Source organism: Theropithecus gelada, chromosome 6 (genome assembly GCF_003255815.1).
Source record: "Theropithecus gelada isolate Dixy chromosome 6, Tgel_1.0, whole genome shotgun sequence".
NCBI classification, from domain to species: domain Eukaryota; kingdom Metazoa; phylum Chordata; class Mammalia; order Primates; family Cercopithecidae; genus Theropithecus; species Theropithecus gelada.
Window position 1 is genome coordinate 75,157,471 of NC_037673.1, and position 144,179 is coordinate 75,301,649.

Consider the following 144,179-nt stretch of genomic DNA (forward strand, 5'->3'; position numbering starts at 1 on the left):
AAAACTGACTTCAGGGGACAAAATTATTCTCATAAATGCTAAATTGAAGACCTTTGTAAATCTGGAGGTTAAAAAGTATAAGTAGTTGAGAATCAGCATTTGTAGAAAACATCAGATTTTGGATATTTTAATCTTGAATTATATGCAGTATTTTAAGAGTTTTTGAATATGAAATTAAATCTCTTGCTTTGGTGTGCTAATAAATTGCACTGGGTGGACATTATTTTAGTTACTTGTGTTCAGTTGAATACTAAACACTGTTCTAAAGTGCTGTGATGATGCAATCCAGTATAATTTGGCTTATGACCTTATTCTGTTAAGGAAAAGAACCCCACAATACTGTGATAGTAGACTCCTTTTTAACATAGCCTTTCTAAGCAATAAAAAATAAGCAAAAAGAGTACTTAAAATTATGGACCTGTGTAGATTATATGATAAATCTAAAGTTTTGACCTTTCCATCAGATTCCCTATTCTTCCATACTTTCTCTAGGTCTTTCCCCTCAGTTACCTTTCCTCTTACCAACAACTTCATTCTTTCTCCAGTCCTTCCCTTTCAGCTTTAATACATACATAGGTCTTCTCATTGTTGAAAAATACTCTTTATTTGGTCCTACTGGTTCTTCTAGGCATTTTTCCTCCTTTTTCAGTGCTAAAATTCTTAATTTCTAGTAATTTTTACCTACTGCTGGCATTATTTTAGACATTTCATCTCATTCCTGATGCCTTTAGTTATCCTTGTCTTCTCATTATGATCTTCAGTTTCCTTGTACTCTTCTGGTTTCTTCCTCTCTCTCTATATGTGTTCTTCTCCCTTGTGGGTGAAGGGTGAGTGGGATGGTGGTGTGAACATGGAAGGTATATATATTGGAGACACACATACATAAAAACTGTTCCTTTGCTTTTTTCCTGTCTTCTGTTTGCTTTTCTCTTTTTCTCTTTTCTTTTTCTGCCAGATTTCTCATGCAAGTTACTTCACTGTATCTTTTTTCTTTCTTTTTTTTTCTTGGAGATGGAGTCTCTCTCTTTTGCCAGGCTGGAGTGCAGTGGCGCAACCTCGGCTCACTGCAGCCTCCACCTCCCGGGTTCAAGTGATTCCCCTGCCGCAGCCTCCCTAGTAGCTGGAACTACAGGCACGCGCCACCACGCCCAGCTAATTTTTGTATTTTTAGTAGAGATGGGCTTTCACCATGTCGGCCAGGATGGTGTCGATCTCTTGACCTTGTGATCCACTCGCTTTGGCCTCCTGAAGTGCTAGGATTACAGGCGTGAGCCACCGTGTCTGGCCAGACTTCACTGTATCTTTTTCTAAACCATCCACTCGGGCCATAACTCCCTGCATTGTCTTCCATTTTCTCCAGTATTGAACCTCTACCTTCAAAGGACAAATCAGCTTTTAAGTTAAAATTAAATTTAAAGTTACCTTTCTGTGATATTTAACATTAACTGCCTCTCTTAGATATAATGCTTTCTTCTTTTTGATGAATTTTATTATTTTCCTAAGGGTAGGTCTTTGACACTGTAATTTTTCAGAAACCTTACACACATTTATGATTTAGACTTAGCACATCTATGCTGATGACTTTCATTTTTAATCACCTTCTCCCTTGAATTCTATCTACCTTGTTAGGCAGTTCATAGTATATTAAGCTTTTCTGTATACATAAATCTAATAAAGATATTAGGCTGACCCATCTGAAATTGCAATTTTTGTAGGTCAAAAACTGTTACATATTGACAGCGTCAAACCTAGAAAAGAAACTGTAGCTCTTATTTTAATAATGTTTTCTGTACATGTGCATTTAACGTTGCAGAACCTTTTGATGGAACAAATACAGCCAGAGCAGTGCACGAAAAGCAGAAATTTGACATGATCAAGGATCAATTTTTAAAGGTAAACAATGCATTAGATCAACCCTAGAAGCATTAGTAGACCCGTATGCTTTAAACAGGAGAAAATATATATGTAGTAGGACAGAATGGTTTCTCTTTGGTGAATCCATTAATATAGCATGATAGGGAACTTATTATTTGAATTTAGTTAAACTTTTCCTTCAAAGAGATCTGGCTCTGTTTTTATTCACATTGCTTTCACTTTCATAGAAATAAGCATTTTCTCTTTTCTTTTTGAGACGGAGTTTCACTCTTGTTGCCCAGGCTGGAGTGCAGTGGCACAATCTCAGCTCACTGCATCCTGCACCTCCCAGATTCAAGGAATTCTCCTGCTCAGCCTCCCAAGTAGTTCAGATTACAGGCGTGTGCCACCACACCTGGCTTATTATTTTTTTTTTTTTGTAGAGACAGGGTTTCACCATGTTGGTCAGACTGGTCTCAAACTCCTGACCTCAGGTGATTCACCTGCCTCTTCCTCCCAAAGTGCTGATATTACAGGCATGAGCCACCGTGCATGCCCTGCCGAAGTAAGCATTTTCATAGTGAGCTTATTAAATTTCCAAAATGAGTAAAACCTAATGGACTCTTTTCCTTCCTTAGTATATTGGGGAATTTATTGTGGCCTTAGAAGGAAACTGATGTCCATGCTTTTTCTAATGTATACCCCACTGTCACAGGAATTAGAGTGCCGTTTTATTTTTGTTTATATTTTGGAAAGTTAAAATTTATGTATGTGTCTGTGTCTATAGTATGAATTTATTCATCAGTGATGCTGCTAGATGTGGTCTTAATCTTCAAGGACTTCCACAACACATTGTAGAAATGTATTGATTGATATATGTATTGAGACATGGAGGGGAGGGAAAGCTTCGTAGAAGAAAAAGATGAGAAAACTGCAAAGATAATTTTAGAGGCATACTTTTTCATTATCTAGACGTACAAGTGGACTTTATTTTAATGATAATGTAAAATACAAGTATTGAGGCATGAATATCACTGGAGCCCGGAGTTCGAGGCTGCAGTGGGCTATTATCAAGTTGCTGCACTTCAAGCCTAGACAACAGAGTGAGAGACTCCACCTCTTAAAAAAAAAAAAAAGAATAAAAATAATGGCCAGGTGCAGTGGTTCACACCTGTAATCCAAACACTTTGTGAGGCCAAGGCAGGAGGATTGCTTGAGGCCAGGAGTTTAAGACCAGCCTGGGCAACCCATAGCAAGACATAGTTCACACACACGACATAGTTAACACACACACGCACCCCACTCCACCCCACCCCTGGGTGTAGTGTTATGCACCTGTGTCTTAGCTACTGGGGATGCTGAGTAGGGAGAAAGGTCTTGAGCCCAGGAGGTTGAGGGTGCAGTAAGCTGTGATTGTGCCACTGCACTCCAGCCTGAGCATGAGTAATAGAGTGAGACCCTGTTTCAAATAAATAAATAGATAAAATATAAGTATTCTATTACAAGCTATCCTTCAAATGAGACTTTCTTAATTTGGCAACCAGAATAGAAAATTTGTCCTATAGAAATTCTTTAATTTTAAAACAAATATTCAAGAGAGAATATTTTGGTCTGTCAGATTAAATTGAGAACTCAAAAATAGCAATGCTACATTGGTGTTCTTATTGATGAGTGAGCTTTCATTTAGGATTGTTTAGTTGTAAAACCAGTACTTTTAGACAATTGAATAATTGACATGAGACTAGAATACAAAGATCTGCAGTCACCAAGTAGTGAGACAGATTTTTAGCTTGTTAACAAGTTTCTTTTCTTCTTATCCATTCAAATCACTGTTATTTTCCAGAGGCATACATAAAGTACCTTATTGTAAATTTACTTTCTCCTTTGTAAATACTATATATATTTTTTTGAGACAGGGTCTTGCTCTGTTACCCAGACTCATGCAGCCTCAATCTCCTGGGCTCAATGATCCTCCCACCTCAGCCTCGTGAGTGCTGGGACTATAGGCGTGTGCCACCATACCCAGCCAATTTTTGTATTGTTTGTATAGACAGGGTTTCACCATGTTGCCCAGGTTGGCCTTGAGCTCCTGGGCTCAAGTGATCTGCCCACCTCAGCCTCCCAGAATTCTGGAATTATAGGCATGAGACACTGTACCCAGTCCCATAAATATTATTTTTAATGGAAAAAGCTAGTGAAGATGTAAGACAGTCAATCAAATAATTGAAATAATCCTCCCTTCTCAAATCCAAAGTTTTTGTTTGCTATTTTTAGATTGAATTAATCTGTGAATAAATATTGTCAGTTGTCTCTTTCAGTACCACCTTTGTGCCCATTTCTTTATTAATGAATTGGAACCATAAAAATACAGAGTTTTTAAATAACATTTTATTTTCTGATGACAGAAATAATACTTATACTGTGTTAAAAACTTGGAAAATAAAAACTCAAAGAACCAGCCTGGGCAATACAATGAGACCTCTTGTCTCTACAAAAAAATTTAAAAATTAGCTGAGCGTGGTGGCACACACCTGTAATCCCAGCTACTCAGGAGGCCGAGGTGGGGGAATCTCTTGAGCCTGGAAGATGGAAGTTGTAGTGAGCCGAGACTGCACCACTGCACTCCAGCTTGGGTGGCAGAGCGAGACCTTATCTCAAAAAAAGAAAAAACTCAAGGAAAGAACTATTCAAAATGTTACCACCTAGAGAGAACAACTGTTAACATTCTTTTAAACTCTCAGTCTTTTGTTCTGCATAAATTTCAGGTTTTAAGAATGATTTTTCTTTCTCTCCCAGTCATGGCACAGATTGAAAAACAAGAGAGATTTGAACAGTATACTACCTGTAAGAGCTGCTGTCCTGAAAAGATAACTGGCCTCTGTTTCGTAATAAATTCTTCCAAGAAATAAAGAACAATAGTTTCATCGTAATACATTATGTTTACCTCCATCATAATTGCTTTTTTCATAGTTCTTGTTTTCATTTTTTATTTTTAAAAAGACATATAAAGATTGCATATTTTATTATGACATTTCCTAATAAAACCCTTTGATTTAAAAATAAAAATGTATTTTTGAAAATGTTTACATTGATGATTAGTAATATTATGGCATGCGTTTTCAGGTGATCAGATAAAATATATTTTGCGAAATTACGTGAACAAATAAAAAGTTTTTGATACAACTTCAATTAATTGTAACACATGCTAATCTTGAAGAGATGTGTGGAATTTTGGAAGGGGTCTAATTCATACATGCTTAAAGTCTAACCTACATTAGATAGTTTGTTGTCAAAGTCTGTTCTAGTAAAGTGAAGATTCAAGTCAGTTGTTCAGTTACTTGAAGCAAAACGAAATCATTTCAGTCAAATCACTGCAGAGTCATGAAATACTGAACAATTGCCTTAAATCTTTGCTTTGCTTGACTCACTGGGATAGACTGAGGCTTTGGGTGTGTCTGTATTAGCATTTCATTAGTACTTCACATGCTTTTGATGTACTCTTGAGATTGCTTTAAATTTTGTATTGAAACAACAATACATTTTGCACTGTAGTAATAGGAGCACTAACTCTTAAAACAGTTAGTGAATTGTTTTAAAGAATCAGTTCAGTGTAGACATTTTGCAAAGATTGTTTCCTGTGCTTTATGATAGCTTAGTACAATGTGCACTTCTGCTTTACTTGCCGTTTTCCTGCTCTGTTTTCTCTGTGACATGAAGCAACAGAAACTGAGAGATCAAAGTTAAGATTATATCCTGTTTGTAGTATCAGATATTTTTCTGTGTACAATTATAGGATTGTAATCTAAACTGGAATTTTTAGACAGTAAGCCACTACAAAATGTTTTAGATATGACACAATAAAATTATTATAAATAAAAGCTTAATATTTGTAAAAAATCTCTTTTTTAGTATTTCTTTTTTTACATGAAAGAAGTAGTGGTGGCTGCTAAACAAAAAAAGCTACAGTGTTTATTAAGGTTGTTTTTGATTTATGTAAATATTTGTAAATTGGTCAGTGCCTGTAAATTTAAATATAAAAAGTAATCTTGAAAACAGTTTTAACTTTTTCAAAAGGACTATGTCCAACATTTTTTAGACCTGCTGTAGTACAGTTTGTACCTCTAACGTATTTTTTTTTTTTTGCAGACCAAATGCTAAAACTTTTGCTTTTCTTTGACTTGTAAAAGGTGCACATTTTCATTTTCTTCTTTAAGTTCAAATTTTTGTACGTCAAATGCAATAAAATTTATATATGGACATTGTCGAGGTGGTTTTTTTTTTCTGTGAAAGTCTTTGCTTTTGAGATGAGACTGAGGCTGTAGTTATCATCTAGAACTGAACTAAATCTACTTATTAGCCAGCTAACCACATCAATATCTTATGTCTCTGGCATTATGAGGAATGAAAGTTTACACATAGTGTTTTAGATTCCTGATGTGTAACACTTTTTATGCATTTGAGCTTTTCATATTTTGACGGGGGGGAATTTTTCCTAAAATTTACATTGTGCATCTCTTAATGAGAACGTACTGAGTAGAGTTAATATTCTAGTGATGACTGGGTAATCATTATAAGCATTAGTCTTAGTACTATTCATTAATACTGTGCAACTTTCAGGGATGGGTAAGTATGTACCCTCTGCCTCTACAGTATTATGACATTTCCTAATAAAACCCCAGAATTTACCATGTTGTGGACTCCCTCACTGTCACTGTTTTCTCAGTTTTCAATGGCCCCACCCTTACTGCTGCTGCTTTTCACTTGTTTTACTATGAAAAACAGATCAAGAAGTCACTAAACCTAGACTCAATTCTAAATCAGTAGACTGAGGCCTAAAATTATGCACATGTGACTGGCCAAATATGTCAGATAAGTGAACTGTTAATATATGAGAGAATTTTCTAGACTTTTAAGTTATTAATCTCAATTATTTGTTTGATGAGTACTAAATTATTTTCTGTTTGTCCATTCCTGTACGTAGTTGTCCCTCAGTATATTGAGGGATTGGTTCCAGGCCACCCCCATCCTCTTCAGATACCAAAATCCACAGATGCTCAAGTCCCTTATAAAAAATGATATAATTTGCATATATCCTACACACATTGTCCTGTATACTTTAAATCATCTCTAAATTACCTGATACCTAATACAATGTAAATGCTATGTAAATAGTTGTTATACTGTATTGTTTAGGGAATAATAATGACAAGAAAAAAAAGTCTATGCCTGTTTAGTACAGATGCAACCATTCTTCCTCCCTCTCCTACCCCCCACCCCAAATATTTTTCATCCTTGGTTGAATTCACAAATCCTATATGGATACAGAGGGCTGACTGTATTTGCATATGTTGTTAAAGTGGTGTTTAAAATGTGCAATCTGTACTACAATTCTAAATTTTGGATTGATTTGAACTAGGATCTTTGCAAATCTCATAGACATTAATGTTTGTAAGAAATTTTTAATTAAATGATGGAAGGAACATAGAATGGCTACCTGTGGTTTTGATTAGTGTGTAACAGATTCCCACAGCTGCGACTGAATTCCTTTTGTCCTGGATGAGCATGGTCATTTGGGATTACTGATAGTAAAGTCTAGTTGGTGTTAAGAGAATAAATATTGCTGATGCTAAATCTGGTTTAGTGAACTGTGAGTCTTGACTGTGCTGTTTTCCCTCCTTATGTCCCACTAGCTGATGTATCTGTACTGTAATTCAAAGATCTACAGTTCATTAGCTACAGACATATGCATAGCAACTAGTGTAACTGGTGAATAATCCCCAGCTTACAGTCACATTTAACAACTCTGTGACTTGCTATAATTAAAAATAAATGTTAACTTCTAGCCATCAAATCATTCTCATAAAATGGGTATCTTTATTGTAAAGATACCTCAATTTGTACAGTCAGCAGGTCTGGTTCTGTTCTCTTCAGGGAGCATCCATTATGTGTACCTGCTGTGTGCTAGCTACTTTGCTAGTGTGTAGGCTTGTAAGGGATGGGAATGGTGGGACAAAGATGAGTAGTAAACTTACAAAGTCTGCTGGGGAAGGAGATACAAACATAATCTGTATAGGATTATGTGGGAACCTGGAAGAGAGGTACAGAGTTTAACTTTGGGATTTCAGAGAAAGGTGGTATCTTGAATGATTGGTATCCTGGTAAAAATGGGATGAACCTTTGAAGCAGAAGGAGTTGTGTAAATAAAGACACAGTGGAGTGACTTGACAATGTTGGGAACTCCTGACTTCTAAAGAGAGCTGACCAACTGGGCGCGGGGGCTCACACTTGTAATTCCAGCACTTTGGGAGGCTGAGGTTGGCGGATCACCTGAGGTCAGGAGTTCGAGACTAGGCTAGCCAACATGGTAAAACCCCGTCTCTACTAAAAATACAAAAATTAGCCAGGCATGGTGGTGGGTTCCTGTTATCCCACCTACTGGGAGGCTGAGGCAGGAGAATCGCTTGAACCCAGGAGGTGGAAGTTGCACCGAGCCGAGATCGCGCCATCGCACTCCAGCCTGGGAGACAAGAGCAAGATTGCGTCTCAAAAAATAAAAAAATAAAAATAAAAAACAGTGGACAGGTAAAACATGGCCAGTTAGGCAACCGTTACCTTTGTGAGGATGTTGGGGTTCAGGCTTTGAGCAGTGGGAAGCCATTGAGGGGTTTTAACCACAACTTGATCCGGGGGAAAGGTTTGGGGCCTTTGGGCCAGTTTCAGACAAAACTTAGCTTTTTGCTAACGTGGAGGAAATTGCTCCTCCTCAAGGTTTAAGATGAGTGGAAATGAAGTTTCCTGGCTCAATAACGGGGACCACTGAGCAAGAAAATATACAGTATATTGACTTGCGATATAAAGGGAGCTGGGACGGAACAATGGTTCAAAACTGGGCTTTTGAGCAGGGCAGCTTTGTTTCTCATTGGGTCACTTTACTAGCAATGAGAGCCTGAGCTGCTGGAGCTCTTCGGAGCCTCAGTTTCCTCATCTGGGAAACCAGCACTACAGTAAAACCTTCTACAGGTACCACCGCAGAATCGAAGTAATGAAAGCAAGACTCTCAGCAGAGTGCCTGGTAGTTAAGTGCCCCGCTCAGGATGTAGTTATTGTTTGGGATAAGGGGTCCAAAAGTAGTTCAAAACCGGAAAGACTCACTCTGGAGGAAATAGAGACGGGGCTAGGTTGTCTTTCCTCCTTTGAACCCCCTAGTGCAGCCGGAGCCCGTGCCCCTTAAAATGATCTCCAGTTGTCCGAAAGGCCCTCCAGGGATCTGGCGAAACGGGGGCGGGGGAGGGCTCGGGGAAGAAGAGAAGCTGAGCCCGGGCCCCAGAAGCTTGGTGGCGAAACTTTGACGCCTTCTATTTAAAGTCGCGGGGCTCGCCCGCCCCCGGCGCCTGGAACCCGAGCCGCCCCCGCAGGGGCAGGGCTGGGAGGGCAGGGGCCAGAGCAGTCGGAGGGAGAACACCAGGCGCGGCGCGGGCGGCTCCGGCTCCGACTCCGGCCCCGGCCCGGGAGAGGCGATGGCGAGCCGCGATAGCAACCACGCTGGCGAGAGCTTTCTCGGCTCCGACGGGGACGAAGAGGCGACCCGGGAGCTGGAGACAGAGGAGGAGTCGGAGGGCGAGGAGGACGAGACGGCGGCGGAGTCGGAGGAGGAGCCGGACGCCAGGTAGCGCGAGCCTCTCTCCTCGGCCCAGGGCCTGCAGGGCAGCTAGCAGCTCCCTTGCTTGTTTGCTTTAAGTTTTTAGGCTCTGGGGTTCGTTTCCGTCGAGCTAGGCACTTACTCTCTGGGTGCACTGCCGTTTAAAAGAACTTGAAGGTGAAGGTGCTCGCTGTCAGCTGGAGTGACAGGCCCGCCTGCAGCAGAGTTCATTACCCCCGCCCCCAGCTCCTTGTGACTCGCTGCTCTTGTTTATTCCTGAGGATTTACTTAGGTCCTGCCTAACTGCCGAAATGTGCTGGAACGCGTACATCTGGCCCAAGGCACAGGAACAATCGCTAAATCCTGAGCTAGAGAAGGGGGTGGGGTGGAGGCGGTGAAGGCGCACTGGTACCTTCAGATGAATGGCGGTCTCCCCGGCGGCCTAGCACTGGACTAGGCTGCAATAAGGTGACCTTATTTTGATACAAAGGCCCATACATTCTTTGGGGGAAAAGAAGCATGAGTTTCAGTAATCCATGTTCTTCAAGTCCTGCTTCTTTTTTCCTGGTCCCAAGTATCAGTTTCCGTGAATGTGATGAAGTAATACTATGTAAAAAAGATGCGCCTCCCACCCTTCGATCTCCCACCCTCTGTCCCTTTCTTTAAGAAGGCCCTAAAATGAGAATAATAGAGATCATCTAATCTCTATTTGGATTTGCTTCTACCTTCACTGGTTCTCCTTGAGTATGTGTTTTGGGTTTTTTCCCTGACTGTGCGTCAGTCAGTGATGTCTCTTCTTCAGTCTGTTGGTAACAGTGGAAAGGTTTTGAAGGTGGCAGGTGGGTGTGAACCATCTCAGAACGCCCAGCTTACCTAATCAAAGCCAGCAAAGCCGATGTTGAAGAAGTAGCCCATAGAGTGGCATTGGGGAGGATGGACGGTCAGGCAAGAAGTCCTGAATGCATGTCACATGTTTACCAAGCAACTACCAAGTGGGAAGCAAGCACAGTCCCTGGCCTCAAGGACTTTGTGGAAAAAGTTCCCCTAACTTTTTCCCCTATGGGGAAATGTTTCCCTAACATGGGGAGTGTGAGGCTATATAGAGGTGGAGGGAAGGACGGTGGGTACTGTGCAAGGGCAGAAGAGGGAGTGTTGGGCTGGAGCTGCCTTGAAGTAGTGGGCAGGGACTACAAACAGGAAGAGCAGAGGAGAAGGCACCTGTAGGGAGTGGATCAGGGAGCAGGGGACCTGTGATCCCTTGGCAGTGTTGAGAAGGGGAAGTCTGTCAACCCCAGCTTTTATAACCTTTCCCTAAGTGTTGTCTGGGATCCTCATATCCTTGCCCAACCACATTTACAACCAAGAGAATCTGAAAACTCATTTACACTAAAATGTGAGCAGCTGACAATTCACCACTTTGGGGTTGTATTGCCATTTGACAAAGGTCAAGGCCTTCAGAAAAGGATGTGATTTGTCTGCAGTAAACTTCAGCCTGCTCTGACTACAGACAGTAAGGTGGACACCAGGTAAAGAGGTCAGAATAAATAGAGTGGAGGGAAACATGAGGGAATATGGAAAATGGAGGCCTGGAAAAAGCATCCAATTTATTTTTTATTAGATGACAAGGGTAACAGGAAGTCAGCAAAACTTCTGGATTTAGGAAAAACACATGTTGACAAAAAAGCGTCAAACTGTAAAATATTTGAAGAGATTGATTCTGAGTCAACTATGAGTGACCAGTGGCCTGTGACACAGCCTGCAGGATATCCTGAGAACATGTGGCCAGGTGGTTGAGGGACAGCTTAATTTTACACATTTTAGGGAGACATGGGACCTCAATCAAATACATTTAAGATGTACATTGGTTTGGTCCAGAAAGGTGGGAAAACTGAAGGGAGTGGGGGCTTCTAGATTATAGGTAGGTTTAAGTTTTTTCTGATTGGCAATTGGTTGAAAGAGTTAAGTTATTCTCTTAAGACTTGGAATCAGTGGAAAGGAATGTCTGGGTTATGATAAGGGGATGTTGGGACCAAAGTTTTGTCATGCAGATGAAGCCTCCAGGCTTGAGAGAGAATAGATTGTAAATGTTTCTTATCAGACTGAAAGAGTTGTTCTATCAGTAATTCCAAAAGGGAGGGGGATGTAGTGAGGCATGTTCCATCTCCCCACCCATCATGGCCTGAGTGAGTTTTTCAGGTTAGCTTTGGAATGCCCTTGCTGAAAGGAGGGGTCCGTTCAGACGGTCAGGGGGCTTAGAATTTTATTTTTGGTTTACAAATCTTTATTTTTAAAAATTCAAAAGGCACAAAGTAATCTGTAAACTTTCCTTTACCCTTTCAGGTATGATATATAATTATCTACAGTAATCTTTCTGAATTGAGGAAAAATTCCCTTTAATTATAAAATGCTTTTGTCGTGCAGGAAAGCTCATCATTTACATACACCAACATGTATATTGGATCAGAGAACTATCCTGATATATCATCCAGTGATATGAATGTGACATATAGCATCAAGAGGCCTGATTGTGAATCCTATTAGTTGTTCCATAATGGGCAAATTCTGTCCTCTTTGAGCCCAATTTTCTCATCTGTAAAATAATATGAATTCCTAATTCATCAGGTTGTCGTAAGGATTGCATAAATTATGTGAATGTGTGGAGGAGTGCTTGGTTCTTAGTAGCTTCCCATTAAGCTTTAGTTTCTTTTATTCCATCAGATGAGTCATTATTAGCAGGAAGGCTCTACCTTCTGCCCACTGTTCATCCATGAAGGGAGAGATGGTCTCAGCTTTCAGTATAAATAATGATCCTATTTCACTTTGTATTTATTCATTCACTAAACATTCATGGAGTGCCTACTATTAGTATTTGCCATAGACAATGCAAGGTGCTGGGGATACAAAAATAACTAAGAATCCATTACCATCCTCATGTTTACATTCTAGTTGGGGAAACAGAAAAACATAATTATGTCGTTAGCTGTTAGAAGAGATTTAAGGAAGAAAAGGTGTGTATGAGGCACCTCAAAGTCTTGGGATCCATACTACCTGGAAGGGTTGGAGAAGGCTTCATCATTGCAGCGGTGTTTTGAATCATAATAAAGTGCCTCACAGTGCTTGTAGTTTGTGGATATCAAAAAAGATTTTTGTGTTTCTAAAACTTCACCAGAGAACTTTTGTGAAAGGCAGATTATAAAACCCACAGGATTTTAGAGCTGGCAGAGGCTTTAGAAGTATCTGTTCCCAACCGGTCTGACTTTAGATTCAGAAACTGAGTGTCAGGAGTCGTTTGTTCAAAGTCACACCTTTTTTTTTTTTTCTGAGGCAGGGTCTCACTCTCGTTGTCCAGACTGGAGTGCAGTGGCATGATCATGGCTCACTGCAGCCTTGACTACCCAGGCTCAGGTGATCCTCCCACCTCAGCCTCCTGAGTAGCTGGGACTACAGCTGTGCATCACCAGGCCTGGCTAATTTTTTGTGTTTTTATAAGAGACAGGGTTTTGCCATGTTGCCCAGGCTGGTCTTGAACTCCTTGGCCCAAGCAATCCATCTGCCTCAGCCTCCCAAAGTGGTGAGATTATAGGCATGAGCCACCGTGCCCGGTCTGTCACAGAATTTTTTGGAGTAGAATTAGGAGTAGACCCCAGGTGTCTGGACTCCAGTTTAATGTTCATTAATTTATTCATTTGGCAGATATTTATTGAACTCCTACAATGTGCCAAAAACTTCCTAGGCACAAGGAATACAGCTGTGAACAAAATGAATAAGGTCTCTGCCCTGTTAAAACTCACTCCAGTTTGGGGAGACAAAAAATAAAACATATAGTATGTCAAGTGGTAATACATTATGAGGACAAAACAGCAGGATAAACGGGTGAGATGTATTTGAATGAGGTGGTAAAGAAAGCCTCTCTGATGAGGTGACATTTGAGCAGATACTGAAGGAATGAGTTTCTAGGCAAAGGGAAGACCAGGTGCAACGGCACTGAGGCAGGGATATGTGTCTTATTTGAGGAGCACAAGGAGGTCAGGATGCTGGAACAGAGTAAGGTAAGGGGGCAAGTGGTCAGAGTCGAGGCTGAGAGATAGTTGGGTTGCAGATCATGTATGGCTTTGTAGCCCATGGTAAGGACTTTAAATTTTATTCTGAATAACATTGGAAGCTGTGTTCTGTCTACTATACCAGTCTGGATAAAAACAAACAAACACACACACAAAAAACAAGGAAAGCACAGTGATTGCAATATTCCTTTAAATAATAAGCACCTATACATTTGTATTTTCATTTTACTAATATTTATTAAACACCATGTGCCAAACACTATGTTAAATGTTTTAAACTCATGGTTTCCTGTATAGAGAGGAGACAGAAGTAAATACAACTGTTATTTTTGTATTTATCTTCCTGTAGACCAGTGAAAGCCAACTCTTTCAGCCTTTCCCACAGATCACTTAGAAACTTTTCAGCATTTTTATTTTGGGTCATTCTCTGTTGATCAATTTTCGTTTCTCTATTTAAGCACAGAGGATTTTTGCTACAGCAATACCCAAAACTTAAAAATCACCTTCAATTGCAGCTTTGCCAGTGCTTCTATAAAACAGGTCTGTCTAAGCTGACAGAATTAAAATTATTAGTGACATTCACATTTAACGAGTCCTTGTAGGAAATCAACCTTTTGGAAGGTGCAGGGAATTTGTAAATGGTTTTCGTTATCAGTACAGAGCACTCTGTTTCCATGTATCTATTTATATAGTGTCTCCCACAGATGTGCTTACCTAGGTGTTTTGACAAGCGTGTTATTTGAGCCAGCCTTCTTCTGAGGTCAGTGGAAAGAGCTCAGAATGGGAGGGGTGACTGCTCAGGATGCCAGAGGCTGAGGGAGGATAGAAGATAACATAGTCACTTGTAGCCAGAAACTGAAGAGCTATTTAAGTGTTGGCTGCATGGATATTACATGTCCGTGGTAGGACTTTGACTCAATGAAGAGTCAAACACAGCAAGAGTTGGAATTATCATTATTTTTTCTTTAAAAAGGCAAACTTACTAAAAAATGTAGGACATACCGATAAAATTTTACACAAAAAAAGTCTGTATTCCCTGGATATTCTGAAAACAGGCTTAATGAAAACCTAATCTTCTTTAGTCATTAAGCCAAATTCCCCTTCCTACCAACATGACTTCAGAGAATCAAGTACAAGAGACAGGTTGTGGCTGTACATGAACATAACCTTTGATTTAGTCCAGCATTAGCCTATAGAAATATAAGGTGAGCCACATATTTAATTTTAAATTTTCTAATAGCCACATTTTAAAAAGTAGAAAGAAACAAGTGACGTGAATTTTAGTAATCATTTAACCCAATATCCAAAGTATTACCATTTCAACATGTAATCAGTGAAAAACTTATTAGAGATATCTTACACTATTTTGTACTAAGTCTCTGAAATTTGATGTTTTTTAAATACTTATAGCACGTCTCAATTCATCCTACCTAATCACATTTTGAGTGCTTCATAGCCACATGTGGCTGGTGGCTATCATACTGGACAATGCAGGTCTGATAATACCTAGAAATCTGCTAGCTTCATTGGAATAGGGAGAACTGCTGCGTTGGTAGTAAGTTCTATATGCCAGGCCCTGTGCTGGATACCAGGGACACAAAGAGGATTGGATGACATGGTTGTTTTCCCTCAAGCAGCTCAGTCTGGTGAGTGGAAGCGGTTAATTTCAATGTAATATCATAAGCACTACACTAAGGATATTAACAGAGGAATATCCAAAGACATTCTTCCTAAAATGAGATTTAGAAAGATTTCTGTAGAGTGACACTGCAGTTGGGCAGAAAGATATTCCAGGCACAATATGTGGTTAGGTATTCCTTTAGTTCCTGGTTCCAGCTCTTGTGCTGCCAATGGCTGCTCTGTCTAAACTTTCTTGTTATTATCCAGAATCATCTCAGGATTTTTTAGGGTTGAGAATATTTGTTGATTGGATAAGTGAACGGTGTGAATAAATAAATGAATAAATGAGTGTGTGAGTCAAGGGCAAGTCTTCCCGACTTCTACAAGAAGCAAGTTGAGTTGGAATATTGAACTTGTAAGATCAGGTAAGACTTTTGTTGGTTGTTGGCAGTTCATTTACCAGGGATTGATAATGCCCAGTGACTCTGGAAAGACAGTAGCTTGGAGGGAACATTGACAAGTACTGAAGGATTGTTCAATTAAGGTGTCTGCAGTCATCAGTGCCCCCCTTCTGTGACTTGTCAGAAAGTCACCCCCAGACCGATCCTTCAGCCAGATCATAGATGGAAAAATAAGAATAGACTTTGCTTTTTGCTCAGAGAAAATTTTTCTGTTAAGACAACCAAAGTGGATTCAGTTCCAAAATTCTTCAGCCTAATCTGATAAAGTCCAAGATATGTGGGAAGATTAATTGATGCTACTGTTCAGTCCACCAAACTAAATGCTCAGAGCCCTCTCAGGGAGCTGTTAATGTGTTTTCTTCATGTAAGTATGCCTCCTTTTAAGAAAAATTCACTTGCAAGATTGAAATTTACATTCACTGTTGTATGCCATAAATATATACAATTTTGATTAAAAAAAACTTAGAGAAATTTACATTCATTACAAATTTCCTCCTAATGGCTGATTTCACAAGGGCACTTAAATTGTTGATTTATAAATAAAATTAATTTCTTCCATTTAAAGAAATGTTTTTATTGGCCAGGCGCGGTGGCTCATGCCTATAATCCCAGCAGTTTGGAAGGCCAAGATGGGCGGATCACCTGAGGTCAGGCGTTCGAGACCAGCCTGGCCAACATGGTGAAACCCCATCTCTACTAAAAATACAAAAGTTAGCCGGGCGTGGTGGTGCACGCCTGTAATCCCAGCTACTTAGGAGGCTGAGGCAGGAGAATCACTTGAACCCGGGAGGTGGAGGTTGCAGTGAGCTGATGCCACGCCTTTGCACTCCAGCCTGGGCAAAGAGAGCAAAACTCCGTCTCAAAACAAAACAAAACAAAACAAAAAACAATGTATTTACTGTAAGAAAAGAGACTTATTCATTCAAAAGATATTTACTGTGGGCCTATTGTGTGCCAGGCAATATAAACATGGAGTGAATAAAACAGGTAAAGTTATTAATCATCAAAGTTTAGCCTCTGGGAAGGACAGGTATAAATAAATAATCTCTTAAGTAATTAGCTAAAGCAAATGCATTGGTACAATGAATTGGACCTTGGGAGCTGAGGTAGGGGCCTGCTAGGACCCTTAAGTCCCAGTCTCTGAAGCCTCCTTGCTCATTCCCTGGGAGTTTTCAGTCAGCCTCTCGTCCCTCTTGTTAGTCCTTCTCCATCTGCCTACAACGAAAGGTTTCACTGTCCTGTAATGAGAGTCTGGCAAGACAGCCTGGCTGCTGATGACTCTTATCCTAGAAGGGACTTCAGACGTCATCTCCCTTACCCTCATGCTTCTGATGAGTGAACAGAGGCCCAGATAAGAGGAGGGAAACCACTTAGTCAAGGAACATCTAATCTCTTCCAAGCACTATCACTTGTTATTTTGAGTTATTTTTACAATAGCTCTGTGATATAGGCATTGTTTTCATTCCCATACTGAGTAATTTACCTAATTTCAGACAGCTGGTAAGTGGCACAGCTAGGATTCTAACCCCAGTCTACTGGCAGGGCCCGTGCTGGAGCCATCATCAGTTCAGTGCTCACCTCAAGATTACATAATATGTATATTACACACACCTGTTTTTATTAGCCAATTTATTTCTTTTATATTTGAGTACAATTTTGCTATTTTTAAATAATCATTTCAATTCAAACTTTTTTAAAGGCAAAAGCATCAAAGACTCAAAAAATCTGCATAGTAGCTAATCTTGACCAGCATCTTAGCAATATTAAGTTTCCTGATGTGTAATAATGAGAGTAGATCTTATGTTTAAAAATAGATATTAGGCAATCCAGTGTGATTGCATTTTCATAAGGCCAAAGATAGTAGCACCAAAATAACTTCCTTATATGCTGTATGGGATCATGTAACAAACTTGCAACAGTTATTTACCATAATATGTATAAAATTCAGATTCTCTGTTTAAAAGACAATTCATATTAGTTTTGGGGTCATGAACTTTGAAGTTTTTCTATTTATTTATTTTTTCCCAAGAGGGCATGAGAAGAGATTGAGACAACTGACTTCAGCTCTTCTTAGAATTTTGGGAGCTCCAAGAAGAGCTTCAATAAATCCCCTAGTCATCCATCACTATTTTGGGCATAAATCAGGTTACACTGCATTAAAAAAAAACACACAAAAAAACAAACACCTGATAGAACTGAGAAGACCAAGATTATCATCCTGGCTGTGCCACTTACTATGTGACGTGGGGCAGGATACTTTGCCTCTCTGTGTCTTTACCACAACTTTCCCACTTTCTCCCTGACTGGCCCCTGTCTACCTCTCTCAGCTCATCTCATGCCACTGCATTTTCACTACACTCCAGCCAGCCGGCTAATGAGCCTGTTCCTCCATCCAGGTCTTTGCTCTTGCTGTCTGCTCTCTCTGGAATGCTTCTTTAAATCCACTATTCAGGTTTTGGTGCAAATGACACTTTCTTAAAGAGGCTTTCCTCAACTGCCCTGCCGCATGGGCTTAGTTCACTCCCTTCATGTCTTTCACGGTCACATTATTCATTATTTCACATTGCTCTTCATAGCACCTATCGTTATCTGAAATTTATTTGTTATTGCCACCACCAGAATAGAAACTCCATGAGGGGAGGGGCCTTGCTTCTCTGTTGCATTGTCAACAGCTAGAACACAGTGCCTGCTACACAGTAGGTGCCTAATAAATGGTGGTTGTGGCCAGACACGGTGGCTCAAGCCTGTAATCCCAGCACTTTGGGAGGCCGAGGCAGGTAGAGCACTTGAAATCAGGAGTTCGAGACCGGCCTGGAGAACATGGTGAAACCCCATGTTTACTAAACATACAAAAATTAGCTGGGTGTGGTGGCGGGCACCTGTAATCCCAGCTACTCGGGAGGCTGGGGCAGGAGAATCGCTTGAACCCAGGAGGAAGAGGTTGCAGTGAACTGAGATGGCGCCACTGCACTCCAGCCTGGGTAACAGAGTGAAACTCCGTCTCAAACAACAACAGAAGAAAGAGAGAGAGAGAGGGAGGGAGGGAAGGAGTGAGAGAGGGAGGGAGGGAGAGAGAGAGAGAGGGAGGGAGAGAGAGAGGGAGGGAGAGAGAGAGAGAGAGAGAGAGAGAGAGAGAGAGAGAGAGAAAGAAAGAGATGTTGAATGCATGAGTAGTTGGGGTTCACCATAACATTTTATCCCTAGGATCTCAGTTCCTTCTGTCTGATGCACACCACTTGTATTACCACCCTCCTAACAAATTGTCTTGTTGTTTATTATACTCATGCCAGGATAATAAAAGGCATGGAGAATGAAAACCGAGCAGTGGTCATTGATCTGGCAAAATGCAAGTCCATAGAGAGAGATGAATAACTAATGGAAATGCAGACAGCTTTGAAAGGGTTAATAGTTTAAGCCTATCAGCATCTGCTTTAGATTGAATTCATTTTTAATAAGTCCTTTCAAATACAGGATCTAGGTTACTCTCCTGGGAGAAGAGGATACTAGAAAGTGGAAAGAGGGAAGTGGGTGCCTAGAAGAGGAGAGGGCACCCAGAGCACACTGGGTACTACAGTTGTGCCTCAGTCTGTCCTGCTCACAGGAGTGAACCGAGGGTATCACCCAGGAAACCGCAGAAAACTGGCTACAAACTCTTGGCCTCAGTCACTGATAACTGCAGGAGGGGGTGACATTCTTATTTCCCTGACTCCTCAGAGAATCCGATACAGAAGGGGAAGAGAAGCATGGACAGAGTTAACCGTATTGACATATAAACTAGAACTGCCTGAAAACCAAACGTGGAGTTAAAGCATTGATAGAGTTAGGACCCCTAGTGCATTTACATACTTGACTCCTTGGAAGAAAATTCTAGTGGAGTCCCTGGACACCATCCTAGGTGGGCAGGGAGATGCAGGGTAATACAGCCTTTGTGGCTGGAGGGCCAAGCCCGAGAGAGGAATGCTGGCATCTGAATATCAGACCTTATTATCTGAATAACTGACTGGAATCAGTGGTCTACTTTACCTTAGAGAAAAATGGCAAGAAACGGCAACCACTCTTAGATTTTTCTTTCTCTTTCTGTTCCAGTTGATACTTGCTGCTCAACCTGCTACAGTTTCACTTGTCAATCTCATAAGTTTCCTTTGACTGAGTTTGCGTAGTTTAACACTTTAGAATCATGAATTCAGAAACCCAGGCTTCAGTGACAACACTGCCACCGAACAGGTTTCATTTTGCTAGGAAAGCCTTATGTAAGTTATTTTCTCTAGGTGAGGGGTGCTGCCTTGGGTTCCAGAATCTTCACCAGTTAGGGTTTGGATTTGCAATAGAAGTAAACTGTGATCAATTTAAGCAGAAAATTGGGTGGTAGCTCCTAAATCATGGGAAGGTTGGAGAACTAGTCATTAAACAGGAACAGCCCCTCAGACTATGCCTCGAAACGGCTCTGATGAATTATTTCAATTCAATTACAAAAAGACAACCCAATTTAAAAATAGGCAAAGGGTCTGAGTAGAGGTTCTCTAAAGAAAATATGCAGATGTCCAGTGAGCACATGAAAAGATGGTCAACATCATTATCCATCAGATAAATGCCAGTTAAAACCACAACAAAACCTAAGTGTCTGGTAATGGATGAGTGGATAAGGAAAATGGGATATATAGACAAAATGGAATATTATTCTACTATAGAAACAATGAAATTCTATCATTTGCAGTGATGTGGATGGATCTGGAGATCATTATGTTAAGGGATATAAGCCAAGCACAGATAGACAAATATCACATGTTCTCACTCATTGGGAGCTAAAAAAGATCTCGTGAAGATAGAGAGTAGATCGGTGGTTACTTCAGGCCAGAAAGGGTAGCGGGGAGGGAGGGATGAAGAGAGATTGATTAATGGGTACAAATATATACTTAGGGCTGGGCACAGTGGCTCACACCTGTAATCCCAACAGTTTGGGAGGCTGAGGCAAGCAGATCACTTGAGGCCAGGAGTTCAAGACCAACCTGGCCAACATAGTGAAACCCCATTTCTAGTAAAAATACAAAAAAAAAAAAAAAAAAAAAAATTAGCTGGGTGTGGTAGTGCATGCCTGTAGTCCCAGCTGCTCAGACAGGAGAATCACTTGAACCTAGCAGGTAGAGGTTGCAGTGAGTCGGGACTGCGCCACTGCACTTCAGAGCAAGACTCTGTCTCAAACAAACAAACATACACTTAGAAGAAATAATACCTGGTGTTTGATAGATCAGTAGCGTGATTGTAGTTAACATTAATTGACTGTACATTTCAAAATGTGTAGAAGAAAATAAATCAAATGTTCCTAGGGTAAAGAAAAAATAAATGTTTAAGGTAATGGATATCCTAATTACCCTGACTGGATTATATAAATGTCTCAAATGATCACATGTACTGAGAAAATATGTACAGCTATTACATATCAATAAAAATAAATTAATTAAAATCTCACACACACACAAATAAAACCACAATAAGATACCACTTCATACTTTCTAAGATGGCAAAGACAGATGTTGGGAGAGGATGTGGAAGCATCAGAATCCTCATATAACACTGGTAGGAATGTAAAATGTTACAACCACTTTAGAAAACAGTCTGGCAGTTTCTCAAACAGTTAAACATAGGCTTACCATATGAGTCAGCAATTCCACTCCTAGGTATGTACTTGAGAGAAATGAACACATTTGTCCACATAAAAATCTGTACATTAATATTCATAGAAGCATTATTCATAATAGCCAATAAATGGAAACAACCCAAATGTCCATTAAGTAATGAAGAGATAAAGAGGCTGGGTGCGGTGACTCACACCTGTAATCCCAGCACTTTGGGAGGCCAAGGTGGGCGGATCATGAGGTCAGGAGATCGAGACCATCCTGGCTAACATGGTGAAACCCATCTCTACTAAAAATAAAAAACATTAGGCGGGCATGGTGGCTGTACTCCTACCTGTAGTGGTGGCTGCAGTCCCAGGCACCTGTAGTCCCACCTGCTTGGGACGCTGAGGCAGGAGAATGGTGTGAACCCGGGAGGTGAAGCTTGCAGTGAGCTGAGATCTTGCCACTGCACTCCAGTCTGGGTGACAGAGTGAGGCTCCGTCTCAAAAAAAAAAAAAAGAGATAAAATGTGGGCTGGGTGCAGTGGCTCACACCTGTAATCCCAACCAATACTTTGGGAGGCCAAGGCAGGAGGATCATTTCCATCTGAGTAACATGGTGAGACCCTGTTTCTACAAAAAAATTTAAAAATTATCTGAGCATGGTATAGTTCTAGCTATTCTGGAGTCTGAAATGGGAAGGTTGCTTAGGCCCAGAAGTTTGAGGCTATGGCGAGCTATGATCTGCCACTGTACTCTAGCCTGGGCAACAGAGCAAGATCCTGTCTCAAAAAAAAGTGTTATATTCATACAATGGAATATTATTTGGCCATAAAAAGGAATGAAGTACTGATACATACTATAACATGAATGGACCCTGAAAACTTTATGCTAAGTGAATAAATCAGACACAAAGAAACACATATTGTATGGTTTCATTTATATGGAATGTCCAGAATAGGCAAATCTTCAGAGACCCAGAGTAGATTTGTGTTTGCCTAGAGCTGGAAGGGAGATGTGGAAGGGATTAGGGGTGATGCTTTAGGGGAATGGGGTGTCTTTTGGGGGTGATGAAAATGTGCTAAAATTATCTATGGTGATGATCACACAACTCTGTAAATATACTAAAAGCCATTGACTGGTACACTTTAAAAGGGTGAATTTTATAGTATGTGAATTATACCACAATAAAGCAGTTTTTAAAAAATCATCTGGTGAGTAAACTGTTGCCATGGCTGGAGCACTAGATGTCACAATTTATGCTATTGCCACATCCACACCAGCAGTTCCATATTGCAGCAACTGGGACTCCTGCTACTGCCAGAGAGAACAAGGAGCTACACATCTGTTTGTTTCCTCAGTAGCTCTCGAGTCAGTCTAAAAACGGACGTGAAGGTCATCACTAGGAGAGTATCTAGTGCTGTCAGTTCTGTCTCCTCAGGACCCCCAAGGTGGGGAATCCACCAAGTGGGAAGAGAGAGAATTTGCTCAACTGTCTTTTTGGATGTCAGATGTCTGCTGGATCAGCAAGGGGCCCCGGGCTAGGCTGTTCTTCAGATTTTGTTACCTGACCCTCAGATCTTTTAACACAGGATGCAGTATATTTTGCTATTTCTGTGGATGTACAACACTTTGTTTAAGCAATAGAATAAATTGGTTAATATTTCCCAAGGAAATTGAATTGAAAATACAACATAGATCAGTGAACAGATAAAACCATATGAGGTTGAAGTTTTCCCCCATTAAATACCAGCTGAATCTGAGTGTTCACTGTTTATTCCAGCATGGACATTCCATTTTACAGTAAGAACAAAGAAGCCTTTCACTCTGGCCTCGATATGACCTGTCTTACACACCTTGCTATTTCTGCTTCGGGGTTTCAAAACTCCTTTGAAATCCTGTCACTGTTTGCTATTATCAGGAAGTTAATTCCTTCTAAAGCCTTTTGGTCTGTATGCCTAGGGTAATCCTCCTTTGGAGAATTGTCACCATCTCACAGGTGGGCTATAATAGAGTGTGTGTATGACCCTGGTTCGGGGGGAAATCAGATTCTAGTACTGTCAGATTTTCTTCTCTGGTAAGTTGGAAATGGAAGCAGAGATTCTCTTTAGTTAGCTTTAGAAAAGGGGCTTGGAGGACGTTTCTCAACTTTTTGGAGATCTAGTCAACTTTATTTTGATCTTTTCTTGAAAATTATTAATTTTTCTATCAGTCAAAAAATATTCTAGGGCCGGAAATGTTGGCACATGCCTGTAATCCCAACACTGAAAGGCTGAGGCAGAAGGATCGATGAAGCCCAGGAGTTTGAGGCCAGCCTTGTCAACATAGGGAGAGCCTGTCTCTACAAAAAATTAGCCTGGGATGGTGGGGCACGCCTGTAGTCCCGGCTACTTGGGAAGCTGAGGTGGGAGGATCGCTTGAACCCACAGGTCAAGGCTGCAATGAGCTGTGATTGCACCAGCTTGGGCAGCAAAATGAGACTGTGTTAAAAAAAAAAAAATTCTAAAGGTACATCTGTGAAACTGTCCAAACTGCCCAAGATGCGGTAAAGAAGAATATTAGCTAAAATTGCTGAGCATAATTTGGTGTCTAAGATGGTGTCCAGGAAAAAGAAAAAAAAAGGTATTTAATGCTAAATAAAAACAATCTGTCAAGGCAGGAATCCCAGAGTGTAGAAGGGTGGGGAGGTGACAATCCGTAGGGAAAGGGTGTGACCCCCACTGTGGGTCTGAATGCTGTATCACACTCAAGTGTGTTTCTAAAACCCTAAAACAGTTCACCCAAAGTGAGAGCAACCAGAATTCTATGATCATACCCTGTGTTCAAGGGTCTGAAAGCCATTTCAACTGGTCCTATCACCCAGGAGAAGCTCCATCCTTTATCAAAGCAAATCATGCCAACAAGTAGAAGTTTTCCTACCCCTTTATTTTAATTCTCTTGGATATAGAGATTAGAAGAGGGAAAAGCAATAAAATAACTTTTCTGAAAGCCAGGAGTCCATGCCTTTGTTCTTGGTTGATCTCTTAATCTCTTTGGGAAATAATTTTCTGTTACTGAGGGTGCCATTTGGGGACAGCCATGTTGAGAGAGAGAGAGAGAGAGAGAGAAAATACTTGCAGAGACAAGGAGAGACCAGAGCCAAATTGACACATCAGAGGTAGAGTAGCTCCCTTGACTCCTGATGGTTTTCCTGCTTCCCCTTCACTGGGAGGCCTGGATATACCTCTGGCCTCTGGATCCTATGAGAAGTCTCTATTTCTTTAAAATAAAGACCCTCTATTTAAGCTAGCCTAAAAGAGTTTCTTTCTTATAACCACAAGTGCCTTAACCCCTTCTTAACATTTCTAACAGCTTTAAAAAAATTTTCTCCTGGCCGGGTGCAGTGGCTCAAGCCTGTAATCTCAGCATTTTGGGAGGCTGAGGTAGGCGGATTATGAAGTCAGGAACTCAAGACCAGCCTGGCCAATATGGTGAAACCCCGTCTCTACTAAAAATACAAAAATTAGTGGGGCGTGGTGGCACACGCCTGTAGTCCCAGCTACTCAGGAGGCTGAGGCAGGAGAATTGCTTGAACCTGGGAGGCAGAGGCTGCAGTGAGGCGAATCGTGCCAGTGCACTCCAGCCTGGGTGATAGAGTGAGACTCAGCCTCGATAAGATAAGATAAGATAAGATAAGATAAAGATAAGAAGAGATAAAAAAATTTTGCAGGCCTTGGCAACACATGTGTTCTAACCCAGAGCTAGCCAAAAGAACCCCCTAAAACTGGAGTTATGCCCTACATGTCCAGAAATACTATATATATATATACATATATATATATATATATATATATTTTTTTTTTTTTAACAATCAGGAATGTTTTGGACATCAGTAACCCCAACGGTGACACCCAAAGCTACCATTAGCCCTTAATCACCATAACAAGCCTGCAGAAAATTTTTAAAAACCTGCTTCAGATTTGAAAGAACTTTTATTTCCCAACCACACATCTTCCCATTGCAAGTGTTTGAAACTTGATTGAACAGCGTTACAGACCTGAAGAAAGGTCTATAGTGACCTAACACCAACTTAAGCATATACCATCCAGGAGCTGGTAGAGAAAAGGTCTTGATCAATCTCAATCTCAGTTTGATCTCACAAATCAGAGTCTAGGACTTTCTTTCAATCTCTACTGGAGTTCTCTTGGAGAACTGAATACTAGCAGTTCTCTGGAATATACTGTTGATAGCCACTTGACCTCTTTGAACCTCAGACTCTGAAAGAAGTAGTTACTGCTACCTGCTTCACAGGTACATGTGGAGGTAAATGAGAATGGAGATGCACAAGGACATCATATGTTCCTGGCATAGAGTGGGACATGGGCGAGTGTCAGTTTCCTCTTCTGTCCCTTCCCCATCATCTACTAGTACCCTGAACATGAGTTGTTTCCTAGGTTCATGTTGCCATTTCTAGCAGTGCTATTCGTCAGCCAGCACTCCTTACCCTGCATCCTTAGTTGAGCTGCAGTCCTAGATGCACAAATAACTCTTCTTGGTTTTTTTGCTTTGTTTTAATTTTAAATCAAAACTAGGTGTGAACTCCAGTGTGGACTGCACCTATCCTCACTGGTGTCTTTTCTCTAATTTTCTTGGTATGGCTTGTCAGAAAATGTTAAAGCTTTCTTGTTAGTATTTGAATACATTTCAGGGTCCTAAATGATGAGTATTAAAGCCCCACTGCAAGAATTGTCATCTTTGAACAGAATAGGGCCAGGAATGATGCACCTGCAGCCACTGAGACATACAAGCAGAACGGCCCACTCAGCATAACTTTATGAATGGTTCTGGCACTAGAAAGGATTTCGTTTTACATTTCTATTTGTTTAGGGACTGTGTGTAGCTTGCCTTTGGAACACATAATACACACTCAAAGATGTTGACTAAGTGAATGAATAATAAATGACGATGAATCAATGAATTCAATGAGTAATGAATGATATAGGGAAGAATAATTAGAGAACATATTAATTTTGCTTAGTTACACTTTCTGGAAGTAATCATTATTAAAGAGGTCCTTTTGCCTTATTATAGGCTTATTAATAAATTAAAGTGAGTTTATGTATCTTGTATCTTCAAAGTTTGGACTTCACAAGGTTAATTCAACACTGAAAAGGAAAAGGAAGAGAAGAAAAGTATTTTCATTTGTCATTTGCCAAGTATGATATGAGATGTTTTACATATCATTTCAACATAACTACCTTATAAAGTAGATATTAGCTGACCTTCAAGCCCCGGAAAGGAAGGGGAAGTAATTTGCCTGAGCTCACACAGTGCCTTAGTCTGTTCATACTGCTATACCAAAATACCTAAGACTGAGTAATTTAGAAATAACAGAACTTTATTTCTCAGAGTTCTGGAGGCTGGGAAGTCCAAGATCAAGGTGCTGCAGATTCAGTGTCTGGTGAGGGCTTGAGCCTCCCTACTCAGTCCTCACACAGTGGATGGGCAAAAGGCCCTAAGGTGCTCCCTTCAACCTCTTTCATAAGATTGCCAATCCCATTTGTGAGGGCTCCATCCTCATGACTTAATCATCTCCTAATGATCCCAGCTATTAATACTATCACATTAGTGATTATGTTTCAATATATGAATTTTGTGAGACACATTCAGACCATAGCACATAGCTAGTAAGTAATGAAGCCGGGATTTAACCCTAGGCTGCTCTGAGGTCAAAAATACTATTTCTGCCATTACCGCTTGCTGTTTCTATCCCATGGACTTAGCACTGTGGCGTACATTAAGATAGTGACACATAGTTTCTGTCTCAAGAAACTTATTGTTAGGCCGGGCGCGGTGGCTCACGCCTGTAATCCGAGCACTTTGGGAGGCCGAGGTGGGTGGATCACGAGGTCAGGAGATAAAGACCATCCTGGCTAACATGGTGAAACCCCGTCTCTACTAAAAAATATAAAAAAATTAGCCGGGCGTGGTGGCGGGCATCTGTAGACCCAGCTACTTGGGAGGCTGAGGCAGAAGAATGGTGTGAACCCGGGACCTGGAGCTTGCAGCCTGGGCGACAGAGCAAGATGCCGTCTCAAAAAAAAAAAAAAAAAAAAAGAAACTTATTGTTAAGTAGAAGACACATGGCAAATACTAATTATAATAATAGAAAGTAACATTTGGCCGGGCATGGTGGCTCATGCCTATAATCCCAGCACTTTGGGAGGCCAAGGCAGGCCGATCACGAGGTCAGGAGATTGAGACCATCCTGGCTAACACTGTGAAACCCTGTCTTTACAAAAAATACAAAAATAAAATTAGCTGGGCATGGTGGCGGTTGCCTGTAGTCCTAGCTACTCAGGAGGCTGAGGCAGGACAGTGGCGTGAACCCAGGAGGTGGAGCTTGCAGTGAGATTGCACCACTGCACTCCAGCCTGGGTGACAGAGTGAGACTCTGTCTCAAAAAAAAAAAAAAAAAGTAACATTTTAAAAAATGGAGCTCGGTGTGGTGGCTCACTCCTTTAATCCCAGCCCTCTGGGAGGCTGAGGTGGGTAGATCACTTGAGGCCAGGAGTTCGACATTGGCCTGGCCAACATGGTGAAAGCCTGTCTCTACTAAAAATACAAAAACGTTAGCCAGGTGTGGTGGCTCACACCTGTAATCCCAGCTCCTTAGGAGGCTGAGGCACAAGAATCGGTTGAACCCGGGAGGCAGAGGTTGCAGTAAGCTGAGATCATGCCACTGTACTCCAGTCTGTCACTCTGGGTGACAGAGCAAGACCCTGTCTCAAATTTTTTTTTAATTTAATTTAATTTAATTTTTTACAAAATGGTAGAGTTACCAGAGAAGTACTCTACTGAATTCCAGTAAATCTCAAGTATTATATTTCATAGACAAAAGTGAGATAAAAGCCAGCTAAGTGACACTTCGGTTTTCTACAAACAGGTATCAAGACAGGGCTCACATGGTACCCAGTGTTGATAAGAGTATGGGTAAGAATGTGTGGCTCTCCTACACACTACTGATAGGACTGCAAATTAATCAACCTCTCTGGAGAGAAAGATTGTCAATATGTGTAAAAAACCTGAAAAAATGATTTTGCTTTTGAGTCTCAAATTCTACTGCCATATTATTCTAAGAAAAAAAATGTGCTGAAAGATGTATCTGTAAGTATGTTTGTCAGAGTTAGTATAGAAAAAACTTGGAAACAATCTAAATGTTCAACAATGGGGTACTGGGTAAAGAGAGTGTTATATGATGGAATGCTATGTTAACTATTAAATAGGAAGTTGTGGAACTGCAGTGATCAAAGTGTGGTTTCCTTTCAAGGCATCCATAAGATCCAAACTATTTTTATAGTAGTTCTAAAACATTATTTGCATTTTCCACTTTCATTCTCTCATGACTGTGGAAATGTTCATTGATTTTTTTTTTTTTAGATTCCATATTGCCACTAATCTTTAAAAAAAACGACTACTTTTTAAGTTTTCGTGTGGTATAAAGAAAATATCAGCTGGGCGCAGTGACTCACGCCTGTAACTCCAGCACTTTGGGAGGCCAAGGCGGGCTGATTACTTGAGGTCAGGAGTTTGAGACCAGCCTGGTCAACATGGTGAAACGCCATCTCTACAAAAATACAAAAAAAAAAAAAAAAATTAGCTGGGCTTGGTGGCATATGCCTGTAATCCCAGCTATTTGGGAGGCTGAGGCAAGAGAATTGCTTGAACCCGGGAGGTGGAGGCTGCAGTGAGCCAACATCATGCCGCTGCACTCCAGCCTGGGTGACAGAGTGAGACTCTTTCTCAAAACAAAAAAAAAAAAGAAAAGAAAAAGAAAATATCCAGAATTATCTGAAAATTACTCCTCCCTTTTCCAACTACAGGTCTCTAGATTTTCTTTATATATTCTTACTAACAGAACCTATTCACATTTTGAATGCAGAAGCAGATGTGAGAATTCAGCTGTCTTCTGCTAGGCCAAACATTTAAAAGATTTGCAAAAATATAAAATAATGCCATTGTTCTTACTAAATGTTTTTGTTTGTGTGTTTTGGAAAATAACTTTTTATAAAATATGTTATTGATGTTGACATGTAGTAGGCTATTATAATTTTTAGATGAATTAGTAAAAAATTTAAAAGTTCCGTTTTAATTGCTAGTACCATAAATATTGGTAAATATAACCCACATGAACAAAAGCTTTTTGAGGTCCTCTATAATTTTTAAGAGTGTGAAGTAGTTTTGAGACCAAAAGTTTTGAGAATAGCTGTTGCAAAAGTATATTTAATAGCATGAAAAAATGTTCAGAATGTATTTTTTAATTAAAAAAAAAGCACATTACAAAACATATCATTTGTGTAGAAGAGGCACATCTCAGGATAGACTGAGAATGAAGAATGCTGATATATTAAAAGTGGTCATCTTTGAGTGCTGGGATTACTGGTTGTTTTAATTTTCTTTTTTTGTGTGCTTCTGTTTTCCTATATATCCTACTGTGAAATTTATATTTGGTCATTAGAAACATTTTTTATTTTTACAGATAGGACCTAAAAATCTTAAACTTTCCCCTGAGTTCAACTGAGGAATGGGGGAAAATGTATTAACAAAGGTGGTCTGTATTATGGTTTTTAAAACATTTTACTGGATCAAATGCACATCATTTTTAAAGGGTTTTTCTGTCTTTCTCTTTTGTGGGTGATTAATAAGAGAATATTATGGGAAATTCATCTTAATTTTTAGAACTCCTGAAGAGATGTAAGCACTGTAAAGTCTTACAACAATGATTTTGGGGATGCAAAGTTTTCCAGTAATCTCACTTATTCCAATACAGTCCTCTATAAAAACAAAGTTATTGAATCTCCAATTCTGAAGTTTTTCAAGTCAGAAATCAACAAGCTACTAGCAAGTTATTTCCTAATGTATCAGTAAGGATTTTACTTAATCTCTTTGTTTTTCCCCCTGTGGAATTTTAGAGACTTATTTTTGTAAGTTCTATTTTACTGTCGGTTATGTGGTAGGTGAGAGGTTTCTTGTGTTTTTCTGGTGGTGCTGTTTGAGGCTGACGATGGGTCCATCAGGTAGGTCTTCTGGGTGCTGTTCACTGGCAGCTCCGCCGTAGCCAGGCTGCTGCTGATCAGCTTTCAACTTCAGAGGAACCAGGCACCCCTGCCACCAACCGTACCTGGCAGAATTTGTCTAAAGTGGAATAGCCACTGAAGGTGGTACAGAGAGAAAAAGAATGTAAACGACGTAGACAATTGCTTGGAAAGTTGAAGAGGAGAGAGGCGAAGTTTAATTGTCAATATAGGTTTTGTTAGCAGACTTTGTAAGTTATGTTCTTGAGAAACGAATCTTTCAGATTGCAAAGGCTACATTGGAGAAAGACATTAACTGCTTTCAAAAAAAGATAATGATTCCCATACATGCTTTATAAATCATTTGTCTGGAAATAAAGAAAAACATGGGAACTGGGAACTTTTCTAAACATTTTATGTATGCACAAAAGAACATACTTTCTAATACTGTACTTGAAGACAACACACAGTTAATGGTGCTAATGAGTTATCATCCAGAGCTGATCCAGCAGAAAATATCTGAGGATTTGTCAGTAACCATAATATAATGATTAATTTTTCTTGATGAATTATTGGCAGCATTAATTGTGGACCTCAATCGAAATTCAGTGGAGGAGCACCCGGAACTTAAAGAGAATGTCTATGGTTGTTGTTCAATCACAATTTTCAGTCTAATCCCGTTCCATCTTCACTCCCTCTTCACATACGGTACAGCAGTATCTCAAGGATGCTTCTCTCTGTAGCTGGAGAGTGCCATCACTGGGCCTCCAGAGGACTCTCTCTTAGGTTTATCCAAACAGGCCCAGGAGAACCAGCACACTGCCACCCAAGCCTCTCTGCTGGCACCAGCAAAGGGGTCCTCTCTCCTGAAACTCCAGGGCTGGGATGCACTTCACCTATCCCTGTTCATTCCAGCAGCATCTGCTGGAGTGAGGCATTGGTGTTTTTTTTATTTGTTGTTTGTTTGTTTATTTTTGAGTTGGAGTCTTGCCCTCTTGCCCAGGCTAGAGTGTGGTGCGTAATCTCAGCTCACCGCAACCTGTCTCCCGGGTTCAAGCGATTCTCCTGCCTCAGCCTCCCAAGTACCTGGGATTACAGGTGTGCACCATCACGCCCAGCTAATTTTTGTATTTTTGTAGAGATGGGGTTTCACCATGTTGGCCAGGCTGTTCTCAAACTCGTGCCCTCAAATGATCCACCCTCCTCAGCCTCCCAAAGTTCTGGGATTACAGGAATGAGCCAACACACCCGGCCTATTTTTTTCTTCTTAAAAAATGACAGAGAAAAAAAAAAAAGTGTTGCCAAACACTGTACTAGGTATACGGACAAACCCCGATTCCATCTAATAGATGAGCTGGGCTTTATTTTTAAATGTATTACTATTATTATTTTCAAGGCTACAATGTAAGGGCTCTTTCTCTGTTGCAAATTTAATATGAAAAATTGCTGGAAGGCCATGAAGGAAATCTGATCAGATTTCTCCTACTTTTTGGACCAATTTGCCCTCATACTTCATGTTTTTATGGAGTTATAATTGTATTAGGAAAAAAAAGTCAGTGTAACAGGTGGGGAGAAGTCTATCGTGGCTCACTGGTTTATTTTAAAAAGATCCCAACCTGACATATTCTATTCAGATGAAGTGCTCTGTCTCTTAGTAACCACCACTCAACATTCATAGGAATTTGACAGCAGTGGCTGGTGGGATGCAGTTTCTGCTCTGCACTAATATGCAGTAGCTGTTGAAGAATTCCAGCGCTAAACAGTTAAGCCTGTTTAACTCCTTCGCTGGGAATCCCAGGAACCTGAGCATTCTCATCCTTCATGGTTTTTCACTTGGATCCTTAGCCAAGGTTGGTGTTGCCTATGGTTAAGTGTCTTTTCTCACTCCTGAGTCTGCCTACACCAGTGGTTCTCAACTATTACATGTCTGAAGACATTTTTTATTGTCACAGCCTGGGATAGGGTGCTAACGGCATCTAGTGGATAGGGGCCAGGGAGGCCACTAAACATTCTCAACACACAGGACAGCCCCAACCCCGCTGCACCACCCCCACCCCCACCACCTGCCATCACAAAGAATTATCTTAGCCCCAAATGTCAACAGTGTCACTGTGGAGGAATGCCCACCTCCCAAGACCACAGATAATTGAGTTTCCTGTGTTTTGGTCTGAAGCAGTCACAAAGCTCTGTAACAATGCTGTCACGCCATAGCTTATTTATTTTGCTTCTCTGGACCCGGCATATCTTTGTCCTTAGTTTTTTATAATAGTGGAGAATTCAGTGGTTGAGTTTTATACTTTTCTCTGGCAGATTCAGATGTGTGCTTGCAGTTTATGTAACTGAATAACAGCCCCAGCTCATGGCCAAGACCTGAATAGATAGATACTCCCTAAATATTTATAAATTGATGGTCCATGCTAAAGCCCAAATGACTCTTTTTTAACTGTGGAGAGATAAATGATTTCTGCAATTCCAGAGTTCTCTATGGATCATGTTAACACCTTTACCTACTACTACGTAGATACTTCCTACTTGGAATAAATGGAGTTTATACATGTGGCCAACATGTAGTATTTTGGTTCGGGAGGAGTGGGGGTAGGAAAGAAGATACTCACTACTTTGGAATCTCCTACCTTCACATGGATCGCATCTTCATCTTGTCCTGGTTGTAAGGACAGGCTTATGTCTTAGTCACTCAATCACTCAAGTTACCTTGGCTGTTAATAACAAGTCTATGTGTATCCCACTGTTAGCTAATTATCAGGACTGTCCAAAGTCCTAGGAAAGACAGAATGGTGGTCGTTTTCCAGTCTGCTTGGAGGTTGGAGTAGCATTTGGAAGTATCTGCATAATACTAACATATATATCACTGGGTTTTACAACTTTCAAGAAGATTACAGACTTGCAGAGGTGCCCCAAAGAATAGCCAGACACACCGTATGGTTTCACACCCCTCTTCTTTTGCACATGTTTTTCCTTTTACCTGAATTGCTTCCTAACCACCTGCATCCTGGTTTTCCTGGAAAACTCATTTTTATCTTGGAAAACCTTACATCACTCTGTCATACTCTGTGATTATATTCCAGACCCCTCCTCTCACACATGTATTCAAACAGCATGCCCCACTGTATCCCAAAGTTTAAAAATGTCTTTCTGTGTACCATATCTGATTTCTTTTTTCTTTTCTTTTCTTTCTTTCTTTTTTTTTTTTTTTTGAGATGGGGTCTCGCTCTGTCTCCCAGGCTGGAGTGCAGTGCTGTGACCATGGCTCACTGCAGCCTTGAGCTCCTGGACTCAAGCCATCCTTCTGCCTAAGCCTCCTGAGTAGCTGGGACTATAGGCATGTGCCACCATGCGTTGCTGGTTTTTAGAATTTTTTGTAGAGATGGGATCTCACTATGTTGCTTGGGCTGGTCTTAAACTCCTAGGCTCAAGCAGTCCTCCTGCCTTGGCCTCCCAAAGTGCTGGGATTACAGGCATGAGTGGCCATGCCCAGCCTCACATGGGATGCTTTTTGCACATTCTGTTGAAGCATGTGTCACACTATATGATAACACTCTATTTTCAGGTATATCTCTATGCTAGTCTCTAATTTCCTGGAAGGTAGGAACTGTGTTATTCTTCTTTATATTCCCATTGCTTTGCATATTATGGGTACTTCTTAGAACTTAAAAACATAATTCCTATTATTTATTTTGCAAGGCTCATTTAAGTGTTATTAACTGGGTTATCTCTGGTAATGGGACAGAGATAAAGATGGTGGTAATTAAGGGAGACTATCTATGTAGATTAATTTTTTATAACAAGAATGTTTTTATTTACTTTTGTAATTAAAATGAATTATGTATGTGTATATGGAGGTTTTGTTTGCTGCTGTATGATCATTGCCTAAAACAATATGGTCCATGGTAGGTGTTAAATATTTGTTGACTAAATCAAATAACGAATCTAAGAGCCAAAGGCAATAATATATGTGCAGGTATTTGGAGAGTCATTAAGTGATATGGGGCTATAGCTTATTATTACTGTTTCCGGAAACTACACACCTGGTGAGTGTCAGAGCAGGGATTAGAATCTAGGTTTCCTTACTCCTATTAGCAGATGATAATAGAAGAGCTGTAGAGCTGGCAGGGCCTGAAGCTAAAGTAACCTGAGACATTTCCTTTAAGAATACCAACTTTTATGTTTTTTGCATAATCTGGTTCAAATTGTCAACCCTGTTCTTTCCAACTCGTAGACATTTTTGCAGTAGATATAATATGACTTATCACTCACTGGGTAACATACTTCTAAAATTGTTCTGTGTTGCTTACAGAGTATTGTGTGAACCACTATAGTTCTGGAGTTCTTAAAGCTTATGCAAATAAAGATGTGCGCATGCTGTGTGCTTCTGAGGGAGGTCTGTATGGGATCGTGGCATTGCTGAGTTCTAACTGGTGGATTTCTCTTGGTCTAATTGGTCCATAGGTCAGTTTGTGTTGGATACTCACAAGCACATGGATTATCTATTATATCTGTTCTTACTGTCGTGTCCTTTAGTTCCTACCAGCTAATAGATGGTATGTGTGGCCATTTATTTGTATTAGGATTTGACTAGTAGAATTACTCTCTTTTCTTTGTCGGAGTTCTGAAGCAATAGATAGATAAAGGAATGGTAGCTAGAGATGAAAATATCAACTTCATCATTGATACAACTGATATCAGAGAATGTGGCTTAGATATAGGACAACAATATGATTTCTACTACTGAATCTCAGAAATAGACAGATTTATATACCCAGTCACAGGCTCTGAAGAACCACAGCCTCTCTTCATATACTTCATAGCACAAGGAATATTTTAGGCTGGTCCAAAAGTAATTGCGGCTTTTGCCACAGTAGAATGGGGAAGAGTGATAAAGAGAAGCTAGGCCAGCAGTGTTGTACTAATAGATGTCCTTCTAGTTGAGAAGAAACATCTGGAATGAGAAGTTAGTGTCTCAACTGACAAATAAATTACTATCATGCATTTTGAGAAATTTTAAAGAGCTGAAAAATATGAATCTTTACATCAAATAGTTTACTCCTACACTCTTGTATAGATGACACAGGAAAATGTTCACAAACAACAACTCAAACTAAGCTGGGAGAACATTGATTGTATCTAGTGATGCTGTTGTACAGGTGAGGTCTTAGGCAAGCACTCAGTTTGTTTTACTGTGGAGCTACTTTCAGTAGCAACATCCATATACATCCTAGATTTCAGAAGATTAAGGCAAAGTTAATTTATATTTATATCACAAATCTATAGTGCAGACCAAATTGATTAATTTGAAGTGAACTTTTAAGACCTTTTAAAAATTTATACCAAACGGTAATCTTGCTGTAAAAGACCACATCTAACATAGTGCCTACCTAGTACATAATTTGAGCTCAATACATACTTGTTGAGTGAATAAATCTTGACTTAAAACAGATGATGCCCCAGGCAAGCAAACCACTCCTGTTAGCAGGCTACTCTCTAATAATCATACTCACTCTTTTGAGTTGTATTTTTACTAAGGATCAGTTGTGATTGTTCCAGGACCTTTTTATACTAGTTGTACTTGTTATTGCTATAACATGATTTAATTAAATATTGCTTAAGCTGATGAAATATGCGTACAAAAGTAAAAGAGCTGTTCCTCTGGACACAAAGGTGAATGTTTTAAAAAGACTTTATAAGGACAGCCACTAAAAGAAACACTAAAGGACATTGATTCCTGCTTACGGGAAGTTTATAGTCTTATAGAGGAGCTAAGATATACATAAAAATAACTTGAATGTAGGATGAATAGGAGAATATTACATTAAGATTCCAGAAGTTCAGAGGTAGAAAATTACTTTTGGCTTGCAGCATCAGTAATGGATACATGGATAAGTTGATATATGATCTAGTCTCTAAAAAAATAAGAGATAAAATATACAAAGATGATTCATTCTAAGTGAAGAGAAAGATATCAGCAAAGGCATGATGGGTGAAGCCTATGTTTGGCTGGGTTATTAGTGAATGGGAAGATAACCAGGTTTCAAATAGTAGAGGGCCGTAAGTTCCAGGCTTCTAAAATACCTGGTCGTTGTGATAAGAAGATCCTTATTCTTTCCATTCACAATGATGTTGAATGGTCTTTAGTATATCTACAAAATGAACACTTTCTATTATGGCATAATTATGCTGTATAACAATTTTTCATTCATGTCTTCATGAAATTTTTTCTTAACTCCCTAATGGCATAAAAGTTCCTTTTAACCTAAGCTATTTTAGGTTATAGTTTGCTGAACTTTTATTCAGCAATGCATATATTTTTTCAGCTAAAGACATTAATATTAAATTAATTCTTGGTGAAATATTAATTGTAGAGTTAATGATTACTTTTAAGAATTCCATTTTTTTAAAGACTCACATAAAACACTAAAAGTTTGTATTAAAAGATCACAAGCTTGCTTGGTGTTTTATGGCTTTAAATATATCTTTCAAAGCTTGTAATACAAGCAGGATCATATGTGACTTCCCCATTGTAATAACAATTGATATTTAATACATTTTAAAAGACTTCATGAGAAAGATATCCTAGCCATTACATTCTTTTGTTTTATACACTTCCTGTTAGTGCACTGTGATTGCTTGAGAGTAGAAGAAAGCATCATGCAAATCTAAAGGTATTTTTCATAATTATATTCCTATAAAGAACTTTAATGTTACTTTAACTGCTGATCAGAGGAAGGAACTACAAGTTCCTAGAATACAAATCTTGAGCTCAGTAGAAACAAAGTATAATAATATAATCATGCTGCATAATGACATTTTGGTTAATGACAGACTGTATACAACAGTGGTCCCATAAGATTATAATGCCATATTTTACTTAGTTTTTCTATGTTTAGCTGTACAAATACTCACCATTGCATTACAACTTCTTACAGTATTCAGTACAGTAACATGCTGTATAGGTTTGTAGCCCAGGAGCAATAGGCTATACCATATAGTCTCTACCATCTAGGTTTGTGTAAGTACACTCTATGATGTTCACACAGTGATGAAACTGCCTAATGATGCATTTGTCAGAATGTATCCCTGTTGTTAAGTGACACATGTCATACAAACGTAACCTTCAGATAAAAATAGAGAACCCATTTCACTTCTTCAGAAGTGTAGGGTATTTTTTAAGGAAAGAATGAGAGAATCAATTCAAAACAAAGATATTGATGAAGAAATGTGGGAAACTATTCTTTTGTAGCTCCTATATGATGGCTACCCATTTCCCTCTTTAAAAATTCAATTCGTACATATGTGTTACCTCCCTCATGTTTTTTCATTTATAAAATGAGAAATATTATAAAACCACAAGGCTCTTTCCACTCATGATTCTAATAACTTAATTTTCAATAAGTTACTTGTTTCTGAGCTAAGATGAAATAGGTGTACCTAGGAAGGTTGATCACCGCCTAAACAGGAAACAGGAATTTTTGACTTGGTCATCATATTCCAGACCTTGATCCTTCATTTTGAAATATCAAATGTTATATTTTTTAGCACAGTTAATGAAATCCATTTTATGAGAACTGGTTTATACTAATACAACTCACAAAAAACAAATTTAGAAAAATATGTCCATTTAACAATTGGGGATAAGAAGATCACCAGCAAATGTATTAAAGCACCTTTCATAAATTATCTCATTTCCTTCTTGCCATGCAAAGGGACATGAACACACAATGAAAATATAAATTAGAGTTTATCAGGGAAAATTCAGAAATGGAGAAGTAGTAGAGCACACACAATCCTATAAACTCTCATCTCACAAAGAGTAATGCTTGCTCAGGGCATAACTGGACTACTATGGGAAGGGAAGGGCTTCTGTAGACGAATGATGCTTAGGTAATGCTTAACTTATTTATAGGGATGGGGGATACGGAAATAAAAGACAAAATTGGACTTTGTCAGAGAACTGAAAACAATGAAAAGACTGGAAATTTGAAAACTGAAAAATACAATAATAAAAAATAACACATTTGATTATGTTTAGTAAGCAGTTTAGACACAGTTGAATACAGAATTGGTATGCTGATTGATAAATTGGAAGAAATATCCAAATGAAGCACACAAAGGATACAGTGAAATGTTTCAATTTGTGAAAAACTGGGATCTCAGATGAAAAGAGAGGCAATGAGGCAGAAGCAATATTTGAACAGAGGATGGCTGAGGAGTTCTTGAAAATGATGAAAGACATTAATCTACAGATTCCAGAAGCCATGCAAACTCCAAGCAGGATAAGATGTCTAAGAATATGATAGTAACTTCTGAAAACTGAAGACAACAAACAAATCCCAAAAACAGCTGTAGGGAGGTGGTGGGGGGAAAAAGTCCAAATCATCTTCAAAAAGGTGACAGTTACACTGACAGCCAACTTATCAATACAAACAATGGAAGACAGAAGACAATGGAATGATATTTTTTAAGTGCTAAGATAAAAATAACTGCCAATCTAGATTTTTTTTTTTTTTTTTTGAGATGGAGTTTTGCTTTTGTTGCCCAGGCTGGAGTGTAATGGCGCAATCTTAATGCACTGCAACCTCCCCCTCCCTTGTTCAAATGATTCTCCTGCCTCAGCCTCCCAAGTAGCTGGGATTGCAGGCATGCATCACCACGCCCAGCTAATTTTGTATTTTTACTAGAGACAGGGTTTCTCCATATTGATCAGGCTGGTCTTGAACTCCCAACCTCAAGTGATCTGCCCACCTCAGCCTCCCAAGGTGCTGAGATTACAGGTGTGAGCCACCGTGCCTGGCCCAATCTAGAATTTTATATCCTGAAAAAATATTCTCCAACAATGAAAGTGTAAAAAGACTTTTAATGAAAAAAGTAGGAAGAACTTGTCCCCGGAAGATTCACACCAGAGGAAATACTAAAGGGAGGAGGAAAATGGTTCCAGATGGAATCTTAGAGATACAGGAAGGAATGAAGCACAATAAAAAGGTTCTGTATCTAAGTAAATCTAAATAAATATTGACAATAAAAATAATTATATCTCACGTGGCTTAACATTGAGATTGAAAATACATAAGGACATGTAAGTTGAAATTAAAGGATTCATGGTCTTTGTGTTGTCTGGGAATAGGTAAAAAAATATCAATTTATATTAGACATTAATGAGTCAAGGATGTGTGTTGTAATTTCCAGGGTAATCACTAAAATAATAGTCAAATAGAATATATCTAACAAGCTAATAGAAAAGGAAATGGAATAATAAAAAAAGTTCAATCCAAAATAAGGCAAGGCTGAGTGTGGTGGCTCAATTTGTGAAGCTAAGGTGAGACAATTGCTAGAGTCTGGGAGTTTGAGACCAGCCTAGGCAACATATTCAGACCCCCATCTCTATTTTTAAAAAATGAAAAAACAAAATAAGGCAAGATGGGAGAGAAAAAGAAATATAGAATGGGTAGGACAAATAGAAAATAAATAATAAGATGGCAAATTTAACTCCAAACATATTGGCAATTATATTACATTTAAATGGACTAAATGCTCCATTTAAAAGTCAGAGAGCTCTATTTAAATGGTCAGAATGGATTTTTAAAAGGCTATGTGCTGCTTATAAGCAACATATCTAAAATATAAAGATATAGGAAGGTTCCAAGTAAAAATGCAAAAAGATATATCATGCAAACACTAACGAAAAGATAGCTGGTATAATGTTATTAATATCGAAGCAAAGCTTTAATAGTATCAGACTAGACTCTAGAAAAAAGTCTTTATTTACAGATAAAAGGGACATTTCATTATTATTAAAAGTTAAAATTTCCAGAAAGATATAACTGTTCTAAATCTATTCTTACCTATTAACATAGATTCAAAATGTACAAGTCAAATATTTATAGAACCATAAGGAGAGACAAATCCACAATTGTGTTAGAAAATGTTAACACATTTCTCAGTGTTAGAACAGGCAGACAAAAAATATTACTAAGGCTAAAAAAGATCTGAATAGCACAATAAATAAGCCTCACTTGGTTACCATATATAAAACACTGTTGAAAAACTGCAGAACATATGTTCTTTTCATGAACCCAAAAGCATTTTTCTTAAAATGGCCATATAGCCATAAAGAAAGTTTCAACAAATTTTGAAGTATAACTTCATACAAAATAAATTCTCTGATCACAATGGAATTAAACTAGAAAGTAAACAAAAAGATAACTAGGAAATCTTCATGTATTTTGAAATTGCAAAATACATTTTCAAATAATATATGGGCCAGATAAGAAATCACAAAGGAAATTTTAAAACATTTTGAGATTAATAATTTTTAAAATGTTGTATATTAACCTGTAAGTTATACATCTAAATTTGTGCTTAAAGAGAAGCACATAGTCTTGATTTCACATGTTAGAAAAAGGGAAAGTTTGAAAATAATGACCTAAGAATCTATCTTGGCCATGTACAGTGGCTCATGCCTGTAATCTCGGCACTTTGGGAGACTGAGGTGGGCAGATCACTTGGGGTCAGGAGTTTGAGACCATCCTGGCCAACATGGTGAAACCCCATCCCTACTAAAAATACAAAAAATTGACTGGCATGGTGGCGCATGCCTATAATCCCAGCTACTTTGGGAGGCTGAGGTGAGAGAATTGCTTGACCCAGGAGGCGAAGGTTGCAGTGAGCCGAGATTGTGCCACTGCACTCCAGCCTGGGTGACAGAGTGAGACTCTGTCTCAAAAAAAAAAGAAAATCTATCTGAAAAAGGTAGTACAAATATTAAATAAAAAATTGAGATGACACAACCAATATCAAGAATGACCAAAACAATGAGTAAAATTTTAGGTCTTACATACATTTAAAAAGATCCTAAATGGATATTATGAACAACTTTAATCTAATGATTTCTAAACAGTTAGATGAAATAGATAAATTCTTAGAAAAGTACAAAATAACAACTAACACAAAACAAAAAGAAATTCCGAAGTCATATAACTATTAAATATTAAACTGCTAACTAAAAACCTTACCACAAAGAGGACTCCAGGTCCAGGCTACTTCACTAACAAATTCTACCAAACACTTAAGGGAGAAATAACGTAATATTTTACACACTCTTCCAGAGGAGAATAAAGGGGAAACAATTCCCACTTTGTTCTATGAGGCATCATAATCTTGCTACAAAAACCTGACAAGCACATTATAGAAAAGGATATTACATAGGCTGGGTGCAGTGGCCCTTACCTGTAATCCCAGTACTTTGGGAGGGCAAGGTGGGCACATCACGAGGTCAGGAGTTCAAGACCAGCCTGGCCAACATGATGAAACCCCGTCTCTACTAAAAGTAAAAAAATTAGCTGAACATGGTGGTGGCCACCTGTAATCCCAGCTACTTGGGAGGCTGAGGCAGGAGAGTCGCTTGAACCCTGGAGGCAGAAGTTGCAATGAGCCAAGATTGCACCACTACACTACACCCTAGGCAACAGAGTGAGACTCCATCTCAAAAAAAAAAAAAAAAGAAAGAAAGAAAGAAAAGAAAAGAAAAGAAAAGAAAAGGAGATTACAGGCTGGGCATCGTGGCTCACACCTGTAATCCCAACACTTTGGGAGGCCAAGGCAGGAGGAAGGTTTAAGGCCAAGAGTTTGAAAACAACCTGGGTGACATGTTGAGACTCCTGTCTCTACAAAAAATTAAAATATTAGCCAAGTGTGATGGGGAACACCTACAGTTGCAGCTACTTGGTGTTGCGGGAAGTCAGGGACCCTGAATGGAGGGACTAGCTGGAGCTATGGCAGAGGAACATAAATTGTGAAGATTTCATGGACATTTTTTATCAGTTCCCAAATAATGCTTTTATAGTTTCTTATGCCTGTCTTTACTTTAATCTCTTAATCCTGTTGTCTTCATAAGCTGAGGATGTACACCACCTCAGGACCACTGTGATCATTGTGTTAACCATACAAGTTGACTGTAAAACGTGTGTTTGAGCAATATGAAATCAGTGCACCTTGAAAAAGTACAGAATAATGGTGATTTTTAGGGAACAAGGGAAGACAACCATAAGGTCTGACTGCCTGTGGGGTCGGGCAAAAAGAGCCATGTTTTTCTTCTTGCAGAGAGCCTATAAATGGTCGTGCAATAGGAGAGATATCGCTAAATTCTTTTCCTAGCAAGGAATATTAATATTAATACCTGGGAAAGGAATGCATTCCTGGGGGGAGGTCTATAAATGGCTGCTCTGGGAATGTCTGTCTTATGTGATTAAGGACTGAGATACGCCCTGGTCTCCTGCAGTACCCTCAGGCTTACTAGGGTGAGGAAAAACTCCATCCTGGTAAATTTGTGGTCAGACTGGTTCTCTGCTCTCAAACCCTGTTTTCTGTTATTTAAGATGTTTATCACACAATATGTGCACAGCTGAACATAGACCCTTATCAGTAGTTCTGACTTTACCCTTTGCCTTGTGATCTTTGTTAGACCCTTATTAGTGGTTCTGCTTTTTGCCTGTTGAAGCATGTGATCTTTGTACCTACTCCCTGTTCTTACACCCCCTCCCCTTTTGAAACCCTTAATAAAAATTTGCTGGTCTGAGACTCAGGCGGGCATCGTGGTCCTACCGATATGTGATGTCACCCCTGGCAGCCCAGCTGTAAAATTCCTCTCTTTGTACTGTCTCTCTTTATTTCTCAACTGGCTGACACTTATGGAAAATAGAAAGAACCTACGTTGAAATACTGGGGGCAGGTTCCCCCAGTAACTTGGGATACTGAAGAGAGAGGATTGCTTGAGCCCAGGAGTTTGAGGTATCAGTGAGCTATGATTGTGCCACTGCACTGCAGCCTGGGTGACAGAGCAAGACCCTGTCTCAAAAACAAAACAATTAGAAGAAAAAAAAGAAAGAAAGAAAAGGAGATTACAGGGTAATATTACTCATTAACATGGGAGCAAAATTTCTAAACATAGTATTAGCAAACAAGAAAATCTTCCATTATATAAAAAGTATAATATATCACAGCCATGTTGAGTTCAGTTCAGGAGTTCAAGATTGGTTTGTTATTTGGACGTCAATCACTGTAATTTATCACATTAACAGGATAGAAAAGAAAATATGATCATTTCCATAGTTTCAAAAAAAATTGTTTAATTGGCTGGGTGTGGTGCCCCAGGCCTATAATCCCAGCACTTTGGGAGGCCAAGGCGGTTGGATCACCTGAGGTCAGGAGTTTGAGACCAGCCTGACCAACATGGTGAAACCCCATCTCTACTAAAGAAATACAAAATTAGCTAGGCGTGGTGGTGCACACCTGTAATCCCAGCTACTTGGGAGGCTGACGCAGGAGAACTGCTTGAACACGGGAGGCAGAGGTTGCCATGAGCCGAGATCGCACCATTGCACTCCAGCCTGGGCAAGAAGAGCAAAACTCCATCCCCCACCCAAAAAAATTGTTTAATAAAACTTAACGTTCATCATTTTAAAAAACTGCCTGAGCGAATAGGAACAGAAGGAAACTTCCTTCGTCAGATGAGGGTTATCCTCCAAATGAAACGGGAGCCTTTGACATCTCTGGTATCAGTCTGTTTGCTTGATCTAACTCAGATCAGCTGAACCTTCTCCTTGCCCAATGCTGAAAGTGTGGAGGAAGTGAGCTTCCCAAGTCATTATTTGTCTCACTACACTCGTATAGATAAATCTATGTGGGATGCTAACTGATAATCAGAAGGTTGCTTGGTGAGAATGCAGTCGGAGGGGAATGGATGAGATGATTTTCTTTTTTTTTTTTTTTTTTTTAGGTGGAGTTTCGCTCTTGTTGCCCCAGCTGGAGTGCATTGGTGCAATCTCGGCTCACCACAACCTCCGCCTCCCAGGTTCAAGTGATTCTCCTGCCTCAGCCTCCTTAGTAGCTGGGATTACAGGCATGCACCACCATGCCTGGCTAATTTTGTATTTTTAGTAGAGATGGGGTTTCTCCATGTTGGTCAGGCTGGTCTTGAATTCCCTACCTCAGGTGATCCGCCTGCCTTGGCCTCCCAAAGTGCTGGGATTACAGGCATGAGCCACTGCACCCAGCTGATGAGATTATTTTCATAGCCAATATCTTTTAACTATAAAAAGCTGATATGTACATAGATGGGAACACTGAATGGTATGGTGACCATTTCTCTTCTGTTAATACATTGTTTCTTTAGACTGAGTGTAATACTGCCATGGCTTTACACATGCTAATACTGTATAGTCATTCTCTAGTTCCGTTGGCTCTGTCATTCAACTTTGGGTCTCTCAGTGAACCAGACTGTTTATTCATGCTACATTTTGTATATCCTATAACCTTTTCTTGGAATGACCTCCCCATCCTTACACCATCTCTTATCTTTGTTCAGTTAGCAAACTCCTATTTCTTCTTCTACAAACCAACTCAAGTGTTTTTCCTCTGAAGTTTTCCCTTCTTTATGTTCTAATTGTATCTTGCCTATCTTCTGTAATAGTACTTACCACACTGTATTAAAATGTTCTTAACATTTACTCAGTAATTCCATTGCTGAGTATAGACCCAAAGGAAAATAAATCATTCTACCAAAAAGACATGTGCACTCATGTTCATCGCAGCACTATTCACAATAGCAAAGACATGGAATCAACCTAGGTGCCCGTCAACGGTGGGTTGGATAAAGAAAATATGATACATATACTCCATGGAATACTATGCAGCCATAAATAAGAATGAAATCATGTCCTTTGCAGCAACATGAATGCAGCTGGAGACCATCATCCTAAGCAAATGAACGCAGAAACAGAAAACTAAATATCACATGTTCTCACTTATAATTGGGAGCTAAATCTTGGGTACACATGGACATAAAGATGGACACAGTAGACACTGGGGACTATAAAAGTGGGGAGGAGTGAGGGATAAGATCTAAAAAACACATTGGGTACTATGTTCACTATTTGGGTGATGGGATTAATAGAAGCCCCAAACTCAGCATCACACAATATTCCCATGTAACAAACCTGCACATAGTCCCCCTGAATCTAAAATAAAAATGGAGGCAGGGTGCAGTGGCTCATGCCTGTAATCTCAGCACTTTGGAAGGCTGAGGTGGGCAGATCACTTGAGGCTGGAAGTTCGAGATCAGCCTTGCCAACATGGTGAAATCCCATCTCTACTAAAAATACAAAAAATTAGCTGGGCGTTATGACACGCACCTGTAATCCCAGCTACTTCCAAGGCTGAGATAGGGAAATCACTTGAACCCAGGAGGCAGAGGTTGCAATGAGCCAAGACTGCGCCCCTGCACTCCAGCCTGGGTAACAGAGCAAGACTCTGTCTCATAAAATAAAATAATAAATAAATTTGAAAAACTAGAATTTAAAAAAGAATGTTTAGTTGTCTCTCCATATTAGATTTTGAATTTCTTAGAAGGTTCTGTGGCTTTGTATTTGTACTGCTAGTATTTGAACTCAATGAAATTTTATTAAGTAAAGAAATACATGAATGAATGAAAATGAATAAGCAACAATTGAGTGAGTGAATCCTCCTCAGTGGGGCTCTCCTGTCTTGTCACCACCATGTGTGTTCTCTCCTGAGCACTCGTGAATTCATTCTAGCTGGTAATGAAAACTTTTCTGGTTGGGCACATAGAATTTACAATCAATAGTTAACTCTAAATTGAACTTATAATTGAATTTTATAATGCTTCTACATTCATGGGCATTCAAAATGCTGACTTCCCAGATGCATGTCATAACCTTAATTTTTAATTTCATCCTATTTCTAAGTGACATGGAAGAGAGAAGATGTAGGATGAGTTGAAAATTTTGTGGAATAGCCTTAATTAGGTATGTAAAGGAGCCTGAAAAAAACAATTTAAAATAAGATTCCATTCAGGACCAAGATAGAGTATTAATTCCTAATTAAGTTCAGCAGTTTAATACCCAAGCAAATGAGTGAGAGCAGAGTTGTGGCGAAATGGAGAGAATACTTCTTCCTGACCTTTCACTCATGGCATGTATAGAAAATGATATAATTTATAGCACACTAGGGTGAATGGATCTGGCTGCTTGCTGTTCCAGGCTAGTGGCTCAAGGGGTCTGGCTGCCCCAGGCAGTGCTGAGAACTAAGGAGACCAGGATCTCAGGACAGCCATAACCCCTTTACAGTAGACTGCTGGGGAAACTCTGAAGCTTAATAAGGGAAGTTGAGTGCACCTGCAAGGACTTATGGTCCTGGTCCCCACCTAACCTAACAAACCAGGAAGGGTTTACAGTAAGAAAGAAAGATATGTGCTATTTAAGTGTCAGAGCTGGGATTGTTTAGGCCAGTGATTTTTTTTTTCTTTTTTGAGACAGAGTTTCACTCTTGTCACCCAGGCTGGAGTGCAGTGGCATGATCTCAGCTCACTGCAACCTCCGCCTCCTGGGTTCAAGCGATTCTCCTGCCTCAGCCTCCCAAGTAGCTGGAATTACAGGTGCCCACCATCACGCCCAGCTAATTTTTGTATTTTTAGTAGAGATGGGGTTTTACAATGTTAGCCAGGCTGGTCTCAAACTCCTGACCTCAGGTGATCTGCCTGTCTCGGCCTCCCAACGTGCTGGGATTACAGGTGTGAGCCACTGTGCCTGACCAGGCCAGTGATTCTGAATACATATTGTAGTCACCTGGCAGCTTTTAAAACCTAAAAACATAGCAATGTGCAGACCAGACCCTTGTACAATTAAATCAGAATCTCTGTGGAGAAGGGTATGGGGCAGTATTAGTATTTTTAAAAGACTTTCCACAGGTGATTTTATGTTTCAGAGTTAAGAACCTCTGATATATGCAGAGACTTATAAAAACAGTTTACTAAGGGACATAAATCTTACTGTAGATTTTTTTTCAATTGCCTTAGTTTAACACTTAACGTTTAGTGGTTTTAACAGAGGGTTTTTTGTTTTTATTGTTGTAGACAGATGTAAGCCAGTCAGTAGTTGGGATTCATCTTGCATACTCATAGGAGGAAATATGTTTATAAAGTGATGGCAAACGTGGCTGCTGCATTGGTCAGGAATGATAACAGCAGAGGAATTTAAACCCAGCCTTGAGGAGTAGGTAGAATTTACAGTTGCAGAAGTGGAGTATGGTCGGGGCTCTGCATTCTAAATGGAGGAACGGCGTAAGTACAGGTGAGGAAGAGGTAGAAGAGAATTTCAGAGAAGAGCACTGCAGAGTCTAAGATGGGGGCCCAATAGCAAATGAAGGGGCGGCCAAAGCCAGCCGTCTCTGAAGGGATGTGAGACCAGTTCACAGATGCAGCCTTTCCACGCTCCGGTATCCTATAGCAGCTGAAAATGACCATGCCCAGGCCTCTTTCATCATCTGTCATCAGGAAGGCCTGACTACAGATAACGTTTATTGAGTGAGCACTAACTACATGCCAGGAATGTTCCCTAAGCATTTTGCGTGAATTAACTAATTTAATCTTCACAACAAGCTCATGAGATAGGTTCTATTATTATCCCTGTTTTATAGATGAGGAAAGTGAAGCACAGTAGGCTAATATTTTTTGTGACCTTTCTCTATTCAATGACCTGTTTACTCTTTATCATGACTCAGAGTTCCCAAAATCTGTTTGCCGAACAGTGAATTATTGTCAAAACAGGAATTTACCTGTAGGGATAGGGTGCAGGTAGATACTTGGAAAGAATATCAGATAGGGATCAGAGAGCTAAGGATTTTGAACATCTTTTTTTTTTTTTTTTTCTGTGGGTATGAAGAATTTGCTGAGAATTTAAAGCAGGGGGTGGCATACTGAGCTGTTTAGTAAAGCCAGTCTGGGAAGATGGGGCACAATGGGTTGAGAGTGAGGGGAAATGAGGTACCTGTGATACCAGCTGACCAGTTAGGAAGTTAATGGCAGTGACTAGGAGGGAAGTGGTGAAAAGCTGGGTAAGTTGGTGATCATGGTAATGGAGAGAGCACAGATACAAGAGTTATTATGAAGATCCCAGTGACTAGAGTGGGCTTGAGTGACTGCTGCGTCCCGAGGAGATCAGGAAGGCAATCCTGATGAGAGAAGGTGGTATGTTTAACTTTAGCTTTTTTGAGTTTGTGGAATAGTGAGTCATTCCAGCCTGGGATGTGTCATTGTATTGGGTATCCTGACTTTGGTTTTTAAACTTTATTTGATATACATCCCTCTTTTTGACATGGATGGCAATATTGATGTCTATATTTTAATTTCACATTAATCTTTTACCTGGTAAAAATATATTTACTTATTCTATTAATTAATTGATATTATTTTATTATAATAATATATAATTAATATTATTATTTGCTGCAGGTTGTCAGACCAGGATGAAGAGGGAAAGATCAAGCAGGAGTATATCATATCTGACCCCTCATTTTCCATGGTGACAGTCCAAAGGGAAGATAGTGGGATAACCTGGGAAACCAATTCAAGTAGATCTTCTACTCCTTGGGCTTCAGAAGAAAGTCAGACTTCCGGTGTGTGTAGTCGAGAAGGGTCAACTGTGAATTCTCCTCCTGGAAATGTTTCCTTTATTGTGGATGAAGTGAAAAAGGTTCGGAAAAGGACTCATAAGTCAAAGCATGGTTCACCATCATTACGCCGGAAAGGCAACAAAAAAAGAAATTCATTTGAATCCCAAGATGTTCCAACAAACAAAAAAGGCAGTCCTTTAACTTCAGCAAGCCAGATACTAACCACGGAGAAAGAGAAGTCATATACTGGTGTTTATGATAAAGCAAGAAAAAAGAAGACCCCTTCAAATACACCTCCGATCACTGGGGCAATATACAAAGAACACAAGCCATTAGTGTTAAGACCAGTCTACATAGGAACAGTACAATATAAAATTAAGATGTTTAATTCAGTTAAAGAAGAATTAATTCCTCTACAATTTTATGGAACATTACCAAAGGGTTATGTAATTAAAGAAATACATTATAGGAAAGGGAAAGATGCATCCATTAGTCTAGAGCCAGATTTGGACAATAGTGATTCTAATACAGTGTCCAAAACAAGCAAATTAGTAGCCCAAAGCATAGAGGATAAAGTGAAAGAGGTTGCTCCACCCTGGAGAGGCTCAATTTCCAAAGGATCAGAATCCCTAACCTCAATGTTCAGTCACGAAGATCAAAAGAAAATTTGTGCTGATTCTCGCCTAAATGCCACATCTGCATTGGAGCACACAGTTCCCTCTTATTCAAGTAGTGACAGAGCAGAACAAGGAATACAGCTCAGGCATTCACAGTCAGTGCCACAACAGCCAGAAGATGAAGCAAAACCACATGAAGTGGAGCCTCCGTCTGTGACACCCGGCACACCTGCAACTGTGTTCCTGAGAACAGCAAAGGAAGAATGTGAGCTTGCTTCACCAGGAACTGCAGCTTCAGAGAATGACTCTTCAGTCTCACCATCATTTACTAATGAGGTAAAGAAGGAAGACGTGTGTTCTGCTCACCATTCCATTTCTCTGGAGGCAGCGTTACCAGATCTGGCAGCATCTACCGAGGATGGTTTGGACCCAGATCAAGAACAGCCAGACCTGACTTCTCTAGAAAGGGCAGAACCAGTCTCTGCAAAACTGACCCCTACCCATCCCAGTGTCAAAGGAGAGAAGGAGGAAAACGTGCTTGAGCCATCCATTTCTCTTTCTGAACCTCTAATGTTAGAAGAACCAGAGAAAGAAGAAATAGACACTTCCCTACCTGTAGCTGCTACCCCTGAACCTGAAGATTCTAATTTAGTAGAAGAAGAGATCATAGAACTTGATTACCCAGAAAGCCCATTAGTTTCCGAGAAGCCCTTCCCACCACATATGTCCCCTGAAGTGGAGCACGAAGAAGAGGCGCTTATTCTACCATTATTGGCAACATCAACTCCTGAACATGTTGCTTTGTCTGAGGAAGAAAGAGAGGAAATTGCATCTGTTTCTACTGATTCTGCTTTCGTATCAGAGTATTCAGTACCACAGGATTTGAACCATGAACTAGAGAAGCGAGAAAGTGAGCCAGTTTCTCCATCCAATGTAGAAGCTATAGCCGAACATGCAGTTTTGTCAGAAGAAGAGAATGAGGAATTTGAGGCTTATTCCCCAGCTGCAGCCTCTGCGTCTGAGCTCTCTCTCTCACCATCCACAACTGAGATGACTTTGGAGAGTCAGTCTCCGCTGTTTTCAACAGTTACACCAGAACACATGGTCCTATCAGGAGATGAGGCCTCAGAAAGTGGGCGTTATACACCAGACTCCACATCTGCTTCTGAATATTCAGTTCCATCACAGGCAACAAAAGAGTCACTGAAGAAAGTAATTGACCATAAGTCCCCGTTAATATCGAAAGGTGTTTCTGAGCACATGATTCCATCAGAAGAGAAGGAAGACACTGGATCGTTTACTCTAGCTGTGACCTCTGCTGCTGAGCCCTCTCTCTCACCATCCACAACTGAGAAGACTTCTGAATGCCAGTCACCACTGCCTTCTACTGCCACATCAGAACACGTGGTCCCATCAGAAGGAGAGGACCTAGGAAGTGAATGTTTCACACCAGATTCAAAGTTGATCTCCAAATATGCAGCCCCACTCAATGCAACACAGGAACCTCAAAAGAAAATAATTGATGAGGCATCCCAATTCAAACTGAAAGGTATTTCTGAGCACACGGTTCTGTCAGTAGAAGGGAAGGAGGACATTGGACCAGCTTCCCCAGATTCGGTCGTTGCATCTGAACACTCTTTCCCACCACACACAACTGAGGTGACTTCTGAATGCCAGGCCCCACCACTTTCAGCCACCCCATCTGAATATGTGGTTCTATCAGATGAAGAGACAGTCGAGTTGGAGCGGTACACACCCTCTTCCACGTCTGCTTCTGAATTTTCAGTACCACCATATGCAACACCGGAGGCACAGGAGGAAGAAATTGTCCACAGATCTCTAAATCTAAAAGGTGCATCCTCACCCACGAATTTATCAGAGGAAGATCAAGAAGACATTGGACCTTTTTCTCCAGATTCTGCATTTGCGTCAGAATTCTCATTTCCACCGTATGCAACCCAGGAAGCAGAGAAAAGAGAATTTGAGTGCGATTCTCCAATATGTTTAACATCGCCATCTGAGCACACTATTTTGTCAGATGAAGACACTGAAGAAGCGGAACTGTTCTCTCCAGACTCAGCATCACAAGTTTCAATCCCTCCATTCAGAATCTCAGAAACAGAGAAAAATGAACTTGAGCCTGATTCACTATTAACTGCAGTGTCTGCTTCAGGGTATTCCTGCTTTTCAGAAGCAGATGAGGAAGACATTGGATCTACAGCTGCTACACCTGTATCTGAGCAGTTCAGTTCATCACAGAAGCAAAAATCTGAAACTTTCCCTTTGATATCTCCACTTGAAGACTTGAGTCTGCCGCCTTCAACAGATAAATCAGAGAAAGCAGAAATTAAGCCAGATATTCCAACAACCTCAACATCTGTATCTGAATATCTAATTTTGGCACAGAAGCAGAAAACTCAAGCATATTTAGAGCCTGAGTCTGAAGACTTGATTCCTCCGCATTTAACCAGTGAAGTGAAGAAGGGAGAAAGGGAGACAAGTTCATCAGTAGCTGCAATACCTGCTTCTTTACCTGCACAATCATCTATAGTAAAGGAAGAAACCAAACCTGCATCTCCACATTCGGTTTTACCTGATTCAGTCCCTGCAATCAAGAAAGAACAGGAACCCACAGCAGCACTCACTCTAAAAGCTGCAGATGAACAGATGGCTTTGTCAAAAGTCAGAAAGGAAGAAATTGTGCCTGATTCTCAAGAAGCTACAGCACATGTATCACAGGATCAAAAAATGGAGCCTCAGCCTCCAAATATTCCAGGGTTTGAGATGAAATATTCAGTTTTGCCTGATGTGGTAGATGAGCCAAAGAAGGGTGTCAAGCCCAAATTAGTTCTAAATGTGACTTCTGAACTAGAACAGAGAAAGTTGTCTGAGAACGAGCCTGAAGTAATAAAACCGTGTTCACCTCTAAAGGAAACATCTTTATCTGGACCTGAGGTTTTATCAGCAGCAAAAATGGAGATGAAACATGATTCTAAAATAACAACTACACCTACAGTGCTTCATTCAGCTTCCTCAGGAGTGGAAAAGCAAGTTGAACATGGTCCACATGCACTAGCATTTTCAGCTTTGTCAGAAGAAATTAAGAAAGAAATGGAACCCAGTTCCTCAACAACCACAGCATCTGTAACTAAGCTTGATTCAAACTTAACCAAAGTAGTAAAAGAAGAAATCTCAACAGATTCATCTCTTGTCACTCCTGTAGGTCATCCAGTCTTAACAAAAGTAGGAAAGGGTGAATTAGGAAGTGCTTTGCCACCACTGGTAACATCTACAGATGAGCATTCAGTTCTTGCAGAAGAAGACAAGGTGGCAATTAAAGGTGCTTCTCCCATTGAAACTTCATCCAAACATTTAACTTGGTCAGAAGCAGAGAAGGAAATTAAATTTGATTCACCTCCAAGTGTCTCCTCTATAGCAGAGCATTCTGTTTTGTCAGAAGTTGAAGCCAAAGAAGTTAAAGCTGGGTTGCCAGTAATCAAAACATCATCTTCTCAATATTCAGACGAATCTGAGGAAGCAAGGGTAGAAGATAAACAAGGTCTTTCATGTTCTACAGTTCGCGACTCTGAACGTTTGGTTTCATCACAGAAAAAGAGCTTGGTGTCTACCTCAGAGGTGTTAGGGCCTGAACATGAGCTTTCACCCAGCCTATGGGGTGAGATAAAGAAGGAAGAAACTGAACTTCCTTCATCACAAAATGTGTCACCTGCATCCAAACATATAATTCCAAAAGGCAAAGATGAGGAAATAGCAAGTTCATCTCCTGAGTTGGAAAATTCAGCATCAGGTTTAGCTCCAACATTACTGCTCCTCAGTGATGATAAGAACAAACAGGCAGTGGAGGTATCTTCTACAGACCAGGGAGACTTCCCATCAGAAAAACAAGACATTGCTTTGGCAGAGCTGTCTTTGGAACCTGAGAAGAAAAACAAGCCACGCCAACTGTTGGAATTACCAAATGCTGGGTCAGAATTTGCTAGTGGTTTAGGTAGACAAAGTGGATCCATCGGTACAAAACAAGCAAAGTCTCCCGTAACTGAAACAGGGGATTCTGTTTTAGAAAAAGGCCCAGCTGAGCTTAGGAGCAGAGAAGGAAAAGAAGAAAATAGAGAACTTTATGCATCTGCTACAATGCCTACAACTTCAGAGCTTTCATCATTGCTTAGGGAGGAATCTCAGAATGAAGAAATTAAACCTTTCTCTCCCAAGATCGTCAGCCTAGAGTTGAAAGAACCACCTGCTTCTGTAGCTGAAGGAGACAACCCAGAAGAATTTCAGCCATTTACTTTTTCTTTAAAAGGATTATCAGAGGAGGTTAGCCATCCAGCCGACTTTAAAAAGGGAGGAAATCAAGAAATAGGCCCATTACCACCAACTGGAAATTTGAAGGCACAAGTCATGGGAGATATTGTAGCTAAGCTAAGTGAAGAAACAGGCCACCCAGATTCATCTCAGCTACTCCAGAGTGTAACAGAACCATCAAAGATTGCTCTTTCTGACCTCCTTGTGGAACAAAAGAAGACAGAAAAAGCACTTCATTCAGATCAAACTATTAAATTGCCTGATGTAAGCACCTCTTTTGCAGATAAACAAGATCTGGATATTAAGCAGTTTTCATTTATGAAAGAGAATTTGCCTTTGGAACAATCAAAATCATTTATGACAACCAAGCCTGCAGATGTCAAAGAAACAAAAATGGAAGAATTCTTTATTTCTCCAAAGGATGAAAACTGGATGTTGGGAAAGCCAGAAAATGTGGCTAGTCAACACGAAGAGAGAATAGCAGGATCTGTGCAGCTGGATTCCTCTGGCAGCAATGAGCTGAGGCCAGAGCAGCTCAAGGCTGCTGTGTCCAGTATGGACCATATATATGAAGTGAGAAAGCAGGTCTTGCCTCATTCTGCTGAAGAATCTCATTTGTCATCACAAGAAGCAGTATCTGCTCTTGATACTTCCAGTGGTAATGTAGAGACCTTATCATGTAAAAGTTACTCTTCTGAAGAACTAAAGCTGGCTGAAGAACCAAAGTCTTTTGTCCTCGCTGGAAATGTAGAGAGAAATATAGCAGAGGAGAAGGAGAGTCATTCTTTGATGGAGAGTGAAAGTTTGCTATTGGAGAAAGCAAACACAGAGTTTTCCTGGCCTTCCAAAGAAGATAGCCAGGAAAAAATTAAACTACCTCCTGAAAGATTCCTCCAGAAACCAGTGTCTGGCCTATCAGTGGAACAGGTGAAGTCAGAAACAATCCCCTCTTCTGTCAAAGCAACCCATTTCCTGGCAGAAGGTGTGGAACCGGCACTGGGCAATGAAAAAGAAGCACACAGGAGCACACCTCCTTTTTCTGGAGAGAAGCCACTGGAAGAATCAAAAATGGTTCAGTTGAAGGTTATTGATGATGCTGATGAGGAAAAGAAACCAGCACCTGAAGTGAAAATACCCACACAAAGAAAACCCATCTCCTCACTCCACTCAGAAGAGCCTCAATCCCCAGAGTCACCTGAGGTGACAGAAAAGCCACCTACACAGCCAAAAGTGGCTAAGCCAGACCTTCCTCAGGAAAAGGGAAAGAAAGGAATTTCATCTTTCAAATCATGGATGTCCAGCTTTTTTTTTGGATCAAGCACTCCAGATAGGAAAGTTGCTGAACAAGAAGACTTAGAAACACTGCCAAGCCCATCTGTAGAAAAAGCAGTGACTGTGATAGAACCTGAAGGTACAATTCTCACCAATTTTAATGTAGCTGAGAAGCAAGCTGATCATTCATTATCAGAGGTAAAACTCAAAACTGCTGACGAATCCCGAGGTACTTTAGTAAAATCTGGTGAAGGTCAAAATGTTAAAGAAAAATCCATAATTTTGTCAAATGTAGAAGATTTACAACAGCCAAAATCCATTTCTGAGGTGTCTAGGGAAGATTATGGAAAAAAAGAAATCTCAGACAATTCAGAGGAAATGAACATAAACTCAGTAGTTACTTCTGCTGATGGTGAGAAACATCTTGAAATTCAACCTTATTCACTAATCGGTGAGAAATTGATTATGGAAGAAGCCAAAACTATTGTTCCTCTTCATGTTACTGATAGTAAAAGAGTCCAGAAGCCAGCAATTGCTCCTCCATCTAAATGGAATATTTCTATTTTTAAGGAAGAGCCAAGAAGTGATCAAAAAGAAAAATCACTCCTTTCATTTGATGTAATAGATAAGGTGCCACAACAGCCAAAATCAGCTTCCTCCAACTTTGCAAGTAAAAATATCACAAAGGAATCAGAGAAATCAGAGTCAATTATTTTGCCAGTAGAAGAATCAAAAGGCAGTTTAGTTGATCTCAGTAAAGACAGACTAAAGAAAGAAATGCAAAATCCTACTTCCTTGAAAATTTCTGAAGAGGAAACAAAACTCAGGTCTGTTAGTCCAACTGAGACGAAAGATAATTTGGAAAACAGATCATATACCTTGGCAGAAAAGAAGGTGCTGGCAGAAAAACAAGACTCCGTGGCCCCATTAGAGCTTAGAGATAGTAATGAAATAGGGAAGACACAAATTACACATGGATCTAGATCTACTGAACTGGAAGAATCAAAAGCCAATGCTATGCCACAGCACTTCTATCAAAATGAAGACTACAGTGAAAGACCCAAAATCATTGTTGGTTCTGAAAAGGAGAAAGGTGAAGAAAAAGAAAATCAGGTATATGTGCTTTCGGAAGAAAAGAAGCAGCAGGAACATCAGCCTTATTCTGTGAATGTAGCCGAGTCTATGATTAAAGAATCAGATATCTCTTTAGGTCATTCTTTGGGTGAAACTCAATCATTTTCATTAGTTAAAGCTACATCAGTTACTGAAAAATCAGATGCCATGCTCTCAGACGCTCACCCAGAAATCAGAGAAGCAAAGGCAGTAGCAACCCAACCACATCCTTTAGAAGAAAGTAAAGTTTTGGTGGAGAAAACCAAGACTTTCCTGCCGGTGGCTCTTCCTTGTCGTGATGAAATAGAGAACCACTCTTTATCTCAGGAAGGAAATCTAGTATTAGAAAAGTCAAGCAGAGATATGCCAGATCACAGTGAAGAAAAAGAACAGTTCAGAGAGTCAGAGCTATCGAAAGGTGGTTCAGTAGATATCACAAAAGAAAGTATGAAACAAGGATTTCCAACTAAAGAATCCGAAAGGACTTTAGCTTATCCTTTTGATGAAACTAAGAGCTCAGAAACACCACCATATTTGCTGTCATCTGTAAAACCACAAGCTCTAGTTTCAGGAGCTTCTCCAGAAATTAATGCAATGAAGAAACAAGAAATGCCACAATCAGAATTGACTCCAGAAAGGCATACAGTTCATACTCTTCAGACATCTAAAGATGACACATTCGATGTGCCTAAACAATCTGTTCTTGTTTCAAAGCACCACTTGGAGGCTGTGGAAGATACCCATGTAAAGGAACCACTGTCTTCAGCAAAAAGCAACTATGCTCAATTTATATATAGTGCATCAGCAAGCAATGCTGATAAAATGGTTTCTAATAAAGAAATGTCCAAAGAGCCTGAAGACACGTATGCAAAAGGTGAAGACTTTACAGTGACTAGTAAGCCAGCTGGACTTTCAGAAGATCAGAAGACTGCCTTTAGTATCATTTCTGAAGGCTGTGAGATATTGAATATTCATGCTCCTGCCTTTATTTCTTCAATCGATCAGGAAGAAAGTGAACAAATGCAAGATAAGTTAGAATATTTGGAAGAGAAAGCCTCACTTAAAACCGTACCACTCCGTGATGATAGTGAAACAGTTGCTTGTCACAAAACATTAAAGAGCAGGTTAGAAGATTCTGATGAAAAAGTTACATCATTGAAAGAAACTAAACAAAAGGAAACTCGTCATACAGAAGAAAAGACATCCACAGATTCAGAAACTGGTGATTTATCTTTTATTCAGTCCACAATTCCCAGTGAAGAGGATTATTTTGAAAAATATACTTTGATTGATTATAACATCTCCCCAGACCCAGAAAAACAGAAAGCTCCACAGAAATTAAATGTTGAAGACAAACTCTCAGAGGAAGTTACAGAAGAAGCGATCTCTTTCCCAGTAAGTTCAGTGGAAAGTGCACTAGAACATGAATATGGCTTGGTGAAATTAGATGAAAGTTTTTATGGACCGGAAAAGGACCACGATATATTATCTCATCCGGAGACCCAAAAGTCTTTGGGTATCCAAAAATCAGCTGACAGAAATGTTTCAAAGGACGTAAAGAGAGATGCGGACTCAAAGTCACTTGGGATGCCTTTATTTGAAGCAGAGGAAGGAGTTTTGTCACGAACCCAGATATTTCCTACCACTATTAAAGCCATTAATCCGGAACTTCTGGAGGAGCCACCTGCACTTGCATTTTTATATAAGGATCTGTATGAAGAAGCAGTTGGAGAGAAAAAGAAGGAAGAGGAGACAGCTTCTGAAGGTGACAGTGTGAATTCTGAGGCATCATTTCCCAGCAGAAATTCTGACACTGATGATGGAACAGGAATATATTTCGAGAAGTACATACTCAAAGATGACATTCTCCATGACACATCTCTAACTCAAAAGGACCAGGGCCAAGGTCTGGAAGAAAAACGAGTTGGTAGGGATGATTCATACCAACCGATAGCTGCAGAAGGGGAAATTTGGGGAAAGTTTGGAACTATTTGCAGGGAGAAGAGTCTGGAAGAACAGAAAGGTGTTTATGGGGAAGGAGAATCAGTAGGCCATGTGGAGACTCTTGGTAATATAGCAATGCAGAAGAAAGCTCCCATCAGAGAGGACATCAGAGTGGCTACCCAAAAAATAAGTTATGCAGTTCCATTTGAAGACACCCATCATGTTCTGGAGCATGCAGATGAAGCAGGCAGTCAGGGTAATGAAGTCGAAAATGCAAGTCCAGAGGTCAGTCTGAATGTCCCAGTACAAGTGTCCTTCCCGGAGGAAGAATTTGCATCTGGTGCAACTCATGTTCAAGAAACACCACTAGAAGAACCTAAAATCCTGGTCCCACCTGAGCCAAGTGAAGAGAGGCTCCGTAGTAGCCCTGTTCAGGATGAGTATGAATTTGCAGAATCCTTGCATTACGAAGTGCTTCCTCAAGACATTTTATCAGAAGAACTGTCTTCAGAATCCAGACCTGAAGATGTCTTATCTCAAGGAAAGGAATCCTTTGAGCACATCAGTGAAAATGAATTTGTGAGTGAGACAGAGCAAAGTACATCTGCTGAACAGAAAGAGTTGGGCAGCGAGTGGAAAGAAGAAAACCAATTATCATCTGAGTTAGTAACTGAAAAGGCACAAAAAGAGCTGAAAAAGTCCCAGATTGACACATACTGTTACACCTGCAAATGTCCAATTTCTGCCACTGACAAGGTGTTTGGCACCCACAAAGACCATGAGGTTTCAACGCTTGACACAGCTATAAGTGCTGTAAAGGTGAATAGATGTTAAAACATATATAATTAATAATATATGTATACACATTTAATTTGCTTTTACATTTTCTCAGTTTTAAAGTTGATTAATATTTGATCATTGATCTTTAAGCAGAATGGTCTGAAAGCAAACTAAGAATATTTCTCCAAGAATTTAATTAAGATAGGCTTGACAGACATTCATTGAGTACAGCCCACCCTCCTTATCCTTGAGTTCTGCGTGCTTAGAATCAACCAACCGCAGATCAAACATATCCAGGAAAAAAAAAAAAGCACAAAACAGTAAGAGGGGGCCGGGTGTGGTGGCTCACACCTATCATCTCAGCACTTTGAGAGACCAAGGTAGGAGGATTGCTTGAGCCCAGAAGCTTGAGACCAGCCTGGGCAACATAGGGAGACCTTGTCTCTACTGAAAATACAAAAATTAGCTGGGCATGGTGGCACACACCTGTAGTTTAAGTTACCTGAGGGGCTGAGGTGGGAGGATCAGTTGAGCCTGGGAGGTCAAGGCTACAGTGAGCTGAGATCGCACCACTGCACTCCACTCTGGGTGACAGAGTGAGACTCTGTCTCAAAAATAAAATAAAAATAAATAAAAATAATAGAGCAATAAAAATAATACGAATAAAAAACAGTACAGGATAACTATTTATGTAGCATTTATACTGTATCACGCATTATAAGTAATCTACAGATGATTTAAAGTATAGGAGACGATGTACGCCGGTTATATGAAAATACTATGCCATTTTCTATCAGAGACTTGAGCATCTGTGTATTTTGGTATCTGCTGACATCCTGAAACCAGTCCTCTGCAGATACTGAAGACAGCTGTGTACACTGTGTGCCACACATTTTTCCAGGCCTAGGGGCTAGCACGATAGACAACACAGGGTCACTGCCCTTGAGGAGCTTGGTACTTTGTGGCAATAGCCCTTAACATTACCAAAAATGCCAAATAATTTGAAATTTTAGAAATTACCTTTGAGCAAAAAACTGCAAAAAACACAGTTTCCTTCCTATTATCTACAATATCATCCTTTAAAAAGACACGTTTACATTACATTGAGACATTTCATTGCAAGTTATATATAAATAATACATTAAGACAGTTTAAATTTTTACTTTCTTTGTATTTCCTTTTAGTTTATAAAATTCATGTTAGAAGCAGAAATTTTTTTGCATTCTTTCTGGCTATGTCTGTAGGACCCCAATGTTCTAGATAAGTTAGTTCCAACACATGTCCTCCTTTAAGTGAGTATAAATACTCCACTTCCCCAAGATGCTGTTGGAATGTAGTCTTTGAGACTCTCCTCTGCCTTTCGATAGCCCTCTTACTGGTCTCACCATTCTTACCTCTTTAATCCATTCTCCAAAGGGCAGCTGGAATTATCTAAAATTACTAAATAACAATAACAATTGAGCACTTACTCTGTGCATGCACTATTTTTTGTTTTTGTTTTTGGTTTTTAGAGACAGGGTCTCGCTCTGTCACCCAGGCTGGAGTGCAGCGGCGTAATCACAGTTCACTGCAGCCTCAACCTCCCAGGCTCAAGTAATCCCTCCACCTCAGCCTCCAGATAGTTGGGAGTATAGTTATGCACTGCCACCCTGGGCTAATTTAAAAAATTTTTTTGTAAAGACAGGGTCTCCCTATGCTGCCCAGGCTGATCTAGAACTCCTGGGCTCAAGCGATCCTTCTGCACTGGCCTCCCAAAGTGCTGGGATTACAGGTGTGAGTCACCATGCCCAGTCTTAAGTTCTTTATATACAGGATATCTTTTAATCTTTCTGACAGCCCTATCACTGTCATCAACTTGCAGATAATAAAATCGTCTCAGAGAGGTTTAATGATTTGCCCAAGGTCATGGAAGGTGGAACTGGGGCTGGTACCCAGATCTTTCTGATGCCAGAGCTCATGTTCTTGACTGTATACGCATACTGCTTGGCTCAGTACCTTGCTAATGGTAGTGATTTTCAATATGATCATTCAATTAGGTCCTTGTTAAAGAATTATCAGACTCATTTTGATTCAATAGGATAACATATTAGAATCTTGGCATTTTTTTACACCCAAATTAATCCTCAACTTGCCTGATATTGGTTCTAGTTCTCCAGGGTAGAATTTTGTTGAAATTTTACTTGTTAAAGTTTGGGATTAGGGAGTACGGCAACTTCTTTTGTGAAATCTCAGACATCAGATGCATAAGCCCCAGTGGAAGTGGGCCCCGTTCAGTGGTGACACTTTGTTTTAACCCACAACTACTGAGCATTGCCAGCAGAAAGAAGACTGAATTTTTTTGGCCTTCTTAATATGTTTTATTTAGCTCTATGAGTTTTAGATATTAAAAAGTAATCATCTAAGTATGATCAATTTAAAACAAATTTTGTAAGTAGAGAGATACAACATCTCCTGCCTTAAAATCATTTTTAAAGTTTTTTTTTTTTAATTCTTGATCTTCTGTAAACAGTATGAGAAGGAGAAGGTGGGAACCCAGTTGACTAAAGCCAAGGAGCTACCTTCATTTCATTAAGTCAGCCATGAAGATTAGTAACAGTTGGTTGGTTGGCAATTCCTCCTCCTCCCTCCTACTCCTCCTCCCTCCTCCTCCCCCTCCCCTCCTCCTCTTCTTCTTCCTCTTCCTCCTCCTCCCCTTCTTCCTCCTCCTCTTCCTTTTCCTCCTCCTCCTCCTGCTCCTCTTCTTCTTCCTTTTTTCTTTTCTTCTTTGCCAGGGTCTTACTCTATTGCCCAGGCTGGAGTGCAACAGCGTGATCATCATAGCTCACTGAAGCCTCCTAGGCTCAAGCAATCCTCTCGCCTCAGCCTCCTGTGTAGCTGGTACTACAAACACATGCCACCACATCCAGCTACTTTTAAAACTTTTAGCGGAGGCAAGGTCTCACTATGTTGCCCAGTCGGTCTTGAAGTCCTGGCTACCAGCAGTCTTCCCACCTAGGCCTCCCAAAGTGCTGAGATTCCAGGCAGTAGCCACTGCAGCTGGCCAGTTGGCAACTTTTTAAAAATAAAAATCAATTTAAAAAATTGTAGCTTGAAAATTTTCTAGCATCTTAAGGGCAGGCATTTGTGCCTGTTCCAGGAGCTGATGGCTGCAGTTACAGATCACCCAAGTCCTTGTGTCCCCTCCGGAGTCCATCCCCATCATGTGCTTATCTTTTGTCTGTTATTTATTTTCTTCATTCACTCACTCTCTTCCTGCATTCTCACTGTTAATTTATCTCCTCTTCTGTGTCAGGAACTGTGCTAATCATTGAGAATGAAAAAAAAAAAAAAAAGAAAAAAGGAAGATGGACTTGTAGATTCCCAAAATCAATATAACGTTGTGAAAGCATAATGTTCTGAGAAACTAACCTTTTGGGAAGGAAATGGTGGGGTAGGAAGGGGAATGTGAGCAAAGGTGTCTAAAAGGTGAAGCTTGGGTGAGCTTTAAATGAGATAGAGTTCTTCTAGCAGTCAAGAGCAGGGCCAACATTCTAGAGCCAGGGAATACCATATGAAGGTGCACAGATGAGAAAGAGTGCAAGGACAAAATTCAGCTTGTGTGACTGGAGCCTGGGGGCTGTGGAGAAGAGGTAAGGGCCATAGAGGGAAGTAGAGACCAGATCCTGAAGAGCCCTCCATCAATGTTGTATCTCCATCAGTCTGTGGTAGTGAATCAGACAGCTGAAGCTCTGCTATTTTTTCTGCTTTGTTATTTTTTTTAATTTAGCAAGATTGACTGTTGCTAGGTCTATAACTATCGCTAAAGTGAGTACCATGCTCTCCTATCACCCCATACATTTTCTAGTTGGCTATTACCCCTTGAGTATTTTAACCCTTTGAGGGTCATTAGCGCTTTTAGGTCCCTGTAGTAGACAGTTTCTATCAGTTGGTATGCTAGATTTCAGGCCTTGTGGCACTCTGATCACCTTCTCAGGCCATTGGTGTAAATGTGAAGAAACTACTCGGGTATATTGGACCAGTTTAGCAAAACGACTCCTCTCTCAGAACATACAAAAACCAAGGCCTTACTAGAGAGAACGCATTCAAATCCATAGTTCATTAAAACAAGTATGTTTTGAGCTCATCAATTTACCAAGAAAGTCCTTTGTTCACTTAAAAAGATATACTGTCTTTGTGTAGTTGTTTTGAGGTTTTCACTCAAAACCTCCTCATTGTTTATCATACAGAATTATCTATAGTCAGATGAGGCAGTAAAGAAAATTTAAGGATTGATTTGTTAGTGGATATAGTATAGTAAGTCTCTACCAAACAGTAAATTTATAAGGAATTTGGAGCTCACTGGTTGAAGTTCTTTTCCTAAATGTCATATACTAAGGATATCTTAATTCTTTTCTTCAGGTTCAATTAGCAGAATTTCTAGAAAATTTACAAGAAAAATCCTTGAGGATTGAAGCCTTTGTTAGTGAGATAGAATCCTTTTTTAATACCATTGAGGTAAGTTAACACACCCATTTTACCTTAACCCAGCTTGTTCACAGTATCAGAAGTAAATGATTCTGAGGTGAAGGGATCTGACTTGGGGATTTTGTGCATATGTGTTGTTTGCCATTGTTGGTTCAGTTCCATTCAAAGCGAGGATACTTAAAATCTCTCTGTGCATAATCAGTGAGACTCCTTTCTGCCTATGGATAAAAGATTTGCCCTTAACAACAGACATGCGTTTATTAGACACTTAAATAGGGCAAATGCTTTACATGCTTTACCTGACCAAATCCTCACAATTATATGAGATAGGTGTTATTATTATTGTTTCAATTTTATAGATAAGAAACCAAGTCTTAGAGTACATTCCTCGTTTTCATGCCTCTCATTGGGTTAACTCTGCAGAAATGCTCTGAGTCACTGTCCAGTGTCCCATGCCCAGGGCCAATGAATGCCTCTCATAGCACGACTATCTCTGATGAGTTCGTGCTCCCTTAGCTGCTGGCTCCTGTCCCTTCTGCAGGGAAGAGAGGGACTAGCAATGCTCCATCCTTATACAGAGATGGCCCAGGCACCCTCACCAGTCAATCAGGACTGGCAGAGGGCCTGAGGCCACTGCAGAGGCTCCTGCACAGTTCCATTACTCCTGGGGCCACTCCACGTCCTGGTTTGCTTGTGAGAGGTCTGCTTAATTCATGTTACAGATCAACTAGTACGTGCTAGTTGTTTCTGGTGTCCCCTTCCCCAGGTGTCCTTTTTAGAGAGTAAATTTTGGGTTCATCTTACTAGCCACACTAGTGAGGATAGCCAGGCATCTGGGTGTGTCTGGACAGGCAACAAAGTTTCTCCCACTGTGGGATAATCTGCCATCTCACTGGAGAACATTTGGGGAGGTAGTCCCCGTTCCATATCTGGGCTGCTTTCTGCCTTGCACTGTGATTTTAGTGGAGTGATGCTTCTCTACCACCTGAAGGCCAGGGATCCTCACTTACCGTGATGCCATTTTCAAGTTTCATCATGTGTGAGTACAGGTGGGCAAGACTTCCATACAAATATATGTATAGTTTGTATTATGGTAACTAAAACTTTCTTGATGATACTGTTATAGTAAATTCTATTGCTTTATTGCAAAGCTAACTGTGTGAAAGGGATTGGTAGGTTAAAAATTTGAACTGTGCATGTAATGTCTGATTCTCCGATCAGGATGCCAGAGGTCAATTCTTTAAAAGGCTGGTGTTTCCAAAAAAAAAAAAAAAAAAAGCATGCATTTCTTGTTTCATTCAGAAATGGGCTTTTTTGCATGTTTGTTTTCAGGAAAACTGTAGTAAAAATGAGAAAAGGCTAGAAGAACAGAATGAGGAAATGATGAAGAAGGTTTTAGCACAGTATGATGAGAAAGCCCAGAGCTTTGAGGAAGTGAAGAAGAAGAAGATGGAGTTCCTGCATGAGCAGATGGTCCACTTTCTGCAGAGCATGGACACTGCCAAGGACACCCTGGAGACCATCGTGAGAGAAGCAGAGGAGCTTGACGAGGCTGTCTTCCTGACTGTAAGTGCCAAGTAAAATGGGCTCAAACACCTTGCGCCCACTCTGGCACATCTACTTTTAAAGCTTCATTTTTCACTATTCCTTAAGATTATTTATATCTCTGTGTGGGATTTATATAATTCTGGCATTTAAGCATTATTTGGGCATGCCTGATGCCTATAGAAAAGGCCCAGCAAACCCTGAAAGCCTCAATGCCCAGATCCAGCTGAAAGATACATGGAGACAGCCTGCAGCAGCATCATTCCATTGCGTCCCACTGGATTGATTGGTCACTGTCTAAGAGGGAGGGAAAGCAGCCTTGTCCCTGCCATGCTTTCCCTCTGAGGGCCAGCTGGCTCCTGCGGCTGTCCCCTTCACTCCCCAAGCTGAAGTGACCACTCATATGGACTGTTCCCCCTCTGACCTGGCCAAGGGGCTGGGAGTAACATTTGGGTGTGCAAAAGGATGACATAATGGGATACCCCTTTACAAGGGGTTTCTTGGGGACAGGATTTCTTAATTCAAGCTGGTAACTTGTAGACATGGAAATTCCCTTGGGTGCTCCTCAAATTGCACCAGCAGAGACACCTCTGTGCTCCCTGCAGTTCCCTAGAATATTCAGTGAGACGCTGGTTCTCCATGAAGCCAGGATTAAGCAGAAATAGTGGAGATGTTTCCCCTGAAGGCAGTTCCAAGCCTAATTGTCACACAGCGGGAAGCACGGCTCTTAGGATGACTGGAAATCTCCCTTTCAAAGTTCCCCATCCTCCCACCCTTTTGAAAAGTTTGGAGATACAGCAAAGCAAAATAGGACAATGTTAGCCTTTTGATTTGCCTCTGGGGACAGCTCTTGACAAGGCAAATTTGGGTGAAGTGGACATGGCCATTCTCAAAGAGAACTAAACTCATTACATTGTTTTGTGTGTAATTAAGGCAAAGCTTCTTATTCATAAATTGGGCACTGCTTGTGAAGCATAACGTTAATTAAGTGCTTTTTTTCCCTGAGAACCTTATCTTTGTTCAATAAGAATAAGAATAATTTACTTCTCTCTAGAAGAGCAAACTGTAAATAAAAAAAAAACAGATGGCATTTTTCCTACTTATATAAGTAATATTACTCATTTTTTAAAATTCGAAAATATAGAAAAGCACACAGAAAATATCACTCAGATAATTACTGATTACATTTTTGATATCTATCCCTCATTGAATACATTTAAGTCATTTTTCCTGCTTTAGAGAATTCTGTTCTGGAAGCTAAGCCACTGGTTGATGAATAGAGAGAAGCAGAGCATAAGCAACTCATTGCCAGTCCCGCTGATCGCAGAGACAGAGACAACTGCAAATGAACCACCCTCCATCCCTGTCCTGACACTGCCCATCCCACCCGCTCCCCCTCCCCCGCACCCTGCCTTCTGAGCACTTATGTCCTTGCTGCCCAGGCTGGGAGAAAAACAACCTCAGGGAAGCTGAGGGGTTATGATTTTCAAAAGTGGGTAATCTTAATGCTCCTGGTTGTTTTTTCTTTCTGTTGTTAATTAGCTTCTCTCTCTCTCTCTCTCTCTTTCTCTCTTTCTCTCTTCTTCTCCTCCTCCTCCTTCCTCTCTCTTTCTCCCTAAGTCGTTTGAGGAAATCAATGAAAGGTATATAAAACATGGTACAATGCAGTGGCAAATAGCATGACTGGATGCTTGCTTTTTAATATTTTGGTGCTTTATGGAAAATGAGCTGCCAATTAAAAAATATTTAGTGGGCTACAGTATTTTCACTTTTAGACACAGTGCTTTTAAAAGCTAAATGACAGCTTTGAAAGAAAACTGCATGTGCTTTAGTTAAATAACAATTATCATAATGTAGATTTTTAACTGCTTCCTCAAGATATATTCTGCATTTTCAGCCTAATCTAGGCCATCTTTCCTGTCACTGCATAGAGAACATTTTGCAGATACTTAGATGCATTGGTTAAATATGAGTATTTGAAAGAATCATTCATATCTGCCTGGAGTAATTTTATGATTTATGTAATTTTAATGGACTGTTCTATCATTTTCTCTTCAAAAGACAGTCATGCATTTCTCTTCTCTTTCCGCTCAGCTAACCTAAATGAATCTCCCTCTTTTGATTGTGTTTTGTTTTGTTGTTGTATTTAACACTTCATCTAAGAGAATTCTTCATTCTTTCCAAAAGCAAAACACTCAACAAGAAAACATGTTGTCTATAAAAACATGTAACATCAGATTTATGTTTATCTTTCGGAGCATCTCATACTGAAATTCTCTGACAGATCTGACACATTCTTCCTCCTGCCCCATAGCAAGACCTGAGGTCTTTCCTTCTGGTTTGAGCCTAATGTTTTCTCCTTTCAGTGTAATTTTAAATGTAAATTTCTAAATTGTAAATATCGTCTTCAGTTTACTTCCATCCCAATTCAAATTGTGATACAGCATAGAATAAAATCAGAAATTTGTATCTATAATGTATTATAATATAAAAAAAGGATTTAGATTAGAAATATGATTTTTTTAGGTAATTGAAATCACACAGATGAATCCTATTTACCTAAAACAAATTCTGTTCAACAGAATATTACCAGTTAGTTTTTGAAAATAATTTGTATACTAGGATTGACATTAATCAATAAGTGTTCTATAACAGTGGCTCTGTTATGAATAGAATTCCACAGGGAGCTTTTAAAATTGCTGATGCCTGAATCTTCTGAGATTCTGATTTAACTGCTCTGGGGTATAGCTGAGCATTTTTAAGGCTTCCGAGATGATTCTAATGCACAGCCAGGGTTGAAAGTTCTGGTTTATACAATCTATCCTTTGTCCCAGTGGTTCCCCAAACTGTTTGGTTCCCCAAACAGCTGTGCCTAAATCACCTGTGCAATTTGTTTAACCAAAGATCCTTGGGTCCCACCCCACATCCACTACGTCAAAATTTCCAGAGTGAGACCAGGCATCTGCTTGTTACCAATTCCCACAGACGAGTCTAAGACACACCAGTCAGGTCTGGAAACTGATACCCAGGCCTTATTCTGAGTTTCCAGTCTATCTTTTCTATCTATCTATCTATCTATCTATCTATCCATCCATCCATATTTTTTTGAGCCAGGGTCTCGCTCTGTCACCTGGGCTGGAGTGCAGTGGCACGATCTTGGCTCACTGCAACCTCCACCTCCCAGGTTCAAGCAATTCTCCCGCCTCATCCTCGTGAGTAGCTGGGACCACAGGTGTACTCCACCGTGCCCTGCTAATTTTTTGTGTTTTTAGTACAGATGGGGTTTTGTCATGTTGCCCAGGCTGATCTTGAACTCCTCAGGCCAAGTGATCCGCCCACCTCCAGTTTCATTTATTTTAAAAAAAATTATATATTTTTTCTAAATATTATTAACATTTCTTTTTATCCAAAAAGTACATAGATTTACAGTGCCATTCCATCTATACCGGACAGTGTAAATGCATATTTGCTTACTTATATTTTATCTATTCACAGAAGTTACTGCTCAGTAAGAAAATTTGGTGAGTGAAAAGTTGCAAAAATGCAATAGAATGTTTTTACCTTTCTAACCATCAGAATATTGCAAATATAAATTGACATCCACTTAATAGTAAATACTGTTTCTTCCTTCGGCTTCGTGCTTAAATGTGTTCATCTGTGTGTCATTTTAATTAATTTCTATTTCATTGTCCAGTTGACAGTGAATTAATTTTTTGCTAAAGCTGCCTGTCACTTAAAGGAGAGTACACTTGGGCGAACCATTATTTTCTGTAAAGAAAAAAGACAACAAAATTCTGGAATTTGGTGAAGAAAGGTGAACAATTAAAGAAAGCACTGTCAGACGTGCATGTACACATGCACACACTTGATGAAGCTGGACCCCATCACTAAAAAGGTTTCCATGTCCTCAAGAAAACTTCTGTCTCAAAGTCTTGATGTTATTGATGTTCCTTTCTATAAGAAGTGCTACTTATCTACAGTTGGCCCTTGAACAACACGAGTTTGGACTGTGTAGGTCCACTTATATATGAATCTTTTTCAATAAATATATTGGAAAAGTTTTTTGAGATATGTGACAATTTGAAAAAAACTAAAAGATGAACTTCATAGCCCAGAAATGTTGAAAAATTAAGAAAATGTTAGGTGTGTCACAAGTACATAAAATATATGTAAATATTAGTCTATTTTATCATTTACTATTATAAAATATACACAAATCTATTATAAAAATTAAAAACATCAACACTTACGCACACGAACACCACCGTCCATAGCACCATATGCAGTTGGGAAAAAATGTAAACAAACATAAAGATACAGTATTAAATCATAATTGCATAAAATTAACTGTAGTAATACTGTACTACTCTAATAATTTCTACAGCTATACTACTACCATACTACTTTCATAATTTTGTAACCACCTCCTGTTGCTCTTGTAATGAGCTCAAGTGTTGTGAATCTCTGCTTAAAACACTGTGTCACGCTAATCATCTCCCCATGAGCAGTTAGTCTCTCCAGTAAACTGCATATTGCAGTAAAAACTGATCTCCTAAGGTTCTTGTCTATTTTTTTTTAAATCATATTCAGTGCAATACCATAAACCTTGAATAACACCATGATACCCATAGGAAGTGGCACTAGTGATCATGGATATCATCCCAGGAAACAGAGAAAAGTCATGACATTACAAGAAGAAGTTGAATTGTTTGATCTTTTCAGTAGATTGAGGTCTATGGCCACCTTTGCCTTCCATTTCAGGTGATTCATCTTGTAAAGAGATGATGTAAACTTAAGGTATTAATAAATACAGTATAGTACTGTAGGTGTATTTTCTCTTCCTTATGATTTTCTGAAGAACTCTTTTCTCTAGTTTATGTGATTTTAAGAATATAGTATATAATACATATACAAAATATGTGTTAATCAACTCTTGAGGTTATTGGTAAGGCTTATTGATAAGGCTTCCAGTCAACAGTAGGCTGTTAGTAGTTAAGTTTTTGGGGAGGCAGACGGCACACATGGATTTTCAATTGTGCAGAGTCAGTGCCCCAAACCCCGTCTTGCTCAAGAGTCAGCTGTAGTTTATTTTACCTTGCCACTTTTTCTCCCGCCTTTCACATTATATCTCTAAAGGCAGTGCTTGTATATTAAATGATTTTTCTCAACACTAAAAATGCTTAAATTAAGGAATGCTGTCAAGCATATTTAGACTCAACGTTTGCATATCTTGAAAAACACATTTACTTAGAAAATGCTGTTCTGTTGAGGGGATTCATTTTTTTCTCCGTTTTGCTCTTTTGTGTTATGATAATGAAAAGGAGTTGCAACCGTTGTAAGACCTGCTTCTAAAAGGATGTCTGCTTGCCTTTTCATATGCTGATGTTAAACTGGAATAGGTCAGTGCATAAGGGAAAACTCGAACATTTTGCTCGTGGTACCTACAATCAGAGCTTTTGTGCTACGAAATGTCCTACATTAATACACATCAGTGATGTGTATTTTTAGAGGGCTTAGTGCATGTATGGGGCACCATTTTTGTTCATTCTGAGCCTATCATTTCCACCCTCTCCATCTCCACAGCCTTAATTTAGGCTGGAGCTGTCTTCCCTCATCTAGACCCTGTGGGGTTCTCCCGCCTGACCTCAGACCTGTCTCCTCTGCTTGCCCTGATCCTTCCTTAGACACTTGCCAAGACAGTCGTCTAAATTTCCCTTTTATAACAATTTTGTGGCTCTCCCTGCCTTAAAAGACAAAATTGAACTCTCAGTGGGTATGAAAGGCTCTTCATAGTCAAGCCACAAAGCACTTTGCTATTTCATCCCTAACCGTCTGTGTTTCTCAATTCCCACGGTGCCCTCTGGCCCTCGAACGTGCTGTACTTGGCCACATCTCCACGCCTGGGTTCATGCCCTTCTTCTGTCTGCAACGCCCTTACTTATTCTCTCTTCTGCCTAGGAAACTCCCACTCATTAAGACCCAGCCCAAATGTTACCTCCTCTTTGAAGCCCCTCTGGAACCACCTCCCCTAAATCAAATGATAGTGAATTTTATTGTTTCCGACAGTAGTAAGTGTAGAAGTCACTCTAAATATTCAGTTTTGTTTTATAATATTTTTCCTTCATGCTGACCATAAATCCACCATCCCTGAGATCCTGATATCCTCGCCCACACAAAACTATTGGCCTCTTATTTATTCAAAATATGCTTATTAAATGCCCACTATGTGCCAAGTAATGCATTAGAATACAGTAGGGAACAAAACAAAGTCCTTTCCCGCCTATAAATGCTATTCTGGTGAAGCAGACAGACAAAAACCGAAGAGGCTGTGATAAGTCTGGGGAAGTAAAACAAAGCCTAGCGAAGAATGAAGGGGGCAGGCAAGGCTGTATTAGTAGCGTACTCTCTGAGGAGCTGACATTTGAACAGAGATCTCAATTAAGTCAAGGAAGGAGCTGAGCAAGTGTCTGGGAGAACAAAGTTCCAACAGCAAGTGCAGTGGGTCTGCTGGGAAAACCAAGACTTCCATGGAAATGAAGCCGACGCAGTTCCTTGCAGCCGACTGAGTTGCTGGAAGAGAATTCCAGTCCTGTGTGAGAGAGATGAACAGAGGAGAGCTGCTAATCTACTTGGAGGCCTCTCATGCTAAAAATAAATTCTTTTGCAAACTCTCTGTTTCCTCTTTCCCCTTCAGAGTTAACCTTTTTGTCGCTGTTCGTTTAAATCCACATTTCATCTGGATACAAATACTCAGACTTAGCATCAGTTGGCATTCCAACTAATGAGGGTGTTGAGTCCATAAAGCTGTTGATTTATAAACTGTGGTTTGTTTAGTCTTTTATGAATGGTAGGCTTTATCCTCTCTCATTGCTCTTTCCCCAGTACCTAGCACAATGCCTGGGACATAGCAGGTAAACATGTTTTGAATGAAAAAATGATTTGAAGCTTAATATTGAGGTTTGAGAACAAAGACATCTACAGTGTATAAGTTTCTGGATATGCTCTTAGCATTTTTATCCTTTGAAACCTCAGTGGGTATGAAAAGCTTTGGATATAAATCCTTTCCCTTTAGGAAATAAAGAAAATAATCACTAAAATGAAGTAATTTTTAGGACCAACTTTATAGGTAAAACACTTAAGACTGTATTGCTTGATAGAATCTTTTCTAACTAGAGGATATAGGAATGAAATTTCCAATATTACCAGTTGCCTAAGAATAGATTTTAGACATATATTTCAAGACTTTAAAGCTTTAAATCCTTTTTTGGATAGAGTGAGAGGCCCTGCCTTATGCAAACCACCACTACCAACACCAGCTTCATTTTGAACAACTGTTTTTCACTTTCATTCCGTATGTTAATAATTTTTTGACTTATGTAGAGCTCTATTCCCCTGATAGGTTGCTTTCTGCAATGGAGAGCACTGCTTCTTTAGAGAAAATGCCTGCTGCATTTTCCCTTTTTGAACATTATGATGACAGCTCGGCAAGAAGTGACCAGATGTTAAAACAAGTGGCTGGTAAGCATTTTAATATATTAATTACCTAGATGAAATATGGCAGTTTTTGCTTGTTTGTTTTGTGTGTAATGATATATACAAAAGATTTTGCATGCAAAGACATGTAACTGGAAAAACAAAAGTATTAGTTGTAAAATGTTACAGCTAGACTCTGAAATTGAGCATGAGACGAGCATCTCATTTCTGTCCATTTCCATCTGAAGCTTTATGACTTGCTTGGAGATTGAGGAGGTGGAAGGAGCCATGGAACCAAAGGGGCTCCTCTTTTTTTTTTTTTTTTAAATTTAAAAATAGGATTTCTCTCCCTCTCTTCTTGAGAGTTGTTTGCCTCATACCAGCAGCCAGGTATAGAAGAAAAAGAAGTCAAATGTTTTTCTATGTGTCAAACAGATTTCTCTTTATGAGTGGTTTTCCCCTTTTCAATTCAGTTCTTTTCCCCTTTTTTCAAACTAAACAGATGAGCTTAGAGAACTATCAGCTCAGCACCATGGTCTGTAGCCAGGAGCCTCCCACTCAGCTGTCAGAAGCATCCTGCCAGCTCTTCACAATATTTTTTAATGTGCTATTTTAACAAACAGGACAATGAAACTTATTTAGATTTTTCAAAGCTGCCATGTTTCAGTGAAATTACCAAGTTTTTCTTACTGTACAACGTGCTCAGATGTCCTCCTTAAAAGATGCTATCGTCTTCCAAAATCACCTCAAAGATTACAGCCATTCGGGAGGCTGAGGCGGGAGGATCACTTGAGCCTAGGTGTTCGAATCCAGCCTGGGCAACATAGTAAGATCCCCATTTCTTAAAAAAAAAAAAAAAAACCCAAAAAACAAAACCAAAAATGATGGCTGTTGTGTTTAAATTGATGATTAACTTTCATTCCTGTATCAAGAGTTTTAGTTCAGTAACTACTAAAAAGGCTACTGTATGTCTAAAAGACAGAAACAACACAACACCACACAACACACAAAAACCCAAAACTCCACCAGCCCTTTATAAAATTAAAAACTCGACATTGATCTTAATGGATTTTCTCTAGAAATGTCTCAAAACAAAGTGTTTTCTTGTAATGTCTTTAAGAGGGATTAGACTAGGGCAGTGATTGCAAGCTAAGAAAGTTTGATTAACAGAGCTGGTCTTTTGCTTTTAAGGGATTCATTATATGCCATTGTTCATTTAGGAGGATATGCTTTTCAATACTTAATGGGCATTGAGAGGACATTTAATATACTTTAGAGGTCACAGAGTTAAAATGTCACAAAGTGTTAACAATTAACTCAGCAAGTACAAGTGGCAGTCCCTGTGGTTCGAAGCCTTTTATGGAGAGACTGATCTCAGAGCCATAAATGTTACTTTGTGCATCTGTTTCACAAAATTGGAGCCCAGGGTGTTGACTTGCTGCTAAATAGTTTTTGTTCATTTTGTGACACCTCTCGGAAGTCCTCACCTGTTACCTGAAAAGTTGATCTGATGACCCCCTACCTAAACTAAGCAGATGTAATGAGAAAAGGATGTGAGTTTTCCAATGAGAAGTAGCAGCCCATCCGATTTATTCCATGCTTACACAATGGCTGGCATTGTGGGAACCGTTAAGCATATCAAATCATCTAATCTCACCACAACCCAAGGAGGTAGGTTTTGTTATTCCCATTTGACAGGTGAAGAAAGGTGAGGAAAGAGAGGAATAGAAAAATGTTCTATTTTCAAGACAACACAACCAGTTGGGGTGCGTGTGGCAGGGGAGTTTGGCTTCAGAGTCTGCCCCACAGCGAAAAGGCAGAGTGCTGCTGAGAAAGGTGAGAGAAACAGATAATGGATAAACAAACATGAATCTAGGCTTCCTGGATGCTGGCACCTGGGGATTTTTTTTTAATTGCGGTAAAATACACATAACTTAAAATTTACCATCTTGCCCATTTTTAATTGTACAGTTTAGTGGCATTAAGGACATTCACACTGTGTTACAACCATCACTGCCATCCTCTCCAGAACTCTTCATCTTGCAAAACAGAAGCTCTATATCCATTAAACACTAACTCTCCATATTCTCCCCTGCCCCTGGCTCCTGGCAGCCACCATTTTACTTTCTGTTTCTGTGAATTTGATTATTCTAAGTACCTCATCTAAGTGGAATCATATGGTATTTCTCTTTTTGTGACGGCTTTAGCTTAGAGTAATATCCTCAAGGCTTACCATGTTGTAATGTGTGAAACTTCTCCTCCTCTTTTTTTTTTTTTGAGACGGAGTCTCGCTCTGTCGCCCAGGCTGGAGTACAGTGGCCGGATCTCAGCTCACTGCAAGCTCCGCCTCCCGGGTTTATGCCATTCTCCTGCCTCAGCCTCCCGAGTAGCTGGGACTACAGGCGCCCGCCACCTCGCCCGGCTAGTTTTTTTTTGTATTTTTTAGTAGAGACGGGGTTTCACCGTGTTAGCCAGGATGGTCTCGATCTCCTGACCTCGTGATCCGCCCGTCTCGGCCTCCCAAAGTGCTGGGATTACAGGCTTGAGCCACTGCGCCCGGCCTTCTCCTCCTCTTTAAGGCTGACTTATATTCCATTGTATGCACACACAGCGTTTACATTATCTATTCATCCATTGGTGGATACTTGGGTGGCTTCCACTTTTTGGCTATTGTGAATAATGCTGTTCTCCTGAGGACGTTCCAAAGGCCAGGTTGAGTGGAAATCTGTATCTGACCACAGATTCCGAAGTCCAGTTTGGTTAATGCTTAACTCCCCAAATGTGGCGGCTCTTTTTGGGCACATTTCATCAGGCAGAGGAGTGATTCTTCTACCCAATTCCTTAGCCTCTTATAATGAAGCCCTAAACTTTCATTTTGGTATTTTTTGGTATCATACCTTTTTTTTTTTTTCAGACAGAGTCTCACTCTGTCGCCCAGGCTGAAGTGCAGTGGCACCATCTCGGCTCACTGCAACCTCCGCCTCCCAGGTTCAAGCCATTCTTATGCCTCAGCCTCCCCAGTACCTGGGATTACAGGCACGCATCACCATGCCCAGCTAATTGTTGTATTTTTAGTAGACATGGGGTTTTGCTCCATTGGCCAGGTTGGTCTTCCACCTCTGACCTCCAGTGATCTGCCCTGCTCGGCCTCCCAAAGTGCTGGGATTACAGGCGTGAGCCACCGCGCCTGGCCGGCATCGCACTTATTCAAGTTTATTACTGTGAAAGTGTAAACATAGTTGCTAAACTCTGGGTCTCTGATATTGTTCTACCACATAAGAATTGTAAATTCAGCCATTATTATTAGATTATATCTATGGAATATTCTTATTCCCTTTTCATTTTAGAATTCTTTGAAAAGTAAAAGTATTTCCTGTTTCTGAAAAAAGGTGTTTTAACTTTAATGCTTTTGGGGGAAGGAGCACATTAAAACAAAATTTCTAACTTACGTACTTTGCTTTTTCTTTAAAATTAAGTGATTTTCTTGGATCAATTAATCAGTTTTTAAGTTTGTTAATTTACCCGAGAAAGAGAGAGAGAAATGTGAAAGATGTTTTCATTTTTAAAAAGCAGATACAGCTCCATGTATAATTCATAGGGTAAAAGGGGGAGCATTTTCATTGTTCACGCCTCAAGTAATTCTGAAATATTGCTTCAAAGATGATCGACAATCGTTGAAACATTCCACCTGGTCCTTTTATAGACCTGGGGAGCATGAAAATTTACTGAACTACATTGATCTGGACAGACTCATTTAGAATGTGACATCCATTTCCTGCTGGGAAGACAAGCAATAAATTCCAAGACAGTATGAGGGTCTCTGACCTGTGATCAGTCCCTGGGGAGGCGCTCTCACCAGCGACCTCTGCCTCAGCATGCAGTTTGCTCCACAGGTCTTACCTCTGTGGCCTCTGTGGCTTTCCAGATGGTGGGTCCCTCGTTCAGCCCTCATCTTCAGGAGCTTCCTGCCTCGCCCCTCTGTTTCCTATGCTCCTGCCAAGGCCCCTTTGCTTTCTGAATGTTAGCGCTGGTTACCTGTCAGCTACTTTGCTAAGCACTTGATAGATATTATTTGCTTCTTATAATGCTCCTGGGAGGTAATGCTTTAAAATGTTTTCTCATTTTAAAGATGGGGAAACTGAGGCTAAGGTAACACAGGGGCGGATCTGGTGTTTGACCTTGGGCCAGCCACTCTGCACTGAAGTCCATGAACTTGACCCTTCTCCCCTTCTGCTTCTCATTTTTCACAACTGTGTGTTTCTTCAGCTCTTTATTGCTATTGCATCTTCCCAGTTTGTCTCTTTTTGTTACATTCTTTAGAACCATTTATGTTTTTCTCGTTTTTACCTTCTTGCTGAACTGACCTTTAGTTCTCTTTTCCTTTGGTGTCCACTTTTAGTAAAGTAATCTCATAAAATTTGGCCCGTATTATTAATATTTCAGTAAACTTATCTCTCAGGAAATTGTTGACTGGAAAAAAATAACCACAAAAAATAAATGTAAAAACATGCTATTGGGCTGGGCGCGGCGGCTCATGCCTGTAATCCCAGCACTTTGGGAGGCCGAGGCGAGCGGATCACCTGAGGTCAAGGAGTTCGAGACCAGCCTGGCCAACACGGTGAAACCCTGTCTCTACTAAAAATACAAAAAAAATGAGCTGGGCGTGGTGGTGGGCTCCTGTAATCCCAGCTACCAGGGAGGCTGGGGCAGGAGGATTGCTTGAACCTGGGAGGTGGAGGTTGCAGTGAGCCAAGATCGCACCACTGTACTCCAGCCTGGGCGACAGAGCAAGACTCCACCTCAAAAAAAAAAGAAAAAAGCATGCTATCTTTTCAACTATGGGAATAATCTTTTTCTCTAATTTGTAAAATATGTTCAAAGATTTTGTGTCATAAGTTTTGGGGGAGAATTGCATAGAAGCTTGATTTATGGCGTTGCATATACCATTAATGTTTGTATGCATAATCATGAACTTTACAAGTTTCTAGGAAAACATTCAAGGATTTTGTTGTCAGTAAAATTCAGAACAACAGAGTTATACTAGATGTCTAAAATGTACGCTGAATCAGTAGGCTACTTTTTCTATAGTTTTTATATTTTGTTTAATTTTTAAAAAGTTAATAATTTAAAAATTGATAGGCGTAGCCATATTGGAAAGACAAAATGGGATGGTCGTTTCAGAAAGTGTATTTTGATATTTTATTTTTGCAAGTATTTTTCAGGCTAGAAGACATACCAACGATATCTTAAAAGGGTTTCATTTGCCTCTGTTGTGAATATAGAATCTATATTGATACAGAATGATACAACCTTGGTCATCTAGCAAAGCATGTGTTTTGTTTTAAAGGATAAGGAAGTCAGTTGTTGCCTCCTCTAACCTACATGAGTTTATTGCTCCAACTATAGGACTATAGAAGAGTATTCTCAAGTGATCCCATTTTGTAATACATTTTTGTTTATTTCTGTGTGTATCATATATATGCACATGTACAAAAGCATAGAAAACATTGCTGAGGGACACACATTCAACTGCAACAGTAATTACATCTAAAGAATATGGCTGCCACGGTGGCTCACGCCTGTAATCCCAGCACTTTGGGAGGCTGAGGTGGGTGGAATCCTTGAGGCCAGGAGTTCAAGAACAGCCTGACCAACATAGTGAAACCCCACCTCTACTGAAAATACAAAAATTAGCCAGGTATGATGGTGCATGCCTGTAATCCCAGCTACTCAGGAGACTGAGGCAGGAGAATTGCTTGAATCCGGGAGGCGGAGGTCGCAGTGAGCTGAGATTGCACCACCGCACTCCAGCGTGGGTGATAGAGCAAGACTCCATCTCAAAAAAGAAAAGAAAAGAAAACTGGCCAGGTGCAGTGACTCATGACTGTAATTCCAACACTTTGGAAGGCTGAGGTGGGCAGTTCACCTGAGGTCAGAAGTTCGAGACCATCCTAACCAAGATGGTAAAACCCCGTCTCTACTAAAAATACAAAAATTAGCCAGGCATGGTGATGGGCACCTGTAATCCCAGCAACTTGGGAGGCTGAGGCAGGAGAATCGCTTGAACCTGGGAGGCAAAGGTTGCGGTGAGCTCAGATCGCGCCACTGCACTCCAGCCTGGATGACAGAGTGAGACTCCGTCTTAAAAATAAATAAATAAATAAAATTAAAAAATGAAAAAATATAATTGGGGTTGGGAGTTCGGGGGAACAAGGAAGCCCTTCTACTTTTATACCATATATTTCTATATTGTTTGAATTTTTTTCAACAAGCATAGGTAACGTTTGCCCAACAAATTAATAAAAACAGCATTAGTTACAATAAATCTTGTTTATATTCCAGTTCCACAGCCTCCTAGATTAGAACCTCAGGAACCAAATTCTGCCACCAGCACAACGATTGCAGTTTATTGGAGCATGAACAAGGATGATGTCATTGATTCATTTCAGGTTTACTGCATGGAGGAGCCACAAGATGACCAAGAAGTAAATGGTAGGATTGCTAACACAAATACAAATGCATACGCATATTCAGGCATCTTCATGTGAAGTATTTAAACATATACCTGTATTGTGACTCTTCCCACAAAGCATTTATAGCCGCTTACAAAACAACAACAAAACCCCAACAACTGTATAATGAAATAATAACTACAGAAGCAAAATTTGGGAATCGAGATCAAGGAAAACAAAATGGCATACATATTATAATAGTCAATACGAATATTGTAATTGAGATTCACATTTAGCTTTGAGCTCTCAGAATAACAGGCGCAATGAAGTGGTTCTCATTTTCAGAAAGGAGGTAACATACCAGAGTTTCAAGGAAAATAAAGTTTTAATCGGTACAAAAGCCTGAAAGACAAGTGTCACGTGTTCCACTTTTAGGGAAGAAGCCATAGAGAGGACAGTGTGATCCACAATGGTCTGAATGCAGATGAAGCATGAGATGTCATGGGTGGCAGTTTCTCAGGTCTGTCTTTGCTAAAAGCCACCAACAAGCCACAAGGTTCATTCAGTGTTCACAGTTCCCAAGGCATGGGCCTAGGTATGGTGGAGTCTTCCTGTGTCCCCACTTAATGTGTGGATAGAAATGAAAGTGCTTAGTAGGGTGAATGGATGGTGTGTCTTACAGCTGAGCCTCTGTAAGTATCTCTCGGCTCAAAAGGACTTCTCATAAGCCCTGGAAGCCAGGCAGTTTGAGGTTGTGCTTCCTGATGAATCAGAGCTGGGAGTGCTGCCGTTCTGTGTTGCTTGTTGAAGACAGACCCACATACTATGGAAACCAGATGAGCATGTGGCAGGCTTGGCGTCCTAACTCAGGTGCCCAATTTGTAGTCAGGAATGAATGGTAATATATTATACTATTACTAATATTTAAGTCTTTTGAAATGTCATGTGATAATTAATTTAGAAAAAAGTTTAAAAAAGCAATTATAGGCACGCTGTAAAGTTGGCTAAATCTAAATCTGTAATGTAATGACTCGTGTTTTATTGACCTATTTCCACATGCCTGTTACAGCACAACCAAGTAAATGTTACTATCCCTGTTTGCAAGTGAGAAAACTGATGTGAGGTTAAGTAGTTTGCTCAAGGCCTTGTAACTTGTACATGACAGGGGCAGGGGTCAAACACACATCTTTCAAGCTCTTAAGTTTATTCTTTTGTTTGTTTGTCTCTGTGTGTGTTTTCTTACACCATGCTTCATCTCCATCTATTTCTAGCTGCTTTCTGAAACACCATGGCTCTCCGAGACCCTTCTTATCAAATAGCTATTGCTTGGAGTACTTTTTTTTTTAGTGGGTTTCCTCCCCACCCCTACTCCAAACACTTCCCTATCCGGTGTCTCATTGTTTCTGTGCCCTGAACTGTGTTAATAACAGTTAGCTAATCTGATAATCTAGTCTGTGATACCATGCCATGTTTAGTAGGGTCTTTAGTCACATATGTTATGTGCATTGTTAAAGGGAGTGCTAGGGTAATAGGATGTATTAGTTCATGCTCACACTGCTATAAAGACATACCTAGGACTGGGCAATTTATGAAGAAGAGGTTTAATTGGCTCACAGTTCCACAAGGTGTACAGGAAGCATGGCAGGGGAGGCCTTAGGAAACTTAGAATCATGGCAGAAGGTGAAGGGGAAACAAGCACATCTTCCCATGGCTGGCAGGGAAGAGAGAGAGAATAAAGCAGGAGGTGCTATACACTTTCAGACAACCAGATCTCTTGAGAACTCATTTATGAGAAGAGCAAGGGAGAAGTCCACCCCCATGATTCAATCACCTCCTACCAGGCTCTTCCTCTAATACTGGGAATTACAATTCAACATGAGATCTGGGTGGGGACACAGAACCAAACCGTATCATAGGACCTTGCCTAAAAGAATGATTCCAGTGAAAACGCAGACACAGATTCTGGGTTATGGGGGAAATATTCTTCAGTGTACAAGTCCTTATGACGTTCTTTAAACTGAACTTTCTGTCCAGAAAGTACAGCTCATTGGAAAGGAGAGAGGCAGTTGAGAGACCTGCTAAGTTGAAGAGCTCCCGATTTTCTTCTAAAGTAACAGTCTGGGTTCTTAAGTGGAAAAGTTTTGAAGATGTGACATTCAAGAGTAATAAGAGGGGGATAACTGAAATTACCATAGGCAAAATTTACACAGAAAACCATATGTTTTAAAGGAGATAAAATTTCAGTAAGAATAATCAAATTGGCCCAAATTGGTAGGTTTGTTCAGAATGATATTGAATAATGTTTATTATTAAAATATTCAAAGTAAAATAATTTTTAAAATTTTAGAAGAAAAATGTCTTAATTGGACAAAGTTACTTCTTAGAGTAGCTTATGACCTATCAAAGTTATTTAAGTATTTCTATAAATTGTGGAAATCTCTAGTGGAAAGAATTCTGGAATTCATGAGAAGGAACCAGGATTTGAAACCTGGAAGGTCATACTGAATACCAAAATAGTTTACTAATCTGTAAAGATGTTTAAAAACCATGAAGTTGTCCTTTTTTTAGGACACACTCTTCTGAAATATTGGCAGTGATTCTTAAGTTTTTCTTGAGAATGTGTTACTGAGATTTAAGCTAACATATACTTTATGTAATTTTAATATTCGCTACTGAAATAAGTTACTTTAATTGTGGTATATGAAGCTCAGAATCTTACTAATATGCTCTTATTTTCTGATAAGTGTTAACAAGTAGTACTATGTCATCCTAAGTATCTCTTTTCAGAATGCTGTTGCTTTCATATGTATTCTAAGGAGCTGGTTTTCACATAATGGTATCTGTAAGGTTATCAGTTTGAGTTTTCCACTGAAAGAAAATCATAGATGACTTTTTCCAATAACTATAACTTTTAATTAACTTTGGAGGACATCTTAGACTTTAATTGTGTCTTATGCTAGAGTTGGTAGAAGAATACAGACTGACAGTGAAAGAAAGCTACTGCATTTTTGAAGATCTGGAACCTGACCGATGCTATCAAGTGTGGGTGATGGCTGTGAACTTCACTGGATGTAGCCTGCCCAGTGAAAGGGCCATCTTTAGGACAGGTAAGGAGATGGATGCTAAGGGTGCTAGCATAAGTGTTAACACTTATGGATGCTAAGGGCGTCAGAAGACAAAGCTCAATTCTTCACGGACTCTTGAGATCAGCCAGTAAGTGTTTATTAAGCACCTATTGTGTGTTGAGTGTTGTGCCAAGTGCTGGTTATACAATGATGAATAAGACTGGGGTTCTGTTCTCAAGAAGCTCATGCTCAGGTGGGGAGATGGAAAAACAGAAGATCATAGAAAATGTGTGGTAAGGGCCATATCCAGATATACACAGGTTATTAATGAGAGCACTCCAGAGGGGCACTCAAGTTGGCCTGGGGCAGGGGCAGGATCAGAACTGCTTCCTAGAACTGATGCCTGCAGAAAATGCTTTAAAGGATCAATAGGAAGTAATGCGTTAAAGAAGGATATTCCACTTGAAAAAGACATGAGCAGAGGCATCAAGGCGAGAAACAGTATGGAGTGTGCAGGACACTCTAAGAAGTTTAGTATTATTTCTTAGACTTAAGCAAAGGAAAGACAAGATGAGAAAGGCTAACATAGAGAGGCCATGTTTGCAAAGTAAGAAGCTTGGGCTGTGTGTGGGTGCTGGGAAGCCCCAAAAAGTTTTAAGCAGTGGTATTTAACTGTAAATGCATTCTCAGGATGAAATCTTTTCACAGGGTATGAAGCCTAAACCAAGGCTGCACTGCCTTTAAGATAATGGCAACCTGCCTCAGGGGAAGAGATGGTTTACTCCTACCCTTTATCCTTTCCTCTTGCCTTTTTTTTTTTTTTTTTTTTTTTTTTTTTTGAGACGGAGTCTTGCTCTGTCACCCAGGCTGGAGTGCAGTGGCCGGATCTCAGCTCACTGCAAGCTCCACCTCCCGGGTTTACGCCATTCTCCTGCCTCAGCCTCCCGAGTAGCTGGGACTACAGGCGCCCGCCACCTCGCCCGGCTAAGTTTTCGTATTTTTTAGTAGAGACGGGGTTTCACTGTGTCAGCCAGGATGGTCTCGATCTCCTGACCTCGTGATCCGCCCGTCTCGGCCTCCCAAAGTGCTGGGATTACAGGCTTGAGCCACCGCGCCCGGCCTCCTCTTGCCTTTTAAAACAAGCCTCTACTGAGCACTTACTGAGGACAAGATCGTCGCTAACTTGTTTGTACTGGGACAGGGGACAGAATCTTTATTTTGATTTGCTTGTATATGTATAAAGAAAGTCTGGTGGGATTTATAGGAAGCTACTATTAGGGGCTGTTTGGGGATGGGTGAGAACTGGGCAATGTGGAAGGCAGAGAAGGGAGAGAGACTTCACCATCTATATTTGATCCCTTTTGGGTTTTTAAAACAGAATTCATTTTCTGATAAAAAAAAATTAAAAACAGAATCATGCTGAAGCCATGGAAGACCACGTGCTTCTCAGATCCCAGGAAAGCAAGCTGGCATTCCTCCACGACTGTCCTGACTCTCTTTCTGCAGCACCCTCCACCCCTGTGATCCGCGCTGAGGACTGTACTGTGTGTTGGAACACAGCGACTATCCGATGGCGGCCCACCACCCCAGAGGCCACAGAGACCTACACTCTGGAGTACTGCAGACAGCACTCTTCTGAGGGCGAGGGCCTCAGGTAAGGGGCCCTCTCCATGGGAGAGACTGCCCAGAGCCCAGGAACCAAGCTCCTGGCCCTAAACTACCCTCTGGCTTCTGCTCACCAAGGGAGAAATGTAGCCTAAAATCCTGCTGAGCTAATGAAGCCGCTGACTTGATTTGCAGCTCTATCATGGTTCATCAATGAACTCCAAGTTTGTAATAAAACACATGCTACAATGCAGAATAACTCCCTTGTAAGAAAAATGTATGTGAATTTTAATGATAGAACATTCTTTGAGGTATATTTAACTTCAGTCATTAGGCAGGATTTATGCATATTTTATGGGTTTTTTACTAGCTATATCAGAATCCGTACCACCTAACTCAGGAAACTAATAGTGAGCTTGTGTATAATGTAAATCCGAATGTCTCCATGATATATTGGTAACATAAAGGAGCTAATTACATACATATTATCATGGAGACATACCTGCCTCTCCAAAAGCATGAAATATGTAAAGATGTTCTTCTAGGAAAAAAGAAATGTGACGCTCTCTCACTAAGATACTGAAGCTGACATTCATCAATAAGCGGCTGTGCATCCATTAGGCATTTGGTAAATGTTAACTTATCTACCGAGGTGGTGTTTTCTTAGCCTCCCACCTCCTTGCTGTGGAGCAGCTTCAGGTATCATGATGAATATTCAGATCATTCTTAATATTCATATTTTGATAGAGAGGTTTTTAGTTTTTCTTTGAAACCAAGCTTATTGAGATAAACTACTTTGGTAGGATATGGAACTTAGGAATAATGGTATGAAACTAGACAGCTTTTTTTTTTATTATACTTTAAGTTCTGGGATACATGTGCAGAATATGCAGGCTTGTTACATAGGTATACACGTGCCATGGTGGTTTGCTGCACCCACTAACCCATCATCTATATTAGGTATTTCTCCTCATTCTATCCCTCCCCTACCCCTCCACCCCCAAAAAGGCCCCGGTGTGTGATGTTCCCCTTCCTGTGTGCATGTGTTCTCATTGTTCAACTCCCACTTATGCGTGAGAACATGAGGTGTTTGGTTTTCTCTTCCTGTGTTAGTTTGCTGAGAATGATGGCTTCCAGCTTCATCTGTGTCCCTGCAAATGACATGAAATCAATCCTTTTTTATGGCTGCATTGTATTCCATGGTGTATAAGTGCCACATTTTCTTTATCCAGCCTATCATTTGGGTTGGTTCCAAGTCTTTGCTATTGTGAAGAGTGCTGCAATAAACATACGTGTGCATGTGTCTTTATAGTAGAATGATTTATAATCCTTTGGGTATATACCCAGTAATGGGATTGCTGAGTCAAATGGTATTTCTGGTTCTAGATCCTTGAGGAATCGCCACACTGTCTTCCACAATGGTTGAACTAATTTGCACTCCCACTGACAGTGTAAAAGTGTTCCTGTTTCTCCACATCCTCTCCAGCATCTGTTGTTTCCTGACTTTTTAATGACTGCCATTCTAACTGGTGTGAGATGGTATCTCATCGTGATTTTGATTTGCATTTCTCTAATGACCAGTGATGATGAGCTTTCTTTCATATGTTTCTTGGTCACATAAATGTCTTCTTTTGAGAAGTGTCTGTTCATATCCTTTGCCCACTTTTTGATGGGGTTGTTTTTTTCTTGTAAATTTGTTGAAGTTCCTTGTAGATTCTGGATATTAGCCCTTTGTCAGATGGATAAATTGCAAAAATTTTCTCCCATTCTGTAGGCTGCCTGTTCACTTTAATGATAGTTTCTTTTGCTGTGCAGAAGCTCGTTAGTTTAATTAGATTCCATTTGTGGATTTTGGCTTTTGTTGCCATTGCTTTTAGTGTTTTAGTCATGAAGTCTTTGCCCATGCCTATGTCCTGAATGGTATTGCCTAGGTTTTCTTCTAGGGTTTTTATGGTTTTAGTTCTTATGTTTAAGTCTTTAATCCATCTTGAGTTAATTTTTGTATAAGCTGTAAGGAAGGGGTCCAGTTTCAGTTTTCTGCATATGGCTAGCCAGTTTTTCCAACACCATTTATTCAATAGGGAATCCTTTCCCCATTGATTGTTCTTGTCAGGTTTGTCAAAGATCAGATGGTTGTAGATGTGTGGTGTTATTTCTGAGGCCTCTGTTTTGTTCCATTGGTCTACATATCTGTTTAGGTACCAGTACCATGCTGTTTTGGTTACTGTAGCCTTGTAGTATAGTTTGCAGTCAGGTACCGTGATGCCTCCAGCTTTGTTCTTTTTACTTAGGATTGTCTTGGCTATGCAGGCTCTTTTTTGGTTCCATATGAAATTTGAAGTAGTTTTTCCTAATTCTGTGAAGAAAGTCAATGGTAGCTTGGTGGGGATAGCATTGAATCTATAAATTACTTTGGGCAGTATGGCCATTTTCATGATATTGATTCTACCTATCCATGAGCATGGAATGTTTTTCCATTTGTTTGTGTTCTTTCTTATTTCCTTGAGCAGTGGTTTGTAGTTCTCCTTGAAGAGGTCCCTCATATCCCTTGTAAGTTGTATTCCTAGGTATTTAATTCTCTTTGTAGCAATTGTGAATGGGCATTCACTCATGATTTGGCTCTCTGTTGGTCTATTATTGTTGTATAGGAATGCTTGTGATTTTTGCATAGTGATTTTGTATCCTGAGACTTTGCTGAAGTTGCTTATCAGCTTAAGGAGATTTTAGGCTGAGATGATGGGGTTTTCTAAATATACAATCGTGTCATCTGCAAACACAGACAATTTAACTTCCTCTCTTCCTATTTGAGTACCTTTTTTTCTTTCTCTTGCCTGATTGCCCTGGCCAGAATTTCCAATACTATGTTGAATAGGAGTGGTGAGAGAGGGCATCCTTGTCTTGTGCGGGTTTTCAAAGGGAATGTTTCCAGTTTATTTTTTTTATTTTTGAGACGGAGTCTCGCTCTGTCACCCAAGCTGGAGTGCAGTGGTGCAATCTCGGCTCATTGCAACCTCTGCCTCCCAGGTTCAAGCGATTCTTCTGCCTCAGCCTCCTGAGTAGCTGGGATTACAGGTGCATGCCACCAAGCCCGGCTAATTTTTTTGTGTATTTTTAGTAGAGACGGGGTTTCACCATGTTAGCCAGGATGGTCTCAATCTCCTCACCTTGTGATCCGACCTCCTTGGCCTCCCAAAGTGCTAGGATTACAGGCATGAGCCACCGTGCCTGGTGCTTCTAGCTTTTGCTCATTCAGTATGATATTGGCTGTGGGTTTGTCGTAAATAGCTCTTATTATTTTGAGATACATTCCATGAATGCCTAGTTTATTGAGAGTTTTTAGCATGAAGGGGCGTTGAATTTTATTGAAGGCCTTTTCTGCATCTATTGAGATAATCATGTGGTTAATGTCATTGGTTCTGTTTATGTGATGGATTATGTTTATTGATTTGCATATTTTGAATCAGCCCTGCATCCCAGGAATGAAGCTGACTTGATCATGGTGGATAAGCTTTTTGATGTGCTGCCAGATTCGGTTTGCCAGTATTTTATTGAGGATTTTCGCATAGATGTTCATCAGGGATATTGACCTGAAATTTTCTTTTTTTGATGTATCTCTGCCAGGTTTTGGTATCAGGATGATGCTGGCCTCATAAAATGAGTTAGGGAGGAGTCCCTCTTTTTCTGTTGTTTGGAATAGTTTCAGAAGGAATGGTACCATCTCCTCTTTCTACCTCTGGTAGAATTCTGCTGTGAATCTGTCTGGTCCTGGGCTTTTTTTGGTTGGTAGTATATTCATTGCTGTCTCAATTTCAGAACTTGTTATTGGTCTATTCAGGGATTTGACTTCTTCCTGGTTTAGTCATGGGAGGGTGTATGTGTCCAGGAATTTATCCATTTCTTCTAGATTTTCTAGTTTATTTGCGTAGAGGTGTGTATAGTATTCTCTGATGGTAATTTGTATTTCTGTGGGATCAGTGGTGATACCCCTTTATCATTTTTTATTGTGTCTATTTGATTCTTGCCTCTTTTCTTCTTTATTAGTCTGGCTAGTGGTCTATTTTGTTAACCTTTCGAAAAAGACCAGATCCTGGATTCATTGATTTTTTTGAGGGGTTTTTTTAATGTCTCTATCTCATTCAGTTCTGCTCTGATCTTAGTTATTTCTTGCCTTCTGCTAGCTTTTGAATTTGTTTGCTCTTGCTTCTCTTGTTCTTTTAATTGTGATGTTAGGGTGTCAGTTTTAGATCTTTCCCACTTTCTCTTGTGGGCATTTAGTGCTGTAAATTTCCCTCTAAACACTGCTTTAGCTGTGTCCCAGAGATTCTGGTACATTGTGTCTTTGTTCTCATTGGTTTCAAAGAAGTTATTTATTTCTAACTTAATTTCATTATTTACCCAGTAGCTATTCAGGAGCAGGTTGTTTAGTTTCCATGCAGTTGTGTGGTTTTGAGTGAGTTTCTTAATCCTGAATTCTAATTTGATTGCACTGTGGTCTGAGAGACTGTTTGTTATGATTTCCATTCTTTTACATTTGCTGAGGAGTGTTTTACTTCCAATTATGTGGTCAATTTTAGAATAAGTGCAGTGTAGTGCTAAGAAGAATGTACGTTCTGTTGATTTGGGGTGGAGAGTTCTGTAGATGTCTATTAGGTCCACTTGGTCCAGAACTGAGTTTAAGTCCTGAATATCCTTGTTAATTTTCTGTTTCATTGATCTGTTTATTATTGACAGTGGGGTATTAAAGTCTCCCACTATTATTGTGTGGGAGTCTAAGTCTCTTTGTAGGTCTCTAAGAACTTGCTTTATGAATCTGGGTGCTCATATACTGGGTGCGTATATATTTAGGGTAGTTAGCTCTTCTTGTTGCGTTGATCCCTTTGCCATTATGTAATGCCCTTCTTTGTCTTTTTTGATCTTTGTTGGTTTCAAGTCTGTGTTATCAGAGACTAGGATGGCAATCCCTGCTTTTTGTTTTTTTGTTTTGTTTTGTTTTGTTTTTGCTTTCCATTTGCTTGGTAAATATTCCTCCATCCCTTTATTTTGAGCCTATGTGTGTCTTTGCGTGTGAGATGGTCTCCTGAATACAGCACATCAATGGGTCTTGACTCTTTATCCAATGTGCCAGTCTGTGTCTTTTAACTGGGGCATTTAGCCTGTTTACATTTAAGGTTAATATTGTTATGTGTGAATTTGATCCTGTCATTATGATGCCAGCTGGTTCTTTTGCCCGTTGGTTGAGGTAGTTTCTTTATAGTGTTGATGGTCTTTACAGTTTGGTATGTCTTTGCGGTGGCTGGTACCAGTTTTTCCTTTCCATATTTAGTGCTTCCTTCAGGAGCTCTTGTAAGGCAGGCCTGGTGGTGACAAACAGCATTTGCTTGTCTGGAAAGGATTTTATTTCTCCTTCACTTATGAAGCTTAGTTTGGTTGGATATGAAATTCTGGGTTGAAAATTCTTTTCTTTAAGAATGTTGAATATTGGCCCCCACTCTCTCTTGGCTTGTAGGGTTTCTGCTAAGAGATCTGCTGTTAGTCTGATGGGCTTCCCTCTGTGGGCAACCCGACCTTTCTCTCTGGCTGTCCTTAACATTGTTTCCTTCATTTCAGCCTTGGTGAATCTGACAATTATGTGTCTTGGGGTTGCTCTTCTCAAGGAGTATCTTTGTGGTGTTCTCTGTATTTCCTGAATTTGAGTGTTGCCCTGTCTTGCTAGGTTGCAGAAGTTCTCCTGGATAATATCCTGAAGAGTGTTTTCCAACTTGGTTCCATTCTTTCCATCACTTTCAGGTTCACCAATCAAACATAGGTTTGGTCTTTTCACATAGTCCCATATTTCTTGGAGGCTTTGTTTGTTCCTTTTCATTTTTTTTTCCCTCTAATCTTGTCCTCGTGCTTTATTTCATTAAGTTGATCTTCAATCTCTGATATCCTTTCTTCCACTTGATTAATTTGGCTATTGATACTTGTGTATGCCTCATGAAGTTCTTGTGCTGTGTTTTTCAGGTCCATCAGGTCATTTATGTTCTTCTCAAAACTGGTAATTCTAGTTAGCAATTCCTCTAACCTTTTTTCAAGGTTCTTAGCTTCCTTGCATTGGGTTAGAACATGCTCTTTGAGCTCAGAGGAGTTTGTTATAACACACTTTCTGAAGCCGACATCTGTCAATTAGTCAAACTCATTTTCTATCCAGTTTTGTTCCCTTGCTGGTGAGGACTTATGATCCTTTAAAGGAGAAGAGCTGTTCTGGTTTTTGGAATTTTCAGCCTCTTTGCTTTGCACTGGTTTTTCCCTCATCTTCATGAATTTATCTACCTTTAGTCTTTGATGTTGGTGACCTTCAGATGGGGTTTCTGTGTGGACGTCCTTTTTGTTGATGTTGATGCTATTCTTTTCTATTTGTTAGTTTTCCTTCTAACAGTCAGGCCTCTCTGATGCAGGTCTACTGGAGTTTGCTGGAGGTCCACTCCAGACCCTGTTTGCCTGGGTATCACCAGGAGAGGCTACAGAACAGCAAAGATTGCTGCCTGTTCCTTCCTCTGGAAGCTTCATCCCATAGGGACACCCACCAGATGCCAGCTGGAGCTCTCCTGCATGAGGTGTCTATAGACCCCTGCTGGGAAGTGTATCCCAAGTCAGGAAGCATGGGGGTCAGGGACCCACTTGAGAAGGCAGTCTGTCCCTTAGCAGAGCTCGAGTGCTGTGCTGGGAGATCTGTTGCTCTCTTCAGAGCCGGCAGGCAGGAATGTTTAAGTCTGCTGAAGCTGTGCCCACAACCGCCCCTTCCCCCAAGTGCTCTATTCCAGGGAAATGAGAGTTTTATCTATAAGCCCCTGACTGGGGCTGCTGCCTTTCTTTCAGAGATGCCCTACCAAGAGAGGAGGAATCTAGAGAGGGAGTCTGGCTAGAGTGGCTTTGCTGAGCTGCGGTGGGCTCCACCCAGTTTGAACTTCCTGGCAGCTTTGTTTACACTGTGAGGGGAAAACCACCTACCCAAGCCTCAGTAATGGTGGACGCCCCTCCCCACATCAAGCTCAAGCATTCCAGATCGACTTCAGACTGCTGTTCTGCCAGCGAGAATTTCAAGCCAGTGGATCTTAGCTTGCTGGGCTCCTTTGGGGTGGGATCCACTGAGCTAGACCACTTGGCTCCCTGGCTTTAGCCCCCTTTCCAGGGGAGTGAATGGTTCTGTCTCGCTGGTGTTCCAGGAGCCACTGGAGTATGAAAAAAACTCCTGCAGCTAGCTCAGTGCCTGCCCAAATGGCCACCCAGTTTTGTGCTTGAAACCCAGGGCTCTGGTGGTGTAGGCACCCAAGAGAATCTCCTGGTCTGTGGGTTGTGAAGACCATGGGAAAAGCATAGTATCTGGGCTGGAATGCACTATTCCTTATGGCTTCCCTTGGCTAAGGGAGGGAGTTCCTCAACACCTTGCACTTCCCAGGTGACCCTACTTCTGCTTGCTCTCCATGGGCTGCACCCACTCTCTAACCAGTCCCAGTGAGATGAACTGGGTACCTCAGTTGGAAATGCAGAAATCACCTGCCTTCTACATTGATCTCGCTGGGAGCCGCAGACTGAAGCTGTTCCTATTCAGCCATCTTGCCAGCCACCTCTGGACAGCTTTAAATAAAGTGTATTATTTAAGCTCTTGTTTATCTTCATGATCAACAACTATTTATTTAGTTATGATGTGAAATTTTATATGATTGAGCAATGATGATAGTTTCTTTCAAGTGGAAGACAGGCTTCACAAAATAATGATCAAAGAATGAATTAATATCGGGTGGGGAGGTTTTGGTGGGATGTAGGCATTTAAACAGAAGTGTAAACATAATAAATGTTCAAGAAACAACATCTCTTTTAATGTGCCAACTGCTGGAAGGCGGGCTTTGGTATTAGAAAATAGCTGAGAGGTGAAGTCTGGCCAAAACAGAGGGAGAGAGAAAAAAAAAACAAAAAAAAAACACAGACTTTTATTCAGCATTTACTATGTGCCAATCACTATCCCAAGTACTTTAGGTATGTTGCCTCATTTAATCCTCACAAAAACTCTAAGATAAAACAGACACTTTAGAGGCTACTCAGCTTATATTAGCAGTCAGGATTTAAACCTCATTTTGTCAGATTTCGAAGTCTAAGCTGTTAACCCTTGCTTTACGTCACTTAGGGGAGACCTGGACCTTAACTGTGAAAATTCATTGATGCTATATGAGAACAACCCTGTATCAGGAGTGCCGGAGTCCCAGAGTAATCTCTCCCACCATTTTCTACCATCAGTAAGGAAAACCCAGCTCTTTCAGAGGCAAGATGAGCCTGCTAATGAAGGCTCTGAAATGACTCATTCCCTTTATGGCATCCGTCCCCAGCTGGCATTTGCATAAATCACATCAGCACAGTTGAATACTTAAATCAGCAGAAATCTGGAAACCCTGAGACCTAGTAGCCGTCTCACTAAGGAACAGTGATGTCATCTCATAAATATGGCTACAGGGAGAAGGGATGGGGGGATGGCGTTCCCCTGAGGGCCTTCAGCTGGCTAGGAACTTGCCTACTCTCAGTGAACCTTCTCAGCAATCCTATGAGGCAGGTAGTGATCTCCACTAAATCAGACTCAGAAAGGTTAAATAATCTGGCCAAAGTATGAAATGATGGAGTGAGGGTATGGAGTCAGGATTCAAACCTAGGCCTGTCTTCTTCTTTCCACTAGTTTTAAAACTGCTGTCCTGAATAGACTGAGGCATCCCTCAATAGCCTGACAACTGGGTGGTACTGTGCATCCTTAGTTGTCTCTGTCCCATGAAAAACATAGATATGAAGAGAGAAGGCACTACCATTCAAATCCCCTCTCATTAATGTTTTTCCCTTCCCTGATTATCCTAGGGCCCTTGCAGTGAAAAAAAAAAAAGAAAAAAGAAAAGACTCCTTCTGATAACAACAATGCATTTCAAAAAAATCCCTTGCAAAAGCCAAAGAAACCAATGACAGTTCCATATGTAGGAAAAAAAAGACCATCCACCAATTTCATTAAGACCAACATCGAGCTTATTAAAACATAAGGCTTGTCATTAGCTTATTCTGTTTGAGATCTTGCCAATCGATTCATTTTTATTTTTCTTGTGCAGGCGAACATATTAGGGGCCGTCTAAGCAAAAATTTATAGTAGTTATAGAACAATACAAGGGGTTCTTTGCTATTGAGTGGTTATAGTCCAGTAAATTTAGAAATAAAGGGAAATTCCACATGGGAAACCCTGCTGATAGTTTAATGCTGTGTTGGAGATGGAATTGTTTTCCATTTAGGTACTAAGAGGCCCCTCAGTGCCAGGAAGTGCAATGGTATGTTCAGTCCACAGCGCAGGTTTGACTCTCCAACCTCTGGATCCCTGCTGAGTCTGGCAATAGATAATTTTTTGAAGCAGGAAAAAATTTATTGGCCACAAATTACTACCCTGTTCATTTGCTAAGTCTACTGCTGACACACCACATCAGAGCCATCCCCCATCAATACAGGCCTCAATGTCTTATTCCCTAGGTTGGCATTAACAGACTGAAATAATTAATCTTTAATCTCAGAGTCCCAGGACTGCAAAACTAATTTTTATCTCTTTGGTTCTTTAATGTAAAAGTTCAAGACGGAAGGAAAGTTCTGCTCTTTGGGAGTGGCCATGTGTTGTGGTTCTTTTGACCATCTGGTTTTCACAACCAACTTTAAAACATTCTTTACACAGTCCGATGCTTCAAAATTCTGTAAAACATTAACTATTTAACTACGATCTATGTAGTTCAATCTCTAAGATGTCAGCTGTGGAGAACAAGTCTTACAGTGGAACTGATATATAAAGAAGCTCAAAACTTGATCATCTCTAGTCAAAAAATGCAAACAATTCCTCCTTTTTGTCCATTGTATTAGAACCCCGTTTTTCACTCTGATTCTCTGCACAGCAATGGATAAAGTTACTTTGTCTCTGAGAAAGAACAGCAAGCCAAGATTCGTTTGATCTCACTCCTTTGTTGATTCCATGAAGGGATCGTTGTGTGAAGTTGTCATCTCAGTGCCTGTGACAGTGCCTAGTATATTGTAGCTACTCAATAAATATGTGTTACTGGAATGAGTAAATACCAATTAGCATCAAACACATAACACTGATTAGTAAAAAAAGTTTGTCTAGCTTTGAGGATAATCTCTTATTTAAAACAGGGAAAAAAATAAATCGTGCCAGCAAAGTAAAGAAGAATGGATGAATGAATGATTTGTAGTGCTTGAATACTTAACCAGGAGATAGGACTAGTCTAATCTGTGGACTGGAAACCTTCCCATGGGTCACTCATAGGGAAGGACTTTACAAGCTTATTTATCCATTGGTTATATAACCCTTACATAGGTTCTGGATTTCATGCAAAAACTCTATAGTACTCAACTAGATCCAAAAATTGATCCAGAGGTCCCTGAGGGAAATTAGGGGGATCAAAGATTACTTCCATTTGTTGTGGCTTAGTTTAACTGAGGCTGGACCATAAACGGGGTACGAATGGGGGACTTACCTGTGTAGATACTCAATAAGGGTCTGTTTCACGAATGAGTGAATGAATGAATGAATGAATGGGATTAGCCAATCTCTTTCTGTCTTTGCCCACTTCAAGTCATCTAACTGGCTGGATCACCAGCAAACAAGACAGGGAACAAGAGCTAAATGAGTTCACATGTCTTTCCCACCCCCAAGCCGTGATAAAGCAAGCAGGCTTCAAAGCTCTGGTATGGTGTAGGAAGACAAGTTGAAAGGAAATGAAAAACAAAAAGGCAAAAAAAGATGAGTAATATTAAATCACACGCACACATGGAGAGAGGGCATTAGTTGTCCTCTAGATTGGCGAATCTAATTTTGGTTGCCAGAACAGAAACACGTCCATCTTCAGACCTGCAGTCCTTCCCCAGGTGTGATGGCCTCTGGCGATTCCAATTTAAGACCAAAGGTGCTAGTTGAACTTTTATGGTGGGTGTTTGAATGGAATGAGCCTACTGTGCCCCCAAGTTCCATGACGCAGTGTCTGAAATAGCTGAGCAATTGCCTCCATTCCATAATCCTCACAGAAAACATTTGCATATTTTTGCGTGTGGGCACCGAGGCTGGGTCCCAGCAGTCGGCCCCTGTTGGGTTTGGGGTAGGCGGGAGTGACAATCCCCGGCTTGTGCGCGGGGGCTGAGGGAGCTCCTACTCACCCTCTTCCTGTTTTTCTTTGAATGCTCTCCTCAGGTTGGGTGGGCTCGAAACACTTTCAAAAATTTTCCACCGTTCTGCTGTTTCCTCAGCTGTTCTGTCTCTCCTGTGTGGAGAGAAGTCAGAAGAAGTGTGGGTGGAGGAGGGAAAACTGAGAGAAATATAGTACAGGGATTAGCTGTGTGGGCTGCAGCGAGAGAAGCCGTGTATTGAATGACAAATCTGTGAGAGTCAATACGCCAGAAAGTAGCTGGGAGTGAGTCTCCTGCTCCCTGGCCCTGGCTGAGGCTATGGGCTGGGGAGACCCTCCCGGGGCCATCCTCCAGGGCAAGCATTTCCAGGGAGTTGGGCTCAGGGTGCTGAGCCTGTAAGCTCATATTCCTCCTTCTTCCAGGTTTTGGGGCCCCACCTGGTGGAGCAGGAACAGAATTGCCTGTCATATGTGGGTGTCTTCAGCTGGGGACACCCACTGCTCTGTCTGTAGAATAAGGACAAATAAGGGTAAGTTTCCTAATGAACTTAGTGCAGAGTGAGGAATCCCAACATTTTTCTTTTCTTTCAATCTTTCTTCCTAAGCCTTCAGATGGATAGGTGATGACTGACCAGTGGTCAACAGCAAGAGATTGGAGCTTCCTTGCACCCTGTGGCTAAAGGAGGCAGTCATTCCTGCTCCTTGCTTCTTCCCAGGTTGATAGGAGGGTGATTGACATGATTGGGCCAAAATTCTCATTGAGTAATTAAAAGCTAGTCGCCAATCTGTATGTGAAATTGTTTTCCCGACCCAGTTGTCATATCCCTCTGTAGGGAGCCTTTGGGAGAGGGAGTTTTGTGAAGATGATTCTCCATCGCACCCAGTATCTTGGCATTTGCCTTTTCCTAAATGAAATCTTTCTTCCCAAATGACCCTTATTTGACTTTGATCATTTAAATTATCATACACCTCCTAGTTGTACAGTAAAACCTCAGTCAGTGGAAACCCAGTCAGTTCCTTCACTTCTAACTTAGGCCTGTCAATTTCCAAAAGTATTCAGGTTGTCCACAATGAAGGACCCAGACATAGTAGAACTGGTAAAACAATCCTGTGAGAACAAGAGCCAAATAATGCAGGACTGAGGAGAATGAAAGTGAAGAACTGAACCTCAACAGAACACAAAATTTAAATCTGAACTTACTGGCAGCTAAAGAGAAAACAGGAGAGAGGGGGAGACAGCAAGAGGAAAAAAGAGATTACATAACTCAACTCTTTTTTTAAAAGGAAGCACATTTCACTAAGAGAGACAATTATATTTCTTGACATTCAGCTCTAAGATGAATTTTTCATGTAGATCTTTATATAAGGGCTATTGAACAAGATAATAGTGATTGTCTTTAAGAGCAGTTTTACAAAAGCTACAAAAACATTCTCTATATAACCATTATTTTAAACAGGATCTGAAAGCATAATGTGAAGTCACCATTCTAGGCAGGCAGTTTTATGAGGATCTCAAGGAATTGTTTGCCTGTGTGGCTGCGGAGGGGTAAAGGAGGGCCTAGAGAATCCAGAGGAATGAATGTTACTAAGCTCCTGGGATTCTCTGCCTGGAATGTAAATGATACCATTCAGCCTTTGGAGAGTCACTAGAGAGAAAACAAAAATCTAGCATCTTTCTGTTGGGACCTTTGGCTTATGCTGATTTTGCAAGAATGTCTAATTATAGAAAAGCCTAAGCCCCATGGTTGTTAGCATTCAGCCCCCATGTTATTTTTCTACACCGTTGTGAACTAAGAGTGATGTTAGTTCACACCTGTAATCTCAGCACTTGGAGAGTCTGAGGTGGGAGGATCGCTTGAGGCCAAGGAGTTCAAGACCAGCCTGACCATTCAGCCCCCATGTTATTTTCCTCACTGTTATGAACTAAGAGTAAGACACTTACCATCGAGTCTCATAATATCATCATTTATCAAAAGAAAAATCATTCTGTTCAAAAATTATTTACCAACTTTTTTAAAAAGGAAAATCTTCTCAATCCTGATTTAACCAAGTGTTTCACCTTAAACAAAAAGTTCCATATTTACAGTTAGTTAAGATTTTATAAGTAACTTCAAACAGCCATGGCTATTCAGTTAGTTTTTTATATTTAATGTTGCTCATGTTCTCAAGTAGTTTTTTTTTTTTCCTTCCCACCCCTTCTTACCCCACATTATCTTATGATTATCTTTCCCAACCTTAATGGTCATAAAAATCAACTGGGATGCTTACTAAACACTTAGATTCGAAGGCCCCTCTTAAGATTCCGATTCAGAAGGTCTAACATGCCCAGGCAGGCTTGGGGAACACTGCCTTACTAGCTGGTCTTTCAGGGCCCAGCCATGTACTCTCCACAGTTCATACAACGTGGTGTTGACTGACTGCCTGAATGTTGGTGCTGCCAATGTGAATGTCAGTAAGAGCCAACTGTGTGTTTAAAAAACAATACCTACTTAGCCATCTGTGGTACACTGCAGTGACGCTAACTGTAGGCTGCTCCTAGGAATCATGGCACTGGATTCCTCCATATTGTTTGTACACAGGCTGCCCCGCTCCCCCGAGGAGAAAGCATGCTTAGATCCAGGGGTTGGACATGGTGGTGCAGAGAACAACCACACCCTGTAATTGCCAACCCCTGAAGTTATCTTAAGCACATACATACGCCTTTCCTTTTTTTCCATCCCACACAAATTGCTGAATTATCAAATTCCTGGAGAGGCTACTTTACAGTGTTCAAACTAATGTCCCCTTTGAGATTGTGCAAACAAATTCAACCAACTCCTGAACTTCTGAACGGGTAATATAGCTCTTAAAAGTAAAATATTTAATTAAATTTGGATAGAGAATATGTGCTTATGGTACAAATTAAAAAGATACAAAAGAGAATACAGTGGAAATTAAGTCTCCTTTCTACCTATCCTTTACCTACCCAATTCTCCTCCCCAGAAGCAATTACTGTTACCTGATTCATATTGATCCTTCCAGATAGTCTGTGCACATACATACATCTACAGTTTTTCAACAAATGGTAGCACACTATATATGTTTCACCACTTTGCTTTTCTTGATTAAAAATATTCCTTGGTGAGCATCCCGTATCAATACATATGAAACTACTTTAATTAGAAAAAACAATTTTAGGCCAGGTGTGATGGCTCATGTCTGTAATCCCAGCACTTTGGGAGGCCGAGGTGAGTGGATCGCCTGAGGTCAGGAGTTTGAGACCAGCCTGGCCAATGTGGTGAAACCCCATCTCTACTAAAAAAAATACAAAAATTAGCTGGGTGTGGTGGTGGGCAGCTGTAATCCCAGCCACTTGGGAGGCTGAGGCAGGAGAATTGCTTGAATTCAGGAGGCGGAGGTTTCAGTGAGCCAAGCTCGTGCCATTGCACTCCAGCCTGGGCAACAAGAGTGACATTGCATCTTAAAAAATAAATAAATAAAAATAAAAATTTAAAAAAGTTTTATTGTATTAAGAATATAACTTAGGCCAGGCACAGTGGCTCACGCCTGTAATTCCAGCACTTTGGGAGGCCAAGGCAGGTGGATCACGAGGTCAGAAGTTCAAGACCAGCCTGGCCAAGATGGTGAAACCCCATCTCTACTAAAAATACAAAAATTAGCCAGGCGCAGTGGCAGGCGCCTGTAATCCCAGCTACTCGGGAGGCTGAGGCAGGAGAATCGCTTGAATCCGGGTGGGGAATGCAATGAGCCGAGATCATGCCACCGGACTCCAGCCTGGGTGACAGAGTAACACTCCATCTCAAAAAAAAAAAAAAGAAAAAAGAAAAAAGAAAAAAGAAAAAAAATATATAATTTAACTTATTTACCAACTGAGAGGCATTGAAGTTGTTTCTGTTCTCTTGCCATCACAAACAATGCTGCAGTAAACAACCCTGTGCATATATCATTTCATATATGTGCAAATATATTTGTAAATTAAATTATTAGAAGTAGAATAACTGGTTAAAAAGTGTGTACATTGTGAATTTTGATAGATATTACTGAACTGTCTCTACAGAGGTTGTAGTTGTTTATTTGACTCCGACTAGCAGTGTGTAAGAGTGCTTAGTTCTTCCTACCCTTGCCTAAACATGGGATGATAAAGCTTTTGATCTTCTGACAATTTGTAGAAAATGAAATCTTATTTTAGTTTAACTGCATTTCTTTTATTAGGTTGAACATCTTTTCATATGGTTCAGAGCCATGTACAGTACTTCCTTTTCTATAAACTGTTCATTTCCTAGCAATTTTTTTTCTCTTGGATTGTGGTATTTTTTCTTTTTGATTTGTAGAAGCTCTGTTTTTTGTTTTTTTTTTTAAGGAAGTTAGCTTTCCTATTAAGATATAAGTTTCTAATCTTTAAAAAATTTTTACTGTGCATTTTTTTATAATAATTGAGTTGAATTTATCAATGTCTTTCGAAAATAGCTTTTAACTTGGGTAGCATATTTTAAAATGCCCCCCTGCCCCTCTCTCTCTCTCTGTCTCTCTCTTTCTGTGTGTGTGTGTGAGTATATGTCTATTCACTCATGTTTTTTGTAATAGCCAATGCAGCAATTTCATTTTTAAAACTAGGTGTTTTATCATCTGAAATTTATCTCAGTAGATTGTGTAAAGTAGGAAATTGTACTTTTTTTTTTTTTTTTTTTTAGTATGGCTATCTAGCTGTCCCAACAAGAAAACCCATCATTTTCCCTTCTGATCTGAAATACTTCCATTATTACACACTCAAGAGACTATATGTTTGAGTCTATTCCTGACCTTTATAATCTGTCTATTGATCCATCTATTTATGCCCCAGGACCATACTGGTTTTATTATTATAGCTTTATAATTTAGAATTCCTGGTAGATTAGGTTGTCCCTTCCTGACTTTTTTTTTCTACTTGCTAGTTTATATTTTATATGATCTTTAGAATCAGGATGCGTAGCCTCCTCCATCAGCCTGCTCCTGATGATGTGTTATTTTTAGAGATCATGTTAAATTTATAGATTAACTTAGGGAGAATTGAAATTTTTATGATGTTGCATTTTCCTATCCAAGAACTGATGTGCCTTTCCCTTCACTCAAGTCTTTTTTTGTGTTTCCCTCAGTAGCATCTTAAAACATGTTCTTTATATGGTTCTTATATCTTTATATATTTTTATGTCTGTCACTATTCTAAATAAGATTTTTCATTTTATCTCCTATCTAGTTGTTATTTGTATATAAAGGCTTTTGATTTCTTGTATCAGTTTTATATCTAGCCATCCTACTGAATTCTCTTATTATGTGAGTTTTTCAGCTGATTTTCTTGGGTTCTCTAGATAAGCAGTCCCATCATCTGCAAATTGTAGTAATTTTACCTCCTACCTCCCAATGTGTTTAACCTCATGTTTCTCTCTGACTTAATGGGAATGCTTTTAATATCCCCCTTAACCATTATGTCCCCAGTTATTTTTTTACTTCGTAAAAATCCTTTTCAATTCCTACCATAAATGATTCTCACCCCATTGTCCATCTTAGTCGTGGCAAGCTTTCCAGTTGCTCCTGGCCAAAACTCAAGAACAAAAGGGCCCAAGCTAGAGAGGCTATCCTCACAGGCATTAGCTGCTGAGGGCGTCCACTCATTTGCCTCTGAAACAACAGAGAAAGAGACCGTCTCTCATTCACAGGGTAGCCCAAGGCCTTCTGAGGAGACAGCGAGTCTCCTCTAAGTCATTTCTCTGTGCTTTGCAGCAGTGTAGCTACTAAGGGCGAGATGAGCAGGTTGAGAGTCCTCTGAAGCCTGCTGGGCACAATGCTCTGTGATAAGTTTCAGCTCCACTCGAGCTTATCATCCACCAGCAATCAACTTCATGGCTGCTGCTCAGAGGCACTAGGTGCTGCGCTGCTCACTGCCCTCGTGTCTCTGGGACCTCCACACATAAAGCCATCTCTTTCCATTGCACTATGGCGCTTGTAGGGAGGAGCCCACGATTAGGGCCCAAAATGAGACCATTTGAGTCAAATTTCTAATTGTCTTTCAAATTTTATTATTGGCTGTAGACTTCCAATCATAGTCACATCAGTCATGTTATTTACTGGTATAAAATCCCTAAGCACCAACTAAGCACCAACAAACTATCGTGGCTTCCTTTGCTGTCTGATCACTCACCTTAATTTGGGTATTCTGTGAACTTGAATTCTACTGCAAACTATGCAATGCTTGTTATAAGTCATATGGACTTAGTTGCAATTATGACAGATTTTTGTTTCTAAAATTAAAAAAATCATAATCTCTGAAAGAGTGCTACTCTTTAGCTCTCAAATTTCATAATTTTTGAAGTTTTCGTTAGGCTAGAACGCAGGGACAGCTGACATGAAGACTTTGGTGACATCTGAGTGGAGTCAGAATAAGCAGACAAGGAAACGAACCGTTTGTTCTAACCTTTTTTGCTTTGTTCTTGGTGCTTGAGCGTAAGATGGCAACTTGTAAACAACAAAACACCACCACATTTCGTATTACTTTTGTTTGCATGCCTGCTGCTTTTACTTCACAGAATCAGTGAGGACATTGTGCACATTTGTCAAATCTGCCTGACCTGTTTCATGCACTGAAAGCAGGACGGATCCCATATTTTGACTTCAGTACCATGTGAACCTTTATTCTTTAAATGAGCAATGAGACAGAGCATGCAGTTGACTATATATGTGGAATTTTCTCCTTGACAGACTTCATCATCTTAAGGGCAAACACTTAACTAAAAAAGAGTATCCTTGCTATTTAACAACTGTGTTGTTATAAAATGAAGCCAGTGTGTTCTCTTTGTCTCTAAAGCTAAAATTTCCCCACCAATCCTTGTCACTTTCCCCCTTCCCACTCCCACCTCCTCAACAAGCCCTCAGAATAACAGGCAGAGACAGGGCCTGGGCACATGATAAGTGATCGATACATATTTATTTAGGGAGCAAATGAAGTCTGAAATTCAGTTCAGGCTAAGTATGCTTAGTGAGACAATAATTTTGTTACTAATTATAATTAATGTTCATTTAAAACATTTCTTCAGTCATCGATTCCAATAAGATAAGCAATACATCTACCCCAGAATAATATTCTAGATATTAGTCAGAAATTACATTCTCAATCATAGGACATGGTTTTTCATTAATTACTGAAGCCTAATTAGTTGTCAGTGGACATGGGGCTCAATGTCATTGATCCAGTCTGAGTGTATCTAAGGACAGTCCTCTCCTGAGGGCCTGGTCGGGTGATCAGTTCTAAAATAACAACCAATATGATTTGAGGAGTTTGCACTGACCTTTTGCGGACACGGGCACTAAACAGCAGTTACACAAGCAGGTCCAGAGCGCTTCCCTTGCCCCTGCCTTCTGAGGAGCACAACGTGAGTTTTGTCCTTTTAGACATGGAGTCGGGGTGGGGTGGTTATCCTGTACAAATGTTTGGCTTTTAAGAAGTTTGAAATTAGTTTGTTTTCTGGGTCAAGAACACTTTTCCCTTTTTCTGGTTCTCCATGTTATTCTCTAAGACAGGTATTAGGAAGTGAAAGAAGCCAGCAAAAGTAGAAATAACCTGGAAAAAAATTCGTCTGTGGAACAGTGACCACTCTTTGATTCTGTTGCTTTTGTGGTATATTCATTAATAACAAAAAAAAAAAAAAAAACCACACACACACAAACAAAGACAAAAAATCCTGCCCTTCTGAGAATGAACATGACGGCTATTGTAGTATTATATTCATTGACACTTATATCTCCTGGGAGCAGGACTCTGGCTCTCCAGCATCCAGGTTAGGAACTTTCGTTAGCGAGGAATCTAGCTTGTAACTCTAAGGACTCTCCAAATGGAAGTTTAAAGAAAGAGCCCTGCTTGCTTTTTTTTTTTTTCTTCTTCTTAATTCATGCTCCAGGCTGTGATATCAAACAGATTAAAGAGAATGGGAAAGAAGCACAAAACTATTCTAGCTTGTTGGCAGATTCAGAGAGCTCCATCTTCAAATCCAGCAAGTCCATTTGTATTAAGTGGTGAGGCTGTTACAGTGTACTTGCCAAGCCCACTGCCAATTAGACACCACTATCAGCATTTTTCTTTTAATTTAAATAGGCAGTTTAGGAACAGCAACTTTGAGGATTTTTTTTTTTTTTTAAATTAGAATTCTCTTTTCTTGCCAAGACCGAGTTTGCTTTAAAAGATTTGGTCTTCTAGCTGGGCACGGTGGCTCACGCCTGTAATCCCAGCACTTTGGGAGGTTGAGGCGGGTGGATCATGAGGTCATGAGATCGAGACCATCCTGGCTAACATGGTGAAACCCTGTCTCTACTAAAAATACAAAAAATTAGCCAGGCATGGTGGCAGGCGCCTGTAGTCCCAGCTACTTGGGAGGCTGAGGCAGGAGAATGGTGTGAACCCGGGAGGCGGAGCTTGCAGTGAGCTGAGATCATGCTGCTGCACTCCAGCCTGGTCGACAGAGAGACTCCGTCTCAAAAACAAAAAAAGATTTCGTTTTCTTTAAAGATCTTCAGTTTCTATTAACTTTGATGGCTTTAGCATGATGATCATGTACAAAATCATCGTAGATTGGTTTAATATCATCTTAATCCAAAAGTGCCCTCTGGCCAAAAATTGATAAAGAAAATGCTATATTCTTGGCGATTCACTAACCACAATAGTAGTCTGTTTTCTGAATTTTTTTAAGTGTCTGGTTCTGTTCCAAAGAGCATTCTGGAAGGCACATAATAGAAATTATTTGATAAAGTAATCTTAGTGGACAACGGCCATGTTGTAGGATCTGGCTTGCTAATCCAGTGGTCATAAAAGGGGAAGAAAATAAGTTATTTGTTGTTAATAAAAGATGTTCATTCACTACCAAATTGAAATAGGAATCATTTAGCATGTGGCATTATATTTAAAATTATTATTTTCCTCTTGTATTTAGATCTTTCTCTGGAATCAAAGGACTCCAGCTGAAAGTTAACCTCCAACCCAATGATAACTACTTTTTCTATGTGCGAGCCATCAATGCGTTTGGGACAAGTGAACAGAGTGAAGCTGCTCTCATCTCCACCAGAGGTACTTTCTCCTTTGCACACAGTGAGCTATTTCCAAGCAATTCCTTCCCTTCTACCCCTCAGAGAAGATGTCCTAGAGGGCAACTTTATAAACTCCCAACTTTATAAACTGTCAGTGGTAGGTTTTTGTCATGAGGACCCAAGGTTGGTCAAAGGTCAAGATATTTCTTTTGTTTTTCTGCGTTACAGGGTCTCAACCTTGGCTACCTATTAGCAATCAGCCAGGGTGCTTAAAAAATACTGTTTCCCTGCCTCCACTCCTGAAGATCCTGATTTAATTGATCTGGAGATGGGCTCAAACATTTATGTTTTTAGAAATCTCTCTAGACGATTTTTTTTTTTTTTGAGACAGTCTCAATCTGTTACCCAGGCTGGAGTGAAGTGGCACGATCTTGGCTCACTGCAACCTCTGTCTCCTGAGTTAAGTGATTCTCATGCCTCAGCCTCCCGAGTAGCTGGGATTTGGCACGTCCACCATGCCTGGCTAATTTTTGTATTGTTTTAGTAGAGATGGGTTTTTGCCATGTTGGCCAGGCTGGTCTCAAACTTGTGACCTCAGGTGATCCGCCCGCCTCAGCCTCCTGAAGTGCTGGGATTACAGGTGTGAGCCACCACGCCTGGCCTCTCCAGATGATTTTTATCGGACTCACAATGTGTTATAATTTGTGGGTATGGTGTGTGTATATGTGTGGTAGGTTGGGGATATTCTTTGAACTCTGTGAACAAGTTACCAGCCTTGTTCTGTTTATTCTTGATGCCTGACACATAGTCTGTGATAGTTAATGTTTGTTGAACGAATGACCAAAAGAGTAATTCAAGGAAGTAATAAAACTATTCAGTGACATTTTTGGGAAAATACCTAGATGATGCCAACAAAAAATGTTTGTCTCTTCAATTTTTGTGAAAGGAAGTGAGGAATGGAAAGAGGATCATTTTCTTGTCTTATCCTAGACCCAGAGCTGGCACAAGGTTGAGTGGGCACAACAAGCGATCTGCTTACCCAGCAATATCTTGTGCTTGTGCCTTGTTTGTGACATAGTCAGGGCCAGCCTGATGTTTACGAAGAGAAGATGCGAGGCTGCCCTCCCAGCAGTGTTCTCCCCGCAGTCCCAATATGGTGCCTGTTCTTCCATTGTTAGTCTCTCCTTTAGGTTATACCGGTGCATCCCCCAGTTTTTTTTTCTCGAGATGGGGTGTTGTCACCCAGGCTGGAGTGCAATGGCACGATTTTGGCTCACTGCAGTCTCTGCCTCTTGGGTTCAAGCTATTCTCCTGCTTCAGACTCCTGAGTAGCTGGGATTACAGGTGCGCACCACCATGCCCGGCTAATTTTTTGTATTTTTAGTAGAGACAAGGTTTCACCATGTTGACCAGGCTGGTCTTGAACTCCTGACCTTGTGATCTGCCTGCCTTGGTCTCCCAAAGTGCTAGGATTGCAGGCGTGAACCATCTCGCCAGCCTGCATCCCCAAATTTTAATATGCACACAGATTTCCTGACTATCTTGTTAAAATACAGATTCGAAGTCAGGAGGGCTGCAGTGGGGTCTGAAAGTCTGAAATTTTAAATAGTTTCCAGGTGATGTAGATGCTGCTGGTGCAAGGAGCACACTGCACAGCGGGTGAGCGCTGATAGAGGGTACCCCTCTATTATTGGTGTAGAGGTGAGGACGTGCCTGTGGCACCAGGTAGAGGTAACCAGCCACTAGCATCCACGAAGGCCTTATCATGAGTGAAATTTTCAGCTGTGGATCTGAAGACACTGCGTGGGGGATTTTGATGTCAGGGGAAAGAGAGTCTAGAGTCTGAAATGTGGGGCTTAGCTTAGGGACAGCACTGGTCCTCATGGCAATGTTTTAATCCTATTTTCTCACCTGCAATAGGAACCAGATTTCTCTTGCTGAGAGAAACAGCTCATCCTGCTCTACACATTTCCTCAAGTGGGACAGTGATCAGCTTTGCTGAGAGGAGACGGCTGACAGAGTAAGTAGAAGAAGAAAGCATAAGTGAGCTGATGGCCTAGCAGTAGGATCTTAGGGTGTGTCGCCTCAGGGTGGCCTCCCCTGAGCATATTCATGGTGCAGTGAACATATCGGGATGTGGTCTCAAATATCAGTGTGTGCACATTCACTCTGTTCAGCTGTGGTTCCCTACCGAGCGATAGTTCATCACTTGGAGCAAGTGTCAATATTTTTATTGGAAATATAAGCACAGATGGTTTGATTAAAACATTGGCTATTTAAGGTATGATCTCTGGTTCAGTGGGGGGAAAAAAGGGTCCAGTAATTCTTTTATTATTTTTCTATAGCAAACCAGATATTTCATCAACCCTCTTGAAAAGGCATAGAAGAGGCTGGGCACAGTGGCTCATGCCTGTAATCCCAGCACTTTGAGAGGCCAAGGTGGGCAGATCATTTGAGGTCAGGAGTTCGAGACCAGCCTGTCCAACATGGTGAAACTCCATCTTTACTAAAAATACAAAAATCAGCCAGATGTGGTGGTGCATGCCTGTAATCTCAGCTACTTGGGAGGCTGAGGCAGGAGAATCACTTGAACCTCAGAGGCGGAGGTTGCAGTGAGCCGAGATTGTGCCATTGCACTCCAGTCTGGGAACGACACTCTGTCTTTAAAAAAAAAAAAAAAAAAGGCATGGAAGAGAAGGACATTTTATTGAGTTCCTAGTTTCTGGGCCACAGAATCTTGCTCCCACAGTGGCTCCTGCAAAAGGAAGCATCAAAGAAAAGAAGAGGCAAAGGTGGAGGACAGGGTGGGGGAAACTGCCCTGCGATTTGCCTGCAAGCTCTGGGGGTTATTTTGCAGATCAAAATGGCAGAATGGGAGAAGGTATGTGAAACTCTTGAAAACCGTAACACACATGAAACACAGGCTGCTGATGGTGCTGATGCGCCCTGGTGTCGGTGGCTGCCAGGTGCTCCCAAGAAGGCACTGAGCCAGCCAGCAGTGACTTGCACTGTTTCCCTGTCACATTGTTACTTGCCTGTCAAGCTCAGGTGTTACCTGCTCCTGGTTCTGGCCAAGGCGTCTCTGGACCCTGGCACCCTTTGATCTTGTCTGTGGAAAAGAACAGATAACTTATGGGGTCATTTGTCAGCCACTTCATCATCATCATCTTCGAGCAGCAGCCCCATCCTGTGCATCTTTGCATCCCTCAAATCTAGCATGGGGCCTGGAACATTGCAGGTGCTAAAAATATACAAATGAGTGAATTCAGGGAAAAAAGAGATTTAAGAAATAGATTGAGCTTTTCTGTCTTTTGGATTCCTCAAAAAATCAAAAAGAAAATAAATAGACTGGAGGAGGGTAAGAGTTCACAGATAATAACTGATGATAACTGTAATGTGTTTTATAGAATTTTATTTATTATTAACCTGAAAATTAGCTCATAAATATCAGGCAGCTGGGCTTTGCTCCAGAGTGAGGGCTTGTCAGTAGCCACCTCTCTGAAATGAGGTTGTTGAGTCAAGACATGAAAAGTGAAATACATTCCCTTGCATTAATCATTTTCTCATCTGTTAAAGGGGAGAGGGAGAGGTGCTGACTGAATATTAACGCTGCTTAAATTAAAAAAGCTTCCTTGCTGTCTCAGCCATTTCCAAGCAAAATTGAGCAATTCTTGCAAACAAGGTCACCCATCAGCAGTTGAAAGTGCTTTTGGTTCATTTCACTGAGGTGCTTATAAAAATAGCTAAGGTGAGACAAAAAGAAACCTTCAACCAACCTCTTAGGGGCACCTACTACAGTTCAAAGAGGCCAGAATCTTACAGACTGTTGACCACTAATCATACTCGGTTAATTCCACACTTGGCTCTGGCCAGCACTAGCTGCCTTGTCATTTAAGAGCTGCACCTCATTTGGTGGCTGTGTCCAGTAAGGTCAGGAGGCATAGAAGTCATGGTTAAGGTTTTGGAGATTTCTTTTTTGCAAGTTTTGGAAGAAAACTATGCAAATTATGTTTCCTACCTGCTTCCCTTGTATTTATGAAGAGAAGTCGCCTTAAAGGCAGAGACTGCAGCATTTCTTTTTGTCCTACCATTATTCTAGTTATTTCCTGATTCCCAGCTCTTTTAAGAGATGCAGCGTACATCATGCATGTTGTATGTATGTGACTGGAAATATGTCAAATGCCTGTTGAGAGTTTGGAGAGTTCTGTGGTGATCTGGTTAAGGTTAGGGATACAATGAACAAAGAGTATCTTTAGTTAAATTCCAGCAGTTTCCAAGGGCAGTATCCTGCCTAAACTGTGTGAATTTGTGAATGTTTACACTCATGAGATATAGGCTGGCGATTCCTGCGCTAAGCATACTCTGATTGACTTCGCCCGCAGAATCCCGTCAGTGCTGGGTGAGGAGCTGCCTTCCTGTGGCCAGCATTACTGGGAAACCACAGTCACAGACTGCCCAGCATATCGACTCGGCATCTGCTCCAGCTCGGCCATGCGGGCAGGTGCCCTGGGACAAGGGGAGACCTCATGGTACATGCACTGCTCTGAGCCACAGAGGTAAGCTGGAGCCCTGCCCCTCCCCTCTTCATCAAAATGTTATGCTTGGGTGTCCAGGCAGGGCTCTCTGAGGGACCTGATAAATAGCACCCATTTCCATGCCCAACTTCTGAGCCAACTAAGAAAGAAAACAAGAGCCAAGTATATGGAGATGAAACTCTGACTCTGATTACTGAGGAAGCTGATTTTAGAGTGTGTGAATCGTACCTGAAGAGGGTTTCTTATATTAAACCCTATTAGGAGGCAGACTTACCCAACCAGAGCCCGGGCCAGGTCAGCTTCCTTGCTCTGCAGGGCAGAGTTGGTGCCTGGAGAAGCAGAGAAGGATGTGCGTCTCCATGGTAGCTAGTGAGTAAGAGACAGGGAAGAGGGAGGGACTGATGGGCTTTGCATCACAGTTTTTCCTTCAAACTCACCACAGGGTGGAGAGAGACCACAAGGGTAATGCTAAAAGGAGTCCCTCCACAGAGAAGGAATCAACAGGAGTGAGGAAGAAGTGGATCTCCAACATCTCCCCCCACATTGGTCCATATCAGCGGTTGGCAAACTATAGCCCCTAAGCCACATATAACCTGCTGCCTGTCTGTGTAAATAAATTTGCAGAAACACAGTCATGCTCATTTGTTTATGTATTGTATTACACTACAATGGTGGAGCTGACAGATGTCTGCCAAATCCTAGGATATTTACATCTGTCCCTTTATAGAAAAAGTTTGCCAATCTCTCTTCTATATTACCTGTATTGTTTGGTTGGTTGATGTGAAAAAGCCATTAGCCTGTGTTAGTCTCAGAGCAATCAGGCAGGCATATGTTGATTTGAATATGCTCACAGTATGGTTTAATAGAAAGAACACTGGACTAGGAGCCAGGATTCCAATTTTAGTTCTGGCTCCATCCTCAATTAGCCTCCTATTGACTGTTTGCCGAAAGTGGGTTAACCCTTTGAGCATACCTTATATCATCTAGCTCAGCAGGGGACAGTAATGCCTGGCTTGCTACTTTTTGGGGTTGTGAGGATCACATGAAATCAGGTATAGGGAAGAGCTTAGGAACAGTAAAGTATCATACAAATGTGAGGCATTATTTAAATGTAATGCTTTAAAAAGAAGCCTTCAATGCTTGCAAGTTCCCAGAAAAGGCCCACAGATTGGGATTTTGCATATCTTTGGCTGCACATTTCTCCCTGCATCCTGCTGGACAGTTTGATTCTCTGAGATGGTTCATAAGGACACCATCTCCAAGCACTACTTAAAGTCACATTTCATCAAGTCAGAGCAATTATGATTAATTGATATTCAGTGCTGTGCAATGCTTAAGGACCCAGCACCTACCCAGAGTTGAAATCACTCAAATTCAGTTTACAGTTAGTAGATTCAGAGCTGAAACTGCATATTAATTTCATGAAAATGTCCTTCCTCAAATCTTTAAAAAACCCACACCAAGGACTAACCCCCAATAACAAATTCCTAGACTCTAGAAAACAGAATTGTATATTTTGTTGACAAGTTCAACCTACAGCTTTGGCCTTTGGCTCTTTCAGGCTTGGAGTGGGTGCCATAGATTCTGGGAGAAAGAGTATGTCCCTTTGTGTGGTCTCAGCACAGAGAGGCGGGGTCTTGGGGCCCTCATGTCATCCTTTGAGGGCTTCACCTGGGGCACCCTGGCCTCTGGGACTGTGAGAGCGCTCCTGTGGCAGCCCCTCCTGTCTTCTACTTTTTCTGGGTTAATGATTTTAAATCAACCTGTATTACTCTTGATTCTACTCACAGAATCTAGGCTTTCAGATGTCACAATTGGGAAGGAGGTGTGAAGATCGTCTCAGAAGAATCTGCTGGTTTCCTTCCTGTCCATTCCTAAACTTGCCATGCTAGCTCAAGGCTTCCGCACCTCCTCTGCAGTTTCAGCAGCAGCCACCCAGCCTGCACCCTCACTTCTAGTCTCTACCCACTTGCAACTGGGAAATATTTCTAAAACATCATTTTCATCCTGTCCCTGCTTTTTCTGCTCAAAAATCTACAAACATCTACAGTGGTGTCAGAACTTGGGTGGGACCACATGCAGGATACAGTGAAGAGGGACAGCCAGAAAGAATGTGGCCAGGCTGGGGCAAGGAGCCCTGAGGGGAGTTACCACCAGTGTCCAAAGGGGTCTGCACTGAGTGTGGGCCAGAGGTGGGACTCAAGGGAGTAAGGGGCCTCAGTCCACCAGGGGGAGGGGAGGCAGTTCCCGGGTCATGCAGGTGTTCAGAGCCAGGCTTCTGGATGATTCCTGTTTGAACAGAGACCAACCAGGTCTCTGTTCAAAGCCAGCCAGGCAGAGAGGCCCTACGCAGGCAGGCTTGGCTTCAGGCCAGAGTTGAGGTTAGTGGAAGAATGGTGTGCTCGGCCAGAAATAGAGACAGAAGCAGGGCTGGTCAGGTTCTGCATCCTGCAGAACTGGTGGAGACAAGGATTCAGGGAATACCTTTCCCCACTTGGCCTCCCGGGTAGGCACTGGCTCAAGGAATGACCAGCGCTGGGCCTGCAGGGACTGGGGACCTTCCAAGCAGGGGAGGAGAAATGACTCATTTAAGCATTTAGAACCCTCCAGACCAGTGTTATGCAATAGAACCTTCTGCAGTAATAGAAAAATGGTGCCACGTGTGGCTATTAAACACTTGAAGTGTGGCTGGTAGGACTGAAAAGCTGAATTTTAAATTTTGCTTAGCTTTAATTTTAATGGAAGTGGCTATACATGTCTAGTGGCTACTGTGTTAGACAGGGCAAATCTAGAGCCTGGCCCCTGACTGACTTATCCACGTAACATCCGAAAAGTCACCCCCGTTCCTGTCCAAACCCAACAGGCCAATGGTGATGTTCTCTGCCACATACGGGCTTCTTTGGCCACCTCACCATCACTGCTGCTGCCCTTACTATGTGGATTTTTCTCCTTCTTTTTCACCTGTTCAAGTCCTGCCTGTCCTATCTGAGTGAGTGTGAGCCCATGTGCTCCCAAAGCCTTCTGTAAGAGCCCAGCTCGCACTGCCAGTCCCCATCATTGCTACCTGAAACATTTGGTCTGTCCTGCAGGTTCCAGAACATCATAGTGTTCTGGCATCTCTCTCATTAGCAAAGCGTTGGAAACGTCCTTTATCAACTCAAAAGTCTCACTTATCTCCCCACCACCATGAACCTCTGCCCTTCCACTTGAGCTTCTTTCTGCAATGAAGTTGCCAACTTGCCATCCCCTGAATACTTACACTGGAGCTTCTGGGCCTTAAGACAGATGTTGCAAGTCTTGAAGATCCTCAGCCCTCCCTGCCAGACTCGTCACTTACCCAGATTCTTAGGTCCAAACTGCCCTGGTATTGCTGTGCTCCCACCCCTACAGCCTACACATCCATAGACCTTTCCCTCATCTCTCTTCTTTCTTCTTCCATCTCTCATTCCATTCTTTCCCCTACTTTTAGGGCCCCATTCTCAGTTTCAAAGACTACTAGGAGAAAACCCCAAACTTGTGTTACCTTTTTACATAGAGCAATTTAGATTTTCTGGTCAGCACTTTCTCCTTTCCAGCCTGGCCTTGACCCTTTCCCTTCACAACCAAAACAGGTTCATTCAATGTGTCTAGTAAACACTTGACGATCTGTGCCCTGAGAGGTATTCCCAGCGATGGTCCGAGTTTCAAGTGTGGGCAGTTTTTCCTTCCTGCCCCATACAGTATGGGATCCCAGAGGGCAAGGACAGTACTTCATGCCCTTTACATCCCCCAGAGCGCCTAGTAAAGTGCTGGATACACGGATATGTGCAAGGAATCGTTGTTGAGTTGAATTTGTCTGAATTAGAGAGAGGAATCAAAGGCCACTCCTCTGGCGGCAAGGCTGCAGAAAGCCTTGAGAAAATGAAAAGGAAAGTTGGTTTGGGAAAGGGGGAGTGGAAACAAAGGATGAAGTTGGCAAAAATAATGAAGTATTTCTTAAACTTCATAAAGGCCGTTATGTAAGTTACCTATAAATTTTTAAAACTGTAAAATTAATACATTGTATGGAAGGCAAACCTGTGGTACTTTTAAAAATACATGGCAGCCTCAAAGGAGTTTTATTCAAAAGAATGACACGCCATGAATGCGGTAGTTAAAACATGTGGGCAGCTGGGAGAGAATTAGAATGTGGAGAAAAATCACAAGGGAGGCATGTTGGCTATTCTGGGACTGCCTCCTAATGTAGAAGGAGCAAAATTATTAAACATGCTCATCTGCTGGGATGAGCTCTGCATTTTAGCATCTACAAGAAATCTAGAGAAAGCATTTGGGACAGCATGATTGCAAGTCCTTATTGTGAAGTGGAGTTAATAACTGAAGAATTGGTTATTCCCAAGTGACCTTCCTTATCAAGGTCTGTGAGAGTTCCAGAGTTTTACGTTTCCCATTCTCTTTCATTTCAGATACACATTTTTCTACAGTGGTATCGTGAGTGATGTTCACGTGACTGAGCGTCCAGCCAGAGTGGGCATCCTGCTGGACTACAGCAACCAGAGACTTATCTTCATCAACGCGGAGAGCGGCCAGTTGCTCTTCCTCATCAGGCACAGGTTTAATGAGGGTGTCCACCCTGCCTTTGCCCTGGAGAAACCTGGAAAATGTACTTTGCACCTGGGGATAGAGCCCCCGGATTCTGTAAGGCACAAGTGATCCTTGGCTTTCAGGATTTACAAGAGCAGTGATTTAAATTTGGGGGTGGGGGGTCTGCTGTTCATTCCTCTGGGTGCTATACATTATTCAAAAAGCCTCCCACACATTTGCACTAATGATGGCTGCACGCGTAGCCATCAGCACGTGGCAAAATCCACAAGAAAACCTTGACTTTACAGAGCAGTGTATGAGTAAACAGAATGAAAACAACAACCTCCACTCCTTAGTTTATATGAGTTTGAGTTCTTTCCTAAATTAAAAGGTCTGCACTTGAGTTGGGAACCAAAAAAGAGAGGTGGACTTGCATCTGTTTTACTGGTAAAGGAAGTTCTCTGATGGACGGGTCAGAGTGAAGGAAGGTTGTGCTGGTAAGACATCTTCTCTGACGAAGACACATGTCCGCCTTCCACAAAATGTCACCTCGCTGCACTAAAGGATGATAATCCTAATCATTAGAGAAAGTGTTTTAGCTGATTTAAATGTATAATGAACTCTTTTGTAATAATGTATACTGTAGAACATGAGTCTCTCCTCCCTAAAATTTTAAATGTAGAAAAGTGCTATGTATTAGAAATTTCCATTTGTTAAATAAATGGTTAGAGTCTATAAAACCAATCGTGTTATGTGAACTTACTCCATGTAATTTACTGGTCTGGCATCTCTGGAGCAGGACAAACTGCAGAGTAAAACTCATCACACTTCAGTACGGCGCACTACTATTGGTTTTCCCGTGAGAATTTTACACACACAAACACTTTGAAATCTAATCACTCTCAGACCATAGTTACAGTCAATTAACAGAAGCTGGGAATCTATTTTTACTAAAACTAAGTGGTCATTTTAAGCTATTATACTGAATCCCTGAAAATCTTTCTAAAATATGTGTGCAAAGTGGATAAATCTAGAATGTATGTCGAGATGATTGTGCTTGTCTTCTATAATGTAGATGTGTTGATCATACTTGTAGTTTTTAAAAAACACTTTACAACTTGAATTCAGATGTTTTCTTTCTTTTTTCTTTTCTTTTGAGATGGAGCCTCGCTCTGTCACCCAGGCTGGAGTACAGCGGCATGATTTTGCCTCACTGCAACCTCCGCCTCCCAGGTTCAACCGATTCTCGTGCCTCAGCCTCCTGAGTAGCTGGGACTACAGGCATGCGCCGCTACAACTGGCTTTTATATTTTCTTTTTTAGTAGAGCTGGGGTTTTGCCATGTTGGCCAGGATGGTCTTGAACTCCTGATCTCAGTTGGTCTGCCCGCCTCGGCCTCCCAAAGTGCTGGGATTACAGGCGTGAGCCACCGTACCCGGCCCAGATGTTTTCTTGAATTCAGAAAAAATATCCTCCTTTCGGAGTATATTCTAAAATCTCTTGTTTAATAGCTAGAAAATCCAAACTGGATCTGTAACTGCCTTACTAGAGCCCTTGGAGGCCATCACTGCCCTGATTGCAATTCCAGCAGTTGCTGGCAAGATGGAGTCTTGGTAAAACTGGAGAAGTAACTTGCTGCTTTGCGGAGAATGTTAGCTTCACTTTTTCAATCCCTGAAAATGTTATCCTCAGGTTCTGACTGCTCAGCCACCCATGGTCATTATTACTGGCTGTTTTTTTGTTTTGGTTTGGTTTTTTGTTTGTTTGTTTGTTTTTGGTGTGAATGTGTAACCACATGAATCTTAGAATTTGTCTCAGTTTGGGTTCCTCCAAAAGTAGAACAAGTTCAAGACTCAGTGCCTGTTGTTTACCTAGGAGGTGATTCCAGGAAGAACATTTGAGGAAGTGGGTGAAGTCACTAAAGGACATGTGTTATGAGTGGGTTATTACCATTGTGGGCAGCTGGGCTCTCCCGTGCTGGAGGACCCTCTGGAAACCACACAGAATGTGCCAGAAGCTGGCACTGAATTCCTGTCCAACCCCTCTTGTTGAAGGTGGACTGCAGTCATTCCCATCCCCCACCTTTCCAAGCTGCATTTCCTGGTCCTGAGAAAGCCCTCATCAAGAGTTAATGAGAAATCCAGACACCTGAGAAGGTATGTCGAAAACTGTTTAACACAACTGCGCGTGCACCCTCCCTAGCCGGGGGTGAAGGGGACCAAGTGCCAGCAGCATCTGCCATCAGGTTGGAAGCAGTTCTGGTATAAAGGAGAAAACCACCATGATGGGAAGAACTAGGTGTGAATTTTGATTGAGCCCCTAATAGATAATTGCTTTGGGCAGTTCAGATCCTATAGTTATGCCTTTTCTCAGGATGATTATAAACACCGGGTTAAATGAGCATGTGGAATGGCACAGCATTTGTAGTTTATATGACATGACAAAGGACTCCAGAAATCCTCTAAGTACAGCCCTCCACTCCCCAGTGAGTGACCCTCCTGTCTCCGACTCTGTGGCAAGGGGACGGTGAAAGGTAGGGCTCTGGGGTCAGGAGATCCATGTGTCAGTAGCTTCTGTCTGCCGAGTGATGGGAGATTTCTTGGTTGGTCCTTGGGCATTATTCTAGTACAGACAAGTAGAACTAAATCAATACGATTTCCACATTGTGTTAGAGAATTGTCAAGCAATGTTTTTCTTCCTTGGCCCTTCTCTGATTTTCATTTCCCTTCCTTTTGTCCTTCCTCTTCATGTAACACAGAGCCTCAGAGGGAGGGAAGGAAGTCAGCAAATTTTGGTCAAAATTGCTCCCCTGGAAATCTGTCAGTGATGTTTATTAATTTAATAACAGGTACAGCACATGAATTCTCTCTTTTAGTCCTCATCAAAACCTTGCAGAATAAAAATTGTTGCCATTTTATAGCTGAGGAAACCAGTCTCAGAGCAGTTAAATAACTTAACCTTGTTCAGTCACAGCTGGCAGGTGGCAGAGTGCGGATTTAGATACAACTCAAATTCTGACGTAAGACTAGAATGATTATATTTTGCTTCATTCCTTACATAGATCATTTCCCCACATATATGTGGTGTGTGAGAATTGTGTGTGTGAACACACACGCATGCATATATAGACTTTCTCTTCCCCCCGGAACTGACTTCCTTCCTAAGCTTCTGTTTTGTTGTTGGTGCTGTCATAACTCTTGGAAGACATGGGGTTACTTTGATTTTTATTTCAATAGCAATGTGACCTTAATTCATGTATGCCCAGCATTATTTTCACATGGTTGTTTGAGAGTTCAGAAGAGTCTGTAACATTCTGTTTGTGGAGAAAATACTTTATCATACATGAAACACAATTCTGCTTCTAGAAGATATGGGGTCAAAATAGCTTGTGGGGAGAAAAATGAGGATTAACACTGGGGTCATTCTCTGTTTGCATACACACCTGGCAACATTAGATGGACGTATTCTTTGTTAAAGTCAGAAATATTTTTCTACTGGAGCAAACCAGAACATGTTCTTGTTGTTTTTCTGGAGGTACTTCCTCAAAGTCCAACAGAATTAAAGTATTGTACCTCATCACACACACTTACTAATCCTTCTCATCCTCACTGTGCTCATTACCCATTAATCATCCCAAGTGTTGAGTTGCTGAAAGAACCCACAGTTTACACAGGACTCAGCCAGTTTACATTGGTGGAACAGCTTTATGACAGGCAGAGGAAACAGTACAGCCACACACTTTCTCTTCCCCCCAGAAGGACAGGCTTGGAAAGGGATCCTGAGATCTCAGGCACAAGCCTCATTGACCTCCCACTACTGGGTTGCACAGTGTGCACATTGTCTCCAGGCCTCTAACTGCCAGCAGTGTATGTGTGTTGCAGCTTGATGCCAGGGAGCCCAACTTTTGTCTGTGGTGATGATGGTCTCTCATAGAAGGTGAGCTGGTCACAGATACTTTCTAGCTATGTGATAGGCATAACCTTTGAAACTCACTTTCCTCACTCCCGCAGCCTCCACCAAAACCAGGTGCAACATCAAGCCAATGATTATTACTAAACAGTGCTAACAGGCAGATACATCCTGCTGTGAAACAACTGATGGATCCATGATATAGAATGTCACTTATTGCCAATTAATAGATGCCATGGGCTGGACACAGTGCCTCACACCTATAATCCTTGCACTTTGGGAGGCTGAGGCAGGCTGATTGCTTGAGCCCAGGAGTTTGAGACCAGCCTGGGCAATGGGGTGAACCCTGTCTCTACTAAAAATACAAAAAATTAGCCAGGTATGGTAGCACTCACCTGCAGTGCCATGTTCGTGCCACTGCACTCCAGCCTGGGTGTCAGAATGAGACCCTCTTTCAAAAAAAAAAAAAAAAAAAGGATTCCATGTCATTTTCCAAACGTCAGTAACTCTCTGGATATGCAAATTACCAATTTACATCAGGTGAAATTAACTCATGCTAAGCACTTCTTGGCTTGAATTCCTGAGCCCACCTGCTAAGGGGTGTTTCAAGAATACTATTAGGAAGAGCTGAGTGCCTCTGCTGCCAATAGCCATCCTCTTTAGGTCCCTGATTTGGTGACTTCTAGGGCTAGGGTGTGAGTCCAGGCACATCCCTGAGCTGAGTGAAGTTGGAGCTGATTTCCACCCCCTCACAGTGCTCATGAGGGAACATATATCCTGAGCTGTTTTTAGAGCAGGAGATCAGTGCGTCTCACTTTCCTTTACTACCCTCAAAGTGTGCCTCTCTTTCATGTACCCCTGTTTTGGTGTAAGAGAACTCTCTTTCTATGCTGAACTTGTTTTTACTATTAATATCAGTAATTTCAGATCCCCAAGTAATATATGAACTTTATAATAGTTTGAGAATAATTAAGAGAATGAGGACTATTTGGCTTGGAACAAAAACATCTTAGGGAAGGATATAGGAGGTCTTCGAAGATTTGAAGAGCTGTTACATGGAAGCAATTACCCTTATTTTGATTTTTCTACTAAGAGCAGTGGGTAGAAGTCCCACCGATGGGTAGAAGTCCCACCAATGGGTAGAAGTGGAGGAATTCAGTTGAAGAGAAGGAAGAACACCACCCATCAGTGACAGCTGGCTAAGGGGCGTGTTGCTTAGTGGGTTATGAGCACTCAGGCAGAACGATCAACTGTCTGGAATATCAAAGAGTGGATTCCTGCTTTGGGTTCTAGATTGATGGTATTTAAATTGTGTTTCTGGAGTACTGGGATTCCATAGAGGTGCCTGACGTTCAATGTGAGATCCAACAGGAAGGCCAAGTGGGCATAAATTCAAACCCCTATCTCATTTCATCATGGTAGCTCAATTTTTGTCTGTATTACACATTGGGTTCCATATTATAATTTATTTGGTAAAAAGCCTTCTATGGTTAAATAATATTTGAAAACTAGATAACCACTGAGATTCAAGCCTGAATATTGTCACCCAGGGTGACCCCAAAGTCTACAAGTCCTCCATTCTTTCAGGGTCCCCTTTCTTTTACTATTTAAATACTGATGTGATGTTGACTGCAAGACATTCTGTTTCCTATCCCAAATTTCCAAGAATTCCTGTAAGCAATTACATTTTCCTGGTTAACACCTCTGACCTCCTGCTTCCAAATGCTCCTCCTCACCCCTAGCCATCTCATCATTACTTCTTAATGCTCCCCTAGTCGCATTTGGTCTGCATCATCCCAAAACATGGATATGGTGCTCCTTTGATTCCTTAAGGCAGTGCTAACACAAGGCTGCCATCATTAGTGGTTAACATGGATTTTGTTGAAGACTTGGGGTGACTGAGGGCAAGTTTTCATATATAAAACTTCATACGTAAACATGAGGCTGGGTGGAAAACATCCAGCATTGTGAGGAACCCCTTCTGATCTTCACCCCATTTTCCTGCCATGTTGAACAGACTAACTTCTCTTTATATTATTCCGTAAGTTTTAGCCTCTGTTCAAGCTTTGGTTTTTCAGAGCAGGCAATGAAATTAGAAAACACCAAACATAAAAACACCTCTCTTACCAGTATAGACATCTTTTATAATTTTATGAGAGCAAAATTTTGCACCCCTTATCTGTGTCTCTGCTATCCTTCCCAAGTGTTAGGCTTCTCTTTGCAGAACTAAAAGGCACATTAAAGCAATTCACCCAACCAAAGCACATTCCTCTCCCCAAGATGAATTTGGTCATTACCTATGAGGATGGTTTTAGAATCCCCTTAGCATCTCCCTTTTTGTGGTTTTCTGTAGAACTAGCCAATGATTGAAAATTCTTTTTCAACCTAACTGGACTTCATTTTGGGTTGCCCCAGTACCATGAAGGACTTTACTCTTTGAAGGATTTCAAGGAGAAGGGCCACCCGTCTGGGGTCAACATGCTACTTTAAGATTTTATAACTTAGGGGGAAGTGGGTAAAATAATTAAGAAAAAGAAAAAGTGGTGAAGGAGAAGCACCAATCATTCATTCAGCACATCTGTATTTGTGTTTACTATGGGTTGGGCACCATTTAGGCCTTAAGGAAATGGCAGTCATTAAATCAAACAAAATCCCTGCTCTCAGGGAGCCTGCGTTCTAGTGGAGGAAGACAGACAATAAATGCAGGTATAGTATGTCAGTGGGGAATCAGAACTAGGAAGGAAAATACATCAGAGAAGAGAATAAAGAGTAATAGGAAGTACCAGCTGGGCACAGTGGCTGACACGTGTAATTCCAGCACTTTGGGAGGCTTGAGGCCAGGAGTTTGAGACCAGCATGGGCAACATAGTGAGACCCTGTCTCAAAAATTTTTAAAAAGTAATAGCAGGTAGGGGGTGCTGTATATTTTAAGTATGATAAGAAAGTATCTCTGATAAGATAATATTTGGATAAAGAGCTAAACGAAGTGAGAGAGCAAGCCCTGTGGAGGTGTGTGAGGGAGGAGCATCCCATGCAGGAGGAATAGAAAGCATAGAGGTCTTGAGGAAGAAAGATGCGGGTGCATTAAAGGAAGAGCGAGGAGCCCAGTGGGGCTGCAGTGGAACAAGGGGGAGAGCATGGTAGTGGCTGCAGTCCAAGAGTAGCTGGGGACCAGTTCACAATGGCCTTGAAGGCCAAATAAGACCTTTCTGTTATATTCTGAGTGAGTTGGCAAGAAGTTATAGTTGCACTTTGGGAGGCCAAGGAGGGCAGATCACGAGGTCAGGAGATCGAGACCATCCTGGCTAACATGGTGAAACCCCGTCTCCACTAAAAACACAAAAAATTAGCCGGGTGCGGTGGCGGGCGCCTGTAGTCCCAGCTACTCGGGAGGCTGAGGCAGGAGAATGGGGTGAACCTGGGAGGCAGAGCTTGTAGTGAGCCGAAATTGCGCCACTGCACTCAAGCCTGGGTGACAGAGCGAGACTCCGTCTCAAAAAAAAAAAAAAAAAAAAGTTACAGTCATGAGGAGCAGATGCCATGGCAGTCAAAGAACTGGCTTTTCCAGTGTTTGAGTATCATGTTTTTCAATATCAAATAGGGGTTTTTATAAGGGCCCCCTGGGCTGGCCTTTTGACATTTTCAGCTTCTGCAGAGAAGCGCTGAAAGGGCCCAGTGTGGGTGGGAGAGAACAGGCGTTCTTTGTCTCATTCTCAGCTCCGTCCAAGATCCCTGTGGCCCTGCTCACTTCCTGCTTTCAAGGGGAGCAGCTGCTGCTGACTGGTTGCTTTTAGGACCAGCCTAGAGCCAAACTGAGGGAAAAAAAAAACCCTGCTATTTTACCCGGGCTGACTTTGGGCTGAATTGAGTCTGTCCACTATGAAACGCTGGCAACCACCAAGAATGGAGAAAAATACAAGCACATTTGAATGTTTCATGTCTTTTTAACTGTGTGATTTTACAGTTACAGAGAAGATGAGATAATGACATAATCTAGGGAGGCTGTCTGGCCAAATAGGCCTCACATATGTGCATCTATGTGTGCATGTGAGTATATTTATTTCATATGTGTGAGCATGTTTGTGTGTATCTATATGTATATGTGTGTGCACTCATGTGGGAAGGTAGAGGGGTGGAAAGAGGTAAATTATCATGACAATTCAGGGATGGTTTTCCCATTGAAGAGTCCAAAACTGGACTTGGGAGAGCTTTTAAAGGTTGTCAGATCCATGGTATTCAGTCACATTAATCAAGCTCACAAAAGACTAATTAATAATTCAGAAAGCCAATTGCTTAATTTATAGTGAGAGATCAAATTGCCAAGGGGACTGGGGAATGCATATCTGCTAGTCAGGGGATTCTCTGGCTAGGACCCTGAGCTCCAAGACCTACAGGCACCTACATTTGGGGCTGGGCTGCACACACTGCTTGAGGCTGCCTACCTGTCAAACTCCACATGCTCAAGAGAACAGAGATGTCTTCACAAAGGAAGCCTGTGACAGTTAAAAGATTGTTTGGTGATCAAGGCAAGGCATGTGGATGGTGTGAATGGCCAACATGATTGAACTGCTTGGCCGGCCATGTGGCTCAGATAGTTGGTTTGGCTGGTCGGAGTACTTTCTTCCTGCATCAGCACTGGGCTTCCCTGAGAAATCTTGGTACTTTTCTGGGGTCTATCTATTCAGTCTGACTTCTTACATTCACAATTCTTTAAAAAAAAAGATGTCTGAGGACTATTTCCCAGACTATAGTTTTCTTTTTTATTTAGTCAATTTTTGATTAGATTTCTGGGCCCTCCCCCTCCTGCTTTTGATCTGAAAACTATTGTGCCTGTTATGGTAACCCTTGTGGATGATAGAACTTCATTTATTATGTGAAGATCCTACTAACTTAACACTCAAAAGAAAATCATTCTTGCAAATGCATATGTCACATTTCACCATCTCCCATGGGTTGACTACAGGTGGGAGGAGGAGGACGTTTTCATTCAAGGATTTGGTGTAATTGATGAGAGAGAGCAGTTCAGAACCAGAACCACTTGAAGATCTGGGCTGAGACATGGCTGTGCTCCTTCATATCTATGTGTCTTCAGACAAACTGTCTGTCTTAGAGTCATCTAACTTAGCCTGTCTTAGAGTCATCATTGTAAAATAGAAATAATACTTGCTATGGTTTGAATGTGTTCTCTAAAGGTTGTATTAAAAACTGAATCCCCAATACAACAGTGTTCAAAGGTAAGACCTTTAAGAAGTGATTACGTCATGAGGGCTCTGGCCTCGTGAATGAAGTAATGTCATTATCTTGGGAGTGAGTTTGTCATTGTGAGAACAAGTTTAGTATGAAAGTGAGTTTGGCCCCCTTTTGCTCTCTCTTGTGAGCTCTTTTGCCTTTGTGCCTTCTGACATGGGATGATGCAGCAAGAAGGCCCTCACCACATGTGAGCCCTCAATTTTGGACTTCCCAGCCTCCAGAACCAAGAGCTGAATGCCAATTGGCATTCAGAATGCCAATAATTTTAAATAATAATTAATAATAAATTTTTTAAATTATAAAGACTTACATAATTATAATTCTTTATAATTATATATAATAAATATATTATTTTATATATAAAAATTATATAATTTCTTTATTATAATTTAATTATAAATTACCCAGTTTCAGGTATCCTGTTATAGCAGCACAAAATGGACTAAGATAGATGGTTCATTCAGACAACAAATATTTATCAATTACTAAGATGCCAGGCACTGCAGTAGGTACTAGGCATACAGAAGTGACCAAATTAAACAAACATTCCTGCCCTCAGGTAGCTTATGTTCTAGTGAGAGGAGCATACAATGAAGGAGATAAATACATAAACTGTTTAATATCAGAAAGTGACATATGCTGTAAAGAAAAATAAAGCAGAAAAGTGCTGTTATGACAAGTAAATGAAAAAATTAATGTATGTAAAATCTTGGCAGAGTGCCTGGCATAAAACAACAGCAAACATTTTAGCTGTTCTTACTAATTCAACTACAGTTACAGAGCTTGGTGTACCCCTCAGAATGGCACAATGTCCTCTCACACATCTCAGCATGTAGTTAGGCTACCCATGACCACTATATTCCCAATGAAAGTTGAATATTTTTCTATTTTTGCTCAGGGCAAAAATTCAGGAAAAGTATTTAGAACAACACATAAATTATCCTTAATTTCACCACTCAGAGATAACTGGTGTTAACATTTGATGTATATTTTCCCAAGCTCTTCTTTTTAATTTAGACACACACTACACGTTTTTAAAAATGCAAATAAACTCCCTGCTATCTAATCTGCTTTGGTCACTTAATGCTGTTATGAATATCTCATGTCAACAAGCACAGATTCACATCGCTATTCTCATGCCCAGATGTAGTCCACTGAAAAGATCAACCTTAAACCTTTCAACTGCTCCCTTACTGATTGACACATATCCAATTGACATTCCAAGTTTTCATTTCTATGAAAATGCTTTGGCTTTAAAGGCACCGACTCCACCATTTGACCCCAAGTTTATCTTGATTTTTATCATGGGAAAGTGTATGTTGTTTCCATATTTGCTATGAATTTTAATCAGTTTTTATAAACCCAGCAGGGAAGATGAGTAGAACTCTTTCATAGGGCAAGCTTGGTGCCCACTTTCATTTACAGTCAATTCAAGGTCATCATATTCAGGTTAAATATGTTTTTAACATTCACCATGTTAGGACACTACACTAGCTCCTGCTGGAAGCCAAGATGAGTAAGACATAATTCCTATCTCCAAGGAGGCCATGACAGACACACACACATCTGTGACACAGTATATAGGTCAGAAGAATCATTATGTTTCAAAGTAGGGAGAGAACATATTGGTTTGGTGTACTCATGAAAGGTTGTGCAGAGTTCAGGGCATTTGGGACATGCTTTTATTGTAGTAAGTGGTGGTGAGGATTAGGGAAGTCTGGACAGAGGCAAGAGTATGAGACAAACGGGAAACAGGATGGGTTTGGGGAACCATCAAATCGGACACAGGAAACAAGTAAGGAAGCAGTGGGCAGCAAACCTGGAAGGTACCTTGAGTCCAGTTGATAATAGCTGTTGTTTTCACTTAGCACAGTACACGATGGGGAGTTATTAAAGATCTTTGACCTGTGAATAAAGTGGATGAAGTAGGAGTGATTATAGATGTGAGTTGCCAACTAGCAGATAGCTATGTGGTTATGAAATTCTGGAGTGGAATATTGACCAAGGGAAGGGAAAGCAGGGAATAGACGCCAGAGGACTAGGGTATAGAATCTAGAGGCTAGAAGGGGAGATGAAAAGCAAAGAGTTCCAGAGCACACAGACTTTTGAACCTGGGTTCCTGGGAGCATGACTGTGCTACTAGTAAAAGAGGCAACAAAGAACACACAGCAGGCTTGTGGGGAGAGACATCACTTCAGCTGGGACTAGTTGAGTTTGGGGTCATCCAAATGGAGCTGTCCATCAAGTCTCAAGCTCATGGATAAGCTCAGGGTCGGGGGTCCATATTTGGACATTTTCTGCATTCCAAGACTCCCTTACCAGCGTTGTGAACTTGGGGAAAAGTTATTTAACCTTTTCATACCTCAGTTTCTTCATCTGTAAAATTGGAACAACGGAAGGCCTATTCATCCAACTCTTAGGGCTGTTGTGAAGAATAAATTATGTAATACCCCCCAGGCACATAGAGCAATGCCTGGCATGTAATATGTACAGAAATGTTTGCTCTTTGTCATCAGCATGTTGATTAAGCAAGACTCTAGATATAGTCTTAAAAGACATTTTATTTTTGTCTCCTTTGTCCTTTAAAGGTTATTCTGGGGAGAAGTTCTAAATAAAAATGGAGGCAGAGAAACTCAGGAGGACTCAGGTGGCATTCCTTTCTCAGAAGAAATGTCTGAACAGAGGCCAGATGGCTGAGTAGAAGTTGGCCAGATTGAGAGAAGTGCGTTGTAAGGGCAGGAGGAAGGAGAGGAGAGTGTTCCTGTACAGTAAAGGTGACGGGGTGAGAGCCTGATGTCCTGGAGGAACTAAAGATGGATCTTTATGTCTGTGGAGGTGTTGTGGGAGCTGACTCTGGGGGCTGTGGGAGGGCTGTGGGGTGATTGTGGGGGTATCTGTGGGGGTGACTCTGGAGGGTGTGACTGTGGGGGTGGTGGTGGAGAGGAATGTCTTTGTGGGGGGACTCTGTGTGTCTGTAATTGTGGAGGTTCCTGTGGTGTGAGAGTTTTTCTCTGAATATGGCAGGTCTCAACACAAGGCACCATACAAAGTGGGCAGGAAATAAATATTGTTGAAAGTGAAGTCTACAAACTATATAGGTTTTTCATTCTTCTTTAACACAATTTCTCTTCTCACAATTTAAAACCATATGTATCAACTTTCTGCTTTTCTTCACTGGAAAATTTTAGATCCATCTTCAAGTGGTTCTTGACTTGGAAATCAGAGAGAGACAGCTCTCTCCTTGGGTTCTTCATGTAGAAGCTCCCATGGAGTTTGTTTGCTGCTAACCACATTTTCCCAGACAGTAGCAATTGAAGGCAAATAAGGGATTGAAGCCTCAGGGCCAAGAATTATCCTTTAGATAGGGTGAATAAACTTGACACTGTTCAAAGCACAAGCTATCTCAAAGGTCGTTATCTTTAGAAAAAGTGTTGATCAATGATATCTTTCAGGCAATCAACTGTGTTGAAATATAATTTATACTGATTTTTACTTTTTCTTCTTTCAGCGAATTAAATTATAACCAAGCTTATTTCTTGATTTGCATTTCTCCTTAATTATTCCGAGCTAAGCTCTACCCTGCAGAGCTCCAGAAAATGGATAAAATATGCATTTGAGTGTCGAACAGCAGCAGCAGACACCTACACACCAAACCCTGGCTGTGTGGGATGCTGCCATTTTCCCCAAGTCATTTCAGGTCAGAAACACCTCTGCTCCCAAAGAATACTGCTTAGGGGCCCACACATACAAGGTCTCTATGCACCTTCTAATATGAGAATCAGGGAGCAACTCATTGTTCTGCACCCTCTCAAGAATAAGACCAGGGCTATTTTTCTGTTCCTATAGGCATGGAAAGTATTCTCCAATTATTCAGCCCAATAGGAAACTCTGTGAATTACCTCTACAGGGCTTGAAGTTCAAAATCAGAGAATAATTTTGCTTTATTGCAATCCATTTAGCAGAGCTTTCTTTTTAAAATAACATTAATACATATCATTGTGGAACATTTGGAAACTAGAAAATTATGATGCCTAAAATAAAAAAAAGTATCCTTAATTCCGCAGAGTTAGGCTCAGTTGGCATGTTCTTTGGCTTTTGGCCTTTTGCCTCCTCCCTTCCTATAATGCAGATGCAATGCCTACAAATGTCACAGGCATCTTACAACCTTGAAGACATAATTCATGAAGGAGCATGAAGGTGGAGCCTGGGTTCTCAAAGACATTGTTGAGGCACCATTCTGGTTCTCTACTGCTGCCTCTAAACTTTCTGTTGCTTGAGTTAAATAAACTGCTATCATTTGAAGCCATTAAAATAGCTTTCTATTGAGGTATAACATACTTTTGGAAAAGTGCATCACAAGTTTACAGCACGATGGAGTTTTTCATAGCTAATGCACATGTAGACAGTTCCCAAATTAAGAAAAAGAACATTATCATCCCTGAGAAGTGACTCCTTGTCACTCCCACGTCTGAAAGTAACCAGTATCTGAAAGTGACCATAGATTAGTTTTGCCAGTTTTTGAACTTTATATGAACCAAATCACATAGATTTCCCTTTCTGTCTGGTTTCTTCTGATTAACATTCTGTTTGTGAGATTTATTCATGCTACTGTGTATAACGTTATTTGTTCCTTCTGCTTGTTGTGTGATAGTATAATGTATAAATATACCATAATATATTTATTTATTCTGCTGTTCATAGACATTTGAGCTGTTTCCATCTTGGGGCTATTCACAAGTAGTACTGCTAGGAGCACTCTTGTACATAATTTTTAGTGAATATATGTACACTTTCTGTGGGGTAAATAACCAGGAATAGAATTCCTAGGTCATGACACGGGTATGTCCAATTTTAGTAGATACTACAGGTATCCAAAGAATTTCCAAAGTTGTATTTACACTCCAACTAGCAGTGTGTGAGAGTTTCCGTTGCTTCATAGCATTGCTACTACTTCATACGAATTGTCTATTTCATTTTAACTATTCTAATGATATGTAGTAGTATCACATTGTAGTGTAATTTGTGTTTTCTTGATGGTTATGCAAGTTGAACATCTTTGCATATGTATATCAGCCATGTGGATATCTTTTTTAAAATTTCCTGTTCAAATATTTTGGCCATTTTTCTACTATGTTATCTGGTTTTTTTTATTTTTGTAGGGTTTCTGCATGTATTTTGAATATGAGTCTTTTGTTGGATATATGTTTTGCTATTATCTCTCCTCTTTCTGTAGCCTAATTTTTCACTCTCTTAATAGTTTTTGTGATAAACAGAAGTTTTTGTTTAAATAAAATTCAATTTATCTTTTTTCCCCTTTATGGTTAGAAACTTTTGTGTTCAATATAAGAAAGTTTGCCTACCGTAAGGTCATGAAGATAGTTTCATGTGTTTCCTTTTAAATGCTTTATTTTAGTTCTCACATTTAGGTTTTATATATTGTATGTATATATACATAAATAATTGATATACATAAAAGTTATATAATTGATTTGTGTGTGTGGCATGAGGTAGAGATCAAAATGCATTTTTTTCCCCTCATGGAAAAAAAGTGATCTGATCCTATTTACAAAAAGAAACCTCTTCTCCAATGCATCTTAATGTCACCTTTGTCACAAATGCTTCAGCCATTCAAATAGTTTTTTTGTTATTACTGGCAGCCAGAGAATCATATTTGCTGTATGTGTACATATATGTGTATGAGTGTGTATACACATATGTTCGCCTTCATTCCTTCAACATTCTTTAAGAATATAGTTTTTAATATGTGCTTAATGTTTCCTTGTATTGATGTACCATCATTTATTTAACAAATACTCTGATGCTGAATATTTAAGTTGTTTCCAACTTTTGGTTATTATGAGTTGAAAATGAATGATGTTGTCCATAAATATTTGCACAGGCATCTCCTTTTCCTTAAATAAGTTCTCAGAAATGGAATTATGGATTACAGTGTACAAAATTTTAAAGGTTTTTGGTAGATACTGCCAAATCAGCATAGAGTTAAACACTACCTGAAAAAATGGGGAGAATGTGCATTTGAAGTGCCTAATTCTGCAGCTGAGAAGCCAATAATACCACTTTAAAATATAAATATATTTATTTGACTTTTTTCAAACAACTTTACTGAAGTTTTCTACTATTTACTTTCTAATGACAACTGAAGTCATCAGATTGGAAATTACTTGACCTAAAAGTGAGATTGGCTGTCCAGGGATACCAAAAACAATTTCAATATAAATGCCTGCCTATTTGTTTCTTATAGTTGAAGCTGAGAATGTGAGCACTAGAGGCAGGCTGCTTTCACATTCCACACATTATTTCTGCTTTCTCTTTTAGTTCATAGATTAGTTTTTTTCCCTTTCTTTTGCTATTGTCATTTTCTTAAAGTAACTGTCATACAATTGTTCTTTTTCTTCATTCCCTAAACACTGAGTACAAGCCTGAGTCTTAGTGAATGATTCTCTCTCTCTTAAGGGTACAACGTTTACATTGAATCAAAGAGGTTAATAGAGCTTTTGGATTTTGGAATTATAATGAGATCATCTCTTAGCAACTACGCTTGAAGCTAATGCCATGTGTTCGTTTGCAATTGTATGTTAAGTTGGTTTTGGTCAATCCATGCTAGGTTAAAAAATACAGACCATGTAGAACGTTCTTGCTCCATTATGATAAATGCTGTGACTCTCAAGGATTCTGCTGTGGACAATGGGATATAGAATTCAATCAATTTGGCACAGTGCCAATTGCTTTCCAGACCGAGGAAAGAACTGACAGTTGGATGAAGAAAGGTTTTGTGGAGGAAGTGCTAATAGCATTGACCTTCAGGAAGATGTCCTATGCTGTTGTAGGCAATCCTGGGTTGGTTATTATAGAAAGTGCAGAGGAGATCACTGGATCAGAGGACTTAGGCAAAAAGCACAAGTGGGCATTCCTGAGGAAGCCAGCAGATAAACTGCCCCAAATCCAGGAGTCGACTTGCAGCCTATTCTGAGCTCCATCTCAGTTTGTGTGCAGAACCTCATAAACCAAGACAGGTATGGATGGGGACAGGGAGAGGTCCCCTGGCTCTCAATCTTGCTCAGCATCCTGAGTCTGAGCTTTCTTTTGTTGTTTCTTCCTTTCTTTTTCTTTCTTTCCCTAGCTTCCCCTCCGCCCCTTCCCCTCCCCTCCCCTCCCCCCCTCCTCTCCTCTCCTCTTCCCTCCCCTCCACTCTCCTCTCCTCTCCTCTCTCCCTATACCAAGTTCTTTCTCACTGTCTGAGCCCCCTCGGTCAATTGCCTGGAGTTCTTGACACTGAGGCTCATAAGCCAGGGCCTATTGGAAGTAAGCAGCACAGACACAGACCTGCACTCTTCTATCATCTCCTCTGGTAAGACATCTCATAGACGATGCTCAGCTCCTGGACATGGCATTGGTGGGTGGGATAATGATTACTTGTCTAGACTGTGGCCTGACTAGATGGAGTTATATCTAGTCACTTGCCCAGGGAGGGACCAAGACATAGTCAGGTCCAGCATCTTCTTATGACACGAGACATCCCCACCCTGCCGTTCCAGTTCCACTGCTTTTGATTTCAGGGATGCCGACAAGAGCCAATTGGTTCTATTTAAAGTATGTTGGGGAAAAAAGTCCCTATTTCTTTAGTTAGGATAGGGTAGGTTATACTTCCACAACAAAGCCCTGGACAGCTCAATAGCTCACAGACCAAAGGCTGCTTTCTTACTTTTGCTGTATGTCCATTGTGGGTTGGCTGTGGCTCTGTCCCATGTCATCCTCACTCTAGGACCCAGGCTGATAGAGCAGTCTCCATCCAGAACATCACTGTCTCTTGCAAGGTGATGGCAGGAGGCAGGGCATGGGAGGTGGGCAGTGGAGAGCTCAGTGAACCACTTATTGGTTCTTAAAACTTCTCTTTGAAGTGATACAAGGTTCTTCTGCTCAGATTCCATTGGTCAAAGTAAGTCATGTAGCCAAATCTGCTGTTAGTAGAGTGGGGAAAGATAATCGTCCCCCAGAAAGCAGCATGGAATGTTTGTGAAAAATAATACAGTAGACAACATGTAGTCACCAGAGGTTTAGAGATCATCTCTATGCTGAAGACCCTTAGGCTGGAGGTTCTTAGACTTTTCGTGCATCAGAATTATCAGAATTCAGTAGGTCTGGGATGTGTGCTGAGAAGTTGCATTTCTAACAAGTTCCAACTGATGCTGAGATGCAGATGCAGCTGGTCGGGAGACCACACTTTGAGTGGTTTCAGAACCACTGCCTTAGGCTGTTAGGGAGCCCCTAGAGCAAGCACCTCATCCATGCCCCAGGGCATATCAGCTCCTGTGTGGAGAGGCCTTGTCCACATACTTCTCTTATTGCTGACCACTATTTTAACAGAGGGCAACCAGATATTTATTTTCAAAGATGCTGAGAAAAGAACTCTCTAGTATTTTATTTCCAAGTGTCAAATGTCCTGAAGGAAGTCCGGAACCAAGCGATGGGGACATCACAATCAAGAAAGTTTCTGGCGGGAGCCAAGGCTCGGGGTGGGGGAAGCAATTCTGAGACCTGGTGGCTCCATTATGATACAAATGAATTGTAAGTGTCTTTTAATTTTTCTTACTCCAAAATGTTCTTCAAGAAAAATGAAAATGATGTTTTGGCTCAGGGACAGACAGGCAGACCAATGGAGTGGAATCAACTGCCCAGAAATTGACCTGATAAGAAAACTTGAAATATGATAGAAAGTAGCATTGATGGCAGTAGGAAAGGATCGCCTATTCAATAAATAGTACTAGGACATTTATCTATATGGAAAAAAAATTAGATCCTACAAAGTTCTCATTAATTTAATCCAAGCAAGAACATTTATTTTCCTTTGTAACCACAATACAGACACCAAAATTATGAAATGAATATTAATATATTACTATAATTTAATAATGTTCAGATTTCCATTCATTTCATTATTTCAATAATGTCATTTATAGCAAAAGAATACAGTTCTGAATCATACATTGCATATAGTTATGTCTCTTTAGTCTTTCTCAATCTGGAACAATTCCCAAGTTTCTTCGTGTCTTTGATAATCTTTTATTTATTTATTTATTTTTATTTTTTTATTTTTTTGAGACGGAGGCTCGCTCTGTTGCCCAGGCTGGAGTGCAGTGGCATAATCTCAACTCACTGCAACCTCCACCTCCCAGGTTCAAGCAATTCTCCTGCCTCAGCCTCCAGAGTAGCTGGGATTACAGGTGCCCACCACCACACCCTGCTAATTTTTCTATTTTTAGTAGAGACAGGGTTTTGCCATGTTGGACAGGCTGGTCTTGAATGCCTGACCTCAGGTGATCTGCCTGCCTCAGCCTCCCAAAGTGCTGGGATTACAGGTGTGAGCTCCTGCACCTGGCCAATAATCTTTTTTTTTTTTTTTAATCCTACCTTGGTCTAATAGAATTGACTTTGATAACCTTGACCCTTTTAAACAAGTTATTTTATAGATTCATTTTGTATTTGGATTTCCCTTATGTCTTCATATGATTCCATTCAAGTTACTTCCTTTTTGATAGGAATATTCCAAAAGCAATGCTGTATTCTTCCTGATGTATTCTATAAAGTGGCACACAATTTTGATTTTGTTCCATTATTGATGTTAACTTTGATCACTCAATTAAGATGAGATGTGATTTTAAACTCACCTATCTGACAAACATGGAAAAGTCTGATAATGTCAAATATTTGCAAGAATATGGAGCAAGAGATGCTGTTTTACACTGCTGAGAGGAATATAAAATGATATAAATTTAGAGAGTGATTTCATGATCCCTAGTAATTTGAAAATGCGCGTACTTTATAACCAGCAATTCCACTCCTGGATACATTGTTAGAAAAACAAATGCACATTTACCAGGAGACATCTATAAGAATATTCACAGAAAACAACCTAAGTTTCCATCAATAGGACAACAATGCATAAATTATGGGATAGTGGTACAGTGGAATATTATAGAGTACCAAAAAGGAAGAAACAGAGCAACAACAGGCTGAAAATCAATCAATGTGGCTGTCCTTTGAAAAATAAATATCTTAAGCAAAAACGGCTATAGAAGAATACATACTGAATGATTCCATTTACCTAATGTTAAAAAAGCATATAATACTAAACAATGTTTTGTAAAGCTATCAAGAAAAGCAAGGGAATAATAAATACAAATTCAGGATAATGGTAAGCTCTGGGAAAGAAAGAGAGGAATACATACTTCCAGAAGGAGTTTGTATTAGTCCATTTTCATGCTGCTGTGAAGAAATACCTTAGACTGGGTAATTTATAAAGAAAAAGAGGTTTAATGGACTCACACTTCCACATGGCTGGGGAGGCCTCACAATTGTGGCAGGAGGCAAAGGAGGAACAAAGGCACTTCTTACACGGTGGCAGGCAAGAGAGCATGTGCAGGGGAATTGCCAGTTACAAAACCATCAGATCTCGTGAGACTTACTCACTATCATGAGAACAGCACAGAACAACCCATCCCCATGATTCAGTTACCTCCCACTGGGTCTCTCCCATGACATGTGGGGATTATGGGAGCTAATTCAAGATGAGGTGAGATTTGAGTGAGGACACAGCCAAACCATATCAGAATATTTGGGGGCTTCAACTATTATTCTGGTTTTTGTTTTTATTTTTTTGAGACAGGGTCTCCACTTTGTCATCCAGGCTGGAATGCAGTGGCGTGATTACAGCTCACTGCAGCCTTGAACTCCTGGGCTCAAGTGATCTTCCTGCCTCAACCTCCTGAATAGCTGGGACTACAAGTGCACATCACCACACCTGGCTAATTATTTATTTACTTATTTATTTATTTTTTTAGATGGAGTCTCTCTCTGTCACCCAGGCTGGAGTGCAGTGGTGAAATCTCGGCTCACTGCAACCTCTGCTCCCAGGTTCAAGCAGTTCTCTTGCCTCAGCCTCCTGAGTAGCGGGGACTAGAGGCCCAGCTAATTTTTTGGTTTTTGTTTTGTTTGGTTTGGTTTGGTTTTTTCAGTAGAGACAGGGTTTCACCATATTAACCAGGATGCTCTCAATCTCCTGACCTCGTGATCCACCCACCTCAGCCTCCCAAAGTGCTGGGATTAACAGGCGTGAGTCACCACGCCCGGCCTAATTTTTAAATGTTTTTGTAGAGACAAGGTCTTGCCATGTTGCCGAGGCTGGTCTTGAGCTTCTGGCTTCAAGCCATCCTCCCGCCTTAGCTTCTCAAAGTGTTAGGATTACAAATATGAGTCACCATGCCTGGCCTTATTTCATTCTTTATAAGGGAAGAGAGGAGAATGGGTTCAGGAAAGAGTTTATGAGGTCTTCAGCTGTTGTCTTATTCTTTCTACCTTATACATAAAGTGTAAATCTCCTTTTGTTTGCATTAACTATTTTATAATGTTTTTAAAAAATATGTGACATTTCACATGCTCAGTTTTCTGTTTTTGCCATGGGCTGATGGAATTTTCTTCTCGTCTTGGGCTAGGATTTGAAAACCATGCCCTAGCTCACATTGTTGGTGCAGAATCACATCCCCAGCCCACCAACCCTTGCACTCATTTTAGTCATTCTCAGACTGACCATTTCTCCTAGTTTGCCCATGATAGTCTTTGCATATACTTGTTAATATGGTTTGGCTGTGTCCCCACCCAGATCTCATCTTGAATTGTAGCTCCCATAACTCCCACGTGTTGTGGGAGGGACCCAGCAGGAGATAACTGAATCATGGGGGCGGTTTCTCCCATACTGTTCTCATAGCAGTGAATATGTCTCACAAGATGTGACGGTTTTATAAGGGGTTTCTCCTTTCACTTGGCTCTCATTCTCTCTGCCGCCATGTAAGAAGGGCTTTCGCCCTCTGCCATGATTGTGAGGCCTCCTCAGCTACATGGAACTGTGAGTCCATTAAACCTCTTTCCTGTGTAAATTACCCAGTCTCAGGTATGTCTTTACTACCAGTGTGAAAACAGACTAATGCACCTGTTACCCAGTCTAACTATGAGTAGTGCTTTCAAAAGTGTTCTGGTTTGGAAGGTAAATTATATCAAGTCCTGCCTACATGTATACAACATCTTCATCCTCAAGAGTCCAGATGGTTAAAGAACTCAAAGACCTCATCCATTTTATAGGTGATGGGAAAGCATCCCTGAAAGAACATGGGATTGAAGTTGGTCCAGCCACTGGCCAGTCTCAAAACCAGAGCCGGATCTTGAGTTTCCCGATTTCCTCCAAGTGCTCTGTTCTTGTGCTGCTTCTGCCTTAACTAAGTCTTAGAGTAGAACTGGAAAATGCTGACCCCACAAACAGGAGTGATTTCATTAACATCACTGATTCTCATGTCTAAAACAAGATTTAGGGAGATGGCCTTTTGAGAGTACACAGCAGATTGCTGGGAGGTTGGCTGCAACTCAACATGACAAGTGCGGCTTATTTTTTGATTTGTAGTATCTCTGGGTTATAACTCATATAATAAGTCTTTGGCGTGTGAACCTTACGCAAAAGTTATCTGCCACGATGAGCTAAAAATCCACAAAACCACAATAAATGCCTCTTGTGTGAGGACCTTTGTCCATCTCGCTCAATATTCTACCTTTAGCAGCAGTCACTGTCATGGGGGCATCGTTGTCCTTCCTGGCATGAGTGAGGATGGTGGGTGGAGACAGAAGATGCAGCAGTCTCAAGTTCTGCTTAATAACAAAAAATGCGCTAATTCAGATCCCTGAAGGGCTTACAGTTTTAACCTGGATATAAATAATTCTCTTGGTTTATTATCAACTATGTAGTATATAGTAATTCATTTGTCCAGAGGACCACCTATTAGAAGCTTCAGAAGGTTCCCATGTTTATTTGCATTTTGTTATTGAGGTATAATTAACATATAGTAAGCTGCACATATTACAGTTTGATGAGTATACAGTTTGATGAGTTTTGACATATCTGTAAAACTATCACCACAATAGTTTTACATTTTAAGATAGTAAACATATTCATCACCCTAAAAGTTTCCTTGTGCCTCTTTATAATGAATCCTCACTGCCTACACAACCCTGTCCACACTGATCTGCCCTCTATCAGTACAGATTAGTTTTTTTTTTTGATCTAGTTTCTTTCATTCCATGGAGATACCATCCCTGGCATTGTGTGTACTAGTAGTTCACACCTGTTCATTGCTGAGTAGTGTTCCATTGTGTGGCTATACCACAATTTGTTTATTCACTTGTTGATGAGCATGTAGGTTGCTTTTAGTTTTGGGCTATTACAGATAAGCTGCTATGAACATTCATGTACAAATCTACGCATAGACACATGATTTCCTTTCTCCTGGCTAAATACCTAAGAGTAGAATGTCTGGATCATGTGATAGATGTGTGATTAAAGTTTTAAAGGAACTGCCAAATTTTCCAAAGTGGTTAAACTATTTAAGATTCCCAGTAGCGGTGCATGAGAGCTCCAGTTTTTCCATATTCCCGCCAACATTTGACTTGGTCAGTAGTCTTTGTATTTTAGAAATTCTAGTGGATGTATAGACGTACAGTTTAAATTTGCTTTTCCCTGATGATTAATGATGTTGATAATCTTTTCATGTGCCGTTTGCTTTTTTTTTTTTGGTGTTCATTTTTAAACTGGATTATTTGACTGTTATTAAGCTATAAGAGTTTCTTTTATATATTCTAGATAAAAGTTCTCTGTCCAAGATATGTTTTTCACATATTATTTTCCCAATCTGTTGCTTGTCTTTTTCATTTTCATAACAGTATCCCCCAACACTTTTTTTTTTGAGACAGGGTCTCACTCTGCTGTCCAGGCTGGAGTGTAGTGGCGTGATCTCGGTCCACTGCAGCCTCCACCTCCCGGGTTCAAGTGATCCTCCTGTGTCAGCCTCCCAAGTAGCTGGGACTACAGGTGCGCACCACCACACTCAGCTAATTTTTGTAGAGACAGGGTTTTATCATGTTGCTCAGGCTGGTCTTGAACTCTTGGGCTTGAGCAATCCACCTGCCTCGGCCCCCCAAAGTGCTGGGATTACAGGCATGAGCCACTGTGCCCAGCCATAACAGTATCTTTTAAAGAGCAAAAGTTTTTCATTCTGTTGAAATCCAGTTTATTGATTTTTTTCTTTAATAGTTCCTACTTATATCCCATTTAATAATCCAAAGTTACTAAGACATTCTCTTGTGTTTTCTTCTAGAAATTGTATAATTTTAGTTCTTATGTTTGAGTCTATGATCCATTCTGAGTTAATTTTTGTATATAGTGTGAGATAAATGTTGAGGTTCCTTTTTTAACATATAACTACCCAGTTGTTCCAGCATCATTCATTGAAAGGATTATCCTTTTCCATTGAAAATGTCTTGGCATCTTTGTTGAAAGTCAATTGGCCATATATTTATGGATTCCCCATTCTGTTCTATTAATCTCTACGTCTATCTTTGTGCCAGGACCACATGACTTAAATTACTTTTAAACTTTATATATATATAGTTTATTTTACTTAATTATTTTATAATGTTTGAAATCAGTTCCTCTAATTATTTTTTATATGAAGCCTACCAAACTTTCTTTCTTTTTTTTTTTTTTTTTTTTTTTGAGAGATGGGATCTCACTCTGTCCCCCAGGATGGAATGCAGTGGCATGACATAGTTGACTCCAGCCTTGACCTTCTGGGCTCAAGCAACCCTCGCAGCTCAGCCCCCTGAGTAGCTGGGTCTACAGGCACGAGCCACCATAGCTAGTTAATTTATTTTATTTGTAGAGATGGGGTCTCACTATGTTGGCCAAGCTAGTCTCAAGCTCCTGGCTTCAAGCGATCCTCCTGCCTCAGCCTCCAAAAGTCCTGAGATTACAGGCATGAAACACTGTCCTGGCCTCAAATTTTTTAGAATTTTGCAAACTTTAATAAAAACCCTATCTAGCCTTTGTCTCTATAGACCGAGAAGTCTTGATTTTTTTCTACATTTTCCCTATCCAGAATCTTGATAATTATTTTAGTGGTTCTTTATTCCATTGCTTCTATTCCAGATGTGTTTTCTTTGGGTGTGTAATGTGTGTGTGTGTGTGTGTGTGCGTGCATGTATGGATGTAAGGCACAGTGCTTGGCACATGAGCGAGCACAGAAAGAGTAGCTTCTCTTCCTCTAACTATTGTCATTGTCATTGATGCAAGTGCAGTTTGCTTTTCAACATCTTTCCAAAATATATAAAGCCATTCACTCTAGTCTTGGTCCCAGCAATTACCCCAGGTTAACTTCTTCAATAAACTTACAATGATTCCTAGGTTCCATATTAGCTATTCTAGTGGATGCATTGAAGTATTTCATTGTGGTTTTAATTTGCAGTTCCCTGATGATTAATGATGTGGATTATAATGATATTGTACACTTCTTAGGACATAATAGAAAACTCAGATATTATTATTATTATTTAAATTCTTTCTCCCTAAGAATTTTCACGTACCCTTTTCACACTGATTTTTTTCAAGGAGCTTGCCCATTCACCTGTCTTTGAGAGAGCATTCTGTGGTTTGCCCAGATCAAATTAGCATTTAATTACCTGAAAAGACACCTGAAAACAGGAGATTTCCTTATTTTCAGAACCAGAGATTTCCCTGGTTACTCCCTTTCAGATTTTTAAATAAGAGTTGTCTTGCAGTGATCCCAAGACCCTGCTGGGACATCTTCTCCATTGAGAGATACATTTACTTGTCTCTATCCTTTGTTTGCTGTCTTAAACTTGTGTTCTATTCATGACAAAACTTTCCAATTCCTAACCACAACTCCTAAAATTACAGTCTTTAAGAGTGGGGTGTGTGTATGTGTGTGTGTGTGTGTGTGTGACTAACTCAATGGGTTGGGAAAGTTCAAGTCATGAACTCACTTAGCAACATGCAACATTAGGCTTATACTCCTGCCTCCGTTGCTTGATGAAACCAGTCAAATTTCTGTTCAAGTTTCAGCAAAATTCCACTTTAAGTGATGATATGACTTTAAGTGGAGAAAACTATCTTATAGCATTTTGGAGGAAAAAGAAGGGAGGCTGACAGGCAAAGTTGTTAAATGTTAAATCAAAAGCTGAAAAGTCATTGAATGCAAAATAATTCAAACTCCAAGTGAGAGAGTTCATGAGGGACTTCTCAGAATGAAGGGAAAAAATGTCAAACCAGCAGTAATTGAAGGAAAAGTCAAATGGAGGGTGGAAGTCTCCCTTCTCAGAAGTAAAGGGCTACTCTGTGTTTATTACCTCCCCCAGTCTCCCCCCTTTTAAAACTGGGGACGAGGAAGGTGATAAAGCCTAGAGAAGACAGATGGAGGGAGGGCAGGGCAATCTGCTGGCTGAGCAAGAGCAGCAGGGGCAGAGGCCGAGAGGCCCCACCTTGGGCTAAAAGGGTCTGAGAACTGGGCAAAAAGCTGCCAACAACAGGAATATGCATTAAGGAGGGTGACCTTACAGAAATAGAAAACATGACCTCTCTCTCAAATCTACAGAGAAACGATGAGGATATTAGCTAGTTAGGAAAAAAAGTCATTGCGGATTGGGGAATGAAAAGACCTTAGAGATTGCAGAGCCCACCCCTGTGTTTTATAGATGGCCAACAGCTGAGAAAAATGAGCCATGGGTCCAAACTAGGCTACCAAAGTATAATATGTTTGTATTTGAACTAACAAAAAGATAATGCCCCCAATCTTCAAAGAAATTGTACAGTACTAAAACACACGCTTTTTAAAATCTCGTGGTTTTATGTAACACTTAGCACCATCAGATCTCTGTTTGAGAAGCACCAGTTTCATTATCTTGCCCTAGGCCACAGCTTGTTTCATGAAATTGTTTTTTTGTTTGTTTGTTTTGTTTTGTTTGAGATGGAGCCTCGCTCTGTTGCCCAGGTTGGAGTGCAGTGGCGTGATCTCAGCTCACTGCAACCTCTGCCTCCTGGGTTCAAGCAATTCTCCTGCCTCAGCCTCCCGAGTAACTGGGATTACAGGCGTGCATCATCACGCCCAGCTAATTTTTTTGTATTTGGTGGAGACAGGGTTTCCCCATGTTGGCCAGGCTGGTCTCAAACTCCTGACCTCAAGTGATCCACCTGTCTCAGCCTGCCAAAGTGCTGGGATTACAAGTGTGAGCCACCAGGCCCGGCCAGAGAGTTAGCATAACCTTTCCTTAGGAAACAGAGATCCGATGGTGCTAAGTGTTACATAAAACCACAAGATTTTTAAAAAGCATATCTTCTAGGACTATACAATTTCTTTGAATATTGGGGACATTATCTTTTTGTTAGTTCAAATACAAACATATTATACTTTGGTAGACTAGTTTTAAATGTTGTTTTAAAGTCTTTTGAAAGAAATAATGGCCCTGAGTGGTGGTTCACACCTGTAATTGTAGCACTTTGGGAGGCCAAGGTGGGAAGATTGCTTGAGACCAGGAGTTCAAGGCTGCAGTGAGCTGCAATCACACTATTGCACTCCAGCCTGGGCAATGGAGTGACAGGACAGGACAGGACAGGACAGGAAAGGACAGGAAAGGAAAGGAAAGGAAAGGAAAGGAAAGGAAAGGAAAGGAAAGGAAGAAGGAAAGAAGGAAGGAAAGAAGGAGAAGGGAAGGAAAGAAGGAAGGAAGAAAGAAAGAAGAAAGAAAGAAGGGAGAGAGAGAAAGAAGGAAGGAAGGAAGAAAGAAGAAAGAAAGAAGGGAGAGAGAGGAAGAAGGAAGGAAGCGAGAGAGAGGAAGGAAGGAAAGAGAGAAAGGGAAGGAAGGAAAGAGAGAAAGAGAAGGAAGGAAGGAAGTAAGGAAAGGAAAGAAGAAAGAAAGGGAAGGAAGGAAGACAAGAAAGAAAGAAAAGAAAGAAAGATCATCATGTCTGGTGCTTAATCAAAAGTTCCATACATTTTAATTTTTAAAAAAATAGATATACTAGTTGAACAGTGTTGTGACATGCAAGTTCAACGCTATGTACCAGAGGCAGAATGGATCAGGGCCAAGGAAGACAAGGGCCTTCACCCCTGCCACCCTCATCTCTAGCCTGGGCCTAGCTTGGACTGCTATGAGAGCCTTCAACTTGTCTTCCTGCCTCTTGTCTTGCCCTCTTCCAATCCATCTTCTGCACTAGGCCTCAGAGTGACCTCTCTAAAATACAATCTAATCATATCACTCTCTTGCTGAAACTCTTGGTAGCAACTTACTGACCACAGCATAGATTCGAAACTCCTTAGCATCCCTGTCCTCTTCTCTGCCCTTCTCTCTAGTAGTTCCCCTACTAACACAGACATTCAACCTCTAATGATTCCTTCTTACCTTAGCTCATCAGGCCAGCTTCATCTCTGTGTCTTTGCTAGCAGTTCTCTTCTGCCTTGAATGTCCTTCTCCCCTTCCTTCTCTACTTAGAGAACATCACCTCAATGCTCAAGGTTCAAAGCAGTCCGAGCCTAGTGGCTCCCAGCAATTTGGGTGGCCAAAATGGGAAGATCACTTGAGATCAGGAGTTCAAGACCAATCTGGTCAACCAAGGGAGACCCCATCTCTATATTTAATTAAAAAAAAAAAGACTTTCCTCATACTCCCAGTTAAAACTGATCATCCCTATGATGATGTCTCACTCCTTCTTGCACACTTATCATAACACCTATAATATTTTATTGCACTTATTTATATACAAATTTATGTTAGAGAAATCAGTGGTTTTCAAACTTTAATGCATATAGTTTGCATTAAGACTTATCCAGTGTATAAGACTCATCCAAGAAATTTCTTTAAAATGCAGAATTCCTTGGCTTCACTCTCAAAGATTCTGCTTCAGTAGGCTGGCATCAGAGGGGTTCACAGACACTTCTGAGCCTAAGGAAAGCTTATGCTAAAGCAGGTCTGTCTTTACCTGCGTGAGGCACCATTTTGCCAAGGACAGAGGGCACTGCTGGTTTGTTCCGCCCACTTCTCCCCAATCATTGACTCACAGGAGTATGAGCTTGAGAGGCCCCAACACCCACTTCTTCCCCTCCTACTCTCTCGGGGGTAAAATATGCAAAACTCATTTATATTCCCACAAGTAGGTGAGAAGAACATTCTGGGCCATCACCATTCAATAATGGAAGCTTTGTGCAAAGTAGTGACAGGTGAGAGGAATGATTTCATTTTTCACTTTGACAATTGGGTGAAGCAGATTCCTGGCAGTTCTGCAAAGGTTTTATGCCCACATAGTTACCCAAGGGATCTGCTTAGCAACCAAGAGATACTGCAGGGAGAAGAAAAAAGCAGCGGCATCTTGTAACCGAGATGCTGGAGTACAGAGTGGAGAGAGGGGACAGCCCTGCCTAGGGGCTACTGCTTGTTCTCTGGTCTCCAAAGAGACTGGTCCTGAATGTCCCAGCCCCTCTCCCATCCCCAGGGCCCGTGCAGAGTTCACCGTGCTGGGAGCATCATTCCCCAAGGGGTCTGGCTATGCTTTACTAGATTGCTTCTTTGTGCAACTTCTAAGTATAAAATTCAACCTATTTGTTGGAAGTTTTGAGGGAGTTCAATAAATAGCATCTTCTTCAATGCCTGGGTTTTGTACTGAGAAATAGACCAAAATGGAGGCATTTGGCAAAGTAAATATGACCAGTTCCTAATAAAGCTGATATTGCAGAATGAGGTTTGTATCTGCAGGCAAGGGGGCTTTTAAATATTGAACTCCAGAACGGAATTTAACTCCCCCAAACAACAGCCCCTCCAATCCTCCCCTTCTCCCACAGGCAGGGCTCTACCCTCTAATCCTACCATGAGCTAGGATAATCCAGAAGACTTGCTCTTGGATAGTAGGTTGACTCTCTAGAGGAAGGGGAGTGGCGGGATTTGGGCAATCCGTGTCTCTCCTATACCACCAAGCAAGTAACTCCTTCAGCCTCCCAGGGCAGAGTGAGTCGGGGGCCTAGAAAAACCTCAGGGTTACCTTCCCAAGGAAGGAAACATCAGACTTGAATCCAGGCATTTTCCCCAACCCAATCATGTTTACTGGTAAAAGATTTGAGAAATACAAAAAAGTAAAAGAAAAAAAAATTGTAAGATATACTATATTTTTTCTATTCTAAGGCACATGTCTCTTACTTTATCATGTTTCTTAAGTCAGGATGGGTTTTACAATTGATGAATGTTTAATGTTCTATTATTTCTTCTTAAAAGACTTTTCTTAAGCATCCAGTGCCTCTTTGAGTTGTTAGTATCTTAGAAATAAAGAAATATGGTAAATTTAATTTTTTCTTAAAAGATAGCTATTATACTAGCGCATCTTCCTGTGCCAATAAGTAGTGAAGACTTGATGTATGATAACCACAAAATGTCTCATCATCTGAATGTTCTAGAATACACTCGACTCATCTTTACTCCTTGGCATTTAAGTTGTTGTTTTGCTTTGTTTTAGTATTGTAGATAAATTTCCTTGTGTCTAAATCATTGCTCCAAATATGATTTCTTCCCCTCAATAACAGGTCCTCCACTTCAGGATATTAACCTTTTAAAATCTCTTGGCTTCCTATGTCCATATTGTCCCTCAAAGCAGTTATCCAGCTTAACTTCTAATCGGTATTGCCTGAGAATCCTCTTAGGCAATTGTGCTGAGAATTGTCTCTCAGCACAGTTGCCATCTCTGAATGTGAGAGGGCTCTGTTATAAGGTGGCTAGTCTTTTTACAGATTCAAAGATTGTCCATCTTATTGTTTATCCTGTCACTCCTTGTCAACCCTCCCTCTTTCAAGTCCAGTCCAGAGCGTCCTGGAAGAAAATGAACAAGCACAGAGGACAGGGTCAAGCACACGCATGCTCACTGTTGCCACCAAGCTTTGCCACCAGATCCAACACAGTACTGTACAGTGCGCTGCTAGGTTAGGCTGGCTGATGTGGAGAGTGGTTTTGCCTAGGTGAGAGACAATCCCACAGCCAAAGCAGGCAAACAAGTGCCCACAGACAGCCTCCCCTCTGTCTACACCCATGGCTTCCCCATTGCAAGGAGGCACCATGGAGCGAGCACTGCCCAGGCAGCAGCAGGCACAGCATTTGTCTGGATGCCTGGAGCATGCTGGTTTCGTTCCTCCCCGCACCTCCTTCTCTCTCTCTCTACCCCACTGTTCAGGATTGGAAGGATCTGCTTCCTCTGGAGGCCAAGGAGCATCACTGATGTGGGTGCTGGGCTGTGTCTTTGCCTCCAACAAGCCCTCCAGAGGCAGCAAGGGGAGGTGCAGGCCTGGGTTGGATGGTGCCACATAGCACATCTTAAGCAGCAGCTACCCTGGAAAGGACGGCACTAAGTGCTGGAGGAAAGACAAGATCTCATTTCTGTTGAGAGCTGCTTATGGCACCGGTTCCACGGATCCCGTTCCCATTCCGACCCATCTGCTCAGTCCTTGGGTATAGGCAGGGGACTCTGCTGGGGAGGAGCACCATGAGCTCACTCCTCAGAACCATGGGCAGAAGCAGCCTGGACTGTGGCAAAAGCAAACCTGGGTGTTTAATAGAGAAGAATATCTTTTCAACTCCTGGCTCTCCAGAGAATAATGTACCAAAACAAAATGGATCCTAAGGACATCTCTCAGCAGGATGACTTCTACTCAGGTTAGGCAGAAAATTCCAAGAGCTTAATATGCCCAAATCACAACTTATTCTTTACCTGCTTCTCCACTGGGGTAGAGATCCTCTTGGGGGCTTCAGCTCGAGTGTTTTAGAATAGAATTTGGTTGGACTATTCTGGGTTAGATGGCTCACAGATGGGCTAAGCTCCTTCAACCTCTGGCAGTTTCTGTTTAAACAGTGTCTAGAATTAAGAGGGCTTATAGGATTTCCCAACCAGGTAATGCACTAGGGTAGGGTTCACTGGTAAAAGAGTCCATGGAGAATTCCCAAGGGTCACTGCCAGGACAGTGGATTTAGGCAAGAGAGAAGGGCAGTTTGAATGGCCAGTCTGTAAGTCTCAGGGTCTAAGGAAGAGACTCTTTCTTGAAATAGGGCAGGAGACCAGAGCGTTTGATTTGCAGTCGTGGGGTAGATCCCCTCAGAGAGACAGCAGCCTTCCCTGGGGCTTTCCTTTCAAAGGGTCTCAAAGGAGATTTGGAGGGAACTTTCCAAGGGTCAGCATCTTATCAGTCCAGTAGGGCTCTCAGAGTTGACCCAAGCATTTTATTCAACCCTGGTAGAGCAGAGAAGATTGGGGAAGTTGAGTCAGACACAATCCCATGCCCCATAGATCCTCACAGAAGAGGCAGAAAGGGTGCCCCTGAGCTTATT

General features: G+C 40.7%; 2 protein-coding genes across 10 annotated transcripts in view; both read left to right on the forward strand.

Annotated features, from left to right (window-relative positions):
• Nucleotides 1–6,117, forward strand: part of TENT2 (terminal nucleotidyltransferase 2) — a 73,836-nt gene extending 67,719 nt beyond the window's left edge. For 7 of the 9 annotated variants that reach the window (XM_025388381.1, XM_025388386.1, XM_025388380.1 and 4 more), the window contains 2 exons: nucleotides 1,814–1,893; nucleotides 4,651–6,113. In XM_025388381.1, coding sequence (XP_025244166.1) covers nucleotides 1,814–1,893; nucleotides 4,651–4,725 — 155 coding nt within the window. In that variant the 3' untranslated portion in view covers nucleotides 4,726–6,113. Of the gene's footprint in view, nucleotides 1–1,813; nucleotides 1,894–4,650 lie in introns of all 9 variants that reach the window. The other 2 variants (XM_025388383.1, XM_025388382.1) reach the window with 2 other exon arrangements.
• A 3,183-nt stretch (nucleotides 6,118–9,300) lies between these two features.
• On the forward strand, nucleotides 9,301–113,500 carry CMYA5 (cardiomyopathy associated 5). The gene is made up of 13 exons (XM_025389192.1): nucleotides 9,301–9,520; nucleotides 48,619–58,867; nucleotides 63,227–63,322; nucleotides 64,625–64,858; nucleotides 66,458–66,480; nucleotides 72,237–72,355; nucleotides 78,653–78,802; nucleotides 81,723–81,869; nucleotides 83,334–83,481; nucleotides 103,570–103,703; nucleotides 105,584–105,683; nucleotides 108,046–108,219; nucleotides 112,641–113,500. Exons 1-13 carry the CDS (start codon nucleotides 9,372–9,374, stop codon nucleotides 112,885–112,887), a joined length of 11,970 nt encoding a protein of 3,989 aa, XP_025244977.1. The 5' UTR covers nucleotides 9,301–9,371; the 3' UTR covers nucleotides 112,888–113,500.
• Nucleotides 113,501–144,179: the final 30,679 nt, after the last annotated feature.

Coding starts and splice junctions, on each gene's coding strand:
- CMYA5 (XM_025389192.1), top strand. CDS start 9,372: ATGGCGAGCCGCGATAGCAACCACGCTGGCGAGAGCTTTCTCGGCTCC. Junction 58,868..63,226: donor CAGCTATAAGTGCTGTAAAG/GTGAATAGATGT, acceptor TCTTTTCTTCAG/GTTCAATTAGCAGAATTTCT. Junction 108,220..112,640: donor CACTGCTCTGAGCCACAGAG/GTAAGCTGGAGC, acceptor CTTTCATTTCAG/ATACACATTTTTCTACAGTG.